We start from the raw sequence: 144,179 nt of genomic DNA, 5'->3' as shown, positions 1-144,179 counted from the left end.
ACTGGTTTGTTTAGGAGGGCGACTGAGGTGTCTTTAATGATATTCACCATTGTGTCACCGAAAGAATAAGCGCGTGGACCCTGAACCAGAAACGACGCACCCTGGGGCATGTCCACCACACATGAAGTGGTGTGCCCACCTGCCCACAACCCCTGAAGCAGGAGGATGAGGCACCAGGGTACATTCTGGAGAGTCGCTCCGGCACCAAGTACCATCTGGCTTGTACCTTGTAACCCGCCACATTGAGGATGCCTTTGTGAATTCTTGTACTCCATCTATACCAATCCCCCGCCTCAGGGCTAATGTTCAAGTCCCTCTCCCATGCCACTTGATATGGGAGCCTAGTGAGAGGTGCGGCCAGCTGTTTATAGAGCATAGAGATGCCCCCCCGGAGAGCCGAGTCCTGCACACACCTACTCTCAAAGGCAGTACGCGTTGTCAAGTCGGACCCATTGTTCTCTAACGAACAGAAAATGCTGAATTTGCTGTAGGCGGTAACTCTCCGAGGAAGGCATCTCCAAGCTGCCTATGTAGTATGATGACGGGCGTAGTCCCCTGTGGTCAAGATAATCTCCTATCCGTAATAATCCCTTGTTAACCCACCAGCTAAATCCGTCAGGACGTCTGCCCGGGGGAAATCGAGGATTGCCAAATAGCGGGGCCACTGGGGTTCTGATGCTTCTCCTGAGTATGGAGATACCACATGTGTGGGACTTTTTGGGAGCCTAGCCGCGTACGGGACCCCAAAAACCAATCACCGCCTTCAAGATTTGTGTGAGTGAAATCAAAAATGTATGTCCTTAGAAATCTTGAAGGTGGTGATTGGTTTTCGGGGTCCCGTACGCGACTAAGCTCCCAAAAAGTCCCACACATGTGGTATCCCTGTACTCAGGAGAAGCAGCAGAATGTATTTTGGGTGCAATTCCACATATAACCATGCCATGTGTGAGAAATATATAATTTAGTGACAACGTTTTGTAATTTTTTTTTTTTGGTCAATATTCAATCACTTGGGGCAAAAAAAAATTAATATTCCATGGACTCAACATGCCTCTCAGCAAATAGCTTGGGGTGTCTTCTTTCCAAAATGGGGTCATTTGGGGGGGGTTGTGTGCCATCTTGGCATTTTATGGCCTTCAAAACTATGATAGGTAGTGAGGAGTTAAATCAAAAATGTATGCCCTTAGAAATCTTGAAGGGGCCCCGTATGCGGCTAGGCTCCCAAAAAGTCCCACACATGTGGTATCCCCGTACTCAGAAGAAGCAGCAGAATGTATTTTGGGGTGCAATTCCACATATAACCATGGCATGTGTGAGAAATAAATATATCATTTAGTGACAACTTTGTGCAAAAAAAAATCAGTTTGTCATATTCCATGGACTCGACATGCCTCTCAGCAAATAGCTTGGGGTGTCTACTTTCCAAAATGGGGTCATTTGGGGGGGTTTTGTGCTATTTTGTCATTTTATGGCCTTCGAAACTGTGATAGGTAGTGAGGAGTGAAATCAAAAATTTGCGCCCTTAGAAATGCTGAAGGAGGTGCTTGGTTTTCGGGGTCCCGTACGTGGCTAGGCTCCCAAAAAGTCCCAAACATGTGGTATCCTCGTACTCAGAAGAAGCAGCAGAATGTATTTTGGGGTGCAATTCCACATATAACCATGGCATGTGTGAGCAATATATCATTTAGTGACAACTTTTTGTAATTTTTTATTTTTTTTGTCATTATTCAATCACTTGGGACAAAAAAATATATTCAATGGACTCAACATGCCTCTCAGCAGTTTCCTTGGGGTGTCTACTTTCCAAATTGGGGTCATTTGGGGTTTTTTTTTTACTGCCCTGCCATTTTAGCACCTCAAGAAATGAAATAGGCAGTCATAAAATAAAAGCTGTGTAAATTTCATAAAATACCCTAGTTTGTAGACGCTATAATTTTTGCGAAAACCAATAAATATACGCTTATTGCGATTTTTTTTACTAAAGACATGTGGCTGAATACATTTTGGCCTAAATGTTTGACTAAAATTTAGTTTATTCTATATTTTTTACTTTTTGTTATAAGAAAAATCATTTTTTTTTCAAAATTTTCTGTATTTTTCCGTTTATATCGCAAAAAATAAAAATCGCAGAGGCAATCAAATACCATCAAAAGAAAGCTCTATTTGTGGGAAGAAAAGGACGCAAATTTTGTTTCGGTACAACATTGCATGACCGCGCAATTACCAGTTAAAGCAGCGCAGTGCCAAATTGTAAAAACACCTTGGGTCTTTAGGCAGCATATTGGTCCGGTCCTTAAGTGGTTAAAGCCTCTACCACTATGAAAAGTTGCATTGACAAAAAATTAAGCTGATTGGTTTCTATGCAAAGCTGCACCACATTTGGCACTCTCCAGTTATAGTAAATCAACCCCACAGAGACAAATCTTTCAAAATTATTTGGGTAATTTTTAAGGCTAATAAGTGTCAAAAAGGGGCATAGGTAGCTGGCACTACTACTCGGGGGACATGTTCCAATGCAAAAAAAGTGAAACATTAAAACTGTAAAATTCCTTTAAAAGAGAAGTATGGACTTTTAAAAAACAAACAATCATACTCACCTGACACTACAGTGAGAAATGGGCATTCAAACACCTCTAATCACTCAGTTCTCCCCCTCGGCTCTGGGCAGAGAGCCTTGACTTTCATTAACCACTTCTGTGCTCTGCCCCTCCAGCGTTCACTGAAACGCTGGGTTGTGGAGGGGCAGGGAAGCTGGCTCAGCCTCTCAGTGGATTGCTGAGAGACTGAGCCAGGTCCCGGTCCAGGCATCTGGGTGGATCCTCACTGTAAAGTCGGGATCTTTGCCAAGGCTGGACCTGCTGAGTGACAGACTTTAGCCCACTGTCAGCTGAAAACAGGTCACACGAGTGTAGAACTCAGGGCCGCTGATAGAAATCATGGGGAATCGTATAGCCTACCTGACGGGGCCCCCGTGAGCTCCGCCTCTGGTCCCTCCTTCAGCCCCACCCCCTCCCCAGACCCTGCCTTGAAACAAGTATACAAAGAGGGAAACACACAGCAGTATACAGTACACACTGAGCAGTATACAGAGCAGTATACAGTACACAGAGCAGTATAAAGAGCAGTGTACAGTACACTGAGCAGTATACAGAGCAGTATACAGTACACACAGAGCAGTATACAGTACACACAGAGAAGTATACAGAGCAGTATACAGTACACCGAGCAGTATACAGAGCAGTATACAGTACACACATAGCAGTATACAGTACACACAGAGCAGTATACAGAGCAGTATCAGTACACACCAAGCAGTATACAGAGCAGTATACAGTACACCGAGCAGTATACAGTACACCGAGCAGTATACAGAGCAGTATCAGTACACACAGAGCAGTATACAGTACATACAGAACAGTATACAGAGCAGTATACAGAGCAGTATATAGTACACACAGAGCAGTATACAGTACACACAGAGCAGTATACAGTAGACACAGAGCAGTGGGGGGATGGGGGGTGACTCACAATTGCAGAGAATGAGGAGGAAATCGTGCATAGCTCCGATGTCTGTGATAAAGTTCTGTGAACCCCACCTGCTGCTTCTACTTTCTGTGTTCTCCATGCTTCTGAAACTTCTCTCCCTTCACTCACTGCACTGGGACACACAATCCCGGGCTCTGCACAAGGGGGAGGGTGTGGAGGATCAACAGTGGAGGCGAGAAGTATGTGCAGGTGGAAGCCGACAGTGAGGGAGAGGAGGATTGCTGCTGCGGGGCTGTCACTGTTCCACTGTTATCGATCATGGCTGGAGGATTTTTTTTTTCTTAACATTAATTACTTAACTGTTCAGCTTGCCCGGGCCCCCCTGCCGGCCAGGGCCCAGTACAACAGGGCCAGTTGTACTGGCCTATCAGTGGCCCTGGTAGAACTACCTGCACTCCTGTAACCTACAAGAAAAGTAAAGCCAAAATAGCTTTGGCTATCATTCTCTTTAATAACATGCCTAAGGGGGTGACCTAAGCGTGACTGGGCAGGAGCACATCTGTACAATGTGTAGGAGGTAATGCTTCAAAAGTTACATTTATAAAAAATGAATTATTTAATTTGCAGTAAATTAAGGTACATTTTCTTATTGGCTTTTATTATATATTTTTTTTAATTGGCACAGGGACCCCCCATAAAATATGTATTAGACATTAACCACTTGTCCACCGCAAGCCATCAAATGACGGCTTGTGGAAGACTCCATTGTTCTGACAGGACATCATATGACGTCCTGTCATTTAAATAGGGAATGCGCACATCCCTGTACTGTCGGTGGCTGACAGGGGTAAACAGCGGCTTGGATGCGTGATGAAGTCACAGCTGATCACGAATGGTAACACCCCATTGAGCACGGTGCATGTGCACGATCGCGCTGCGCGTGCCCGTCGGTGGCACTGCTCGTCACCGACAATGGTACACAGCCATTGGTCAGGGCTGTGTACCACGTGATCGGCTGTGATCCATTCACAGCCTGATCACAAATAGTAAACAAAGAGCTGTAACTAACTGTTACCAGCTCTTCTCTCCTCACACATCGTTTCCAGTGTGAGGAGAGAAGAGCTAGAAGCATTGAGTTACAGATCTGTGTTTCTGTAGTGTATTCACAAACACCACACCTGTCCCATTGCCCCCCCCCCCACCAATTGTCACCTGTCACCCAACAGTCACCCATAAAGTGCACCTGTCACATAAAGAGACTGCCATCAGTGACCATCAGCGGTGTGACTGCCCTGTCACCGTCACCCATCAGTGACCTGCCCTGTCACCGTCACCCATCAGTGACCTGCCCTGTCACCCATCAGTGACTGTGCCCTGTCACCCGTCACCCATCAGTGACCGTACCCTGTCACCCATCACCTGTCACATAAGAGACTGCCATCAGTGACCATCAGCGGTGCAACCGTCACCCATCAGTGACCGTGCCCCGTCCCCCATCACCCGTCACCCATCAGTGACCATCAGCGGTGCACCCGTCACCCATCAGTAAATGTGCCCTGTCACCCGTCACCCATCAGTGACCATCAGTGGAGCACCCATCAGTGACCGTGGCCTGTTACTCATCTGTGACCATCACACGTCACCGTCCGTGGCCTGTCACCCATCAGTGACCATCGCCTGTCACCCATCAGTGACCATATCCCGTCACACCATCATCACCTATCAGTGAACGTCACCTGCCACCTATCGCACAACCCATGAGTGAACGTCACCTGCCACCCATCGCACAACCCATCAGTGACCGTCACCTGCCACCCATCTCACACCCATCGTACACAGCTTCCCGCCACACAGCCATGTCTAAAAGATTATATACCAGTGAGGAGGCGTTCCAGATCCTCTCAATGACCGATGAGAGCACCGGGGAGGTCTCATCAGATTCCAATTCTGATTCCGAATCAAATTCGGAATTTGAACCGATTGAATATAGTAACGATTCGAATGAAGAATGGGTCCCTCCTAAAAGGGCACATCACTCTGGAAACCAGGCAACCGCCAGCAACCAGGATTATATTCCCAGGCCCAGTACCAGCGCTGCCACCAGCAATAGGCCCGGTAACAAAGGCCCAGTATCAGCGCTGTCGCCAGCAAAAGGCCCCGCAAACAAATGTCCAGGCCCAGTACCAGTGCTGCCACATCACACCTGAGTACCAGCACAAGAAATTCAACTCCCCCAACTACTGGAGTGTCACGTCCCCCAGGAGCCAGGGCCACTACATACATGCCAGATGTTCTTGCCAAACCAACATGGCTGACTTCCGACTCGGGATCACCAATTATTCCCCCTTTCACAGCACAGCCAGGTGTGCAGGCCAACACCCAAAATTTCTCAGAAATTGATTACCTTCATCTTTTTTTGCCCGACACTTTCTGCAGTTCATTGTCGACCAGACAAATTTGTATGCCCAGCAGTTTATTGCCAACAACCCCCAATCATCTTGGAGTGGAGAGATCTAAATTTGGAGGAGTTCAAATTGTTTATTGGCCTCACCATAAACATGGGGCTTAACAAAAAAAATCAAGGACATGCCTATTGGTCCACCAAACCCATCTACCACATGCCCATTTATTCTGCCACAATGCCCAGGTCCCGAAGTGAGATGATAATGAGATTCTTTTATTTTAATGACAACACCCAGTGCCCTCCCCATAATCATCCAGATTCCGATAAGCTATTCCTAGTAAAAAGGCCAAATATGGAGTAAAATTTTACAAGCTCTGTGAGAGAGTCATGGAATATCTTCATGCGTTCCGCATATAGGAAGAGATTCCCAGCTCCATCCCCCTGAGTGCCCAGCCTACATTGGCACAGCTGGAAAAATTGTATGGGACCTGTCTTACCCACTCCTGAAAAAAGGATATCATCTATACCTTGATAACTTTTATACCAGCCTGCCCCTTTTCCGACACTTATATATCGAAAAAACCCTGGCCTGCGGAACTTCCAGAAAAAATAGGAAGGGCTTCCCACAATCTTTAGTCCACAAAAAGCTGCAAAGGGGGGAAAGAGCAACACCAAGGTGCAACAAAGTGCTGGCCTTGAGGTGGAAGGATAACAGAGACGTGCACATGATGTCCACCATTCACAACGACACTGCAGTTGTAGTTCAGCGAAGACGAGTTCCCATTGAAAAGCTGACATGTGTCCAAGATTACAATCTGTACATGGGGGGGGGGGGTGTTTCAATGACCAAATGATTCAGCCCTATTTGTCAATAAGGAGGTTCCGATTCTGGTATAAGAAGGTAGCAATTTATCTCATCCATTTGCCCATTTATAATTCCTACGTAGTCTACTCCAAATCCACAGAAAACCCTGCCCCCTTCCTACAATTCACAGAAGAAATAGTCACGTCCCTCATCTATCCACAAAGACCCCCCCAGAAAACCTTCGCTCTGATGGCGTTAGCCGACTTCATGAACTCCACTTCCCGTACAACATCCCACCATCCGAAGGAGGCCAAAGACGGCAAAAAAAATGTTGCGTGTGCAGCAAAGGAGGATGTCGAAAAGATACCAGCTACCATTGTCCACGGTGTCCCTCCCAACCTGGCCTTTGCATTGGTGAATACTTCGAATTTTATCATACATCCCTAAGATATTAGCCCATATTTTTAACCATTTCCCCCATCTGACCATTTTCTGACCATTTTCATGCTACTGCCTTCCACGTGAACTGACCCTGGCCTGATTTTTCACTATGCCTTTGCCTACCGTTTGGACTGCTTCCACGTGAACTGACCCTGGCCTGTTTTATAGACTATGCTTTTGCCTACCGCTTAGACTAATCTGTTGCCCTGCTATTGTAGTACACAGGGGTCTCACATATGTGAGGGGCTCCAGAATAGTTTTTTTTGTTTTCTCCGGGTTTCGTAATTTCTGGATTTGCAGAGGCTTCATAGAGACTTGGGTGGGTCGAAGCCTCTACCCATGTGCCCCTGTGCACAGGTCTTACCCGATTGCAGCCCTCAGCCTGCTGCTGACTTACTGCCATCATGCCTGCCATCATCTTTCTCTGCCGCATGAACGGGCCACACCACTGCCTGCTACCTGGACTATGCAAATAATTAGCTGTAGCAAGAGGCAGTATGTTTATGAAGGGCTGCCAGGAAATTATATACTGTATGTAATGTATGCTCCTAGAACGCCTGATGGTGCTACTTGGATGTTGGGCCTCTGTATGTGACCAAGCTGTGTAAAAGTCCCACACATGTGGCATCCCCATACTCAGGAGGAGTAGCAGAATGTATTTTGGGGTGTCATTTTTGCTATGTATTTGCAACGTGTTCGAAATATCTTATAAATGGAAAACTTTGTGTAAATAAAATGCATTTTCATTTTTTTCCCACATTTTCCAAAACTTCTGGAAAAAAAAATATGGTAACCGCTCAAAAGACTCATTATGCCTCATAGATTATACATTGGGGTGTTTGCTTTCCAAAATGGGTTCAATTTGTGGACAATTCCATTGTCCTGGTGCTCCAGGGCCTTCAAAAGTGTAATAGGTGGTTGAGAAATGAGATGTGCAATTCATGCACGTAGATCGCCTGATGGTGCTACTTCAATGTTGGGCCTTTGTATGTGGCCAGGCTGTGTAAAAGTCCCACACATGTGGTATCCCCATACTCAGGAGGAGTAGCAGAATGTATTTTGGGGTGTCATTTTTGCTATGTATTTGCTATGTGTTGGAAATATCTTATAAATGGACAACTTTGTGTAAATAAAATGCGTTTAAATTTTTTTTCACATTTTCCAAAAACGTCTGGAAAAAAAATAACCGCTCAAAAGACTCATTATGCCTCATAGATTATACGTTGGGGTGTTTACTTTCCAAAATGGGGTCATTTTGTGGGCAATTACATTGTCCATTATTTTGGGGTGTAATTTGTTGTATGCATATGCTCTGTGAGAGAAATAACGAGTTAATATGACAATTTTGTAAAAAAATTAAATCTTAATTTTGCAAAGAATTGTGGGAAAAAATGACAACTTAAAAAAACTCGCCATGCTACTTATTTAATACATTGGAATGTCTACTTTCTAAAAAGGGGTCATTTGGGAGGTATTTGTACTTTTCGGACTTGTTAGTATCTCAAGAAATTAGATAGGCCCTCAGTACTTCAAGTGTGATCAGATTGATCAATTTTCAGGGATTGGCACCATAGCTTGTCCTGTGTTGTGAGGGACACAAGACTCTGGTCTGGAACAATGGATGTTTATTCAGTACAGGCTGTACACTGCAACATGCATCTCAGGACAATACATATCTCTGCTTTCTACATGTGCTCTCTCTAAGATGGCTACTATGCCCCTTGACCCTTGTCATCACTGCTGGGTGGAGCCAGCCTTAAAGTGCCAGTACATGTGGAACCCTTCAGGTATAACAGACTCTATGGCCCGGACTCACGTAGCACTTACGCCAACGTATCTTATTATGCGCCGTCGTATCTATGCGCCGTACCCACAGAACAAGATACACCTGAAAATAGGTTTCTTCAGACCGACGTAACTTTCCTACGCCGGCGTATCGTGGGCGCATATTCACGCTGGACGCATCTGGCGCTCCCATTGATTTCCTGCAAATGAGGGACATACGCCGATTCACGAATGAACATGCGCCCGGCGCAGGCTACGCGCGGTGCGCGTAAGTTGTACGTCCGGCCTAAAATTACCCCTCATAAAGCAGGTGTAACTCAGCAACAGACGTGCACAGGTCAGCTGGAGAGCAGCTACAGCAGCACCGTTACGGACGAGCTGACACAAAGCATTCACATGTTGGTGGACCCACACACTTGTCACATATTCCCTTACACCCCCACACATGCTACACACCGGATAGGAGATAAGACACACTTACCTGTCCTCGAGGCCTGATCAATGGAGTCATAACCCTCCAGGCCCTCTACCTGATCCCTCTCCAGGCATCGGGCAATCACCTGCTTCTCGGCACTGAGCCTAATGGTAGTGGCTGGTCCACCTCCCGTGCCCCTGGCATGCTTTCTTATCCCGGCCAGCTTCTTTCTCACCAGACGATCATTTATCTTTTTAGATATGTCCCTTGAGGTCCTCCTCTCATTGCCAAGGGCATTAACCTGCATTGTGATCTTCTGGAGGATCTCCTCCTTCTTGACCTTGCTGGTGGTGCCACTCTGTGCCCCATGGAGGTACACGTCGTACCTTGACATGGCATTGATAACAATTGCCTTCTCCTCAGGTGAAAAGTTATTTTTCCTCCTCTCCTTGCCTGAATTTCTAGCTGCCGCCATCGCTCAGCAAAAGTACCTTGCTTCAGGGGGGGAAACAAGCATGGATGTACTTTTGCGCCAGACAGGCGTAAGCTGGTGGGCCGGCGTATCCCAGGAAGTTGCGCCGGCGTAGTTGTGAGCATGCACACAGGGGAGCGAACATATGTCCATGTCACTGCACATGCTCCGTTCATGATACGCCGGGCGTAAAACACTGCTCCACGCTTGGACCATCATTTGCATAAGGTCACACCCACTTACACTTAAGCTGGCTTACACCTACGAAATTACGTTGGGCCGGCGCAAAGTTGGGAGCAAGTGCTTTGTGAATACTGTACTTGCCTCTCAGAGTTACGTCGGCGTAGTGCATATGAGATGCGCTACGCCGGCACAAAGATGCGCCGCTCTACGTGAATCCCGGCCTATAACTTTCACAAAGACCAAATAATATACACCAATTTCAGGTATTTTTACCAAAGATATGTAGCAGTATAAATTTTGGCCAAAATGTATGAAGAGAAATTACTAATTTGCTAAATTTTATGACAGAAACAAAGAAAAGGGAAATTATTCACAAAATTGACATTCTTTTTATTTATAGCGCAAAAAATAAAAAAACCACGAGTGATTAAATACCACCAAAGGAAAGCTCTATTTGTGTGAAAAAAAGGATGCAAATTGTATTTGGGTACAGTGTTGCATGACTGAGTAATTGTCATTCAAAGTGTGAGAGCACCGAAAGCTGAAAATTGGTCTGGGTAAGAAGGGGGTTTAAGTGCCTTGTATTGAAGTGGTTAAGGAGATCCACATGCAACTATTTATTTAAAAAAAATCGATAAGCCAGCAGGGAAATGTAATCTACAGCAATTCAAATGCCTTTTGTAATTTTTGTCACTTTTGCTGCAGTGCATCCTAAAGTAAAAATCAAAAAATATGTGGGCCCCCCCAAAAGATTCATAACCAGACCCTTAAAGGAGTTGTAAAGGCAGAAGGTTTTTTATCTGTATGCATTCTATGCATGAAGATAAAAAAACTTTTGTGTGTAGCAGCCCCCCTCAGCTTTCCTAATACTTTCCTGAGCCCCAGCTTTCTCCAATGTTGTCCACGGATGTCTAAGCCATCCAGGACACTCCTCCTGATTGGCTGAGGCACAGCAGTGGCACCATTGTCTCCCACGGCTGTCAATCAAAGTCAGTCAGCCAATCAGGGGAGAGAGGGGTGGGGCCGGGATGGGGCTCCATGTCTGAATGGACACACAGAGCTGTGACTCGGCTCAGGTGCCCCCATAGGAAGCTGCTGACTGTGGGGGCACTCGATAGGAGGAAGGGTCCAGGAGCAGCAAAGAGGGATCTGAGAAGAGGAGGATCCAGGCTGCTCTGTGCAAAACTTTTTTTTTTTTTAAACAAGACTTTACAATCACTTTAATCTGAGAATGCAGCCTGGCAGGCCAAGAAAGGGAAGCCATGTGCCCTCCCCACTCCTAAGCTATACCAGGACACATGCCCTTTGGGAGTGTGCCTTATCTCCATGTTTTTGTTGATTGGAATCTGGAAGCCCCCTTTAAAATAAGCGGGCCCCCAGTTACCGAGTTTTCCCCTACATCAATGAGTATGGGTTACATTGTACCCCTGAATTATTAAATAGTTGGTACAGTAGATCACCAGCCACAGGATGGACTGTGGGTGTCTATAGTAGCGCAGTGCCACATCCTAAAAATATTGGAACAGCAAATGTTAAAGATACAAAGAAATGGACTTTGTAGGCACCAATTATAAAAATACAAATAGGTTTATTAACATATAACCCGTGAGGGTTTGTTACAAAAGAAAAGACAATACACAAAATAAAATATTTTAAAAGAAAACTACAGTAGCAACTGCAGTAACCATATATTAATCCAATACATTGTACCCCTGTTTACTCACAAAAAAACACTGATCAGTATATAAACCCACACACCTTGGAAAAAGCCTAGGACTAAAGTTAGACATGCCTCCGAAAAGTAATCAGCAAAACATTGCATTCCAGAAGTATTTGACAGGCAGTTAGGAGGCAAAATGTTGCCACCCCACCACCTATTCTAAGTTTGTAAATGCTGAACCACTGCAGTGCAACCATGTGCATTACAACTGGTTGCGGCACAGCCCCAATCACTTAAAAGGGTCACGTTCAACAATGGTACTGCCCACCGAACAGGGGATTGACTGCCACTTTTTACTGCAGTCCCCCAACCACAAGTATAAACAAGACTTTTAGCCAGATTCAGGTAGATTGGCGTATCTTTTGGGCGGCGTAGCACATCCCATTTGCACTACGCCGACGTAACATAGTGAGGCAAGGTCAGTATTCACAAAGCACTTGCTCCATAAGTTACGTCGGCGTAGCGGAAATGGGCCGGCGTTACCCGCCTAATTCAAATTAGGCAGGTAGTGGGCGTGCCACATGTAAAGTAACCGTGAGCCCATGTAAATGAAGGGCATGCATGCGCATGCTCAGAATCACGTCGCAAATACTCAATGCTTTCGACGTGAACGTAACCTACGCCCAGCCCCATTCACGTACGGCTTACGCAAACGACGTAAAATACGACGGCTGTTCCGTCGTCCATACCTTGCATGGGCTGCGCCATCTTTTTGGTGGTTTATCTTTACGCCAGAAAAACGCCTTACGTAAACGGCGTAGCTTATTGCGACGGGCGTATGTACGTTCGTGATTCGGCGTATCTTGCTCATTTACATATTTGACTTGTAAATCAACATAAACGCCCCTAGCGGCCAGCATAAATATGCACATAAGATACAACAGTGTAGGAGACTTACGTCGGTCGTATCTTGGCAACAGTGAGGCGTATCTCATTTTAAGAATGCGTGCAAAGATACGACGGCGCTCATTCGGACTTACAATGGCGTATCTACTGATATGCCGTCGTAAGTCTCTCTGAATCTGGCTAATAATGATTAGTTGTTTAATACTTCCCTGCAGAGCTTTCTAGAATTGTTACATTGTATCTCTTTTTACAAAGACACATGCATTTCCTTCGTTTTTTCAGCTCCATTTACAGTATATGGTACATTCATAGGCGTGTGCAAGGGGTGTGCCAGGTGTGCTTGGGCACACCCTAATCCTGGGGTTGGCAACCTGTCAATGGTGGGCAGGTGATAGGTAAACCACAATCCTTCCTTGCCGACCCTCAGAACCTGGACAGGAGAGGTGGTGGGGGTGGAATTTACTGGAACTGATCTATATTTTCCTCCTGCAGCAACTGAAAGTAGGCTTCTCCTCCTCTCCCTTTTGTCAACACTACCACAGGAGGAAAATATAGGGGATCTGTACTAATATATGGCACCCTTCATTTCCCGGTTCCATTTCCTTCTGTTGCCTGGGTCCCCCATGTGCTCCCTTGCTCCCCCTTTCCCCCTTTGTTTCAGAATGGAGAGCGGGGAAGAGGCTGGTAAATATGTCAAACGCATATGTGTTGAAGGTTTGGGGTGCACACCCTAATGCATTAGGATGCGCACACCTATGGGTATATCACTACTGCCCATAATAAAGGAACATTCGTTTTTACCTAATTCGCACAGAACAAATGTACTGTACATGCAGATTCAGGGGATAAATGGCTATGCAGATTTTTTACAAAAGGACCCCTAAGAATAAGAAAGTCATGCTCGAGAGAAGACATACTAGATGAGTGACAGTGTTATACATATAGATTTGTAATTAGCTGTATTAAGGTGGATAAATGTTTATAGGCAATTAACAAAAATTAACTAGTATTTCCATAAATGAAAGGCAAACCAGGAAGAAGTACATGGGTAAATAAAGACAATAATTGGTGCTTTTTATAAAAAGAATAAATACATTTCAAGCTAAAATAACAAGGTGGACTGGGAATAATATTATAAATAGAAATCCCTGGAATTATTTATCTCAGTGGAATCCCTTAATGAATAATTCACCATGCAATCAAATATCTCAATACAATTGTGGGTTTTCTTTTAGACAATTATACTTAAATAAATTAGTAATTGCTGAATATGTAATCCCTATTTACTAAAATCCCCTAGGAACAATCTTCTTAAAATGAAAACTGACCTACAGAGAATATATTTGTATACGTTCTTATTGAAACTTTTCACATTCAGACTCACTCTATACAATATGGCTAATATTTCACTGCAGTTTGCTAAGATAAAAAATGAATTTACCAAAGTAGTTTTGATACACTGAAAAACTACTTACATAAGTGTGAGAAATAGTGATAAAATTTTGTGCAAATCTATGGAAAGTTAGTGCAAACAATCCTTTACTCTTTACTTTTTGCCTGTTCAGGTGATTGTCCAAATGCTGAACATCATACAGTATGTAGTAGTATTTTTTTTTTTTACAGCTACTATATATGACAGCTTTCTCTTTCAGTGGCTGTTAAAGTGTTTGTTACTCCAAAAACAAACAAACAAGGATCCTGTTTCCCTAAAGCATGGCATGTTATACAGCACAGTGCTTGTGCTGTGTAATTTGGCCCCCTGTATCACCTGAAATACCTGGCTGATCCTGCCTGGTTCTGCCCTCCCCCTGTAAACTGACCACGGTTTATCAGGGCAGCTGAACCCTCACACGTGGTCAGTTTACATGCCTCCACTGTCTCTCCTTCCTCCCTCTCTCCCCTTCCCTCCCTGCCTGTCAGCTGTGTCATGGCTGATCAGTTCCCTCCTGCTGCAAAAATTATTGTTTTCTTGCTATAATTCCCTCTGTTATATTACAGTATGTGCCCCAGTGCATGTTGTTTATCAAAAATATGCCGCTTTATACCTAATTTCAGAGTGACGTTAACGCTTACATGACCACCCGCAGCTCTCCTCCCGACTGACGTAAGCCAGGTATTCTCAGCCCTACCCACTGCAGCTGTCGGATCAGGGAAGACAGCGGCGGGCAGTCACATGAGCACCACTCTGAAATTAGGTTTGAAGCAACATACTTTTGATAAACAACATGCACTGGGGCATGTACCATAATATAACAGAGGGGATTGTAGAAAGTAGAAACCACTTTAAGGAAGCAGTTGGTACTGACACCTACCACTTTTCTTAGCAATCAGTGAAGTCACCCAGCCTCGCTCATGTAAACAAAAAGGAAGGGGTAGTGCTGACAACATTAACTAAATATGGCTATATTTGGGCAATAATAGTAACCAAATATGGCCATGGCCATACTTTTAGACAATGACATTACAGCCCCTTTATTCACTTTTAGCAGTAAGGACCACAATTGTCATTTGCAGTAACTGTAGTGACAAGATCAAACATGTCTGTCATTTGGCAGGATTTTCTTTCAGTCAATGATTGTCGTTTATTGATATAGATCTGCATTAATGGACCATGTGATTGATGATACATTTATATCATGGGACTTTTTGGGGGGTTTATTTTATACTAAGGATTTGCTATAAAATTTACTATCTTCACTTGTTTTGTAAATGAGTGGGAGTATAATGTACCCCTTACTCATTCACATGAGTAAGGTGCCCTCTCCATGTTAAAGACGTATAGCCTGGTATGGTTGTTCTGGAGGGGGAAGGAAATTGCTCAGCCAGTCAGAATGTACACTCGAACCAGGGTTTAATATATACCTTTTTCCTTTTAACCACTTCCCTACCGCACGCCATCATATGACATAGCTGATTTTCGAGGGGGATATCTAAATGATGCCTCCAGCTACAGGCATCATTCAGGTATCATTACAGTGGGGATCGAAAGTTTGGGCACCCCAGGTAGAAATTTGTATTAATGTGCATAACGAAGCCAAGGAAAGATGGAAAAATCTCCAAATGGCATTAAATTACAGATAAGACATTCTTATAATATGTCAAAAAAAGTTAGATTTTATTTCCATCATTTACACTTTCAAAATGTCAGAAAACAAAAAAATGGTGTCTGCAAAAGTTTGGGCACCCTACAGAGTTAATATCTTGTACTGCCCACTTTGCAAAGCTGAGACCTGCCAGTGTCATGGATTGTTCTCAATTATCGTCTGGGAATACCAGGTGATGTCAATCTCAAAGGTTTTAAATCTGACCTTGCCCCAACAATCAGCACCATGGGTTCTTCTAAGCAGTTGTCTAGAAAACTGGATTACGGTGATAGCACCCTCTTGGGTCACATTTACATGCTTGTTGATTTATGTTTTATGTATGTAGCTAGTATTAAGGGGTCTTCTGATGTATGAGGCGTTTGGTCATAATAAACAGGATTACGCTATGTGCAACTCTTCTTGTGTTTTATGACTTGTGTTGGAGCCTCTGAACCAGTGGACCTGTTTTGATGGTGAGGATCCAGAGCAAATTGGTTGATGTACTCCTAATTTAAAGGCTTCTCTCATTAGACGTTCTGGTGAGTTTGACCCCTTGGGGGTGTGTGTATCACAAGGTGGAATACAGATATTGTTCTCTGGTGGAAGTTGCACGCTAGGACAACCGATATCTGACACTTGATGTTTTTTTGAACTTTTACACACTATCATCTACTACGCATAAGACTTTTAACTGAGGTGCTGGCCACATGTTTATCGTTAAATTTTTAGCGCTGTTTTAGTATCTTAATGATCCAGGGATTGGACTGTTTTATTCATATACTTATCAGAAGGTAACAGAAGTACACTTACCAAGGCCAAGATGCTGAGGGCGGATCCCTTTGTGACCTGGCGCGATCCGCCCCCTGGAGTGAGGACAGGGGGAAAGACGCACCAGGAGGCACCGGTACCGACAGGAGGGTGGTGGCCGGGTGCGTGGAACAGGACCAATCAGGCAGTAGTCCGCTGGAAGTAGCCGAGAAGCACACCGGGGTGATCCAGAAGGTCCGAGAACCAGGGGCAGAGGGTAATCCGGAAGACAGGCTGTGGTCAAGGAGACACGGAGAGCAGGATAGTCAAAAGTTCAAGCCAATAGGTCATGGGCGGAAGAGATCAAACAGTCCAGTAAGCAAGCCGAGGTCAAGGTTAGGAGAAAGCAGCAATCCGGGGAGCAGAGCCGAGGTCAGGTAATCAGAAACAAACAAGGTAAGTTTTCCAAGATCCAGGAACACACCAACAAACGCTGTGACAAGCCAGCAACCAGCCAGAGGAAGGGGAGAGGTTTAAATAGCCCGCTTCAGGGCTCTGATTGGTCGGGTGAATCGCGGGTCCGTGCACGCGCCCACGCGCGCCAATAGCGTGCACGCGCGCGCAGCGCTAACAGCCGTGATTGCGCTGTTCTGGTGGTCTGAGCAGGATTGGTGCCCTGATAATACTATTGTTTAATATTAAATAAATAGATGAATAAACAAAAGGACTGTAGCGATGTGAAACATTCACATTGCGTATGTAAACATTCCCTATGTAATAATATGTGAATACAAAATCAATGATAAGGGAAACAGGGGAGGGAAAAACAGGTTGATCATTGCCTGTAAGGAGAAATAGAAAAGATAAACAAAAAATGGAAAATAGAAAAATAATTTAAATAGGAAAAGACTCAAGGAGGGGAAAAGGGGAAAAGAGGAAGAATCCTCAATGCGCACTAAGCAGCACCCATTCTAAAATGAGAAATTAGGAAAGGTAATACCTATATGGTTGTGGGTAGATATGAGTATGAACAGGTCATTCAAAAAAATGAGAGACATCCCATTCAAAGTTGAGGCCGGCAGGTTTTCTGGTACAGTGGAACATCGGATTGCGAGTAACGATGTGGGGTGCAGTGCGGACGATTGGATGACAGTGTTTCAGTGTGTTTTCTAAGTTTTCCTGGCATGCCCACAGAGAGGGCTCCGCATGCCAGCAGTGGCACCCATGCCATAGGTTCACCATCACTGCTCTAGACTCATTAATATAAATTCTTGCAACATCAATGAGAACTTCCCAATCTGTCTAGGAAATAGGAAACTGCTTGCAAGCCCAAGGTATGTGGGATTGACGAATAACATAAGATCCAGCTATAGTTATTGTTCCATTTTAAATCTTTTAATTTTAGCAGGCGCTGCTTTGTGTCACAAAGGAAACCTGGTAGATACATTACTAGAGGTTGTAATTGTTGGTCCACCTAATGGCCCAAACGTTCGTTTAAATAGCCTATGCCAGCCATTATGGGTCTACGTCCGTTTCGTAATAAACTTACTTCTTCCAGGGGCTAGAAGAAGTAAGTTTATTACGAAACTGACGTAGGTCGAGCGGCGCGCTGTCGTCACCCAAGAAGCTCCTGACGTTCCCCCAGTAGACGGATGCCTGAGAGTTTTGTGTACCGGCCGGCACATTAGATTCAAGGCAAATTTTAAACTGCATAATTGTAAGTGCAATTTTAACTTTTTTAAATACATTTCTACACATTTAATGCACGTGGAACTGTCACTGTTTTTACATGGTGGGCATTGATACTGCTGAAATTTCCTGAAAAACGAGATCCAACAGGACTGCATATCCGAAACTGCGAGATTGGGACCTTTTACATGCTGTTTTTGATCCCCTGTAATAAGGGATCATGGGAATTCGGTAAGAGGCCAATTTATATGTTTGGTGGAGGAGAAATCACATTTTTCTTTGGACACGTTCACAACCAATCTGTAATGTGGCACAGATGCACGGGTGTTTGACATACTACCTGCTATCTAATGGAATTTCTGCTGTTAATATTTTGGACTATTAACTCATTTATAGCCAAAGTTCATATCTAGCTAATGTCTTTTTGATTTAAGTGTTCTTCGTTTGTTTTTGGTTTTCACTTGTAAATCACCATCACCATCATTGGTGTGGGATTCTGAGGTGGCTGCATGCTGCACCCTAGTGGCCAATATAGGTCAATCCATATATGGGCTAGCTGGTTATACACAAGTCAATCTATTAATCGACTTAAAGGGGTTGTAAAGGTTTGTTTTTTATTTTCTTAATAGGTTCCTTTAAGATAGTGCATTGTTGGTTCACTTACCTTTTCCTTCGATTTCCTTCTAAATGTTTTTTTCTTTGTCTGAATTTCTCACTTCCTGTTCCTCCTCAGTAAGCTTGCCCCCATCATCCGAGCTGTTCTGGCTGGGGGTTAGTCAGCGTGCTCGCCCCCTCCCTTGGGACTACATCCCTGCAGGGAGACGCTGTGATTGTTTTTTATGTTTTGTTTTTTATTTTATTTATTTATTTTTGGCAAATGGGCCTATCTTAAAGTAAGGGGCCTGGATCTGCAGCTCCAATAGCCCCTATGTTAATCCAGACCCTGGAGGGAGGCCACATATTATCAGTTTGTAGTCAGTATACCATATTGGAACTGGATAATGGAGACTCAAATGGTTGACTCTGAGATAAGCAGTCTAATAAAGACTCACAAAATATTGACAAAATAATTAAAAAATATTTGCTGCACTTTTACCATTTTTAATCTGTTAATACATTTTTCAATAGATCTTTATTGTTTTGCTACTCAAAAGATTAAATGCCAAAAAAATGCCAAGCAATCAGACAATGAGTCGGTATAGGCATCTGCATGGGATTTAAGTACAAGATGACATTGAAAAGAATGTTGAATACCAAAACATATTGTAAAGAACAAATGACAGTAGATCTCAAACATAGGGGTTGATTTACTAAAACTGGAGAGGGCAAAATCTGGTGCAGCTTGCATGGTAGCCAATCAGCTTCTAACTTCAGTATGTTCAATTAAACGTTGCACCAGATTTTGCATTCTCCAGTTTTAGTAAATCAACCCCATAGTATTGACCAGTGCCCAGGTTGAGCAAAAGTGAGTTAACAGATACAATACAAGAACAAATAGAGAAAAGAATATTCCAGCAATTAATACTCTATATGGTGCAAAGAGGATAGGTAAGCCAATGTTGCCATGAGAGGTAGGAGTTAGGGTAAAAATAGTTTTTGAACACAAATATGCATTCAAAAGAGTATTGCAGATTAACTCCTGGTTAGGTAGAAGAACTCTAATTACATGCTACAGTATATGGGATTTTCAGGTAAAAATAGTAATGTATAATTATAATGGGATTGCACTCTGCACCATTCTCCCCACTTCTCCAAATACAACTATTACCCTCAATGAAAGGACACAACCCAATAATGCAGCATTTGTATTGATTTTAATACAATTACATTTTAAACAATAATGGTTCATCTACATCAAATAGAAAATATCACTCCAATATTGTGTAAAAAATATGTAGCGCCAAAAATGTGAAATAATAATAAATATATCTCCTGGAAGGATGATGTGAAAGTGCTTATGACAATCAAACGACTGATGACAATGATTGCTCTAGTGACACAAAAATTATATATACACAACCTGTGAGGTAAGATCAAAACAGATGCCACTCAGTTATAAATACCAATGTGAATTGTGCAAAATAACATAATAGGTGATCTGATCAAATATATAAAAATGAGATAGAGCATCTAGTCTCTCATAAACACCCACTGGGTGTTGGATGAAAAAAATGCAGGTGCAAAATCCATACAAATGTGAACTAAAAAGTCCTTTAAAAGAACATGTAGGTGTCCTCAAATATTGGGGTGGAGCATGCGATCTTCAACACAAATAACTCTCTTCAAACTTGGACAACAATTATAAAGATGGGTACTCTTACCAGAAAAGGTGGACCCTCAACCTCACCATACGGTGGGAGGGTCGTCAAGGCTTTAACAGACTACCGTCTGAATCTGGGAGTCTCCCCTTAGGATGATACGGTCCAGAGATGACAATACACAGTCTTGATTGTCCGGAGAGAGTGTTGCAGGTAAAAGTCAGCCCATCAAGGTTGCTCCAAACACCCCGATTGTTATGCAAAAAGAGAACAATATAGAGGTGCTCCTCATAGTGTAAAAAGTTATTTATTTAAAAACTTTTTCAAAAAATTGCACACGCAGTGGCAAAGAATAAAATGAAATAAAAAACAAAGTGAAAAGCTAGCAAAGCCACACTTAAGTGAACAGTTGTAACAACAGCAAACTAAAAAAATTCCAATAAAAACCACAGCAAATGACCAAAGCAGCAAGCGCTCCCACCTTAAAAGGTAAAGGAGAATTTCCAAAAAAGAGTCAGTAGTAGAGTAAGAGAGCTATCACCCGACCGGTTTCGTCACGAGAGGACTTCAACTGGGGTTTTCTGACAGTTCCTCACACTCTACTCCTATAAATACCTGTTCCTCCAGATCCGTGACAGCCAACACCTGATCCGCCACGCTACAATGGCGTGCGTTTCATGTATATACTTCCCTTCAACCATTGCGTTCCAAGAACGGAAGTGATCGTAGACCCCCGTTGATAGGACTATATCAATGTCCATCATTCTCCTCTCCCTGGATAGGACAGAGTGAGAGCTGGGTATTTCCTAGGGAAGCAATAGCGACATGACGTCAGAACGTCAACGCCATGTTCTTTGATAGTTGGGACAGCTGTGTGGGTTGCCAGGTCACTCCCCTCTCTACCAATCAAAGTGGCACAGATACAGGAGTCCGCCATCCAATCAGCAGCACTCATCAAATCCCCATGACGCGGGAGGCGCCAGCACGTTAGCGCCGCGCCTCATCATGCGTTCCAGGGAGTAACTAGACAGTATACACTGAAAAGAAGCAATGAATCATTCGTGTACTGTCGGATGGCAAATGCTCCACAGGGGGGCATACAAGTTCATTCCAGGTGGTCCTCACAGACTGATGCTGAGTCCCCATAATGGCCAATCCAAAAAATGAATAAAAAAAAAAAAAAAAAAAAGAAAGAAAAAGGCTTACACGGAGGTGGATAAACATGATGTAAATACTCCAAAATATGCATCCATAAAAAGAACAATCATATATACATAGTCGAAGTGGGCAATTAGATGGAATAACCCACTCAACATATACATTATACCTAGGCTTCCAAAGTAGACGTCAGACACTTAATTGGAATAATAAATAATAAATAATCCCAATGAAAAGTATAAAAATATATATATGTGCCCTGATGGTTATTTTAAGATTGATTTATAAACGCATTTAAATCCCATTCGACGTTAAGTCCGAATGGTGCGTAACTTTTGAGCAGTGTAGATCCAGAAGACCTCTAGTTTCGAAACCCCTCTGATCAGGGGTTCCCCCCTCCAGTGGGGAACAAATTTATCAATAATGGCAAATGTAGTGCCCTCTATTTTCTTATTATGTGCCTCGAGATAATGTCTCGGTACTGTATGCTTGTCGCATCCCTTTAGGATTTTTGCAACATGTTCACCTGCCCTTGTGGAAAAGCTCCGTATGGTGCGACCAACGTACTGTTTTCCACAAGGGCAGGTGATAAGGTACACTATGTGCGTGGAGGCACAGGTGAAAAATTATTTCATGGGATAAGTTATCCCAGTGACAGTGGATTTAAAAGAGACTGTTTTCTTCCGTCCCTGTGTATTGTTGAGACATACCCTACACTTCCTGCAGGGATGGAAGCCCTTAGATAGGGGAAAAAAGGAAGGTTTCACCGGGGGATCGATCACATTCGGGGCAACTTGATGTTTCAAAGAGGTTGCCCCCCTATAGATCACCATAGCATTGGTGGGTAAGGTAGGACCCAACAATTGGTCTTCTTTGAGAATCCCCCAATGTCTATATATGATATTTCTAATTTGTTTGTACTGTCCAGAAAACGTTGTAAAAAAAGCATTTTTGAACTTTGGGTCTTGAGTTTTTTTAATCTTTTCAACTGTGAGCAAAGAGCGGTCTACCCTCCCAATATCCTCTATTTCAGCGTCTATTTTAGCACCTGAATAACCTTTGTCCAAAAACCTCTGTTTCAATACTTGTGCTTGAGCAAAGAAATCTGTAACATCTGTACAGTTACGACGGATTCGCAACAGCTGGCTTTTAGGAATGGAGTTAAGCCAAGCCGGATGATGACAGCTATCAATAGGGATAAAGCTGTTGCGATCCGTGTTCTTAAAGTGTGTTTTGGTAATCAGACGGTTTGATTGAACTGTGATTTCTAGATCAAGAAAATTAACGCTATTGAAACTTGCCTCATAGGTGAGGTTAATCCCCACCTCATTTCTGTTTAACATGGTCATAAACTCATCCAACGAGGTGAGATCACCATTCCATAGGAGGAGGATGTCGTCTATATACCTGGCCCAAAGAAGAATCTCCGGCCTATTGTAGGCATAGACGACATCCTCCTCCCATTTGGCCATGAAAATGTTGGCAAGACTGGGGGCGAACTTGGCCCCCATGGCCACTCCCTTTAATTGTTGGAAGAAATCACCATCGTACCAGAAGTAATTATTGCTGGTAGCAAACCTAAGTAGGTCCATAACAAAATACTTCTGTATAGTAGGGATGCTGACATTACGATCGAGAAAATTCTCCACTGCCTGAAACCCTAAATGGTGGGCGATGCTCGTGTACAGGGAAGACACGTCCGCTGTGACTAACAGGACGTTTCCACTGTACACAATTTCATTGAGGCGAGCTATGGTATGTCTCGTGTCCTTCAAATACGAAGGAATGTCCTTAACCATAGGTTGCAAGTGGTAATCTATATACTTCCCTATACGGGAAGTTATAGAGTTAATCCCACTTATGATGGGTCTCCCGGGAGGATTGACATTACTCTTGTGTATCTTCGGTAAAAAATACATGGTGGGGATTCGGGGAACTTTCGGCATAAGATATGCATGTTCCTTTTTATCCAAAATTCCATTCTGAACTCCTCTAGTGAGTATTTTGTTCAACGAGGACTTAATTCTAGAAATGGGATTTGAGGGTAGTTTAACATATGTGTCACTGTCTCCCAAAATACGTAACATTTCCGCATGATAAGCAGACTTGTCCAATATAACAATCCCTCCCCCCTTGTCCGCCGGACGGATGACCAAATCCTTGTGCTCACATAGACTTTTTAAACCCAACTTGATTTGTGGATCAGTGAATGTTTTCTTTAAGGGTAATTCATCTAGGTCTTTTAGGACCATATCTCTGAATATCCTAACGTTGGGAGCCATAGGGCAAGAGGGGTTGAAAACGGACGGATTGGAAAGTCCTGTATGAACAATCCGGGAGGATGTATCTGGTAGACCGGACCTACATGGATTGCTAATGAAATAGCGTTGTATATTCAATTTACGTATGTATTTTTGTACGTCAATGAATGTGTGAAATTTATTCAAGGTTTTTGGAGGGACATATTTAAGGCCCTTATCCAGTACTGCCTTCTCTGTGTCTGTGAGGGCCACTTTGCTCAAATTAAAAATACCCGTTCCCTTTAAACCTTTCTCTTTTTTCTTCCGGGCTCGTCGCCCCCCTCTCGAGCCCCGTTTGGATTTCTTCCCCTGGGGTAATCTTCCTGATCCCTGTGAAAATCCCCCTGGTATTCAGATCTAGGTTGATTCTGATTATATGTATAGGGTGATCTCACATATTGGTATTCCTCCCTTTCATTATATCCATAGGGATGGTTCGGTGGTCTGTGTGTATATTCCATTCTCGGTGGGAGGGGTCTACTTCCTCGACCAGGGGTGGTTTGGGGATGTCCATTGGGGTACTCATAATAGTTACGACTCCCACAAGGTGGTGAATCATAGGATCGAGAATCCTGAGGGGTGTCTCTATAATTCTTGGATCTCCCTCTGGGTCCCTTCCCCTTCCCTCTATTGGGGTATCCCTTTATTGGAGGATTAGGGGTTCTGGGAACCACACCTCGGTAGGTGGATCCATCATTTTTTCCCAAAGGGCCAGAAGATGGACCTGGTTGGGAAAGGGCCAGAATTTTCCCTTCACTGGAAGAGGGTTGTGATACTTCCATCTCCAGATTGTGGTGATCGGGCTCCTCTCCTCCCATAATTGAATTTTGCCACCTGAAAACCAAACCTGATTTGTAATCTGTTACATCTCTAGTATATTTCTTTTGTTTTTTTGTCTTCTGATCCCGCTCTTCTTTTTCTAGATGGGTTTTTAAACTTAAGGAACGTGTGCTGTATTCAGGTGTGGTTTTAGAATTTAATAATTTTTCTTTAATATCTTTGATCTCCTTATCTAAAACTTCCATTTTTAATTTTTTCTTATCATTTAAAAAATTAAGTAAAGAAATCCCCTGATTATTAAAAAATTGATACCAGGATGTAAGATCGGATTCACCTTGCTGAGGGTGAATATCCCATCTTAATCCTCTAGGGACCATCCGTTCCTTAATATACTGTTGTAGGAACGCTAGGTCCCATTGCAAATGAAGTTCTGAGGTCATCAGGTTTTTCAACCTGGTGAAAAGGCCTCCTATCTCTGAATTGTTATCTGAGACTATAAATACCCCATCAGTATTCAGTATCCGACTGTTGCGATAATCGAATATATCCATATGGGTATTGTTGTGTGGATGCTGCAATATACAAATCCCAAATAGAACCCAAAAAAATAATAAAAAAAATATTGCGCAAACCACAAGTAATCGTGGATCAGGCTGCCAACATAACAAAGCAGGATACTTCGTGAAAAAACAGTGTAAAAAATATGTAGCGCCAAAAATGCGAAATAATAATAAATATATCTCCTGGAAGGATGATGTGAAAGTGCTTATGACAATCAAACGACTGATGACAATGATTGCTCTAGTGACACAAAAATTATATATACACAACCTGTGAGGTAAGATCAAAACAGATGCCACTCAGTTATAAATACCAATGTGAATGGTGCAAAATAACATAATAGGTGATCTGATCAAATATATAAAAATGAGATAGAGCATCTAGTCTCTCATAAACACCCACTGGGTGTTGGATGAAAAAAATGCAGGTGCAAAATCCATACAAATGTGAACTAAAAAGTCCTTTAAAAGAACATGTAGGTGTCCTCAAATATTGGGGTGGAGCATGCGATCTTCAACACAAATAACTCTCTTCAAACTTGGACAACAATTATAAAGATGGGTACTCTTACCAGAAAAGGTGGACCCTCAACCTCACCATACGGTGGGAGGGTCGTCAAGGCTTTAACAGACTACCGTCTGAATCTGGGAGTCTCCCCTTAGGATGATACGGTCCTTTTCACTTTGTTTTTTATTTCATTTTATTCTTTGCCACTGCGTGTGCAATTTTTTGAAAAAGTTTTTAAATAAATAACTTTTTACACTATGAGGAGCACCTCTATATTGTTCTCTTTTTGCATAACAATCGGGGTGTTTGGAGCAACCTTGATGGGCTGACTTTTACCTGCAACACTCTCTCCGGACAATCAAGACTGTGTATTGTCATCTCTGGACCGTATCATCCTAAGGGGAGACTCCCAGATTCAGACGGTAGTCTGTTAAAGCCTTGACGACCCTCCCACCGTATGGTGAGGTTGAGGGTCCACCTTTTCTGGTAAGAGTACCCATCTTTATAATTGTTGTCCAAGTTTGAAGAGAGTTATTTGTGTTGAAGATCGCATGCTCCACCCCAATATTTGAGGACACCTACATGTTCTTTTAAAGGACTTTTTAGTTCACATTTGTATGGATTTTGCACCTGCATTTTTTTCATCCAACACCCAGTGGGTGTTTATGAGAGACTAGATGCTCTATCTCATTTTTATATATTTGATCAGATCACCTATTATGTTATTTTGCACCATTCACATTGGTATTTATAACTGAGTGGCATCTGTTTTGATCTTACCTCACAGGTTGTGTATATATAATTTTTGTGTCACTAGAGCAATCATTGTCATCAGTCGTTTGATTGTCATAAGCACTTTCACATCATCCTTCCAGGAGATATATTTATTATTATTTCACATTTTTGGCGCTACATATTTTTTACACTGTTTTTTCACGAAGTATCCTGCTTTGTTATGTTGGCAGCCTGATCCATGATTACTTGTGGTTTGCGCAATATTTTTTTTATCACTCCAATATTGTTTAGTCATAATGACTCAAGCAAATTAAATAACTTATAATTATTAGTCCCCCTTTGATCCAAAGGTGATATACCACATAAAGTACTCCCAACTCGCTCTTTTGCTGTCACTGACCAATGTCAAGAATGCCTGGGCAGTGAGGTATATACTAACCCCCGCTGCTTCCAGAAAATTCTAATACACATCCCGGCGGGCACCTTTCACCTGTCCTAATACTGTTTAATTCAAACAATTTTGGTTACAAGAAACCCAAGGAAATGGCAGAGGCAAAACCCATGCAAGTGTGCACAAATAAATTGTGCCCCTTTTACATTTGGAAGGCAGGGGGAAGTCAGTTATATTGAGATGGAGAATAGCTTATCCCATTTTTCCAAATTTTTTACACAGGAGGTTTGTGACTTACCATAGCATGGCTGATAAATACTGCGCTAAAATACATAATTTTGAAATTGATGATAGTGTGGCATTTCCATGTGCATGTGGTAATGGTCAATGTAGTTGTAACTTAGTGGCGAAACTACCAGGGTCTCAAAGAACACACTTGCAGCCGAGCTCTGGTGTTTCCGTCACTATGGAGGGCCTCAGGCCTGCTCACCCCCCTCCTTGCAGCCACAAATTGGAAAGGTGCCAAGCACTATAACATCATCACGCATGTGACCAGTGGACTGACCCCCTGCAACGCCCCCCCCCTTCGTTCGAGCCAAGCTCAGCCGATTGCTAATCTGTCAGCTCCAGAACTGCACATGTTTTTTACCTACATAAATCATTAATGACCGTGAGAGCAGTATTAAGTGAAAATTGTTGAAACTTTTGGACTGGAATGCTTTCATTTTTGTTCATTGTCATATCTCACAGCATCTGTTTGCACCCTGCATTGGACTTTTGTTTGATGTTTTTTGTTTTTTACTTTGATTCACTGCGTGGATTATGTTTTTATTTATATTAACTTTTGTGACACACCATAATTATTAGTATCTTAATTGTTTTTTTGTTTTTTTATATATATATAGAAGTGAGGCATGTGCACATTAAAAGGGATATTGATCTGATTTTTATTTAAAGAGGAGCTTCAGTTTTTTTTTTCTTTTTTAAGTCAGCAGCTACAAAAACTGGAGCTGCTGACTTATAATAGACTGACATCTGTCCCAGGATCCCTTGCTGTGCTCTCCCGAGCCCATTTATCCACCTGTATTTGATCCCGGCGTCTTAACTGTGAGCACCTGGCTGAGTCAGCTTGCGGCTGCACAGCTGGGTGTCCACTTCACATGCACAAGCCGCACTGCACATTGTGAATGGTCCCATAGTCATCATTGTGAATTTTCCCACAGGACATGTCCCAGAACACTTGAAGGAAGGAGGGGAAGAGGAGAACCTAAGCCATCTGAGCGGAGGTGAGAGCCGGTACATGTCAAAATCAGATACCCGCTCCCCCCCCCATTTCTGAAAAAGGCACAGGGGAGGAGGCCTTGAGGCTGGGTTCACACATATGCGAATTGGAATGCGGCTTTCGGGGCAGCCGCGGAGCCGATTTTAAATGTTTGGATCCGGTTCAGGTGCGAATTCAGGCAAAAATTCGGACCTGAATCGCAACTGAACCGGTGAAAAGACACTAACCGGACCCCAGGCACGAACCCGCAGCCGCATATATGTGAACCCGGCCTTAGGCAGAAGTTCCTATTTTGGGTGAAGCTCCGCTTTAAGGAATAGTTCAGCACTTGGAGTATACATTATTTATTTTTTTTGTCTTAAATATCTACCTTTTTTCAAAAGTCTGCGAAGATTGTTTCAGGGCTTGTTAAAAATGTGGATATAAATGAGGATGTGGTTTTGTGAGCAATAGGGTGTCAATAGGGTGTCCCTGGATTGTATTTTGAAAACCGGGCCATTTTAAATCAGTAATATACCCAACAACAAAAATGTAATATATTGCAGGTTAGCAGACCTTAGATGTGGTGACTGAACTATTTTCTTCTTCGTTTTTTCTTTGTTTTAGCCTGGTGATCTAGCCAGCAACACATTTCCTGTCTTAAGCTGGCCTTATATGGATATAATGCTAGCGATTCAGCAGGGATTGGCCAACGTTTTATCCATGTATAAGCACTGTGGTTATACAGAAGTTGATCTGCCAATCAACTTCTGCATAACCACCATGTCGATTTTCCAGCTCGATCATCGTGGCAGGCTATAGCCGGATGTGCAGTGTATTCAGATGACAAGGAAGTCTCCCTGCTTTCAGAATACAATTAAAGGATCACTAGGAAGGAAGGGAAAAAAATGAAATGACTGTTTACAGGGTATAGAGACATAATAGTTAACTGATTCCTTTTAAAAACGATTAAAAATTGATAAAAATCAATCATATAATGTGCCTCTAGATGCAAAAACGAAACTGAAACTAGTTTAGTCTTTGCATGTTATATCATGCCTCTGTGCTGGACAGTGCCATAGAGAGTCATGGCTAGGAAAACGAAACTAAACTCTCCCATGACATTTTTCATAAGGAGCCAGACAACCAGGAAGTGTCCAGAACAGAGCAGTTTTACAGCAACATCAGAGCAAAAACGAGCAATGAGGACATGAAACCAGGACTGCAGTAAGGTAAAGGAAGCTATTTAGCTAAAAAAAAAAATCCTTTAGTGATCCTTTAATCAGTGGGAGTATTTCCCCATCATTTTGTGGATTTGTGAATCAAGTCAAGTTTTTTTGTTTGCTGGTTGAATGATAAAAAAACTGTCTCATGTATGGGATGCTTAAAGATTGCTCCTCTATCTGTGAGGGAGCAACTGAGCCACACTTGAACATCAGCACTGTCTGGAGAGTGTACAGTTAGATGGACTTTACATAAGCAACTAACAAATTAAAAGATAAGTGTACTATTAGTAACATGTTACACGTCACATCTGTATTTAGGGTATAACATGTAACATGTTAATGTGCACCTCTCCATGAAATCTCAGATCCTCCCCCTGACAGTGGGTGGGGGATCTTCTCTCCACACCCATAGTCACAATTTAAAAACAGGGCAGTTGGACTCGGAAAGTCCCATCTTCCACCATAAGAGGACAGATTGTAATTCTCAAGTGGGTAGATCAATTTCTGTACAACCATTGTCCTCATACATGGATAGAAATTTTCCAGTCCCTGCTGAACCGGCTTAAAAAAAAAAAACAATCCTTTTTTACCTGTATTTAGTATTTTTTTAAGGTGAACTTAACCTTTAACACCTAAATCCAGCTAACACTTATGTTTATTTTATTTTTGATTTAAGAATGCAGGTAACAACTAAGTGGCTTCAACATTTAGCCTTTAAGGCAATATTAAAAAAGAAAATGCACAGTTTGTTAGCATAGTTGGAGTATGAAATAACAATACTGAGAATAAAGGCGAATATCAAAAGGAGAAAAAAATAAATATTTAGATGGATGGAGATCAGTTTTCACAATGAGTGAGTGGAGGGAAAGGGGGGGGGGGCCTCAGCTAGCAAAATAAAAAGTATGCTTTGATTTAGTGGAGGATGTAAATTGGGACATCTTTGGTTAACAGTCCAGTTTAATACAGTACTTATGGGGAAACATTACACTAAATATTGTTGAGTAGTTATGGGTAAAGTGAGAATGAAAGATTTGTTTTACAGGTAAGTCTTTAATAATGTGCTAGTATTCAATGCAGACATTCCATTGCAGGGGGATCAGAAGGTTATCTTTTTAATTAAGATTTATTACCACTTTAATGTTAGCGGCACACTGCATCATAGAAGTAATTTTTTATTTCTTATTTCGTACCACCTTAACCTAATAATCTTGATATTTGTAGTGTTGTGACTCCGAGACAAAAATATAGACTTAATTGTAGTGATCATTAACAAAATAAAGATTCACTACCTTGGTTCACTGTAATACCTCTTTCCTCCAACAGCGGTGGGTTAAAGAGACACTAAACGATATCCTAATTCTTTAAAAATAATCTATACACATCCACTATTTAATGGCCCTGTAATCTACCTTTCATTAAAATAGTTTCATACTGTATTTTTCTGCCTTCTTGTAACGCACTTAGTCACCTTCCAAACCTCTCCTTTTCCCTACTCTTCCCCCCTCACTTCTACAAATCATAGTCCATAGTCCCTAGTCCATATTGGGAGCAAGCAAGAGAGGGTGACTACATTCCTACATACAATGGGACAATAGAGCGCAAACATAGTCACCCACTAACCAGAAGTTGAATCACAGAATCAAAAAGATAAAACGCATGTAGAGATTTGAGAAGGCTGAGAGCAACACAAACAAGGCACTTTTGAGTTTCTCTAGGAATACATACCTGAACAGAATCTTTTTTCATCCCAGAGTTTAGTGTCACTTTAAGAATTTGTATCCCAGTCTTCTGTGCCCACAAAGACTGTTGCCTTGTCTGGTGCACACACTGATATAATCGGACGAATGTCCATTCGTTTTTTTGTTGCATGCTAGTCTCCATATCGAAAATAAAGAGTCTACTAAAGTTACAAAAATTCTCGGAGGTCAGAATAAAAATTCAGAAGTGATGTCATGTAATGTATTTGTATTGTACTTTCGGACGAAGACTGTACTGATTAAATGAAAATCATACGATCTAGTATTGTACAAGAGAAATATTTCCGTGCTTGTCCTATAGGATAATATCGGACGAACTGTGGTGATTGGCTCTCAAAAGCTGTGTACTAACCATCACTTTATCAGCTGGTTTCAGATTGCGTGCGGGGGCCTTAATGTAACTTGAAACTTGAAAAATTGATTGAATGTATCAAGAATACCTTCTTTGTTTGTACTTGGAAGTTATGTAAAAAAGGACGCAAAACATATTGTGAGCTGAGGGTTGATGGATAAGTAAGGAGTGTGTTAGTTGGAGTACTTTGAAATGAAGGGAAATCTGTAACATGTAATAGAGTCTTATACCAAAAAGCTATTATTCAAGGCACCTGGGGTATGTAGATACTGTATTTGGGGGTGTAGGTAAGTACAACAGCTGCACCGAACTAATGTGATAGTAACTCCTTCCATTTTTCTTTGTCTCTAAGGCAGTCTTTAACTTTCTGGTTTCGTAATGTATAAATAAATGGGTTAAGCAATGGGCCCAGAATGGTGCTTACAAAATTAACTACTTTGTCTGCTTCTACTGAATAGCTTTTTGAAGGCTTTACCTCAATGAATATAGCACTACCGAATACTATAGAAACCATAGTTATATGAGAAACACATGTAGAAAAGGTTCTATGATGACCAATAGCTGATCGCATTTTTATAACTGTTAATACAATAAAAATATATGAAATTGATGTAATTATTAAAGGTATAATTAAGATAATTACAGAATTAATCATTGTAGCTAGTTTGATCAAGCTGATATCTACACAGACCAAGCTCAGCATGGCAGCACTGTCACAAAAGAAATGGTCCAAAACATGACCACAAAATGGCACCCTTGCCATCATGTATGTAGGGTAAAGAAGACATAAAAATGAGATAACATAACAGCTAACAACTAACTTTATGCATAAACTGCGCCTCATAATGGAAGAGTACCTGAGAGGGAAACATATAGCCACAAAGCGATCAATGGACATTACACTTAGTATAAGAAAATCAGCTGAGGAAAAGAAATAATAGAAGAATGACTGTGCAATGCATCCTGATTTAGAAATATTGTGATGATCTGTAATAAAGATGTATAAAAGTTTACAAGTAACTGAAGAAATGCCTACTATTTCCATAAATGACAGGCACACTAGGAAGAAGTACATAGGTGAATGGAGACGATGATCAGTGCATATTATGAACATAATTAATATATTTCCAGCTAAAGTGACAAGGTAGATTATACCCAATATTGTAAATAGATAGGACTGAAATGTATTATTTCCTTGAAATCCCTTTATGAGAAATTCAACTACTGTGATATTTATTCTCTCCATTGAAATGAAGAATCAGTTTGCAACATAATGCAAAGTGAACATCTCAACATAGGTGTGGGAGCTTCTTTTGTAGCCGATCACACTGAAATCAGTAACTGTCTAATACGTATTCCCCATTTACTGAAATCCCTTGGGAAGAAGCCTTACATAGAATAAAAAAGAGCACCAGAGAATATATTTATATGCATTACAAAATAATGTTTTCCACATTTTTCAGACTTATTCTAAATGCCAAAGGGAAAATAATAATAATAATACTCCAAAACAATATAATACCCATAAGTATTTAAAAACAAATTTATAAAATTATGATTTTCAATATTAAAGAACTAATAATATGGTATATGTTTCAGAAATGGTAAATATTATATTGTGTATGTATATATATATATATATATATATATATATATATATATATATATATATATATATATATATATATATATATATACACATACACACACATATATATATATATATATATATATATATATATATATATATATTATTTATCTATTTATATACTTACATTTTTAAAGGGTAACTCCCTTTACATGGGAAGAAAATAGCAAATAAAAAAATAATAATATAGAATATACAATTGTAACTAAAGTTATATTGTGATTAAATGTTATTAAAAATTACCTTTCCATTTCAATCTGCAGCTCTGTCATTTCCTGTAAAATGCAATGCAATGTGGCTACCTGGAGGTGTTCTGAACACAGAAACATAATTTCCTGCTTGTGTGATTGGCTCACTGATTTTCCCAGACGTCAAGCTTTTGGCATCCCCTGCAACAAAAATGTAATTTTCTGATAAGATACTCCGAATAGGAGTCTAAAGGGATGCAGACCCTGCAATTGTCATCATTAGTGCCTTGCAGGTGCAGCAGCTGATTGATAATTATGAAACCACTCCCATTAGACAACTCAGTACATGGGCACATTTCTTCATAACAAAAGGTAGGAATCTGCAAGAAAGTTTGATAAAATCCTTGCAATGTATATAGATCATCCAAAGGGGAATGTTTTTTTTCTCAACAAAAGTGGAGTTAGTCTTTAATATAATACTTCCATCTGTTCGACAATTTCTTGCTGCCCACCACATTTGTTTTGCATGCATGTTTAATTTAAATTATTGATTGACTCAACTTTTGTTTTACAAATAGATATTTAATACATGACAAAGGATTTCCAGAGCACCATGGATTAGCTAAACAGAGGCTTTGAGGAACAATTTAAAAGTTGGCATGCAGCCAAATAAGAGATCAGCCACTGTGATGAGTCACTGCAGATGAATCACAACAGTGACCCATCAAAGTCTCAGTCTTCTTTCATCAAAGAAACAAATTGAGAGCCTATAAAAAGAGGAGTCTAAAACTGTACTTAAGATATAAACCAATAAATGGGCAATTTAAACTTAACCTCTAATGAACTTACTAAGAAGGAAGAAAATATCTGGGTTTGAAAAGTGCACCAAATAGGGCAATTAAAGTGGAGGTTCACCCGAAAACTTAATTTTTAACATTAGATTGAGGCTCATTTTGTCAAGGGGAATCGGGTATTTTTTTTTTAAATCGAAGCAGTACTTACCGTTTTAGAGAGCGATCTTCTCTGCCGCTTCCGGGTATGGGCTGCGGGACTGGGCGTTCCTATTTGATTGACAGGCTTCCGACGGTCGCATACATCGCGTCACGATTTTCCGAAAGTAGCCGAACGTCGGTGGGCAGGCGTCGTATAGAGCCGCACCGACGTTCGGCTTCTTTCGGCTACTCGTGACGCGATGTATGCGACCGTCGGAAGCCTGTCGGAAGCCTGTCAATCAAATAGGAACGCCCAGTCCCGAAGACCATACCCGGAAGCGGCGGAGAAGATCTATCTCTAAAACGGTAAGTACTGCTTCGATTTAAAAAAAAATAGCCGATTCCCCTTGACAAAATGAGCATTAATCTAAGGCCCCATACACACAAGAGAATTTATCCGCGGATACGGTCCAGCGGACCGTTTCCACGGATAAATCCTCTCAAAGATTTCCGCAGATTTCGATGCGAGTGTACACACCATCGCATTGAAATCCGCGCGGAAATCCTCTGGCGATGACGTGTCGCGCCGTCGCCGCGATTATGACGCGGCAACGGGCGCGACGCTGTCATATAAGGAATTCCACGCATGCGTCAAATCATTACGACGCGTGCGGGGAATCCCTTTGGACGGATGGATCCGGTGAGTCTGTACAGACGAGCGGATCCATCCGTTGGAATGGATTCCAGCAGATGGATTTGTTGTGCATGTCAGCAAATATCCGATCTGCTGGAATCCATCCCAGAGGAGATTTCTCCGCGGAAACAGATCCGCTGGCGTGTACACACCATAGGATCTATCCGCAGAAACCCATTTGCTGGGATTTATCTGCGGATGGATTCTATCGTGTGTATGGGGCCTTAGGGTAAGAAATGTTTTTCGGGTGAACTCCCGCTTTAATACATTTGATGTTTTTATAGATACACATAAATACATTAGAACACTGAATTTATAAAAAAAAAATTTTTTTCGGTAATCCTCTTAATAGAAGAAAGGTAGAGGTTCCAATCGTTATTTAATCCGCCATTGAATAACAACCATTATGTTGAGGTTTTTTAAAAATTTGGTTTTAGGATATCCAGCCTAAACAGAATACTTATCCTCAATATATTCGTGAGGGGATAACATATTGGAGAAAAGAAACAACATAATTGTGCAACCGGCTGGTATGAGGGTAGGGATGGTTCTGATAAAAGAAAAGTATCAGGCTGAGGTTAATAGATTACTGTCAGACACTCAGACATACTGTAAATGAAAAATGAACCCCACTAAAGTATATAAACAACAGTTAAAAAGCGTAATTGATGATGGGGTTAAAAGTAAGATCCTTACAAAAAAGGAGTCAAGAAATTTACACCCCTCCACATGTCACATACCTACCATGTACATATTGCCTAAAGTACACAAGGATGCCCGGAATCCCCCAGGATGTGCTATAGTAAATGGGATTGTGTCTGTGAATGCAAGGTTGAGTAAAAAACTGAAAAGATTTTTGCAGAAAAGTGTTGTAACTAGACATATTTAAAAGACTCATAGGGCCAGATTCAGGTAGAATTCCGGCGGCGTAACGTATTGCATTTACATTACACCGCCGCAAGTTTTACGGGCAAGTGCTTGATTCACAAAGCACTTGCCTGTAAACTTGCGGCGGCGTAGCGTAAATCCGTCCGGCGCAAGCCCGCCTAATTCAAATGGGGCGTGTATCATTTAAATTAGGCGTGTTCCCACGCCGAACATATTGCGCATGCTCCGTTTTGAAATTTCCCGCCGTGCTTTGCGCGAAATGACGTCGCACCAACGTCATTTTTTGAACGTCGACGTGAGTTACGTCCTTTCCTATTCACGGACGACTTACGGAAAAAAAAAAAATTTAATTCGACGTGGGAAGAACGGCCATACTTTAACATGGCAAGTCTAAAGATAGGCCACGAAATACCAGCTTTAACTATACGCTGGGAAAAGCCGACTAGCGACGACGTAAGAGAATGCGACGACCGCGCGTACCTTCGTGAATCGACATAAACAGCTAATTAGCATACCCGACGTGGAAAACGATGCGGACGCCACCCAGCAGACGCCAAAGTATTACACCTACGATCCGAAGGCGTATGAAGCTGTACGCCTGTCGGATCAAAGCCAAAAGCCGTCGTATCTTGTTTTGAGGATTCAAACTAAACATACGACGCGGCAAATTTGAAAATACGCCGGAGTATCAGTAGATACTCCGGCGTATTTCTTCTGTGAATCTGGCCCAAAGAATTTACTCCAACTTTAGCCTAGTTTACTCTGATGCCGCGTACACACGGTTGTTTTTCGGCATGAAAAAAAAACAAAGTTTTTCCAACTTCATCATTAAAAATTATAATATGCAATGAAGCATTAAGATTGTTTTGACCATTGGCTGTTATATTCTTATGCTCCTTCACACGGCTGCGTCTGTGTTTATGCAACTTTATCAATGTGTCATCAGGGGCGGACTGACAACTCATGGGGCCCCCGGGCAATAGAAGATTATGGGGCCCCTCTGGCTTACAGATGGCCACCACGCCAGGAGGCAGTGCAGAGGCAGGGCAGCTAAAATCTTGGGATATTCACATTAAAAGCATGTCAGTTTCGGACATATCAGGGACAGATCTTAAAAAAAACACAGATTTTTACATACTGTCCCTGGTTTTACTGAGCCTGGCAACCCTGATGGGGCCCCCTAGTGGCATGGGGCCCTCGGGCAGTGCCCGAGTGACTCAATGGTCAGTCCGCCTCTGTGTGTCATGTATATTGTAATTGCTTGAAATCTCAATAAAAACCTTTACAACAAAAAAAAAACGATGTTGCCCACACACCATCGTTTTTACAAAATGATGAACAAAGCGTGTTGATGTACAACACGTACGACAGAACTCTGAAGGGGAAGTTCTATTCACCTTTGGGCTTCTTTTAGCTGATTCCTTGTTAGTAAAAGATGATTCGTGCTTTTTTGTCTGTTACATCGTGATGAATGTGCTTAATCCATTATGAATGGTAGTTTTACCAGAATGAGCGCTCCCGTCTCATAACTCGCTTCTGGGCATGCGCGGGTTTAAAGCGTCGTTTTAGCCCACACACGATCATTTTTTCCAACCCAAAAAACGACATTTCAGAAGCCGAAAAACGATGTGAAGCCCACACATGATGATTTTAAATGACGTTTTTAAAAACGTCGTTTTTTTCCATGCCGAAAAACGACCGTGTGTACGCGGCATGACTGCAGAAGGTAAATGGTGCAAGTTCAGCTGGACTTGCACCATTTCATTCCCGATTGTCAGTCCCGATTTTGGTGGCGATTTCAGAGACATCTATGCAGGTTTCTGCACAGATGTCAATGGCAATTGCACCCTGAAATCACAAAAAGTAGTACAGAAAATACTTTTTGAAATCAGTGCATTGAAGCAAATGCGGCTTTGCACCGATTAGGATGGTGCCATTGCCGCAAGGGGCTTTTTGTGATTCAGAGGTGCGATTTCCATTGACATCTGTGCAGAAAGCCACACAGATGTCTCTGAAATCGCTACAGAAATCAGGACTGACATGCGGGAATGAAATGGTGCGAGTTCATAGATGGTTTATCATCTGGTTGGGATCTATGGATTCTTTAAAGCAGTTTTTGTTGAAATTAAATGACAATAATAAGAATATTTAGCTCTATATCTGTGAACTTTTTTGAACTTTTTATACCTAGAGAAAGTAATCGATTAACAAATAAAACAATTTTAAAGGCTGCTGATATAAACAGCTATTTGACTATAAACAGTGGCCACCACCCGTAATGGCTGAGAAACATCCCTATAGGGCAGTTCCTTAGGGTGAGGAGAAACTGTACTAGAGAGGGCATTTCAAGAGCAGTGCTAGATTCCTCTAGTTCCTCTTTAAAGACATGGGGCCAGATTCACAAACAGCGGCGCAAATTAAGTTACTCAAATCATATGTCATTTAAGTTATGGCGCCTTAATTTTTTGTCGTAAGTGCCGTATCCACAGCGCATTTGCGGCCCAAATTGTGCAAGCGTAACTTAAATCCAGAGGCGTAAGGCAGGGTTATTGCAAGTGGGAAGGAAGTGGGCGTGCTCCATTGTAATGAGCCGTGACCCCATGCAAATGAAGTGCCGGCCGTACTGCGCATGCGCGCACGAATCAGCACCTCACTGGGCATGTGCAGAACTTGGCTCGGCGCAATCAGTGAGATAGGTAAAAGGCCAAGCGTACTTAGTTTGAGAATCGCCCTGTGTATAAATAGCCCCAGACAAACACACTTCCCTTGCAAAAGTACATCCCTGTGTTCCCCTTTTCTAGAGCAAGTTGCTTCTGCTCTGTCGTCTGTTGGTGTGTGTTGGTGAGTTTCGTGTTAGTTAAAAGATTTGGAGGAGTAGTAGAGTGTAGTAGTTGTGTGTTTTTTCTGATTGTATTTTCTGTGTGTTTTTTCCGTGTTTGTTTTTTTTCTGAGTTTTTTTTCTGTTTGTTTTTTCGGAGTTTGTTTTTGGATTTGTAGTAGCTGTCTGCTTGTGTGGTTTGATTTTTGTGTTTGTTTGTTGTGTGAGTATTTTTGTGTGTTTGTTGTGTGAGTATTTGTGTTTGTTTGTTCTGTTTGTTTTTTGTTGGTGCTGAGTGGTGTGTATTATGGCACCGAAGCGCAGGAAGCTAAATTTTTCGAGCATCGAGAAGCAGATTCTTGCTAGGGGCATCGCCCAATATGGGCGTTATTTACATGGCCCTGAGAGCCGGAAACCCCCCCGGCCAGGAGGAAGGCGATCATCCAGAAAATTACGGATCAGAACAATGCGGCGGGGGGGGGGGGAGACGAGGACCCCCGGTGGCATACAAAGAGCCTGGTCCGTGAGAAGATGGCCAAGATCAATGCCCATGCCAGGGGCACTGGAGGAGGCGCACCCTGCCCCATCAGGCTGAGTGAGGAGGAATGGGCAGTGGCCCGGTGTTTCCACCCACAGCAGGTGGTGGGCCTGCCTGGCTATCAATCAGATTCTCCTGTGAGGACAGGTAAGTTTTGGCTTTTTCTATCTGGTGATTAGCATGTGTGGGTGGGGGAAGGGAAGATGTGCCAAGTGTGTGGATCCTCCAACCTGTGATTGTTTTGTGTGCTCCACAGATGGCCAGGAGATTGCTGGCCCATCAGGCCAGGAGTCCCAAGAAGGGCAGGAGTCCCCATGGGAGGGGAGTGGCCACACCTCCCCTCATGAGGAGGTTGAGGGGGAGGAGGATCAGGGGGTGGAGGCTGAAGATATGGACATTGCCAGGCAAGTCCTTTTGGCATCGGATTTGTTGACCCTTGAGGCTACCCCTGAGGCTGGCAGCAGTCAGGCCACCATCAGGGGTAGCCCCTCCCACTCCTCCCCCAACAGGCCTCAACCCACAAGGGTCTCTCTCTCCCCTCCTCCCAGGCCACAAGCCTCAGCGGCAGGCAGGATGGCGACCCATGAGGCCAGGGGGGTGGCCGAGCATCTGCCGGGCAATCTGCAGAGGGACAATACCCGGCAGACCCGCAATCTGGCTCAGATCAAAGAGACTCTGAGCCAGATGGAGGTCAGCCTGGGTACAATTAAGGAGTCACTCACTGATGTGGCCACAAACTCCTTGGCGGTCATCACATGCTTGTGTGACCTGCAGACCGTCACAACAGGTGTGGCCCAGGAGGTGAGTGCCCTGACCCAGGCTGTCCAGGACAATACCCGGGCTGGCCAGGCCAATACGGCTGCCCTCACAATCTGTCTGACCAGGATAGCAGTGGCCTTGGAGGGCAGGCCAGCAAGAGGACAGTCACCAGGGGAGGCTCCTCCTTCCCCTGCTCACACCCCCCCCCCCAGGATGATCCTCCTTCCCCTGCTCACCCACCCCCCCAGGATGATCCTCCTTCCCCTGCTCACACCCCCCCCCCAGGATGATCCTCCTTCCCCTGCTCACACCCCCCCCCAGGAGGCTCCTCTGGTTGGCCGTGGCGGTGCCCGTGGGCGGCCCAGGCGTAGCTTACGCTGCCGCCGTTAATTTTGCAGGGTACTTTTGATTTTTTTTTTTTTTTTTTGGTATACTGTACTTATGATTTGTTTAATGTGTGTGAATGATGTGTGAAGGGAGAAGTGATCCCAGGTCCATGTGAATGGTGTATGAATGCACAGTGACATAATTGGAGCCGTGGTACCCCCCAAGTACCCCCCATTGGGGGGTACTTGGATCTAATCCAATTAGATGTGTCTGTGCTAGGGACAACAGTGGGTGTGCATTCATGCATTTTCATTGTGACATAATTAATGTGTGTGTTTACTGTGCAAAGATGCCTTCTGCGAGTCGTCTTCTGGCTGCTGTTCCCTCAGAAGAGGGGGTACCCTGGGTTAGGGGGGGATTGTCGGGTTCGGGGGTCAGGTCATCACGTATGTCAATCTCCAGGCCCCTTCTCACTGCGAAGTTGTGCAGAATGCAACATGCCCGATGATCTGGCAAACAAAGTTTGGGGAATACAACAGGGTACCCCCAGACTTATCCAGGCATCGGAAACATGACTTCAGGAGGCCAAATGTGCGTTCCACCACTCCACGGGTAAGTATGTGTGCAGCATTGTAGTTTTCCTCTCCTGGGGTTTGGGGCTTCCGGTATGGAGTCATAAGATGGGGTCCCAGTGCATATGCAGAGTCACCTGGAAGGGAAAAGACAGGAGGATGTTAGTCATGCATGTGCCCCTCGTGATGTGTGCATCATGGGGGGGGACAGTCATACCTGACACCCATGTCACTCACCAACCAGCCAGCTGTCCCCATACACGTTCTGTTCCAATTCTCTGGAGATGTTGCTGTGACGGTATATGTAGCTGTCATGGCTGGATCCTGGGAATTTGGCACAGACGTGCCATATGAGGCATTGGGCATCCACTATCACCTGTACATTGATTGAATGCCAATGCTTCCTATTGCGGTACATGTGCTCTGTCTCATGGGGGGGCTGTAGTGCCACATGTGTGCAATCAATGGCCCAGATGGTGCGTGGGAATCCTGCAATTTTGAAAAAATCGGTCATTGTGTTCATTCGCTGGACCTCCTGGGAGGGTTTGATGAATTGATTGGCCATGCGTCTGAGGATTGCAGAGACAACCTGGTGCACACATCTGCTAATGGAGGATTGTGACATCCCAGCCACACCTGCCAGGAAATGCAGTGTTGCCATTACCTTGATCAGTGGCTGCACTGCATGTGAGCGTTGTGTAGGGCTAGTGAGATCATCCTGCAGGATTGTGGTTAATTCCAGGATGGCTTCACGGTTGAATCGGAAGTTGCGATACACCTCAGAAGCAGCCATGCCAAACACATCTAGGCGTGTGCGGTATACCCTCTCCTGTGCCCTCCTCCTCCTCCTCCGTTCCCTCCTCCTTCTTTGCGCCTCTAAAGTCACTAGTGCAGTTATGATCATGGATGGCCCTGGCATGTTGACAGACAGATTGTAGTCCGGCAAGTGTGTGTGCTCAGCTCTTCCTTAATGGTGTTGCTTTATCTGACCTTTACACGGCTGGTGTAAAATTAGGGCACCTTTTATAAAGTGTAGCTTCCCGCCGGGAAACTAACAGAAGCGCACAGGGCGTAATCTACGCCGCACACACTTAATTTTGTGGATCGCCTTATCTCCCTCATTTGCATCTTTGCCTATGAAAAAAGCGGCGTGTCTAGCATATTTTGCGTGCGAAGAAGCGCTGGTGTAATTATTTTAGGTAGGACGGAAAATCCGGTATTTCAGGCGTATCTCGTTTTGAGGATCAGGTGCAAAAATACACGTGTCGCAAAATTCAATTACGCCGCGCATCTCGAGTTAAGTCGGCGCATCTGCTTTGTGAATCTGGCCCTTAGGCCTTGTACACACGATCAGTCCAAACTGATGAAAACGGACTGAAGTTCAGTTTCATCAGTCCAAACCTACCGTGTGTATGTCCCATCAGACTTTTGTCCTTCAGACCAAAGTTTTAGAACTTGCTTTAAAATTGGACTGATGGACTGATGGTTAGTACGCAAAAGCATCGGTTCAAAACCTGCGCATGCTCAGAATCAAGTCGACGCATGCTTGGAAGCATTGAACTTCGTTTTTTTTCCAGCACGTCGTTGTGTTTTACGTCACCGCGTTGGACTCGATCGGTTTTTGAACCGATGGTGTGTAGGCACATCAGACCATCAGTCCATCAGACCATCAGTCCATCAGACCATCAAACCATCAGACCATCAGTCCGTTTTCATCAGTTTGAACTGATCGTGTGTACAAGGCCTAAGCCTTTTTCAGACACTTGTTGCTTACAAGTTCAAATCAGTGTTTTTTGCCAAAATTACTTAGAACCCCCAAATTTTATATATATATTTTTAGCAGAGACCCTTGAGATTAAAATGGCGGTCGTTGCATTATTTTATGTCACACTGTATTTGAACAGCGGCCTTTCAAATGCAATTTGAAGCTCTAGTCTCTCTGTATTTTTTATTTTTTATGTATGTATGTATTATTATTATCTGTATGATTGTATTTTATTATTCTGTAATATATTTTATGTATAAAGTGTGATGAATTTTAAATAAGTTGAGAGCGGCAATGTGCTGTTGCCTTGACAGCTTGTGAATTTTGTTTATGTGAGATATCAAGTCTGTTTGGTCATTATTAAAAAAAGACCTCATCTCAAAGTCAGAGTAAAATCGGATCCTGTTCATTAAAATTGCATGGAAGTCGGATCAATGTCGGACCGAAGCCTCAGGGCAAAGTCTGATTGACAGTCACACGACTTTCATGTTGCACCAGTGTAAACCAGGCTTTAAGATCGAATGAGAAGAGGTGTGTGGAGATTAATTTTATGAAGTGCATAGTTTTAATCAGGTGAGTTGGGGCTAGCCAAAGTTTGTCTAATTGAGTCCAGCGGTTATATGCCAGGAGGGTAGCCCTTGAGGTTATGACTCTCAATTGAGCGGCATAATAACAGCATATGAGGTTAGGGAAAGCTAGACCCCCTCATTCCGAAAGGCAAAGAGCGTTAAGCGAACTTCCCTGTGTTGTTTATGGTCTCATTAAAAATTTAGAAGGTCTGCCTGTAGTTTTAGAATCTGCGCCTGTGAAATAGGTACCGTTAAAGTCAGGAAACAGTACTGGATCTTGGGCAGGATCGTCATTTTAATCAACGGTTAGAAGGAACCTGATGGACGTGAAAAGAGGTTTAAAGTTAGTGTTGTATATATTGCGTAATTCAGTAAAGCTGTAGAGCTATGCCGTGTAGGCTCAAACAGGACAGACAGGTCATAGCGTAGAATTCTGACAGAACATGATCCACTGTAGAAGAAAATGGCAACCCACAAAACCTGATGAAGAGAAACAAATGGTCCATTAGGTCACTGTCAGAAACTCAAGTACTCACCAAGACCAAAATGCTGAGGGCGGCTCACCTTTACGACCCAGCGCGCCCGCGCCCTGGAGTTGAGACAGGAGGCAGAAGCATGAGGAGGTACCGGTGCCAGCGGAATAGCAGAGCTTGATGGTGGCTGTAGTAGGCAGCGGCAGATCCTGCAGGGCGGCAGCCGGGAACAGGAGATGAATACAGGTCCGGAATACAGGTGCAGTTCAGGTTCAGGAAACAGACAGAGATAAGTCTGGGGTTCTAGCCAGGGTTCAGGGAACGGAGACAGCAGCAGATCCAGGTCACAAGCCAGAGGTTCAGGGGCAGGAGATAGTAGCAAGATCCAGGTCACAGGCCAAAGGTCGGGGTCAGGAGAGAGCAGCAAAGTCCAAAGCAAGCCAAGGTCAAGTTCCGGGAGAGAGCTGAGTCGGAAGTAATTCCGGGTAAAGGTACAAGGAAACAGGCAACAGGAACACACTAGCTGACGCTAAACCAGCAACCTGTCTACAGACAGGGGCTGGTTTAAATTTAAATAAGGCGGTCATGCCTCTGATTGGTCCCGAAAAGGCGAGCGCCCGTGCACGCGCACACGCCTAAAGTGCCCAGGTAAGCGCCGGAGCGCAGATCCACCGCGCATGTGCGCTGCACGGAGGCCCGCAGAGATGGGACCCTGACAGTGCCCCCCCGAGGGGCGGACTCCGGACGCCCAAACTGGACATCAACTCCGGGTGTTCTTGGTGGAAGGCACGGATTAACCGAGGAGCATGCAAATTTCTTGAAGGTTCCCAGGAATTGTCCTCCGGGGGGTAACCCCTCCATTTGATCAAGTACTGAAGTTGCCGTCCCTTCTTCCTACAGCTCACAATGGATTCCACCTCAAACTCCTCTTCCCCCTCGACCTCCACTGGTGGTGGTGGGAGTCCCACCCTCCCTTGGAAGTGATCAGGGGTGACGGGTTTGAGGAGGGAGGCGTGGAAGACCGGGTGGATCCTGTAGGAGTTGGGTAGGGAAAGTTCGAAGGTCACAGCATTAATTCTTCGTTTGATCCTAAAGGGGCCAATGAATCTCGGACCCAATTTCCGAGAGGGGACCGGTAACTTTAGATTAGAGGCAGAAAGCCAGACCTCCTCCCCAACTTCAAAAGCGGGACAGTCCTTTCTTCCCCTATCGTAGAACCTTTTATAGTCCTCCTGGGCTTGTTGCATCACCTCTTGAAGCTTCCGAAAATTCGATTGAATGGCAGTTATGTGCTCCTGGGCAGCTGGGACGGGTATCTCCGGGAGAGGATCCGGAATAAAGGATGGGTGAAAGCCGAAGTTGGCCCAGAAAGGCCTTTGGTTAGTGGTAGCGTGAACAGAGTTGTTATAAGCGAATTCAGCGGAAGGCAACAAGGACGACCAATCATCCTGGGAGGCAGAACAAAAACATCTAAGGTACTGCTCAATTGTCTGGTTCGTCCTTTCCGTTTGGCCGTTACTCTGCGGATGGTAGGCCGAGGAAAGGCAGGTTTTAACTTCCAAGGACTTGCAGAGTTCTCTCCAGAATTTGGAGGTGAATTGGACCCCTCTGTCCGAGACGATGCTCTTGGGAACCCCATGGAGCCTAACGATTCCTTTGAAAAAGATTTGTCTCAACAGCGGATGGAGTTCCTATCATAGGTAGAAAATGTGCCATATTTGGACAGGCGATCCACGACAAATAGGATTGTGGTAAAGCCTTCAGACGGGGGTAAGTCCACAATGAAGTCTAAGGAAATATCCGCCCATGGGCGTTCTGGAACTGGCAGAGGCTTAAGTAGTCCCCAGGTCTTGGTGTTAGGGCCCTTATTTTGTTGACACCCGGTACAAGATGAAACGTAAACTTTACAGTCTTGTCTCCATTTTTAAATAATAGGGGGTACCGCGCTTAGGATCAAATTAAGTGGAAAATATGGTGATAGTGGAGGCGGTATCTGAGTACCACAGAACCAAATAATCAAATAATCAAGTAATCAAATAGAGTAATCAAATGGAGATTGCAGCCCCCCTGGTAAGTGATCCCCTCAAGGACACAAAAATGTATGTAAATAAGAAAGTAAAGGGGTCGTGGCGCTGTCTCAACTAGAGGCTGAATGTACCAAGTGAGTGGTACAGTGCTAACTTATATGAGATCCAGATCTAGGTGAGTGGATGATGGATCTAATCAATAGAAGTGCCTAGATAGACTTCATGTGTGAGTGCATACAATGATATGTGTTAGAACACTCAGATAAGCATATGTGGTGTAAATAATAATGTGCACAAAAATTCAAAGTGTGTTGTGACACTCAGTCACAAAATTGGTGTGTCACTAAGTGCACTGGGTGAATACACAATACAGACAGTAAAAGACGTCTTCAGAAGACGTAATCTTAACGAAACGTGCGTAAAGCGGCTACACGCACACCCACGCGCTCTTCCGGGTTAACCAGCTGACTGTCAGTGGAACGCACGCCGTTCCCAGGCTGGCGCTGACATCTTTTCACCGGCTACAAGTGCTGTGCTGGGAGGTTTGCTATCGCCAGATAGCTGTCTACCTGCTTCTGTTTTTATTTTAATTTCTTTATTTTAACCATTTTATAGGAACCTTGGTTCTATTTTTATCACGCATTTTGTGTTTACCTGCCTTTTGTGCACGCCATTATTAGTGGCAGTGCGAATAAATTATCTTTGATTTTGAACATACTACGCTATGTAAGACTGTTTTTTTGGAGGATCCTGGACAAAGATCAGAATCACCTGGACCAGAACATCCATCCATGCAAAGGATCCAGGGAGTCGAAAGCCGAGCTGCTGGAGATCACATACATTTTCACTTTACCCCTGCAGGGGTGAGTGCCTCTGGTGAGTGGGGACCCAGGAGGGGGAGCACCGGAATCACTGCGTGAATCCTCACAATTGCATACTGTGATCACCTACCCAGAATTGGATGCACCTGCTCACAAACAAATCCCACTTACCTTTGATATTTTGTCTCCATTTTAGCCACCAAAAGTACCAGGAAATCAATTCGGAGGTTTTCCGTGCCCCAAAATGACCTGCCAGTCTACGGTCATGGAAGGTGCTCAAAACCAGTTGTCTGGTTTCAGCTGGGACATAGATTTTACCCCGAAACCAAAGTAGATCGTCATGCTCCACTAATGACGATAGTTCCAGGTCAGAGTGTTGTCTGGATGCTGCTTTAATGGAATTCAACAGGTCAACTTGGGAGATCAGAAGGAAATTCCGGGAAGGCAGCATGGTACTTGGCTCTGCTGTACAGGGGGTTTTGGGAAACATCCTGGAAAGAGCGTCCGCTTTCCCATTTTTTTAACCGGGCCTGTAGGTGATGTGGAAGTTGAACCGTGAAAAAAAAAGAGCCCAACGAGCTTGTCTAGGTCTTAAGCGTTTTGCTGATCGCAAATACTCGAGGTTCTTGTGGTCGGTAAAGATCATTATAGGATGGGCCGCTCCTTCCAGCAGATACCTCCACTCCTGGAGAGCAAACTTAATAGCAAGTAGTTCCCTGTCTCCGACATCATAGTTCCTCTCGGGAATCGTCAGTTTCCGAGAGGCATAAGCCACAGGGTGAAGCAGGGATTTTACGCCTTGTCTCTGTGATAAAATGGCTCCCGTGGCTGTCTCTGAGGCGTCTACTTCCAGGGTAAAAGGCAACGTTGGGTTTGGGTGTTGCAGGACGGGTGCAGAAGAAAAAACCCCCTTAAGTTTCTCGAAGGCTTCTTGAGCCTCCTGTGACCAATGGAAGCGACTGCCCTGACGGGTAAGCTGGGTCATAGGGCCTACGATGGAAGAGAACCCAACGATAAACCTCCGATAGAAGTTGGCGAAGCCAATGAACCGCTGCACCCCCTTCTTATCCACCGGAGTCAGCCAATCCTGGATGGCTTTAACTTTTTGGGGATCCATGGCAACCCCACCAGTGGACATAATGAACCCCAGAAACTGTACCGAAGTCTTCTCGAACTCACACTTTTCAGCTTTTAAATATAGTTTATGCTCCCTGAGAATAGTAAGTACCCTTTTGACATGACGCCTGTGTAGTTCGACTGAGGTTGAAAAAATAAGAATGTCGTCCAGGTACACGACCAAAAAATCATCTAGATGTTCACAAAAAATGTCGTTAACCAAGTGTTGAAAAGTGGCTGGAGCATTGCATAGTCCGAACGGCATAACGAGATACTCAAAATGTCCAAACCGCGACCTGAAAGCGGTTTTCCATTCGTCCCCGGCCCTGATTCTGACGAGGTTATAAGCACCCCTCAAATCCAACTTAGAAAACACTTGAGCTGATCGGAACCGCTGAAAAAGTTCTGGTATGAGAGGTAACGGGTACCTATTCTTGATCGTGACCTTATTGAGCTCTCTATAGTCTATACAAGGCCTCAATGAGCCGTCCTTCTTTTGGACAAAAAAAATTCCCGCACCAGCTGGAGAAGATGAAGGGCGAATGAAGTTCTTTTGTAAATTTTCATCAATATAAGCCTTGAGGGCTTCAAGTTCAGTTTCCGATAACGGGAAGATGCGGCCGAAGGGGATCTCGGAACCAGGTAAAAGATCGATCGGACACTCATACGGCCGATGGGGAGGAAGACAGTCGGCCTGCTGTTTATTAAAAACCTCTCTAAACTCCCGATAGACGGAGGGGACGTGAGGAGGAAGTTCAGGTGAGGTTGTCATGGTTGAACAAGTGGCAAAAGTGGATGCGAAGCAATGTTGGGCACAATAGGAAGATGTGAAGTTGACCTCTTTTTCTAGCCAATTTATGCAAGGTTGGTGTGCCTGTAACCAGGGAAGTCCCAGGATGATGGGAAACAGTGGAGATGGAATGAGGTCTAACCGTAGGAATTCCTGGTGGCCTGAATCGGTGGTGGCTTGAAGGGGTACAGTCTCTTGTGTGATCAGTCCAGATTGAGGAAGAGAACCATCGGCCAAGTGAATTTGAAGATGCTGGTCTTTATTGCGGAGAGGAACGTGCAGTTTTTGGGCCAAAATGGAGTCCAGGAAGCAACTGCATGCACCTGAATCAATAATGGCCGGTAGGCGGGTGATCCCTTCTGGCAACTGCAAAGAAATAAAGAGGACAAGATGAGCTTGAGGAATATTTGCAATATGGTAATAGAGAGCAGGTTGAGTCGTAGACTTACTCGGTCTTACAGGGCAAGTGCGGAGGAAGTGGCCAGCCGCTCCGCAATACAGGCACAAGTTGTTCTGGCGTCTCCGCTGTCTCTCCTCACTGGTAAGAGGAGCTCGGACCAGACCGAGTTGCATGGGCTCCGGCTCAGGAATGATGGCATTTTGGGGAGCCGAAGAAGGAGGCGGAGCTGAAGCAGGCCTAGGAGGAACCCAGGCAGGACGTGAGGTTTGAAACCGCTCAGTGCGCCATTCCCGCAGGCGTCTATCCAGTTCGGTGGCGGATTGGATCAGAGCTTCAAGGGAAGAAAGGGTCTCTGTCCTAGCCAACTCATCTTTAAGTGTCTCTGAATGACCTTGGCGGAACTGGTACTTTAATGCGGCTTCGTTCCAGCCTGTATCAGCTGACCAGAACCGGCCTTCTCCCTTGCATAAGGTTATGGAGGATTGTTTCGGCCGAGGCCGTGCGCTGTGGGTCGTCATATAACTTTGCCATATGTTCGAAAAAAGTGTCAAAAGAGTCCAGGATCGGGCTTCGTTGTTCCATGAGACTGTGAGCCCATGCTTGAGGTTCTTCAGCCAAGAGGGATATCACAAACCCCACCTTCACAGATTCAGAGAAGAAAGTCCTGGGCTGGAGAGCCAGGTATAGGGTGCAAGCATTTTTAAAGGCTCAGTATTTTCGGCGGTCGCCTGAAAATCGCTCCGGAGTGGGGACCCGAGGTTCTGGGTGGGTCACTACTACAGCTGGATTTGGAGCAGCCTGAGGTGATGAGGTTCCAGCAGAAGGTACAGCAGGTGGAGGTGAGGGCCCAGGAGAACCGGTTAGTTGCTGAAGACGTCCATCGATCTGTAAGTATCCCTCTTGGAGCTTTTGTACGGCCTCGGTAAGCGCGGACACCTGCTGGCAGAGTGTCTCGAAAGGTGAGCGCACCCTGTCGGCCTCGGACATTTTGGCTGGTTTATACTGTCAGAAACTCAAGTACTCACCGAGACCAAAATGCTGAGGGCGGAGTTGAGGAGTTGAGACAGGAGGCAGAAGCATGAGGAGGTACCGGTGCCAGCAGAATAGCAGAGCTTGATGGTGGCTGTAGTAGGCAGCGGCAGATCCTGCAGGGCGGCAGCCGGGAACAGGAGACAGATGAAAACAGGTCCGGAATACAGGTGCAGTTCAGGTTCAGGAAACAGACAGAGATAAGTCCGGGGTTCAAGCCAGGGTTCAGGGACCTGAGACAGCAGCAGATCCAGGTCACAAGCCAGGAGTTCAGGGGCAGGAGATAGTAGCAAGATCCAGGTCACAGGCCAAAGGTCGGGGTCAGGAGAGAGCAGCAAAGTCCAAAGCAAGCCAAGGTCAAGTTCCGGGAGAGAGCTGAGTCGGAAGGAATGCCGGGTAAAGGTACAAGGAAACAGGCAACAGGAACACACTAGCTGATGCTAAACCAGCAACCTGTCTACAGACAGGGGCTGGTTTAAATAAGGCGGTCATGCCTCTGATTGTCCCGAAAAGGCGCGCGCCCGTGCACACGCACACGCCTAAAGTGCCCAGGTAAGCGCCGGAGCGCAGATCTACCGCGCATGAGTGCCGCACGGAGGCCCGCAGAGCTGGGACCCTGACAGTCACGAAGAGACGGACATGACTAAACGACTCAACAACAACAACAATTTTGTCTATTAACTATGTATATTATGCTTATAACCATTCTGGGTTTGTCACCTGCCTGTCTGGTGGTCCTTGTCTGGCTTGGCTATCAGGGTCAGGTAGGAGATCTGCATATCTCTCGGAATCTGGCCCTTGTGAATAAAACTATTAAACGAGTAACGTATGGGAGGAGGATAGGTAGGAAGGCTTTGTAGTATTCATATGGGAGGCCATCAGGCCCTAGGGCTTTGGGACTCGGTAGGAGTTTTAGGGTCTCCGACACCTCCTCTTCAGTAATTGAGGAATTGAGGGACTATATGGCAGATGTCGATAGCGTGGCTATTCCACTGCATGTGAGGTAGGCATGGCCCCTTTTGCAGAAGATTTACTTAGCAAGTAAATGTGGTATAGAAGGGTCATTACAGAGGTCAGAAAAGTATTTGCAGAGTAAATGGGCGATGCATTCAGGATGGGCGTGACATACCCTACTAGTGTTCCAGGGGGTTTGGGGGGCCATAGCGTGATTTTTTTACTCAATGTTTGCAAGCCAGCAAGGTGTGGGCCTTATTGCCTTTATCTTAGAATATTCTGGCGCAGCCTATGGAAGGCTTTTTCAGGATGGACCGGCTCTGGACGGAAAGGAGGCTCCACGATTAAAGCGAGTCCCCTGCCGAGGCCCCCGCTGACTCCTGTAGGCCACGTGCACATGGCTTCCCAGACGGCGCCTCCCCCAGGGAATGCTTCAGAGGAAGACCACTTCCAGGCTCTCATGCTGGCGGTACAAGGCTGCCAGACCACCCTTACAGGTAAGATCGACACCCTGCAGCTGGACCTCGGGCTCCTACGGAGGGACCTTGATGGCATACGGGAGCGGCTGGGGGAGGCGGAGCGGCGGGTTGGAGATTCGGAGGACTCCATCCGGGATCAGCGTGCCTCCATACACACCCTGCAGATGAGAGTGAAGGCCCTGGAGTCGCGGGCGGAAGACAGCGAGAACCGCAGCAGGAGGAACAATCTCCAGGTTGTGGGTCTCCCGGAGGGGGCTGAAGGCCAAGACCCGATGGCGTTTACTGAGACTTTGCTCCGGAATCTGCTGCCGCAGGCCCAATTCTCCCCGCACTTCGTGGTTGAGTGGGCCCACAGGATGCCACTGCGCCGTGCCGTGCCTGGGACCCCCCGCGCACCTTTATTTTTCATTTGCTCAACTTCCGCGACAGGGATCTGGCGCTGAGGGAGGCCAGGAGAGTGGAGGAACTCCTCTTTGAAAACACGTGGCTTATGATGTTCCCTGACTACTCTCTGGACACCCAAAGGCTCCGCAGAACATTCGACCATGTCAAGGTGATGCTCCGTGCCAAGGGCTTAAAATATAGCATGCTGTTCCCAGCTCGCTTGAGGGTCATCGACGGCGAATCCACCCGTTACTTTACGTCGCCGGAGGATGCTTCTCACTGGTTGGACACTCTGCCCCGACATCGGTAACTATATTGCTTTCAGCTACGGCCCCCACCTTGCTCTCTTCTCTTTTTTTTATTAAGTGACTGCACCTGAACGGTGCTCCCTTTGCCACCTGCCACATGGATTGGGGGGCAGGACTGTGCCTCTATGTTTATGGCGTGTTTGGCCCCCTGCCCCCGCCATTCCTTTCCCCCCGTCTTTTGTTTGTCCCTCTTCTTGACCCGACACGGGTAGCACATATGCCCACCGTCTGGCACTATTTGTTGTTTGCCTGCTGGACTTAAGGTTTGATGGGGGAACATCCGGGGTTGGGGGATATGGGGTGGCTCGGGATACTTTTTCCGGACTTGCGCGGTGGGGGAGGGGCGGTTCTGTTTTGTTTTCATGTTTTTTCCTTTTTGTTTGATGTTTTTCTGAGTTGCCAATTTGTTTGCCAGACTAATACATGCAGTAGGTTGCCTTGGGCACCTAGCTTGGCCTGTTTGGGGCGCTTAGGCTGGGTGCCCAATGCTCTTGAGGTGATTGTTGATGTGCGGCTGGTGGGGTACCCTTCCCCGCGATGGCTCCACTGTTACTATTTCAGCTGCCCTGTGAAGCTGGGATTTCAATGGCTCTCATTAGGCTAATCTCGTGGAATGTCCGTGGGCTAAATGACAAGATAAAGAGGTCGCTGGTCATGGCCTACCTCAAGAAATACTCTCCCCATATATGCCTCCTGCAGGAGACCCACCTGACGGGACGGAAGATTTTAGGCTTGAGAAAGCAGTGGGTGGGTCACTCTTACCATGCTACATACTCCAACTATGCCAGGGGGGTTAGCATACTGATCCACAAATCCTTGTCCTACTCCCTTCTAGACGTTAGGATTGACCCTGAAGGTAAATATGTGCTTCTCCATGCTGTGGTAGATACGGTTGAAATGTTAATTGTGGGCATCTATATACCGCCACCGGCTACGGTGTCCTTTCTGAAATCCCTGATTCCTATATTGGCCACGTATCCCACGGATAATATCATCCTTGCAGGGGACTTCAATATGGTCCCAAACCCATCCATGGATAGGCTGTCCTCGGATGCTACCATTGATTCTCCCCTGCAGCGATGGGCTTCCCTGTATGGTCTTACGGATGTTTGGCGCTGGAAATACCCAGATGTCAAAGCCTACACGTGCCACTCCACCTCTTTTAGAGCCATGTCCAGGATAGATCTAGTGTATCTCAGTGGGGGAATGCTCTCAAGGGTCAGTGAGGTGCAGATCCTTCCCAGGGGTATCTCGGATCACGCGCCTGTGATCCTTAGACTACAGACCCTAAAGCCCCCATCGGAGAGACTGTGGCGACTTTCTCGCTACTGGATCTCGGATGAGAGAGTGGCGGCGGAGATCCCCAGATGCATTTCTGAGTTCTGGGGTGACAATGAGGACTCAATGGCGGTGGGCAATAGATGGGATGCGTTTAAGGCGTTTACACGGGGATGTTATCAAGCTGTTATCTCTCGGGAGCGCGGTGCTACCACTATCTGTTTGGAGGAGGCTGAGGCTAAAGCCCAGGATCTAGAGACCCAATATGTTGCTACCCAGAACCCAGTCACATATGCGGACATGCAGGTGACCTACCGAGAGGCTATGCTTCTCCGGGTGGCCAAGGTGGGAAAGAGACAGTTGGCCCAGACGCAGCGCATCTTTGAGCAGGGGGAGAAGACGGGGCGCCTCCTGGCCTGGCTGGCTAGGGAGCAACAGCCCGTCACTACTATAGCTAGGATTTGAAACGATATCGGGTTGGTTGAAGTGGACCCAGTGGCCATCAACGCATGCTTTGCTTCCTACTATGGGGCGCTGTACTCATCCAGGGTTGACTACACAGGAGAGGAGTTGGACTCCTTTTTGGGGCAGCTGACCTTTCCGAGCCTTTCGGAGGAGGCCCGTACCTACCTGAACAGTGGAATAACCCTTGAGGAGGTGCAGCAGGCTTTGGGGGAGTTGCAGGCGGGGAAAACCCCGGGGGTGGACGGCCTTCCCCCGGAATTCTAAAAGGAACATGGAGAATTGTTATCCCCCAGGCTTCACGCTATGGTAGTTGCATCTCTCAAAGATAGCAGTCTCCCTCCCTCTATGGCGGAGGCCGTCATCGTAGTGATCCCTAAGCCAGACAAGGACCCCGAGTTGTGCGCCTCCTACAGGCCTATCTCGCTTTTAAACGCGGATGCTAAAATCATCACTAAAGTTTTGGCCAGGTGTCTAAATTCTGTAATTTTAACGTTGGTGCATGAGGACCAGACCGGCTTCATGCCTGGGAAGGGTACAGATATAAACCTCCGTAGGTTGTACACGGTGCTGGGTGCTCAAGGGGCCCTGGCTGAGTCTGACGTGGTGGCCTCCTTAGACGCGGAAAAAGCTTTTGACTCTGTCGAGTGGTCATACCTGTGGGAGGTCCTGCGCCGGTTCGGCTTTGGTCCCAGGTTTATATCATGGGTGCAGGCTCTCTACAGGGCACCCACTGCTAGGGTCCGTACCAGGTCGGCTCTATCCCAGCCTTTTCGCCTACACAGGGGCACAAGGCAGGGTTGCCCTCTATCTCCCGGCCTTTTTACTCTGGCTATTGAGCTTATGGCGATCCTCCTTCGCTCCTCCCCGGCGGTGCGCGGTATCCCTGTAGGCCCGGTCCAAGAAAAAATATCTCTGTACGCGGACGATACACTGTTGTATTTGTGAGATCCCTCTGCCTCTCTCGGAGCTGCCCTCGCGCTTATTGACACTTTTGGCAGGTTTTCCGGCGTTCGTATTAATTGGGGGAAGTCGGTCGTTTTCGCCCTACACTCTTCGGAGACGGCGGTCACGACGGGCACCCCATTGCGGCAGGTATCACAGTTCAGGTATCAAGGGGGTGGAGATCCATAGGGACCCAAAACAGTTTATTCCCCTCAACTTGACCCCGGTCTTGTCCCTCCTGACTCAGAGGTGCGCTGCTTGGAAGACGCTACCCCTTACCCCGGTTGGGAGTCAAGATGACTGTCTTGCCGAAGTTTTTGTATATTTTTAGACAGACCCCAGTCCCTATTCCCAACACATTTTTTAAGAAACTGGACGCCTTGATCACATCCTTCATCTAGAACGGAGGCACCCCTAGAATAGCCAGGTCTACCCTGCAGCTGTCAGTCACTCTTGGTGGTTTGGCCTTGCCATGCTTCCAGAAGTACTATTGGGCTGCGGTCCTTGTCACGCTCAGGTGGTGGCTTTCGGAGGAGCCGGCCAATCCGGCGGCTACTCTGGAGGCTGCGCTTCTGGGATCTTACTCTGAACTCCGCAATCTTATCCACAGGGGACCTAGATCCAGTCCATCTGTTACGCCTTCTATGAAGACTACCCTGCGGGTGTGGGAGGTTGTTAGGACCAGGGTTCAGGGCCCAGGCTGTTGGTCTCCGCGAACTCCGTTATGGGGGAACCCACGACTCTCACACTTTCAGTCCATACCTGACCCGGCCCTATGGGCCCGCTTTGAGGTAAAGACACTAGCGGACATAGCCTCGTCGGGCAGATTACTCACCTTTGATGAATTGAAGCAGAGGAAGGGACTGGCGAATCAGGTGTTCTTTCGGTTTCTTCAGCTGCGTCATGCATTTAAATCACAATTTCCTGGACTGGTGGTGCTGGAGACTACGGGGGTAGAACGCTTGTTGAGTGCGGCGGATGAGACTAAGCCCTTGTCCGCCTTGTACTCACTATTGATAGGCTTGGACACCTCTAAGGTCTCCCAGCTGTACTCGGTGTGGCAGGCGGATATTCCGACGCTGGCTTATGACGACTGGGAAGAGGGGATACAGCAATACCTTACCCTGGTGGTGTCTGCCAGGGATAGATTTATCCAACTCAAATTCTTGCACAGGGCTTATTTCTCCCCCCAGCGCCTGGCAAAAATATACCCGCAGCAGAGTCCTATATGCCCACGATGTGGTGTTGAGGAGGGCTCGTTTTTCCATGTGGTCTGGTCATGTCCCGTGTTGCAAACCTATTGGCAGGGGGTAGTGAGTGTGATTCAATCCGTGAGCAAGATAAGTGTACCCTGTGACCCCTTGCCGCTGCTTTTGGGTATAGTCGACACACTACCTGGTACCCCATCTAAGAAATTGTTTATTTTTTTCGCAGCTTTCTATACCAGGAAAGCAATTCTGTTGAAATGGAAGGACGCTCCTCCCCCCTCGGTGCAGCAATGGAGAGCTTTGATCAACGCGGCCTTCCCTTTGTACAAACTCACATATATGGGTCGCAACTGTCCCGGGAAGTTTGATAAGGTATGGGCGGCCTGGGTAAAGGCAGAAAAGTTGGAGCTGGACTAGGTGGGTGGTATCTCGAGATGGCCTGGGTGCCCTCTTTGGGCCTTGGGGTCGCTTACACGGGGAGCCACGTGGGGCCTCATTGGAGTAGTAGCTTGGGTCATGAAGCTCTTTGAATCCGGTAGTATGGGCCTCTCCCCCCCCCCCTCCACCTCCCCTCATCCCTCTTCTCCTGCATACACGCTTTGAGGTACAGTGGTGGAGGTCTTTCCTTTTGCCCTGACAGGGGAACCTTTTCCTTTTGCCCTGACAGGGGAACCTATACCCGTCTCAAGTGTGGACTATGTGATGCTGGTATAGTTCCCGACATGTGTGTCTCTGTATGAGGGGGGCTTCGGGGAACACTGGGGGTATACAGCCGTTGATGTATTTGTTGTCTCTAAGCTGTACAATGCATCTCCACTTTGTTATTTTTTTCTTTTTCTTTTTCTTTCTTGTCAGTTATAGTACAGGGAGAGTGTGCTCCTGCACAGACGATCACCTTCTGTGTTGTTTTAATTAGCTTTTTCTTGTATTCAAAGCTGCATTTACTGCTGATCTATGTATGTACAATGTCTGGCAACTGTGTATTTGCTCTGTGTGTTTACATCAATAAACAACCTTTTTGTTTAAAAAAAAAAAAACATATCACAGTATCAGTACTCAGTTGTTCCTGTTTATGTCAAACACAATCCAATACATATTTGAACAAATGCAACTTATATTAAAAGGATTTTTATTCATTAAAATTAAGTCAATGGTTGCATAGTCAATTATTGGAGCTTATTTCATAAATGAATGAGGACTGTTCACTGAGCAGAGAATATTTTCTTTATTCAGAAATATTAGAGTATAACGGAAGGCAAACATTTTTGTTTTTATTTTGGATTAGAGTTGAGATGGATTAGAGCACCTGTCAGTTTTTATTGCTGTCTGTGTCCCCAGTTAGGGAGATCCCCCCTCTATATGTGTCTGTTCATGAGAGAGTTCAAGAAAAACACAAATTTGGAGTTGTCACCAGAACTGCAATAGAGTAGAATTCCTGATGACCCTGGTAAGGACCATGGATTTCCTCACTTTGGAGACATTTCCTCTTGACTCCTGTTTCGGCTACCAAAATAAGTATTGAGTATTCAAAAATAATACAGCTTCACTTTGCTTGTTAAGCCAATTGTACATTTTATTTAGAAAAGTTAACAGACACAGTTATTTTGGAAAATTAACTTGGTAGGTCAACCTAAGCCAAAAAATAAAAAAAATAAACAGACTTTAACCACTTCTGATCCTAGTGATCGGGAACAGCAATCTCTCTGTACTCCCAATCATTCCACTCCCCCCACAGTTAGAATCATCTCCCTAGGGAACACTTAAGTCCTTGATTGCTCCTAGTGTTAACCCCTTCCCTGCCAGTGTCATTTATACAGTAATCAGTGGCTATTTTTAGCTCTGATCACGGTAATAATGTCACTGGTCCCCAAACAGTGTCAAAAGTGTCCCATTAAAATCGCAGTCCTGCTAAAAATCTCTGATCACTGCCATTAAAAAAATAATAATAATAATAATAAAAATGCCATAAATATATCCCCTATTTTTTAGATGCTAGAACTTTTGTGCAAACCAATCAATATACGCTTATTGCGATTTATTTAAAGGGTCACTAAAGGAAAAAAATGTTTTTTGCTGAAATGACTGTTTACAGGGTATAGAGACATAAAAGTTAACTGATTCCTTTTAAAAATGATTACAAATAGATAAAAATCAATCCTATAATGTGCCTGCAGGTTAGTTTCACTTTTAAACTGGTTTCATGTTACTGTGAACTAGAGAGACACACAGAACAAAAACAAACAAATCCAGGGCAGTGTTTTGTTTTTAAAATTAATCTGATTGGTTCTGTTAAGTTTTAGACACACAGTAATGACAGCTTAGACCACCGTGAAAAGCTCCCAGTACTGTGGTTATAAGGAGCCAGACAACCAGGAAGTGTGGAGATCACAGCAGAATTACAGCAACTTCAAAGCAAAAATGAACAATAAGTACATGAAACCAGGACTGCAGTAAGGTAAAGGAAGCTATTTAGCTAAAAAAAAAAATTCCTTTAGTGACCCTTTAACAAAAATATGTAGAAGAATAAATATTGGCCTGAACTGATGAAGAATTTATTTTTTTAATTTTGGATATTTATTATAGCAAAAAGTAAAATTACATTTTTTTCAAAATCGTAGTTATTTTTGTTTATAGCACAAAAAATTAAAACCACAGAGGTGATCAAATACCACCAACAGATAGCTCTATTTGTGGGGAAACAAATTTTGTTTGGGTACAGCGTCACATGACCACTCAATTGTCAGTTAAAGCAACACAGTGCTGTATCGCAAAAAATGGCTTGGTCATTAAGGGTGTAAATCCTTCCGGGGCTGAAGTTGTTAACTTAAAGATGTTTACATTGTACTTGAAAAATTGTGCATACATGTAATATAAGCGAATAAAAAACATGTGCTTGCAAAACATAAATACCAATTTTATGATGTTAATGAAGCATCTTTTCGCATTTCATGGCATCTCGAATGCAATCTTTTACATTCTGATTTCTTAATGTATAAATAAATGGATTTAATAAAGGGGCAATAACAGTACTTACCAGATTAACTATTTTGTCTGCTGCCACAGAATACTCTTTAGGGGGTCTTATTACAATAAATATGGCACCTCCAAAAAATATTGACAGCATTGTGAGGTGAGATAGACATGTTGAGAAGGTCTTCTGTCTTCCTGTATCAGATGGCATTCTTATTACGGCGATCGCAATGAAAAAATAAGATATTGCAGTAATGGTCAAACATCCAATCAGAATTAACACTGATGTAATGATTGAATTCAGTTTAATTAAATGTATATCTACACAGACCAGCTTAAGCATAGCTGCACTCTCACAGAAGAAGTGGTCCACCACATGGCCACAAAATGGAAGATTACTTATAGCTATTGTGGGGTACAAAAGACATACAAATGGAGTAATGATGCAGCCAATTACTAGTCTTATACAAATACTATTCCTCATAATAGTGTTATATCTGAGTGGGTAACAAATAGCTATATATCGATCTATGGACATTACAGTTAAAATGAGAAAATCTGCAGTGGTTATGAAGTAATATAAATAAGACTGTATCAGACAACCCACTTTAGAAATTGTATTTTCTGCAACAAGTATTGCTAACAACTTAGGAATCACAAAGGAAACCATAAGTAGATCAGTGAAAGATAAGCACACCAGAAATAAGTACATAGGAGAGTGGAGACGAGAATTGCTACAAATGATAATGATTATTAGGAGGTTTCCAGCCATCGTAATAAAGTAGGCCATCAACAGTGCTACAAATATTATGATCTGTAATGCAGTGTTACCATAAAATCCTTTGAGAACAAATTGCTCTAATATGGTTCCATTTGTTTCATCCATTGAGGGTCAGCAACTAAAAGAATTACCAGTGTGACAATCAAAAATTGCATTTACAATATTGGTCATTTTATTGCTGAACTCCAGGCATAAAGCTAAATTAACATGTGAAATATTTAATAATTTACTTCCAGGTCCTCCGCTAACTGAAACCCTGTGACTGGACAGTAAAATGAGACAGCACAATGACAGTGACTATGAGGTAAACCGATTTCTAAACCCAGATTTATATCTAATTTCTATACTGTTTAGTTAAATTACATCAACTTAAACAATTTTCTTTACTTATCTTTAAAGTGAGTATTTCAGTCAGTGATACCAATCATTCATTTTAAAGGGTAACTCCACTTTAACCACTTTCTTACTGGGCACATATATCCCCTTCCTGCCCCGGCGAAATTTCAGCTTTCAGCACTGTCACGCTTTGAATGACAATTGCGCGGTCGTGCAACGTGGCTCCCAAACAAAATATATGTTCCTTTTTTTCCCACAAATAGAGCTTTCTTTTGGTGGTATTTGATCGCTTGTGCGGTTTTTATTTGTTGTGCTATAAACAAAAAAAGAGCGTCAATTTTGAAAAAAATAAAAAAAAAATACTTTTTGCTATAATAAATATCCCATTTAAAAAAAAAATAATCTTCTCAGTTTAGGCTGATACGTATTCTTCTACATATTTTTGGTAAAAAATTGCAATACGCGTATAGTGACTGGTTTGCGCAAAACTTATAGCGCCTACAAAATAGGGGACATAATTATGTTTTATTTTTATTTTTATTTTTTACTAGTAATGGCGGCGATCTGCAATTTTTTATTGGGACTGCGACATTATGGAGGACTCATCGGACACTTTTGACACATTTTTGGGACCATTCACATTTATACAGTGAACAGTGCTATAAATATGCACTGATTACTGTATAAATGTGACTGTCAGGCCCCATACACACGATAGAATCTATCCGCAGATAAATCCCAGCAAATGGGTTTCTGCGGATAGATCCTATGGTGTGTACACGCCAGCGGATCTTTTTCCGCGGATAAATCTCCCCTGGGATGGATTCCAGCAGATCGGATATTTGCTGACATGCACAACAAATCCATCTGCTGAAGTCCATCCCAACGGATGGATCCGCTCGTCTGTACAGACTCACCGGATCCATCCGTCCAAAGGGATTCCCCGCACGCGTCGTAATGATTTGACGCATGCGTGGAATTCCTTATATGACAGCGTCGCGCCCGTCGCCGCGTCATAATCGTGGCGACGGCGCGACACGTCATCGCCAGAGGATTTCCGCGCGGATTTCAATGCGATGGTGAGTACACTCCATCGCATAGAAATCTGCGGAAATCTTTGAGAGGATTTATCCGTGGAAACGGTCCACTGGACCGTATCCGCGGATAAATTCTCTTGTGTGTATGGGGCCTCAGGGAAGGGGTTAACACTAGGGGGCGAGGAAGGGGTTAAATGTGTAGCCTAGTGAGTGATTGTAACTGTAGGGGCAGGGGACTGACTGGGGAGGTGACCGATCTGTGTCCCTATGTACAAGGGACACAGCATCGGTCTCCTCTCCCTGACAGGATATGGATCTCTGTGTTTACACACAGAGATCCATGTCCCTGGCTCTGTGACTGCCGATCGTGAGTGCCTGGCGGACATCGTGGCCGCCAGGCACGTGAATCGGCACCTGAGTGTGCGGCGGGAGACCAGAGGCCGTATATTGCCGGCCTCCCGGCATTGTAGAGCCACCTTGTGGCCGTCAATTTTCGATGGCCGAATTGGAAGTGGTTAATGGGGAAAAAAATAGCAAATAAAGAAAAAAATATGTACAATTGCGGTACAAGTCTTATTGTAATTGAATGTTATTGAAAATTACTTTTCCTTTTCAGTCTGCAGCCACTGTAATTTTCTATAAATGCAATATGGCTACATGGAGTTGTTCTGTACACAGAGTGCGTACTGACCACTCCCCAGAAACATAATTTCCTGCTTATGTGATTTGCTCACCAATTTTAACAGATGTCTGCCTAAGATAGAAATCAAATTTTTTGGCATCCCCTGCAACACAAATGTAATTTTTGGTGAAATACTCCCACTACTAAGAACACGTCTAAAGGGATACAGGCCCATCAGCTTGCCTCATTAGTGCCCTGCAGCTGCCACAGCTGACTGATAATTATGAAACCACTCCCATTAGACCCACCTTGCACAGAGGCACAGATGAACACACATGGATTTCTTTAGAATAACAAAAGGTAAGGATCTGCAACAAAGGTTGTTATAATCCTTGCAATCTACATAGATCGCCCAGGGTGAATGTTTGTTTCTTAACAAAAGTGGAGTTACGCTTTAAGGGCTTATGATAGAGATAGAAATACAGAGTTGAATTCCATGTCCCAATGAAGTCTGGGGGGACTGCAATACTGATGTTAAATCTTGACCATTTTTAGGGGTAAACTACTGTCAAAAATACATGGGAAGCTGGGCACTGTCATTGAAGACATGAACCTATTCAAAAAATAATTTTTATTTTTAAAAATACTGTACAGGCTGCGCTGGGGACTTGTTCCTTTCATCCAGCTGTGAGGTCAGCATTGAAAGTGCACAAATCCTTTGGGACTCATTCAGATATATAGAAAGGTTAGTGTCCCCTTTTCTACCTTTACTAATCCTTAGTAATTCACCATTTTCCCCGGGTATGGAATAGATGAAGTCCCACAGCTTTACCCATGTACACAACTTCTTGTCTTCATGCACTTTTCCTGCCTTGGCTTCCCTGCAGGAACACCATGAAGCACCTAACACAGAGCACAACTCCAACACTGGATCTCATTCACGAGACAACATTCTGAATTTCCATATAAAAAAAAAATCAGCCTTTGAACATACACAGTGGCCCGGATTCAGATAGAGACATGACGGGGGAACCTCCTGATACGCCGTCGTATCTCTGAGATCCGACGGTCGGATCTATGCGGCTGATTCATAGAATCAGGTTCCGCATAGATCTCCCTTAGATCCGACAGGTGTAAGTGACTTGCACCGTCGGATCTTAGGCTGCAATCTCCTGCCGGCCGCTAGGTGGCGCTTCCATTTGTATACGCGACGAATATGCAAATGAGGAGATCCGCCGATTCAGAAACGAACGCCCGTCGCTTTTTTTTACGTTGTTTGCGTTTGGCTTTTTCCGGCTGATAGTTACCCCTTCTATATGCGGCGTATCCTATGTTAAGTATGGCCGTCGTTCCCGCGCCAAGTTTTTAATTTTTACATTGTTTGCATAAGTCGTTCGCGGAAACGGATGGACGTAATTTACGCTCACTCCGAAACCAATGACATCCTAGCGACGTCATTGGGAGCAATGCACGCCGGGAAAATTTGCGGACGGCGCATTCGCAGTTAAATCGGCGCGGGGACGCGCCTGATTTAAATACTACACTCCCCCTAGCCGCGGAATTTGAATTCCGCCGGGGGATTTACGATACGCCGCCGCAAGTTTTAAGGTAAGTGCTTTCTGAATACAGCACTAGCCTCTCAAACTTGCGCCGGAGGATCGTAAATCAGATCTAAAGATCCGCTAATCTATCTGAATCTACCCCAGTATGTCTACATTCCGTGGGATCACCCAGACTCATATTGCTTTTATATTCTACATGAAATGCTTGTGGGTCTCATTCATCTATCTTGTATGTCCTGAAATGAGAATGAGATCTCACTGACCCCCCCAGAATTGGAGGACTGGGGGTTAAATCTATTTCAAAATTGTGAAATGTTCCTTTAGTCTATTGTAGAAACTGCATAAAAGGTTCCTATTTAGTAGTATTGGGTTTCAGTCTGAATAGCGCATGCCAACCATAACTATAGCAACAGGTTTTTTAGAGGATGTGGTCAACATGGTGATGTATTAAACATTTGGTGGCCCTGTCTGAAGCTAAACACATTTTGGTCTAGAACATTTGGCTTCTTCCAAACCATATTTAATTTATTGGTCCCCATGGATGTGAGGATTGACATTCTCTACCACACAATTCCAGGTCTTTTTGCATACCAACAGAAATTGGCCACATTCTTGTTTCTGGCTGCAAAGAAAATTATATCCAAAGCCTGGAAGAAGCCTACAGTCCCCTTTCAAGAAGTCAAAGACTGTATGATTTTTTTGTCGAAATGGTCGAAAAAAAGGTTGAAATGTTGCATCTATGGGGATGAGGGATGCATTGAATTTGAGTAATATAGTGAGGTGGTTTAGGTGTGAAGAAACATAGAACAGTGGCAGCAGACAAAAGACCAAGTGGTCTATCGAGTCTGCCCCCTTTTTCTTTATTTATACTTTTTTTGTTAACATTTGTTTCAGAGTATACAGTATATCTATGTTTGTTCCAAGCATGTTTGGATCAACATCAACTAACGTTTGAATCAACATCAACTTTCTGTAAAATAATATTTTCTACATTTATTTTAGAACTTTGGTAGTTTGCTAGTTTGAAGTCATATCCCCACTTTCTCGATCTTGCCTTACTGTCCTCCTGATCCCTACTCACCCCTTTGATGTTTTTAAAGGTTTTAATAATGTATCCTCTTCCCGTCTTTCCTCTAGACTGAGTCCATGTCAGGAGCTGTGTCCGTGAATGAGAGGATCCTGAGAGACTGCCACACCCTTCTAGTAATGCATCCTAGCCACTTAAGCCTCGGACCATTTTGCTGGCCAAAGACCAGACCACTTTTTGCGATTTGGCACTAAGTCGCTTTAACTGACAATCGCGCGGCCGTGCGACATAGCTCCCAAACAAAATTGCGGGTTTTTTTTTTGCTCTATAAACAAAAATAGAGCGACAATTTTGAAAAAAATTCAATATTTTTTACTTTTTGCTATAATAAATGTCACCCAAAAATATATATATAAAAAAAACATTTTTTCCTCAGTTTAAGCCGATACGTATTCTTCTACATATTTTTGGTAAAAAAATTGCAATAAGCGTATATTCATTGGTTTGCGCAAAAGTTATAGCGTCTACAAAATAGGGGATAGAACTATGGCATTTTTATTATTATATTATTTTTTTAATAGTAATGGCGGCGATCTGCAATTTTTATCATGACTGGCACACACATCGGACACTTTTGAAACATTTTTGGGACCATTGTCATTTTTACAGTGATCAGTGCTATAAAAATGCACTGATTACTGTGAAAATTACACTGGCAGTGAAGGGGTTAACCACTGGGTGGCGCTGAAGAGGTTAAGTGTGCCCTAGGGAGTGCTTCTAACTGTAGGCTGTAGGGGGGATGGGCTGTGTGTGACACGACAGTGATCACCGCTTCCGATTACAGGAAGCTGTGATCACTGTCCTGTCACTAGGAAGACTGGGGAAATGCTTGTTTACATCAGCATTTCCTCGTTCTTCCTCACTGTGACACGATCGCGGGTATGCCCGCGGACATCGAGTATGCTGGACCCACGGTTGGAGTCACGGAGGGTGCCATGTCCACAATGCTGTTTCTTAAAGGGGACGTATATATATATATATATATATATGTCCTTTTGCCTGTCCGTTCCATGCTGCAGATGTATATAGTTGGCAAGCAGCTAGAATTCCATTTGATTTCTCACTGCATTGCCATACTGTATGCTCATTTTGCAGTTATCTGAATAAATACTCCTAAATATATTTCCGCTGTAGTGCTGGCCAACACTGTACCTCCAATATTTTAGATAAAAGGGGGGTATATGGTACAATGAGTGGCGTGTGTACACTGATAGTATAATGAGAACAGTAAAAAGTCCATGAAGTCCAACTGAAACATCCAGGGAAACTTCCTGCTGACTTCAAAACACTTGATACAGCACCTCTGGAGAGACTGAAATATCTCAACAGCTAAAGAGAACAACAGGGTGTGATCTAAGTGTATTATGTTACATATTATTGTGGTGAAACACAATTGACAACTCATGTTTGACAGTTAAAAACTGGGGGCCATATTCTCAAATAATTTCCGCCGGCGTATCAGCAGATACGCCGACGTAAGTCCGATCCTATGTTTAAGTGTATTCTCAAACTGAGATACACTTAAACATGCCTAAGATACGACGGCCTGCGCCGTTGTATCTTAGGCTGCAATATTTACGCTGACCGCTAGGTGGCGGTCAGCGTAGAATATGCAAATGACTAGTCACGCCGATTCTCTAACGTACGCTTGCCCGCCGTAGTGTTTTAACGTCGTTTCCGTAAGCGATACGCGGCGTAAAGATAAAGATGCCACCTAGGTGGCGTACTCAATGTTAAGTATGGCCGTCGATCCCGCGTCGAAATTTGAAAATTTAACGTCGTTTGCGTAAGTCGTCCGTGAATGGCGCTGGACGCCATTTACGTTACAGTCAAAACAAATGACGTCCGTGAGACGTCATTTCGCGCAATGCACTTAAACTTGCGGCGGCGTAACGTAAAGGACATACGTTCCGCCGCCTCAGATGTTTATGAATGAATATGCCCCTGGGTTGTCAACAAAATAAGGTGGACAACCTCAGCATGGAAGGGTATCTCAATCCAGGGAGGACACACTGGGTTGGTCAGTGGAATCAATCTGTAGGGCAGAGAAAATACACCAGGGGATGGCAGACTAAGTGCAGCAGTGTATAGGACTGATAGATGCATGTAAATAGGCAACTCACATATGAAGAAAACATGGTGCTTTAGGTTTACTCTCAGTTGGTGGTTGGCTAATGTGTATGGGGTGGGGAGCCTTGTCCAAAAATTTGCAGCCTTAGCAGTTCAGATGTTAAGTTGGGTATTAGTTCAGATGGAGGAAGCGGGAAGAAGACAGAGGAATCTGTGGAAGACAGAGCAGACTGGATATGACCTTTAGCGGCACATCAGGGGGAAATAGATACATGTTTGGAGGCTGCCCAAGCCCCTTTCTAAGGCCAAACCCCCTAGAAATAATATCAATCTATTTATGCAGTGATAGGATAAAAAGGCACAGCGGATCTTGAATGTTAACAAAATGTAAATTCTTGTTTTGTGAATGATAGTATTATAATGGGCAACGTATGTGGGAGGGGCCAAAGATGGTACTAACAGGCTAAACTATGGGACACTCTCTGGATACACTACATATATGGTTAAGGAAAAGGATTATACTATTGATAGGAAAAATTGTACTGCTGAACCAAGGGGGAAAAAGTATAGAGAATGCTGGAAAAGTACATAAAATTAAATTTAAATAAATAAAAAAAAAAAGATATAGCACAAGAAATGATATACAAAGTATTTCTGTAAAATTATATGTAAACAGGTGTTTGTAGCCTGATATATATGATCCAAGTAAAATTTAGGAATGTTTGTAAGTGAGGAGCAGAGAAGTGTAGATGGCGTTAAATAACAGTAGTGATCTCAATCTTCTTCATGAGAGGATAGACAGCTGGGAGTGAATATCCTGTAGGTCTCCCTTTCACAGACTTTCTTAAAACATTCTGCGGCAGAGTTTTTCTTGGAATGGATTCAATCACCCAAACTTGTAGACCTGCAGATGATCTATTGTGGTATTCAGCAAAGTGATGAGATACACTTTGTTTAGGGTTTTCCTCTTCCACAAACCTTCTGTGTTTCCTGAATCTTCCATGTGGTATGCAGATGGTCCTGCCAACATAAAGAAGACCCCACGGGCATGTAAGACAGTATGCCACAAACTGGGAAGAACAACCATGACCTTTGTTGATGGGATACATTTTGCATTGGCTGAAAAACTTTTTTGTTTCACGTGCCTGCAGGAGACATTTTATATTATACATTGGTACATGCCCATGAGGTGTCCGAATAGATTACCAGGTTCCACAGTCGACTTGGGAGGGGTGGTGCCCATGATCCACACTTGAAGAACACCATTTCCCCAAAACCAAAATGACAGCATCCTCAAAAGCCATTACATTTCTTAATTATGCATAAAGCAACTGTGTGATACTATAAGTTACACCAACTGAAGAAACAAAATTATGGAAATATCCTGCTATTCTACCGTAGATTATGTATACAAATATTATAATTATTTTTAATTAAAAAATGTCTGTTTAAAGCAACTAGCTAGATTTGTGTATAATAACCCCCAATAATTATACTTCCTGATTTTTATTCAGTGGTCAAAAAAATTGAGCATCCGGAGCAGTTCTAGATTTCAAATGTTCTATAACCTGTAAATCCAACCAGATCTGCATTTATGACTATTAACTCATACTGCAATTTACAATTCTGCACCTTCATGAAATTATTTAACCTCCCTGGCGGTATGATTCTGTCTGAAAAAACATGCTGAAAGCGGTACAATTATTTGCAAGGAAATTTGGTGTTTTATATTGTAGGCCTGTGATTTTTAGGAATAACTCACTTAAATCTGACCAAACAAGAATCTAATAGGCATCCCGGGTATGAGATTTTTTTAAAAACAAAATTTAAAATTATAATATAATAAATAATTATAAATAATTATAGCAAGTAATAATATAATTAAAATAAAAATTATTCAATAATGTAATCAACTCAAAATCACTGAAATTTGCTCAGTTGCAGAATTGTCGCTGTCATTATTATTATTTTTTTATGACGAATTTCCCCGCAAATCGCTATCGCACAATTCTGCAAGTGATTATAATTTATTATCGCTGTTTTCTAGCTGATCTAAAACCATTTTTGACATAAAAAGACACTTTTGGTTGCTATGGACAATCTACAGTTTGCAGGGAGAAAGAAACGTTTTTATTATATAAAATGACATGCATGACACTGGGCAGACCACTAGGGACAAGGGGGGTGTGTTTTTTTTACATACAGTACTGTAATCTATAAGATTACAGTATACTTTATGTAAGGTGTTTGTTAACTTTTTTGAATTTGGCGCCGATCTCCGCTCCCGTGCGTCGTAACGTCGCAGGGAACGGAGATCAGCGGCACAGGAGGACGCTGTGTGAATCGAGCGAGGTCCCGCTCGCTCACACAGCGTGGTGACATCGCTGGATCCAGGAGAAGGTAAGCCAGCGCACGCTGCAGGCTCTGCATATCTACCCCGAGCGTGACTCGGGGTTACCGATTTTGGTAGAAAAAATCAACCCAGAGTCACGCTCGGGGATACCGCCAGGGGGGTTAAGCATGTTGCATCTAGTAAATGCTACAGCTCACACCTACCATATATAGTAAGGCTAATGCTGTAGACCAGTGGTTCTCAACTCCTGTCCTCTGGACCCACTAAGGCTTTGTACACACGGTACGAAAATCAGAAGGGAAAAGTCTGAAGACGAACTGTGGATTTTCGGATCGTTAATACGGTGCATTCGAAAGACGATTTGACTTTTACATCAGACAAAAGCTGGATGTGCAGGCTATAAAAAATTTGTCTGACGTGAACTCAACATCTGATTTTCGGATGGTCAGTACAGAAATGCGTCACACAAAAGTCAAAAATACAAACACGCATGCTCGGAATCAAGGAATGGCTGGGAAGAGTTCGGTCTTGTAAACTACTGTTCCTAATCTAGAATTAACATTTGTGATGCGGCAATTGATGAAATGTCAAAATTCTCATCTTCTTTAATGGGATAATAATGAAGCTGCTTTGCATGTAGTTATGCCAAACGTATTTTAAAAGGCATTTGTTTTGTATGATATGAAAATTGCAAACCAATACTCACCAAACTTCTACTAACACGAAATTAGCAGAAGGGGCCCAAAGGGTGGCACTTGAGAAATGAACTTCGTCTTTATACTCTCATAGTACGTCACTATGTTCGTGTTTGTCAAATGACAATTTGTGGATAGTTAATATGCTAGACAAAATCCTGCACACGTGCTTTTGACAAAAATCAGACGTCGGTCATCCAGCAATCAAACCGTGTGTACGAGGCCTTACAGGCCAGGTTTGCCAGATAACGAAAAACATCATAGGTGATATAATTTGCTGCTTAGTGATTGCAGTATTCTTGTCTGCATCTCCCCAAGGTAATACTTAAAATCTGGCCTGTTAGTGGGTCCTAAGGGCACAAGTTAAGAACCACTGCTGTAGATATTTTACAATTAATCAGGGATTTCTTTGAAAAAGAGATATGAATAATAAAGGTAATATTTTAAAATAGTCAGTTAACTGCAAATTGTAATATTCAATCCTGTTACTATAGTATAGAATACATATACAGTGGATCACTGGACATTGCTACAAAGTTCACATTCAGGCCAATGAACACTTACCTATTGTAAACCATAAAAAAACACAAAGTCACATTACTATAGAAATATAATCAACATATTTGTGGATACTAGTGTGTTGTCTGCATGTCGTAACTGAAGTAAATGAGGTGGCCTATTTCACTTAAGGAGTACTCCAGAAAACACAATAGCATGCCACAAAGTGTCTATATCCATTAGAAATAAGAGTGCTAAAATCATAACACATGTTTGTATGAATACATATAGGATTAAGACATTTCTTTGGGGAACATTTTCATCCAAACAATGTTTCCCATAGGCTTTAGCTTACTAGATTTTCAGTATTGCAAATTACAGTCATTAAAATACAGTAAATGTGCAGCGTGTAACACAATATTATAGCAAAAGTATTAATGGAATAAATCCAAAAACTACTGAGAATGAGATGCAAATATATGTGAAAGTGTAAAGTCCATATCATGAAAAAGTTCATTCAGGATGTAGTTTACAGTTGTGCTATCAGCTCACCAGCATAATCTGACATCCATAAAACATGACTAAGTTGCATAAGAATATCTCCATATATGAGCCTTCACCCAAACAATGCACTCACCGGATAGAGGATTATTTTAAGCATCAATAAATAGTCAGTGATTAATCCTCCTTAGTGAATGCCATAGGCAACATAGGGAGTTGCTTCCAATGCATCGCACTAGATGTAAAATATTACAAAGGCTGCTTTCACACTATGCCACCCCGAGAATCGGCGGTAAAATAGCGGTAAAATGCCAATATTTTACTGTCGCATTTGCCGCGCATTTCGGCCGCTAGCTGGCCTCTTTTAACCCCCGCTAGTGGCCGAGAAAAGGGTTAATACCGCCCGCAATGCGCTGCTACAGCGGCGTATTGTTGGCGGTAATGCGGCACTGCCCATTGATTTCAATGGGCAGGTGCGCATTAGGAGTGGTGAGTTCACCGCTCCTAATGCGCTCCAAAGAAGCTGCTGGCAGGACTTTTTCTGACGCCCTGCCAGCGCACCGATCCACTGTGAAAGCCCTCGGGCTTTCACACTGGAGTGAAGAGAGCAGTAGTTTAAGGGCAGATTGCAGGCGCTATTTTTAACGCTATAGCGCCTGCAAAACGCCCTCAGTGTGAAAGAGGTCATAGTCTAGTATTTATTGAATTACTTTAAAATCCATAAAAATATTGCAGCGTGATAAAACATACGCTGTTTTGCATTTGGAATGTCTTCAAATGAACAAAACTCAATCAATTGGATCTTAATTGTGTCTTAATTATACTAGTTATTGTACCTTGAGACCTAAAAGGCAGAGGGCCAGATTCTCGTAGATGGGCGTATCTTTGCGCGGGCGTAACGTATCCGATTTACGTTACGCCTCCGCAACTTAGACGGGCAAGTGCTGTATTCTCAAAGCACTTGCTCAGTAAGTTGCGGCGGCATAGCGTGGAATATCCCAGTGTGCATTACTCCAAAGTATGCCGCAAGGACGTATTGGTTTCGACGTGAACGTAAATGACGTCCAGCCCCATTCACGGACGCAAACAACGTAAAATATTCAAAATTTGACGCGGGAACGACGTCCATACTTAACATTGGTACGTCGCATGTACGCCACCATATAGCAGGGGTAACTTTACGCCGGGAAAAGCCTAACGTAAACGGCGTATCTGTACGGCATCGGCCGGGCGTACGTTCGTGAATTTGCGTATCTAGCTGATTTACATACAGTAGGTGTTTGTGATATTGTGTTTTTAGCACGACAGCATCGCGCTGATTCTCGTTGACATGGTGCCGAGATCTCGCACTCACTGGAATAGTGACAGCACATCCCAGCAAGCGCGTCATAGAAGCGACGGGAGATCCGACTTGGATTCCCGCCAATTCTACACGTGTGCGGCGTTTGTTATGAATCCTGAGGGGGAAGTCCCCGCCGGATTTTAAATAAAAATCCGGCATGGGTTCCCCCCTCAGGAGCATACCGGGCCCTTAGGTCTGTTATGGGTTGTAAGGAGAGCCCCCCTACGCCGAAAAAAAACGGCGTAGGAGGTCCCCCTACAATCCATACCAGACCCGTATCCAAAGCACGCTACCCGGCCGGCCAGGAAGGGAGTGGGGACGAGCGAGCGCCCCCCCCCCCTGAGCCGTACCAGGCTGCATGCCCTCAACATGGGGGGGTTGGGTGCTCTGGGGCAGGGGGGTGCACTGCGGCCCCCCCACCTCAGAGCACCCTGTCCCCATGTTGATGAGGACAGGGCCCCTTCCCGACAACCCTGGCCGTTGGTTGTCGGGGTATGCGGGCGGGAGGCTTATCGGAATCTGGGAGCCCCCTTTAATAAAGGGGCCCCCAGATACCGGCCCCCAACCCTAAGTGAATGGATATGGGGTACATCGTACCCCTAACCATTCACCTGTAGGAAAAATGTCAAAGTTAATAAACACACCACACAAGGGTTTTTAAAATAATTTATTTTTCTGCTCCGGAGGCTCCCCCTGTCTTCTTTTCTCCCTGATTGCCACCTGTGGATTACAAAATTCTAACGTGCACCGACCGGCCGCAACGGGCGTAGGAACTGTTCCGCAGGACTGCCCGTTAGAGGGCGCTCGCGAGCATAGACTGCCTGCTATTAGATTAGAAGAATGGTACCATTCATAGGTTAGTTCTCTTTGCTTACATAAATTGCAGATCCTTGCAAGGGCCCTTGCGGATCATATTAAGCCTTTACTTGCTAGTTGTGTTTATGCTGAATGTTTGTTTGTCCTTTTAAGTTCCATACAGTAAACTTATCTCTCTTTACATTCAAATATATTCACTGTGTGGAGTATACTTTTTTTTCCCTTAGTCTGGAGGGACCGTCTATAACCGCAGGTCATTTCATTTCTATATTGCCACTGTATATTGCATGCTTGCTATTGTGACCTCAGCCCAGCAGGGGTCACAATATCTCATTCTCCAGACTTCTGATGTGTCAAGGGAGGGTTTGAGCTAGTTAAATAGGGGTGAGCTAAACCAAAGTAGATTCCAAATCAACCAGCGGCTCCTTCGGGGGTAGCGCTACACACTCATCCATTTGCCATTCATGGTTTATTCATAGCGCTTCACTTTTATTAATTTACGTTTTACATTTTGTCATATTGTGGTGTCAGCTGCTGTATTTTCACTGTTGTATGGTAAGCGCTGTCATTTCACCTAATCTTCCATTCTAGTATTCTTAAATACAGTGAGAAAATATATTGCATTTTGGCCACTAGATGGAGCTAACCATCATAGAGCTGAGTCATATAGGTTTCGGAGAGCGGCAATTTCTCTACGTATACTACACACTACTGGGTGGTGATATTTCATGCCAGCACCCTATTCCTGAGCACCAGGGGGACAATATATACCTTTTTTTTTGCTTAGAGCGACACTGCAAGTATAAGATGGTCACAGGATTGTAGAGTTTGTCTAATTTAGTCTGTATATCCTGTGGGAGTTTGACCATAGCCCACAAGAGACCAGGAACAGTCCTTAGTGTAATGTTTTCTGTAGTAATCCTCCAAGACCTGACTATGGCTTCTTGGGCAGTCACTACTGGGCTCTAGGGCTAAACAAGTTTATGGATACTGTATGTGTGAGAATGTAGAATCCTGTAGCTAATCTGGCTAGCATATTTTCATTTTGTAACCAAATTTGTAAAACTGCTATGCTCTATGGGAGGATTTGATTTACTCATATTTATCTAACCACATGTAGCACCCTCTAGTGTGCTACTAGTGCCAGTGTAAGAACATGTATGTTTATGATTCATGGGTAAGCTATGTGAAGCAGAAATTGGTCAGGTTGCTACAGGTCATTGCTGGATGGCTCTACAGAGGCAGGTCTCTGGTACCTCCCCCTGAATCTGGAAGCATAGAGAAGCTTTTGGAAATGAGTGGGTGAGTGAGTTTGCTTCACAAATATCAAGATGATGGCAAAAAGTGCCATCAGCCAGCACTGTTCCTACTACGGTAGTTCTGAGGAGCTACAAGCAATGGTGCAAGAAACCAGCACTGAAGTCCTGCTGGGCACACAGAGGAGGTCAGAGACATACCTATCTCTAATTCCATAATATACATTTCTAGGCCCTAGGTTTCCAAAGTAGATATGAACCTCTTATAGTCTAGGGATAGCAGGAAAGGACCAGGTGAACCAGAATATAGAGTAATGTAAGTAATGGAGCTATTAAGAACAGCAGCAATATTATGCAGAAGCATGTCCTATTGACAACATTTTGAACACTGTTGCAGGTAATGGCACTATGAACTTTGGTGCTCTTTTAACCACTTTAGCTCCAGAAGGTTTTACCCCCTTCATGATAGGCCATTTTTTGCTATTCAGCACTGTACTTTAACTGGCAATTGTGTTGTCATGCAACACAGTATGTAAATGAGAGTACGTAAATGAGAACCACAGAGCCTATAATATAGTCAGTTGCCCTTTTAAGTGGAAATACTATTAGAACAAATGGATGGTGAGTAAAGTAAGGTGCTGTACCTGTTCAGGCTTAAATGTTAAATAATGACAAACTAGTGTAAACATTTTTTTTAAAAAGGGGGGTAAATATAAATAAATAAATGTAGATATAAATATAAATGATTATAAATATAAATATATGTAGCACTACCCCCGAAGGAACTGCTGGTTTATTTTGGGTGGCATGTTACCTCTATATCTCCGCCGTCTAGGGTATTTGATGAGAGTTGTAGTAAATGGAATGTCCACTCAAAACAGGTGTCTTTTCTGTGCTTTTATTACCCAGCCGGGTAAAAATGGTTAAACAGTAGGAAGGTGAAGAATGAATAGAAAGCAGAAATGGAACAACAGATTCAGGTGTATGTAGATGGGAAACAGTCCTGCTTCCAACAACACTTTACTCCGCTACTCCAGCTGGAATGGGCTTAGCGCACCTGGACAGGTCTCTCTCACAAGCCTGGTAGCCAGAATGTCACTCGGAACTTGGGGCTAAGTGTCTGCCACAGACCCTCCCAATGATTGAAGAAACAAAGTGGTCCAGAAACCTTCAGGTAGTTTTGGTTGGGTTACCAACTGATAGGCGACCAACATCCAGCCTCTCAGTACCCGGTTTTCCTGGTCCCCCATGGATGGTCAGGCCCCTATTGGAACACCAGCCTCTCTTGGCACTCCTCAGGCAGACTCTCAACCGGACAGCTTCCTCAAACAGGACGGACAGCTCAGGACCTCAACAGATTGGGGACCCAGTCGTTCACTGGGCCCCAGCGGCAGATCAGATGCTCCGGGCCAACGTGGTCCTGGAACCAGGATCGCTGCATAGCAGGCACACCCAAGCCCAAAAGGCCATTTGCCGGGGTGCCGTGGAATGGCTTCCCTAAAGGTGGACGCCACACGGGAAGAAGACCCAAGAAAATGGCGTCTGCCCCATAAATACCCCTCCCAGCATGCACAGCAAGGAAGCCTCCTCCTGATAGGCTGCCGGGAAGAAGCATCCAAACCCTTGACTCCGCTGCTGCCGACTGTCGGCCTGGGGTGTGACCAGCACCCCAGAAACGACAGCATGAACCCACAGCACAGCAAAGGGTGGGACAGAGGCTCCAAATGTAAACAGATTAACCTGGTCAGAATCACTTAACTCTCTGACCCCCTCTAAATTTACACTAGCACTGGTTCTGAAAAGTAACCAGGCGCTACATATAAATATAGATATAAACCAGGTAGCGCTTGTACATGTATATATAACAAAACATATTCTCTCTCTCTGATTAATAACTGTCAATGTTGTGAAATCACACTTGTACAGAAATGGGATATAAAAATATGGCAAAAGTCTGCTTAATCCCAAAAGATAAAGAAATCTTGCTGTATACAGAAGATGACACCTCCACCCGTCTGCTCAAAGAAGAAGAAGAAGGGGGGTTGTGTAGATAGGAACCCCCTCTTGAGTAAACTCTTACCCCAGAGCGATCAAAAAACAGCATATAATAATCAATTGAAAGGCGATCTCAGCAGGTGTCTCCACTCACTCCTAGTCAGCCAGTCTGATTACTCAATGATTATCATATAATATAATAGTTTTAACCCTGTTTAAAAAATAAAAACACTTAAATCCATCCACATGTACACTCAGATGATGTCTATACGACAAAACTAGTTAGGGTGGAGCCAAGTAATGCAAGTGGTGACGCCAGACGGTGTCAGGAACGAAGGCATCTATCCTCGTATCATAGGAAGCAGCGTGCGGTAGGAGACTCTGCGGTTCACTGACATTAGTCTGACGCCTGTAATTGTGATTAATGCTGATTTTATTTTATGCTTTATGTGAGTGTACATCTGGATGGATTTAAGTGTTTTTATGATAAAAAAAATTAAAACGGGGTTACGCTATGTCCACTCCCTTTTTTTTGTTTTTGAGACTAGGCGCAGGTCTCAAACACAATTTTTTTTCTGATTTTAGTGTAAAAAATTATATACCGTATAAACCATTACAGAATTATCTGTGAGTTATACTCTAAAATCACTTTGCAGTGTGTAAAAATAAGTGTCATATAGTGCTCATCACCACAATTTAACAAAACATTGAAATCACTATGCACATATTTTTAAAAACAATGGGCTAGATTCAGAAAGACTTACGACGGGTCTATCAGTAGATACGACGTCGTAAGTCAGAATCCGCACTGTCGTATCTTTAAGCGTATGCTCAAATTGAGATACGCTTAAATGTTGCTAAGATGCGACCGTCGTAAGTCTCCTATGCCGTCGTATCTTAGTTGCATATTTACGCTGGCCGCTAGGGGCATGTACGTAGATTTACGCCGAGAATATGTAAATTACGTAGATACGCCTATTCACGAACGTACGCTCGCCCGTCGCCCGTCGCATATAAGACGTAAGGCGTTTTCAGGCGTAAAGATAAACCACCAAAAAGATGGCGCAGCCAATGTTAAGTATGGACGTCGGAACCGCCGTCGAATTTCACGTCGTTTGCGTAAGTCGATTCAGAATAGGGATGGGTGTAGGTTACGTTCACGTCGAAAGCATTGACTATTTGCGACGTGATTTGGAGCATGCGCACTGGGATACGTCATTTACGTGGGGTCACGATTAATTTCCATTAAACACGCCCACCTCTTCCACATTTGAATTAGGCGGGCTTCCCCCGGCCAATTTACGCTACGCCGCCGCAACTTACGGAGCAAGTGCTTTGTGAATACTGCACTTGCCTCTCTAAATTGCGGCGGCGTAGCGTAAATAACATACGCTACGCCCGCACAAAGTTATGTCGCCCTACCTGAATATAGCTAAATATCCCCAAAAAAATGTATATGCATGGAAAGGTTAAAAATTTAAGTTCAAGTGTATCCAAAGAAATTGTTCTGCATAGTTAGTTATTGTGTTTACTCGGTACACCTAATGCTGTGTGATATTGGTGATATTCTCTCCACTCCCAAATCACCAACGCAAAGTTGTAATTTGTTGGAATTATTTTTGAGGAAAATTAAGAAATGTAATAATTTTTTTTTTTTTTCTATTTTTTTTTATTTTACATACTGTCACCAGTTCAGCATAATCATACAACTGATGTGACGTTAATCAGGTAAACTGACCGGTGACAATATGTAAAAAGCAAACAAACAGATAAATATAAATGTTTTATTCAATAATTTTTTTTAACCTTTTTTTACAATTTAAAGCAGCTCGGTGTCAGCATAGTGACACTATACCACTTGGGGGGAGGGTCATCAGGGATTTATTTTTTATTTTTTACCCTGTTATTGCCTATACAGGGAAGATCACTGTTTGAGCAATAGTTTTAGCTGTCATGAACAGCTTGCTTTTGGTTGTGATCCGTGATTGCCTAAGCTAATTACATGGTACAGAGGGCCAGATTCACAGCAGAAATACGCCGGCACATCTACTGATACGCCGGCGTATTTTCAAATTTGCCGCGTCATATCTTGATTTGGAATCCTCAAACCAAGATACGACGGCTTTTGGCATAGATCCGACAGGCGTACGGCTTCGTACGCCTTCGGATCGTAGGTGTAATTCTCCGGCGGCCGCTGGGTGGAGTTTGCGTCGTTTTCCAGCGTCGGGTATGCAAATTAGCTGTTTACGCCGATCCACGAAGGTACGCGCGTTCGTCGCATTCTCTTACGTCGTCGCTAGTCGGCTTTTCCCATCGCAAACTTAGGCCTGCTATTTCATGGCTTAGATTTAGAACAGCCATGTTAAAGTATGGCCGTCGTTCCCGTGTCAAATTTTAAATATTTTTTTTTTGCGTAAGACGTCCGAGAATACAAAAGTACGTTACGCACGTCGCTGGTTAAAAAAACACGTTGGGGCGCCGTAATTTCGCGCAAAACACGGTGGGAAATTTCCAAACGGAGCATGCGCAAAACGTTCGGCGTGGGAACGCGCCTAATTTAAATGGTACACGCCCCATTTGAATTAGGCAGGCTTGCGCCGGACGGCTTTACGTTACATCACCATAAGTTTACACGCAAGTGCTTGGTGAATCAGGCACTTGCGCTGAAAACTTGCGGTGGTGTAACGTAAAGACGATACGTTACGCCGCCGCAGATCTCTGTGAATCTGGCCCAGAGTGTACAGAGGGCCAATCACAGATCACAACAGCAAGCAAGCTGTTTATGAATGGATAGCCATTCATGACAGATTGTTTATATTGTCATCATGTGATTGCTATGACCAGTCACAGTGAGTAAGCTGCCCCGCAGGCAGGGCCGGACTGGGAATGAAAACCAGCCCTGGAAATAATTTCATACCAGCCCCACAGCATTAATATATCAGCCCAAAAAAAAAGAGAGAAATCCATGAGAGAGCCAGAGAGGGGCCGGGCTGCAACGGCGAGAGAGGGGGTACAACGGCGAGAGAGAGAGAGGGGGTGCAACGGCGAGAGAGAGAGAGGGGGTGCAATGGCGAGAGAGAGAGAGAGGGTGCAACGGCGAGAGAGAGAGAGGGGGTGCAACGGCGAGAGAGAGGGGGTGCAACGGCGAGAGAGAGAGAGAGGGTGCAACGGCGAGAGAGAGAGAGGGGGTGCAACGGCGAGAGAGAGGGTGCAACGGCGAGAGAGAGAGGGTGCAACGGCGAGAGCAGAGGCGTTTCTAGTGAAAATGGCGCCCATGGCAAGCACTGAAACTGCGCCCCTGTCAAAACATTTGAAACCCATCTTTCAGATAACCATAACAAAAAAAAACACCCAAAATATCAGCACCCAAGATTGCAGTAATATCATCACCCATAAATATGGCCTTACCAGCACCCTTAAATGCAGCAATATCAGCACCCATAAATGCGGTAATATCAGCACCCATAAATGCGGTAATATCAGCACCCATAAATGCAGAGGAATCGTGCAGTGTATCATGGGCACAGCACTGGGCAGAAAGGCAGAGTGGAATGGAACATCAGACAGTGACTGCACGCAGTGGTACACATACAGGTCACACTCACTGGCAGTGGCACTGTGATGATCAGGGACACGCAGCAGTGCAGGGGGTGTTTCCTTGTGATAGATACAGTCCTCTGCCAATGCTGCGCCAGTGCCTCTGACACTGTACAGGGGGAGAGAGGGAGTAGGATCACCAGCGGCCCTGTCTGCTTAGCACACACGCACAATCACACATGATGATGACTTTAAGGCCTTTTTCACACTGGGGCGGTGGGGGCATCGGCAGTAAAGCGCCGCTATTTTTAGCAGCATTATTTAGCCTCTAGCGGGGTGCTTTTAATGGCCGCAAAGCGCCGCTTTGATTTCAATTGGCAGGGGCACTTTAGGAGCCGCTCCTACTGCGCCTCAAAGATGCTGCTTGCAGGAAAAATTTTAATGTCCTGCCAGCGCACCGCTCCAGTGTGAAAGCACTTGGGCTTTCACACTGGAGTGAATGGAACCACTCTTTCAGGGCGCTCTGCAGACGCTATTTTTTGCGTTATAGCGCCTGCAAAGCGCCTTAGTGTGAAAGGGGTCTTAGACTACTTTCACACTAAGGTACTTCGCAGGCGCTACAAAATAGCACCTGCAAAATGCCCTGAAAGAGCCTCTCTTCTCACTCCAATGCGAAAGCTTTCACACTGGAGTGGTGCGCTGGCAGGATGCTCAAAAAAGTTCAGCTAGCCGCATCTTTGAGGCCCTGTAGGAACGGTGTACACACCGCTTCTAAAGCGCTGAACCGACAGCAAAGCGGGGGGGGCTACGGGGGAAAATGGGATGGGGAGGGAAGTACGGGGGGACACTGGGATAGGGGAGGGGAGTACGGGGGGACACTGGGATGGGGGAGGGGAGTAGGGGGGGGACACTGGCATAGGGGAGGGGAGTACGGGGGGGGGGAATGGGATGAGGGAGGGGAGTACGGGGGGACACTGGGATAGGGGAGGGTAGTACGGGTTGGGACACTGGGATGAGGGAGGGGAGTACAGGGGGACACTGGGATGGGGGAGGGGAGTACGGGGGGGCACTGGGATAGGGGAGGGGAGTACGGGGGGAAATGGGATGAGGGAGGGGAGTACGGGGGGACACTGGGATAGGGGAGGGTAGTACGGGGTGGGACACTGGGATGAGGGAGGGGAGTACAGGGGGGACACTGGGATGAGGGAGGGGAGTACGGGGGGGGACACACTGGGATAGGGGAGGGGAGTACGGGGGAACACTGGGATGAGGAAGGGAAGTACGGGGGGACACTGGGATAGGGGAGGGGAGTACGGGGGGGACACTGGGATGGGAGCACAGAGGGGACACTGGGATGAGGGGGGGGGAGTACGGCGGGGATACTGGGATAGGGGAGGGGAGTACAGGGGGGAAACTGGGATGAGGGAAGGGAGTACTGGGGGGGGGGGACTGGGATGGGGGAGGGGAGCACAGGGGGGACACTGGGATGAGGGAGGAGATCACAGGGGGGACACTGGGATGAGGGAGGGGAGTACGGGGGGGGGGGAAATGGGATGAGGGAGGGGAGTACGGGGGGACACTGGGGTAGGGGAGGGTAGTACGGGGTGGGACACTGGGATGAGGGAGGGGAGTACAGGGGGGACACTGGGATGAGGGAGGGGAGTACGGGGGGGGGACACACTGGGATGGGGGAGGGGAGTACGGGGGGGACTGGGATAGGGGAGGGGAGTACGGGGGGACACTGGGATGAGGAAGGGAAGTACGGGGGGGACACTGGGATAGGGGAGGGGAGTACGGGGGGGACACTGGGATGGGAGCACAGGGGGGACACTGGGATGAGGGGGGGAGTACGGCGGGGACACTGGGATAGGGGAGGGGAGTACAGGGGGGAAACTGGGATGAGGGAAGGGAGTACTGGGGGGGGGGACTGGGATGGGGGAGGGGAGCACAGGGGGGACACTGGGATGAGGGAGGAGATCACAGGGGGGACACTGGGATGAGGGAGGGGAGTACGGGGGGGGGAAATGGGATGAGGGAGGGGAGTACGAGGGGGGACACTGGGATAGGGGAGGGTAGTACGGGGGGGACGGACACTGGGATGGGAGCACATGGGCGACACTGGGATGAGGGAGGGGAGTACTGGGGGGACACTGGGATGAGGGAGGGGAGTACTGGGGGGACACTGGGATGAGGGAGGGGAGTGCTGGGGGGACACTGGGATGAGGGAGGGGAGTACTGGGGGGACACTGGGATGAGGGGATGAAGAACTTTTCATACAGAAACATTACTCCCCCATCCGATCACCAAATTCCCCCCCCCCCCCGATAATTCAATTGTCCTATCCTGTCCCCTCTAATATTAGAAAATAGAGAATGTCTGACCCCCCCAATAATGCAGCACACAGACCAGTTTTGTCTGGCTATTTTGATCCCAGGCTCTGATCCCTTAAGCAAGCAGCCAGACACAGGGTATTTTCAGCCAGATTAACTAAATCTCACTCAGTCCTGGGATTGGAGAAAAGCTTTAAGATGCCCAGAACGAAATACCTCAAATTCGAACCAGTGTCCTCAATCTCTCTCACGAGGCATTGCACGGTGCACCCCCCTCCTCTCTGAGAGGGGGGGGCGGGGGGGGTGCCGATATGGTTAGAGAGAGATTCATTATATAAATTGCATTAAAATCGATTTCTTTCTCCTCTGCGGCTCTCCGCATAGTCGTGACCCTGCAGAGACATCAGACTTTGTGGGCGGTGCTGGCGCCGCACGGGACGATGGAACTAGTCCTGACGTTTGTTTCTCCTGCTCGGCTCCTCCCCTTAGACACATGATCAGTGATGCTGCTCACTGATTAGCTAGGTTACCTGATCAGTGATGCTGCTCACTGATTAGCTAGGTTACCTAGCTAATCAGTGAGCAGCATCACTGATCATGATTAGCTAGGTAAGAAGGAAAGTGCGGTGGCGAGCAGTGCGGCCGCAACCCGCCGGCCCACGGCTGCTTTTTACTACCGCAGACGCAGTGTTCAGCTATGCTAAAGCAGCCCCAGGGAACTCAGTGCAGCCGTCATTAAAAAGAGCGGTGGCCGCGGCCGTGATGGCGGCCCGCCGCTGTTTGTATTTGACTGACAGGCAGAGACAGTCAGCAGGCAAAAGCAAGCGGCCTACCGGGAATTTTCCCGCTATCCCGGTAGGCCAGTCCGGCCCTGCCCGCAGGTGCCTGTTTACCCGGCCTTTGAGCTTTGCCTAAACATAGTCAGGCATTGTACCAGTGGGGCAGAAAACCCCTGCATCTCTACTAGTAGTGAATGAACAATGTCACACAAGTGGGTGGAGTTTAAGAAGTTGTTTCCCACTGCCTGGATTGCTTGCATTGCCCTTGTTGCAGTTCTGTAAAGCCTTTTCTACCCTGCCTGTTTCTGGTTAGAACCGTTTATACCAGTGATGGCGAACCTTTTTGGAACCCGAGTGCCCAAACTGCAACGCAAAACCAACTTATTTCTTTCAAAGTGCCAGCAGAGAGTTAAACCTACCAGAGCATTAGCCAGATTCAGGTAGGGGCGCGTATCTTTAAGGCGGCGTAGCGTATCGTATTTACGCTACCCCGCCTTAAGTCAGAGAGGCAAGTACTGTATTCACAAAGCACTTGCCTCCTAACTTACGGCGGCGTAGCGTAAATGGGGCCGGCGTAAGCGCGCCTAATTCAAATGAGGATGGGGGAGCGTGTTTTATGTTAATGTTTGGTGACCCGACGTGATTGAAGTTTTTTATGAACGGCGCATGCGCCGTCCGTGTACATATCCCAGTGTGCATTGCTCCAAAGTACGCCGCAAGGACGTATTGGTTTCGACGTGAACGTGAATTACGTCCAGCCCCATTCACGGACGACTTACGCAAACGACGTAAAATTTTCAAATTTCGACGCGGGAACGACGGCCATACTTAACATTGGCTACGCCACCTAGGGGGCAGCTTTATCTTTACGCGGCGTATCTCTTACGGAAACGGTGTATCTTTACTGCGACGGGCGCACGTACGTTCGTGAATCGGCGTATCTAGGCATTTACATATTCTACGCCGAACTCAACGAAAGCGCCACCTAGCGGCCAACTGAAAAATTGCACCCTAAGATACGACGGCGCTGTCGTATCTTAGCTAGGTTTAAGTGTATCTCAGTTTGAGCATACACTTAAACTTACGACGGCGCAGATTCCGAGTTTCGTCGGCGTATCTACTGTTTCCCAATGACACTAATAATGAGGCTGTTCTTTTTGCACTTGATTGTTTGCAGAGCTAGCACCTGATGTCTGAGAGTGGGGCAGGACTGGAGCGGTGTGAACTCTTTTTTGCTTAGGACTGACAAGATAACTGTACTGCACACTCCACAATAACACTTGTCTCCCAGTGTCTCACCTTGCTCCAGCAGCTCATTCCCGCCCGCAAGACTCCTAGTCATGCCCAGCACGTCACCACTGATTTGTTTGATGGTGAGCGCGGTGTGGATAAGACAGCTTATTTGATTGGATTAGCGTGCGCATGCACACACGTCACCCCCGGGCACTTCTTCTTTGTCACTCCCACTCGGACAGGTCACAGCTAGCCTAGAGAACTGTGGGAGATGTAGTTTGCGGTGCGGTGTGGACAAATAGATTTTAGTGTGTGCTTTTCTCATTTTTCATGACGTGCCCACAGAGAAGGCTCGGCGCGCTGGCAGCGGCACGCGTGCCACAGGTTCGCCATCACTGGTTTATACTGTCAGACTTTGTTTTGCATTCAGCAGAGTAAATCAGCCTGTATAGCAGACACTATCTGCATTTCCTTGTTAGTGGTAGAACACCTAGATGACAATATGGTTCCACATTAATTCTAACATGTTTTATTATGAAGAACTGCTAAATAGCTGACAGCTGCCTCTGATTTGCGGTGACAACTCCAAGTGCATTTCATCCCTGTTAGGATCCCTGTGTGCTAAGGTTTCTTTGTTGATGTGCACTGCGGTGTGCTGTGCTTGGCACCTTATTCATGCTTAGCAACTAGTCCTGCTTTTTATTACCCCGTGATCACAGCATCAAGTGTGTGAGGTACTGTCTTAGGCCCCGTACACACAACCGAGTTTCTCGGCAGAATTCAGCCAGAAACTCGATGGGAGACGTATTCTGGCGAGAAAACCGGTCGTGTGTACACTTTCCGCCGAGGAAACCGACAAGGATCTCGTCGGGCCAAAAAGAGAACATGTTCTCTATTTCCTCGTTAGTCAATGGGAAAGGTTGGCTCGCCGAGATCCTCGGCGGCTTCACAAGGAACTCGACGAGCAAAACGATGTGTTTTGCCCGTCGAGTTTCTCGGACGTGTGTACGGGGCCTAACACATAGCACTGTCCCTGATTTCGAGGGACTGTCCCTGATTTGGAGCAATGTCCCGCTGTCCTTCTTTCCTCCTCATTTGTTCCTCATTTTGGTCTGATCTATATAGTTGTATATAAAATGCACTTTTTATCTTAAAAATGTTTTCCAGTGCTAAACCTTCCATCCAAATTCGAAATTGCTGCATTTGTACCTTTTAAAAGCCAATATAAAGGAATAATAGTGGTAAAAAAAAAACCTTGTGGATTTAATTAACCTTTTTCTTGGTTAATTATGCTTTATGGGGGTGTAACATGGGGTGTGTCATTTGCCTACATATGTTTGTTAATAGGTGTCCCTCATTCCCATCTCAAAATTTTGGAAGTTATGTCTTAGGCCCCGTACAGACGACCGAACATGTCTGCTGAAACAGGTCCGCGGACCAGTTTCAGCAGACATGTTCGGTCGTCTGTACAGCCGAGCGGACAGGATTCCAGCATACATTTGCCCGCCGGGCCTTTTTCCAGCGGGCAAATATTTCCAAACTTGTTTAGAAACAGCCCGCTGGAATCCTGTCCGCTCGGACATGTTCGGTCGTCTGTACAGACCTACCATACATGTCCGAGCGGCCGCCATCCCTCGCATGCGTCGAATGACTTTGACGCATGCGTTGAAGCATTGAACTGGCAGGGCCGCGCACGTCGCCGCGTCATCGTCGCGGCGACGGCGCGGCCTCGTCGCCGCGTATCGAGTACGCGCGGATTTCTGTATGATGGTGAGTACAGCCATCATACAGAAATCCCCGGGCAGACATGTACGCTGAAAACGGTCCGGCGGGGGGGAGAGGTGACAGGAGATGGTAAGGGAAAACGGGGAAAGGGAGGGGGGGTGAAAAGGCAGAAAGCGACGAAAAGCCCGCGGCCCTCCCCCATAAGCAAGGAGCTTCATGGTGAAGGGGGCCCTGGCGGAAGACCCCCGGAGCTGATTAATAAAATATTTTATTCTGTGTGGTGTGTTTTTTTACTTTACACTTTTCCCCCAGGTGAATGGGTAGGGGTACGATGTACCCCATACTCATTCACATAGGGTGGGGGGCCGGCATCTGGGAGCCCCCTTATTAAAGGGGGCTCGCAGATTCCAAATAGCCCCCACCCGCATACCCCGACAACCAATGGCAAGGGTTGTCGGGAAGAGGCTCTTGTCCCTATCAACATGGGGCCAAGAGTGCTTTGGGGTGGGGGGGCAGTGCCCCCCTCCCCCACAGCACACACTCCCCCATGTTGAGGGCATGCGGTCTGGTACGGCTCAGGAGGGGGGGCGCTCGCTCGTCCCCACCCCCATTCCTGTCCGGCCAGACTGCGTGCTTGGGATGAGGGCTTGGTCTGGATCTGGGGGGAACCCCGCGCTGGTTTTCGGCGGGTGTTTAACCCCTTACGTTCCAGACCAAGCCTAAGAGCCTAATGTACCCCTGGGGGAGGGGACCCGCGACGGTTTCAAGTTTGAAATTTGGCGCGGAATTCCCTTTCATGGTCAGCGCAGGCTGAAAACAGGTCGGAGATTCCCGTGCGCCGCGTCACGCGGCGCAATTACGGGTACGCCGCTTGGTATTTACCAAGATTTTCTCGGCGTACTGACAAGGCGCACGGGAAGCCCCGAAAGTTCTCTGTACGCATGCCCAGTATGAAAATGAACCTCACGAGGTTCAGGCGCACTGTGTAAGCGTACGGGGATCGGTTTTCAAAAGTCACTTTCACTTTCAATTCGGCCCGCCAAACACATTCAAACACATGTCACTACACTTCCCCCGCATCACCCCACCTCCCCCCCTAATAAACTCCGGCCGGAATCCCCGCAATTTACATTTCAATATGCCGTGCGCCAGGTCTATACAGGCGCACCCTGCGCCCTCTCCTGGGCGCACTGAGCACTTTAGTAACTAAGGAAATACACTGCACTAGCAGCGTATTTCTTTAGTAAATGTCAAAACGGCTGCTACTCCTGATTTTGCTCCGTGAGTCATGGAGCAAACGCTTGGTAAATCAGCCCCAAAGTGTTGATGTTTCCTTCCTCACTGCTGGTTAAGCACTCCACTGGCATACGATATGCCCCTTGGTAGACAGTCCAGGAAGGACATCACGTGAAGAGAGGATCACATACACAAGGATCCAGGGAGGGCAATCGCCAAAAAAGGTATTGATCAGTCAGACGGATCTGTATTTCTTCAGACCAGAGTATGTCAATAGACCAAACCCTTTGCGGCATTTATCAGTGGTGGAATTAGTGTTTTCTTATAACTACTGTTTGACTCTTTTGATTCATGGAAAAGACAGGCTTGTATAGTGTTGGGTACTTTTTTCCCAGTTATCATTTCAATATGTTCAAGGATTTCCTGCCAATATTCCTTTATCGTTGGACAGTCCCACCATATGTGTGCAGTTGGTCCTCTCTGTCCACATTCTCTCCAACACAATGGCGTTTGGTTTTTACTAAATGTATGCATATTTCAGGTGTCCTGTGCCATCTCGCAATGCATTTATATTTCATTTCGATTGTAGCCATATCAGTTGCGGTGTTATGTACGCATGCTATTATTCTTTTTATTTGTTGGTCTTCAAACTTCCTGTTTATTTCTTTCTCCCATTTTCCTATAAAATGTGGATTTCCTTGTAGATCTAATTCTGTCAGGATCTGATATGACATGCCGTAATGGGGTTTTTATACAACATAGCTTTTCTAAGGCTGTTAATTTATCTTCTTCTCTTATAGGCGAGGATATTGACTTTACCAGGTGTTTTAATTGTATATATTCCCATTCACTAATGTCCCATGTGTTTTTTTCCTTTATTTCCCGGAATGTTTTATTTTTCCTTTGTCTATGATGTCCTTTAATTGTGCTGCTCCCATTTTAGTTCCCAGCCGAGTCCCTTTCCCAGGGATAAAAAAATCAGTTTCCGTAAGTGAAATTAAAGGTGAATTATAAGTCCATTTATTCTGTCTATAAATTAAGTCCCAAACTTTGAAAAAATGTTTTGTTATTTCGTGTGTCTCTTCATCCAACACTCTGTATTTTCGTGATACCCATATAATTTTGTGCAGTGCTGTTTTGCTTATACTGTTTTCCATTTGAATCCATTTTTTTTCTTTCTCTTTATCTTTATTCCCCCATTCTACCATATGTGCAATAATCGTGGCTTTATAATATCTATTTATATCCGGTGCTGCTAATCCTCCGTGTTTTTTTCCTCTTGTTATTGTGGCGAAATTTACTCTCGGCTTTTTATTTTTCCATATATATTTTATCAGCATTGTTTTAAGAGTATCAAACAAACTCTGGGGGATTTCTATGGGTAACATCTGGAATTTGTATGTTATTTTTGGGAGGTTGACCATCTTGAAAGCATTTATCCTTCCTAACCATGAGAGTGGTCTTATTATATTCCTTTTTAAATCTATTTTTATTTCATTTAGAAGGGGGACATAGTTAGCCTTATACAGGCCTTCTATTGTAGGTGTCAATTTGATCCCCAAGTAAGTCAACTCTCCTTTTACCCATGTAAATGGGTATTGTTTTTGCAACCAGAGTTCTTTCTTCTCCACCCCTATATTTAGAATTTCTGTTTTTATAGGATTTATTTTGAAGTTCGAAAGTTCTCCGTATTTTTTTATTTCCTTAGCTACATTTGGCAAGGTCACTCTTGGGTTAGTTATATACATTAGGATATCATCGGCGTAGGCCGCTATCTTGTGTTCTTCTTCGCCTATTCTCGCCCCTTCTATGTTTTGATTATTTCGCAAAGTCGCCAGGAAAGGTTCCAGCGTTAATACATATAGAAGTGGCGAGAGCGGGCACCCTTGTCTAGTCCCGTTAAACATTTCAAAAGATGCTGACACATTTCCATTGACCTTAACCATTGCCGTTGGTCTACTGTACAGATTTTGGATCCAATGTCTAATCTTAGGACCCATTCCCAGATGTTGCAGTGTGTCCATCATAAATCCCCAGTCCACTCTGTCAAATGCTTTCTCAGCGTCTATTGACAGGAGTAGGACTGGGGATTTTCCACTTTTATTTTTCTGCAGTAGTAATATGGTTTTTAGGCTATTGTCTCTCCCTTCTCTTCCGGGTATAAATCCCGTCTGATCCGAATTGACTAAATCTGGCATTAGGTTCTTCAAACGGGTGGCCAAGACTTTAGCATATAGTTTTGTGTCAGCATTAAGTAGTGCTATAGGCCTATAACTAGAACACAAAGTCTTGTCTTTTCCAGGTTTTGGTATTATGGTGATATGGGCCATTAGAGATTTGCGTCGTATTTCTTCTTCTTCCCCTATTTTGTTAAAGTAGTCACAAAGTCTCGAAATCAGTTGACTCTGGAATTTTTTATAATATTTAATGGTGAACCCGTCTGGTCCAGGGCTTTTTCCTGAAGGTGTTTCTTTCAATGCTCTTTTAATTTCCTCCTGCGTAATTACTGCATCCAAAGCGATCAGATATTCTTCATGTATTTTTGGCAGTTTTGCCTTCTTTAAATATTGTTGTATTTTTTCTTTTCTCTTCTCCTTATGCATATCTTAGTTTTTATGTTTGGAATGCCATGGCGATGTCTGCTGTTTTATTCACCATTTCTCCTCTTCCATTCTTTATCTTCTCTATATAATTTATTGACTTATTACGTCCTAACATTTTTGCAAGGTATTTTCCAGGCTTGTTTCCTCCCTTGTATCTGTCTTTTTTGAGTCTATTAAACTCCTTTCTTGTTTCCTGTTCCATAAGATCTTTCAATAGTTCCCTTTTTAATATCAGAGCTTGTTGGGTTTCTTTTTCCGCATTTCTTTTATGTCTATATTCCAGGTCATGGATTTCTTTTAAGATTTTTTGCATATTAGTTTCTCTTTCTTTCTTTTTTCTGGTACCGATGGCAATCAATTGGCCCCTAATGACGGCCTTATGTGCTTCCCAGATTGTTGCTGAGCTTACTTCTGATATATCATTGGCCTGGAAATATTGATCGATTTCCGTTTTTATAACATTCTCTACTTCTTGGTCTTCAATTATATCTTCATTTATTCTCCATGCTCCTCTCCCCGGCGATTTCCTTTTTAATTTTAATCTCATTGTCACTGGAGCGTGGTCTGATATTGTAACTGTTTCTATTGTTGTTTCCGTAACTACGTCTAGGGCTCTATGTTCAATCAATATATAATCAAGTCTGAAGTACATTTCATGTACCATTGAATGGTATGTAAAGTCCTTTACACTAGGATGTTGAATCCTCCAGACATCTACTAATTGGTGTTCAAATAATTTTCTTTTTATTCTTCTTAGTATTTTTTTTTTCTTATCTACAGTCCCAGAGGTGGAGTCTAGTTTGCTATCCATGGTAAAGTTTAAATCTCCAGCCAGTATTAAATAACCTTTCTTAAATTCACCCAATTCCTTCAAGATTTCTAGAAAATATTTTTTAGGATGCTTATTGGGACAATAAACATTTGCCAGGGTATATCTTGTGCCTGATATAGTTCCTCTCAGGAACAGGAATCTGCCTTCAGGGTCCACCTTTCTATCTTCTATCACAAAGCCAACTTTATTTCCGAAACCAATCGCCACCCCTTTCGCCCTTTTTGTAGGGGAATCTCCATAATACCATGTGGGAATCTTCCTGGAGTGTAATTTAATATTAACGTCCAATGCCAGATGGGTTTCTTGTAGAAATATTATCTCTGCGCCCATTCTTTCTATTTCCCGCAGCACCATATGCCGCTTCTGTGGCAAGTTTAACCCTCTAACATTGTACATTATAAATTTTGTCAGATCCATTCTGCTTTTTTCTTTTCTTCCCTTCTTCCATTCCTCTCTTTATACAGGGATGGAGAGATCCCGGGCCCCGTTATGCACCAGGGGTCTCTCCCTCCCCTCATCCCTGAAGACAGCAACTTAAGCAGGAGTTCTTTTCCCTTTCTTCTTTCCTGGACAAACCATTCAATCCCCCCCAATCTCCCCCCTCCCATCCCTCCCCCCTCCCTCTTCTTCCTCAGATGTTTTAGACCCATGGTCTGTAAGCAGGTGTCTATGGCCATTCCTGGCCCCCCTGCTATCCTACTCAGAGGTGGTGTACTGTCTGGCGCTATTGCCGGCTCCCTTTAGAAATGGGGAGCTAGCTCAGGAGCTCTTCCGAGAGCACAGGCCCCCTACCTCCTTTTTTTTACATCAACTTCCGTTCTTGTCCCCCGACCTCCCAACTCTCCCCAAATCTCTGCCTGAAAAAAAAAAAAAGGAATCCCGTTTGCTATCCTTTGCTCTAGTTCCCCTTTGATTCTTCTATTTCTATTTCTTCCTTATGTCTTCCTGCTGGGCATCAGGTGCCATTGTTCGTCCTTTTGTGTTTCCTCTTCTAGTCTGATGTTTCTTCCTTTTAGAGCCTCTGGGACTGGGATTCCCAGTTTATCGCAGAAGTCCTGGACTTCCTCCACAAACCTGAGTCTTACTGTATATCCATTTTTCTTAGCAATCAGGCATGCAAGGAACCCGCAATTATATTGAATCTCGTGTTCTTGCAATATTTTTAATAGGGGTTTTAACCCCTCTTATTCGTAAATTCTTTCTCTTGTTCTTATTTTCCTGTTCTTCCATCCTATAGGCTTGCTCCCGCTGATCTGTTCTCAAAGATCTTATTTCTCCTTTTAAGTTTTTTATTGTAGTTGTATGGGAATCCACTTTATTTTCCACCTTTTCCACTCTAGTAAGTAGATGTCCCACATCATTATGGATTATAGCTATTTCTTTTTTCAAAGATGATTCTAGGCTCTTTAAGGATCTCTCTAAAACTGCAAACATGTTTTCCATATCACACTTCGTAGGGAGTTGATTCTTTCTATACCGTTCCTCCTCTCCCTCTTTCCCCGTCTCTTCTTCTATTTCAACCTCTATTTCCTCGTGAGTGTCTGTATGTGTGCTTATTTCTAAGAGTGTTTTATTTTGGGCCTTCTTCTCTTTTTTATCCTTTACTTCAGTTTGCCACCCCTTGGTACTCTGCTTTCATATAGCCTGGTTATTTCCACTTACAACTGATGTTACATATTTGGTCATAGGTCCAGGGCTCAGGCTTGGACGGGGTGACTTTGCTACCACTCCTCCTCTCCCAGTTCTTCCCCTCATGCTGCCTATCATCCCAGAGAGAAAAAAAAAGGGGGGGAGGGTCCTTTTTAATGCTGATCTTCTTCTATAGGACAGTTCTCCTTTACTCTAGTGTTTTCTCTCTTTTTTTTTTTCCTCTTTTTTACAGTCTTTTTTACAATCTACAGGCCACAATAAGTTCTCAGTTCTCAATATCGCACAAGTACAGCACTCACTTGAGTTACAGGGCGCTTCAGATTTCCAATCACAGCGACCGCCCTCTCCACACAGTCTCTATGTCTTAAGCCACTATCGTATTTTCCGGCGTATAAGACGACTGGGCATATAAGACGACCCCCTAATTTTCCAGGAAAAATTTTGGTTTTGGGATATACTCACTGTATAAGACTACCCCCTTCTTACTAGTCTTTCTGGAAGCTGAGGGGTAGCCAGAACCGCTGACAGAAACAGGCTTTTTCAAATCTCACTGTGCCATTACATTACATTCCTCACTGTGCCATTACATTACATTCCTCACTGTGCCATTACATTACTTGCCCCCTCACTGTGCCATTACATCACTTGCCCCCTCACTGTGCCATTACATCACTTGCCCGCTCACTGTGCCATTACATCACTTGCCCCCTCACTGTGCCATTACATCACTTGCCCCCTCACTGTGCCATTACATCACTTGCCCCCTCACTGTGCCATTACATCACTTGCCCCCTCACTGTGCCATTACATCACTTGCCCCCTCTCTGTGCCTGAGCTTGCCCCCTCTCTGCCTGAGCTTGCCCCCCAGTGCCATCACTTACCTTTTTTTCAGGCGGTGCGGTGACAGTCTCCGTGCTGCACGCGTCAATGATTTAAAAGACGCGCCTTCTCCTCAGACTGTCCTGTGTTAGGTGGAACGCAAATCTTCCCAGCAGCGCCTCTGTTCTGTGTTCTGCCTATCAGGGACGTCTTCTCATCTCGTCCGAGGATGAGAAGGCATCTGTGATAGGAAGAACACAGAACAGAGGCGCTGCTGGGAAGATTTGTGTTCCACCTATCACAGAACACGCTGAGAAGAAGGAGCGTCTTTTAAATCATTGACGCTGGCAGCACGGAGACCGTCCCCGCACCGCACCGCCTATTCAGGAACAAAGTGAGTGATGGCAGAGACCGTACCCGGCGTATAAGACGACCCCCGACTTTGGATGCATTTTTTTGCATCCAGAAAGTCGTCTTATACGCCGGAAAATACGGTACTCTTGATCCAGTTGTGTCTCACAGCACTAGTACTCCTCTGAAGATAAAAAAAAAAAGGGGTTCTGGGCCAGACTCCTGGGGGAGGAACTCACCACTCTCTCCCTTTTTCCGTCCCCCTTACCTGGTTCACTGATCTTCTACTTCAGAGTGTACTGGAAATGTGCTGTTTTAATAATTCATGGCTCAAGTCCTCAAGTCCAGTTTTCATTGACTATTATCCAGCAGTAGTAAAAAAAAAAGGAGGAGAGAGAAAAAGAGAGAAAAAAAAAAAACAACCCCACCTGCGGCACGTAAAAACAACACGTTGCTTATATACTGCTTATTTGGCCGTTAGTCTCCAATCTCTTATGTATATATGTTCTATAATTCTCCTCTAACAGCCTATGGCCTATGGCATCTGTACGGTGTAATTAAATCAATTAATTCAGATTGTACAGTTCAATTCGGTTAGTTCAAATCCTTCAGTTCGATTCAGTTAATTCAATAGCCACACAAAAAAAAAAAAAAAAAGGGAAAAACCACTACCATATATTACCTCCCCAATGACCAATGATTATACAGTGCTATATACGTCTGCATTAAACTGTAATAAGCCATAGTACACCTCAGAGAGAATATATAGGCTCTTCAGATTCGGGGGGGCAAAGGCTTTAAGACTGTTTTCTAGGGCTTAACTCACGGGACCGACAGGACTGACCCACGCTCATCCACCTCTTACCCCCCTTATGTCATTATTGAGCGCTGGCTCCAGGCATCGGCTGTTCTCAGCTATCTCCGGGAGCCTCCGACCACCTCCGACACTCTCACAGAGATCACAGCTTCAGAGTAGCCTCGGTTTTTTTCGGGGGTCTTCGGCGATCTTCGCCGATCCTCGGTCACGATCGTGACTCACGGCTTCCCAGCCTCAGTACTGTGCTATTGCACCTCTCCGGCTCTCTCCGTTTTACGAATACCGGCAGGTAGCCGCCACATACCTCTCCTCTCCATAATCGCCGGAGCTACAGTGATATCTCCCCGTGAGAAATACGGGGACTCCAGGACTCAGCAGACAGCGAGAGCGAGACAGCAAACTTAAGGTACAAAAAAAATAGTCACATACAGGCAGGAGCTGGGGTTCACGGGGACGGGAGTTTGGTCATATTTTTCAAGAGGTTGTAGACCACGAGCTCACGGCGTGCTCCTGTGCAGCGCCATTACCAGACTCCTCCCTCCTCCAAACTACTACACTTGCCCTATTTCCAAGTTAATCAACTTCCATGTCTTTTTAGGGGGCAAGGTATTGGTGTATTAGTTTGTAATTAATGAGCCTATGCTTTTCAGCAGTCATGAAGCAGTTTAATTAAATAATGACGCTTTGTCTTGAGATTTATTTATATCTGTGAGATTTATTTATATCTGAGAGATTTATGGGGCTGTAATTAAAGGGTTCTTTGTGGGCATGTGGGAGAGGTAAGCCATGCCCAATATTTCACATAATGAAGCCACAACTACCTGGAGTGGGTCTTCTCTACACTAATGTGTCCCTCTTTCCTAAGTTCCAAAGTTGGGAGGTATGTTACGCCATCTCATTTTACTGTACATGTGTTGTAAATTCTACAAAGATACACACACTTATGATATCTGCTATGCTACGTGCATCTGCTTGCCCGCTTCTGTACAAACTCCTTACAGAAGAAGCAGAAAGGGAGATCGAGAAAGACTGGTCATGTCTATGTAGCACTACCCCCGGAGGAGCTGCTGGTTTAGATTTGGGTCTTGCACGTTACCTCTGTAGCACCCCCTTACTTTCAGTATGGGCACTACGCTAAAGTTAGTGGGGAATGGGAGAGTTATTTTGCTCCCATTCAAAATTTGCTAAATTTGGGCTGCTGTCATTCCTAAACTGTCCTGTAGGTCAGTCTGCGCTCCAGGGGTGCCGATCCCACCCCTGGGCGACAGTTGGCGCTAGAGGGGTTCTGGCAGAGCCACTTTTCCCCAGCAGCCAATTAGAGGAGTTTTCCCTCGCGGGGCATGCTGGGGGAGGGTATATCTGTGGCAGATACCATTTTTGTTTGTTCTTCGCGGGTTCCAGGTGCGGCACCCACCTTTAGGGTGTGCGCATCCAACGGACCCCGGCGATATGGCCTACCAGGCCGGGGTCGCATGCTACGCAGAGCTTCATGTTGCTGAAAGGGGCCCCAGTGACTTGCTGGGTCCCCAGTGACTTGCTGGGTCCCCGACTCTATTGAAGAGATCCCAGGCTGTATGCCGTTCGGTGGGGGGTCGGCTTGAGGAGAACCCAGAGGCAGGTTGTCCAATAGTGCTTGAACGAACCATCAGGGATCTGGTGACCGGGACATTGACAGGTACACTTCAACTGTCACCCGGTGACCCTGACTTAATTTACTGGGAGGATTCGCTCAATCCATGCAGCTTATCCAAGTTCTAGGCCTGTGGCAGAGGTCCCTAGAGCCAGGTCTGTGGCAGAGACCTGTTCCTCCCAGCAACCTTAAAGTAGCGCTTCGGCTGCCAAACTCGTGGCAGGAATTTGTCCGGGGGGCACTTCACCCACTCTGGCTAGAGTGGCCACGAACTGTGTTTATTACTACTGAGAGCAGGATTGCTCGCTTCATATGCAGGCCTGATACTGCAAAGTTCTCTACCGCTTCATCAACCTTTCCTCTCTACCTCATGTTGATGTTGGTAATGTTGGGCCGAGAATAAATCATTCAGAAAACCTTTATTTACTGACTGGACATTCGCTCACTAATCTACTCATCAATTTCACCCCTAGACAACGGTAAGAGGTAACTTAATACGCCAATCCCAAAACAACCAGCGGCTCCTGAGGGGGTAGCGCTACACCTCTAAGTTCGTTGTCAGGGGAAGAAAGTCTATAGAAATTGCAATGTCCACACAAGATGTAAAACCTTCAACTGTTAGGTTTTATTTTTGCTGCATAAAACTTGTGAAGAAAGTGGAGAGTATAGAGGGAAGGGGAAGGTTCAGGTACGCGGTACAGAATGCACAAAAATATCTAAAGTTACAATCAGTCAGTCACCACTCCCTCTTCAGTGGGTATTGCTTACCCAGATAGACCCCTCTCACATGGCTTAGCAGCCGGAGTGATGCACGAACCAGTATGAGAACAGTCTCTGCCACAGACCGTCTGAGAATGATCATGGATAGCCAAGAATCCTCTGCCACAGGATTTTAGTCCCAAACTTCCAGCCTTACAGTAAATAGCCTTTAAGCCGATCCGGCGAACTGTAAGACAAGTGGATCCCTGTATAACTAACTCACCAGGCCTATCCCAAAACATTAGCTTGCCTTGCTTGGTCTCCTCCAGGGCAGGTCCTCCCCCGGTTTCCTTCGTTAAGCAGCTTCTCCCACTTGAATGGACAACTTGGGATCCCCTTTTGAATCGTAGGCCCCAGCCAGCATAACTGCACCTACTCCATGGAGATGCAGCCTCGGACCAACGTGGTCCAGAGGCTGGAATCACACACACATACCTCGCGCCAGGAGGGCCACGAGGCAAAGGACCCCGAAAAACTGTGTCTGCCCCTTAAGTATCCCCTCCTGGCATGCACAACGGGGCACCACTCCCACTGGGCTGCTGCCGAGAAGGGTCACTCAACATACCATGGTTCGCTTGTGTTCCAACATGGGCCTGAGGTGGTAACGCCACCTACAGGCAACAGGGGAAAATCCTATCAAGCACAACCATAGCCAGAACAGAGGCTAATTTCAATGAAATTCAACAAAGTCTGAGCCCACTATTGGCTCAGACACCCTCTAAATTTATAATAGCGCCCCAGTCATTAGGGTGAGATGGTTTCTCATATTGAGGTAAAGACATTCAAAAGATCTCCCGCTGTGCTCAGTTTGATTCAGAATTTGCCACAGTGTAATGTCTCCCAACAAATTTTATTACATAGGACATTTTCAACCTACAAAAACCTTCAATCCATCAGCAGCCATAAAAAGGGTTGCAGTACTCACCAGAAAAGGTCAATGTCAAATGATATATTTTTTTATATTTTATGCCAAATGTGCTCACAGTCTAATTGTTATTTATCACTGTATTATCTGCAAGAGAATTTGCCAGAAGTGTAATGTCACCAGAAAAGGTCAATGCCAAATGACAGATGACAATGGCTGCCCCATAGCAAGCTGGAGCACTCTGAGAAAAGGTAAGTATATGCATCTTCCTTTAACAAGGTAGTTAGAATATGATTTAAAAGTGGGGTTGGAGCATGTTTAAGCATAGTTAGAATTGCTGGAAAAGAATACAGTTCCAGGAGAATGCTCGTAATCCAAAGTACTCGCATATCAAAGCGAGTATCCCCATTGAAGTCAATGGAAACGAAAATAATTTGTTCCGCATTGACTTCAATGGCATGCAATACCGCATGCGGCAAGAGGCGGGGGCGCTGGAGAGCCTCAGAATCGGCGGGAAAGGGCCAAGGACAGTTCGTCTGACCTCGGCAAACCTCGAAAAGACTCCCTTCCCAAGCTTTTCCGACAGCTGAGCTGTCCTCTGGCCTTTCAGTGGATTTCCGAACGGCGCCTATCGGCGCCCCCCCCCCCCCCACCTCAGGCCAAATGCAGTACTGAATCCTGCTAGTTTTGCGAGACAACACTCACAAACCAAGTTAGGATATTTTAAAATACAGTGCTCGTATTGCAAAATGCTCGTTAACAGCGTTATTTGCAATCCGAGGTTCCACTGTAGTTGGAATTCCACTTTGGCATGCAGTACATAAATAATTAACTAATGAACTAATGCATTAAAGAACAATATCTTCTTGGCTGTGTTTACTGTATACACAGCATGTTAAAATTAAATTGTATAAGGGCTCATTTATACTTGCTTAGGCTTCAATACACATTAAGGGCTAGTTTACAATTGCTTCAAAACAAGGCTTCGGACAGGCTTTGTTAAAAGTCTCTGAATGCTAGTCAAAGCTCCTGTTACTAAATAAAAAGGTTAGCTTACAGTCCTGTTTACACCTTGCTTTTGTTTAGTGCTGAAGCTATAGCCGCCAACAATGAGTGAGTGAAAAAATCCAACAGGCTGGTTGTATTGAAGGTGATCAATGGATTGACTTTAGTACAACCAGCCTGCCCAGAGATGGATCGGAATTTGACTAGTGGCTGCTGAACCAGCTGCATTTCGATCCATCTATGGACAGCTTAACAAAGATATTTATTTTTTTCTACAGAAAAAAGTCATTAAACTTGTCCTATCCCATCCAAAATAATAGGGTGGGGAGAGAGAGAGGGTGGAGTTGGGAGAGGGGCGGAGAGAAAGGGAGGGGGAAGAGGGTGAAAGAGGAAAAAAAATTGTGGGTGGGGTCAAGAGGGAGAGAAGGGGGAGAGAGAATGAGTGAGAATGAGAGTGAACTAAAGGAAAGGTCATATTTACAGCTTACTACGCCTTATATAACAGCCATTCTCACATTACATTGATTCTGGAAAATGATATGATATCCTTTATGCATTAATTGACAATTTTTTTCATTCAATGGTCAATATAATCCAGCAAGAGACTAAAGTGTGTTTTTGGGTGCACTATTATTTTCCTGCACTGGTGTTAACATATGGATGACTGAAGCAACACTGTTTTTGTGTGGACTTTGTATTGACACTATATGGTGATACGATTAATCGATTATAGCTTGTGTATGAGTTATTGTCATGGAACATTTTAAACTATACACTAATTATTTTCACATATGTTTTTATTTGTTTACAATTTTTACAAGATTTGATTTCTTCACATTTGCTGACTTTCACCTTCTCTCAAGTTTTGAAACAACACCTACCAAGGTATCTGTTTGTAGCAGCCTTCATACAATTCTTTACTTTCTCGTTTCTTAATGTATAAATGAAAGGATTCAGCAAAGGGGCCAGAATAATGCTGGTGAGATTAACAGCTTTGTCTGTTTCTATCGAATAGTCCTTTGGGGGCCTTATATTAATAAAAATGGCACTTCCAAACACAATCAAGACCATTAAGAGGTGGGACACACATGTAGAAAAGGTTTTCTGTCCACCTTTTTTTGATGGAATTCTTATTACAGTGATTACAATTAAGATATATGAAATCACAGTAAGTGTTAGACATCCAATCAATATAAAAACAGACATAATAATGTCATTACGTTTTATCACTCTGACATCTACACAGGCCAGTTTTAGCACAGCTGAGCTGTCACAGAAAAAGTGATCCAACACATGACCACAGAAAGGTAGATGCAGTCTAATTACTATTGAGAATAAAATACATAAAGATGATGTTATTAAGGAGCCTGTGACAAGCTTTACACAGAGACTATTTATCATAACGGAAGAGTATCTGAGAGGGTGACACACAGCCAAATAACGATCAAAGGACATAATTGTCAATATAAAAAAATCTGTACCAAATGCAAAATAGTAAAAGTAAGTTTGTGTATGGCACCCATTCTTGGATATTGTCCCATTTTCTGTAGCAATGATTGATAAAAGTTCCGGAATCACTGTAGAAATGGCTAATATTTCCATAAAAGATAAGCAGGACAAGAAGAAATACATTGGTGAGTGGAGACGATAGTCAGTAGAGATGATAACAATAATGAATACATTTCCAGCCATTGTGACAATATAGACCAGCAACAGTGCTGTAAATATAAATGCCCGTAACATGGGACTTCCAAGAAACCCTATCAGAACAAACTCTTCCACTAAGGTAACGTTTGCCTTTTCCATTACAATCCAATGGCAAATTGAAAAGATTACTTAGGACTGTCATACAAAAATGCTATATCGGTGCCCTATCCAAGATAAATGATGCTCCACACAAAATTAATAATGTAGCAACAAGTATAACAGGCACTCAAAGGGTTTCCACAGATGAACAAGGAGGATGGTATAATAACTTCATTGCACCAACATTTTATTGAGTCACAGCCCACCTTTCTCAAGGAGAAAATAAAAAGTATGTTCTTTCCTATTGCAGAATTTTTTAAATATCCGGTGGGTAAATAGTTAAGATAGATTGTTGTTTGAGACATTTAGAAACATAGTTTATTCCTGACAAATAGGCTCAAAAACGCACTTAAACATTTTATATATAAAAGTATTTCTATATTGTCCCATTTGGTTTTGCAATGCTGGGATCTCTTACATTTGACATATTTGTGAGTGAATTTAAAAACATTATCAGTCATCATTTAGCTCCATGTCTTCCATGTCTTCAGAAAGAATCATACAATATAAGAAATCAGTATGAATGTAAAGGAAGCTCTCCCTTATATGTGTAAAACTGTTTTACTAATTGCTCATTATACTCAAGGGGCAGTTTAATTAGAAAAGAATCTTTACATTTAAAAGTGTTCTCTAGAGAATATCATTCAGCTCGCCAGCTGGCACTTGTTTATTTTCTATAATATTATCTAGTGAATACACATGCTATAGTTCTTCAATAATGATGCTTTACAATAAAAACATGTATGCACTATTATATTTTTCATATACATTTTGTATAGCTCCCAGGTGGCATGAAATGTTATGTATATATACTATATATGTGTGTAGTGCTACCACCACTGGAGCTACTAGGTAATTTAGGCTCTTTGTTCTGTGGCTTGACTCCAAGAACAACCTCTGCCCTTCTGACAGACCTGGTCGAATGAAAGTTACTGCAAGCACTTATAAGAAAACACACATCGATACCTTTAATGTGGGTGTGAAATAAAACTAGGAAATGGACACAAGACTGTGTAGTGGTAAATTAACTCAATTATTGGTAAGGGTTAGAGTAAAAAAGGTGGTTTGAGCGCAAATAAGCACCCAGAAGGTAGATTCAGACATAATCCGCTGGACAGTATAAGGACTTTGCCAAGCTAATTTACAATAAAGTTCTCTACTACTATATTGGAATTAACTTATGAATCAGCAAAGTTAGCAATAAACAGTGCATATAAGCCCTAAAGTGGTTGTATAGGCAGAAGGCTTTTTATCTTAATGCATTCTATTGTCGCACGACCGTGCAATTGTCAGTTAAAGCGATGCAGTGCCGTATCGCAAAAAAAATGGCCTGTTCAGGAAGGGGGTAAATTCTTCCGGTGCTGAAGTGGTTAAATAATAAACACTCTAATACACAATTTACAAAAAATTAATGGTTCAAAATAGATATGAACCAATGTACAGTCTGTAGATAACAGGCAGTGACCAGCCAAACCAGAAGAAGAGTCAGGAACACAGGAAACAAGAATGAGAAAAAGGCAATGACAGGGTTAACATGGAGCGCTCTAACAAAAGAGCTGGTGAGAACAGGAAGCATGCCCTGTTGACAACAGTTTGAGCCTTGCTGCAGGTAATTGCTCTGTGAACGTTGGTGCCCCTCTAATCCTTTTCCTTGCCAGAGCTGTTTGTACTTCTTTTGCACACGTCTAAAATTAATTTTGGTCTGAATTTTACTTAAGCCCCAAAACCATTATATATCTTGTGAAAGTAGGAACCCTGGAGAATAAAATGGTGGTAGTTAGAATTTTTTTGTAAAAAACACATTCAATCCAATTTTTGGGGCACACACATGCACCTAATTAAATGTAATCATATGCATTAAAAGAAGAGGTTGTGTCTAGGAAATAGTTACCCAACATTTCAAGCACCAACAGGTCATCAGTTTAGAACTGACCATGAATAATGGCACCTACAATTATTGCTCTCACGCCAAACATGCACAGTCATGGCCGCTGATATGGCAGTAGAGCTCCTGTACCAGCCCATCAGCTAAACAGGGGGCTCTGGCTTAGGCACGGCACCTGACAAGCAGATGAGCCTACCTATCAGCCTAAGGCCACTTTCACACTGAAGACCACACTCGCGGTAAAGCGTTGCTCATTTTAGCTTCACGGCGCTGTGCTGGTGGTAGCGGGGGGTTAAAAGCACCCGGAAAGCGCCGCTGCCGAAGCGCTTTGCAGGCTGCCAATTCATTTCAATAGGCAGGGCATTTTGGGAGCGGTATACACTGCTCCCGCACCGCCCCAAAGATGCTGCTTGCAGGACTTTTTTTACCATCCTGCGAGTGCACTGCCCCAGTGTGAAAGCAGTCAGGCTAATGTCATCCTTGTTCTCCTCCCCCCATCCACGGACAACACCAGGAATCCCAGAAAGATTTAAAGCATTCTCTTCTTGCTCCTCCTCATCCGCCCCGGCACCATCCTCCTCTGACTCCTCTTCTGCCTCCCGTTGTTGACTTGTCTCAGGTGGAGTAGCCCCCCCTAGGAATTCATCCAGCATTGTGACTTCCTCATCTTCCTGCTCCTGCTCCTCGACGGCTTGATCAATGACACAACGCAATGCATGCTCCAGAAAGAAGGCTTAAGGTATGATGTCACTGATGGCACTCTGGCTGCGACTGACTGGTTTGGTGATCTCATCAAATGGCCTCAGAAGTCTGCATGAGTGGCGCATGAGCAGCCACTGACGCGGTGCAAAAAAACCAAGCTCCCAGAACCTGTCCTGCCGCAGAGTTCATACAGGTAGTCGTTAACTGCACATTTCTGCTCGAGCAGCCTATCAAGCATATACAATGTTGAGTTCCATCGTGTCGGGCAGTCACAAATAAGACGTCTGACGGGCAGGTTGTGTCGCTGCTGAATGTCAGCAAGGCAAGCCATGGCGGTGTAAGATCTTCTGAAATGGGCCGAGATTTTCCTGGCCTGCCGCAAGACGTCCTGGAGACCAGGGTATTTGGCAACGAATCGCTGCACGACCAAGTTCAGGACGTGTGCCATGCATGGCACGTGTGTAATTTTGCCCTGTTTCAGTGCGCTTAACAGATTGTTACCGTTGTCGCACACCACTTTACCAACTGTCAAATTGAGCGGTGTTAGCCACTGATCTGCCTGTGAATGCAAAGCTGAAAAGAGTGCAGGACCAGTGTGGCTCTTGTCTTCCAGGCACAACAGACGCAGCACAGCATGGCAACGTCTCACCTGGCATGTCGAATAGGTTGTGGGGATCTTGGGTGGCGCAGGGGAAAATGAGGAGTCAGCCGAGGAGGAGAGGGAGGATGGAGTAGAAGGAATGAATGAATGAAAACTTATATAGCGCAGCACATGCGAACTTAATCGCCTCTGGGCGCTTGTTGTTCCTGTCTCCTTTGGTATCAAAAGAGATGAGTCTTGATCTTTCTCCTGAACGTCAAGTGGTTCTCCTCCAATCGAATGCTGGTTGGTAAAGCGTTCCATAGTCTAGGCCCTTGGACCACGAATCTCCTTTCTCCTTTGGACTTGTATCTGGCTTTGGGTATATGGAGGAGATTTTGATTGGTGGATCGCAGAACGCGATTGGGATTATGAGCTTTTATTTTTTCGCATAGATAATGGGGAGCATTCCCATAGATACATCTATGTGTTAGACAGAGTGCTTTAAAAGTGATTCTGTCTTTTACTGGTAACCAGTGAAGGGTTCTCAGTGAAGGTGAGATTGATTCCCAAGGTTTTTTCCCAGTCACAAGTCTAGCGGCCGTATTTTGAACGACTTGTAGACGAGCGATTTGGTACTTGGGGAGTCCGAGGTAAAGGGCAGTTGCATAGTCCAATCTTGAGTTTACAATAGCTCCCACCACGACCGCTATGTCTTCCTTGGGATCCAGTCCTCTATCAAAGAGAGGCATGTCTCTAGATTGAGGTGATGATCCTTTTTATTGCAAATGCGGAAATATAGTTGCGTGTCGTCTGCATATGAGTGGTAGAGCAGTTTTTGACTGCTAATAATCTCAAAAAGAGGGCGAAGATAGATGTTTAATAACACCGGCGACAGGGGGGATCCTTGAGGGACTCCGCACGATAATGTGGGTTTCTCAGAAGTGAAAGGTCCTAACTTCACTATTTGCGATCGGTTTTCCAAAAAAGAGGAGAACCAAGATAAATCGCCTTCTGCGACTCTGGCTACTTCAGCTAGCCGAGTCAATAAAAGCTTGTGGTCTACTGTGTCGAAGGCTGCGCTTAGGTCCAACAGAACCAGAAGACAAGATTCTCCTTCGTCTGCGGCCTCAAGAGCGTCGTCCCATATTTTGAGCAATGCGGTTTCTGTCCCGTGTCCAGGCCGGAATCCCGATTGAAATGGATCAAGTAGGTTGTGGGTATCTAGATGCTGTTGCAGCTGTTGTACCACTACTTTTTCCATTACCTTTGAGAGTACATTTAGGCCTGTTATTGGACGACGGTGGAGTGGGTCCTTGGGGTCCAGGTTGGGTTTCTTCAAGATGGGTCGAATTATACCCTCCTTCAACTGGGAGGGCACTATGCCTTCCCTGAAGGATTGGTTGATAAGCTGCGTGATAGGAGGTGCCAGGATGTTGGCGCATTCCTTCAGCAGTTTAGTGGGGATGATATCATTCGGCGCGGTGCTGTTACGCAGAGTACCGATGATATTTTTAGTGGCATGGATAGAGATAGGTTCCAGCGTGAACTTACTGTACCTGGTTGTGGTGAATTACTGCAGGTATTGTGTAAATCATTACGGGGAGGGTTGAGGGGGGAATTATTTTGCTGAATGCTTTGTCGGATCCCCTCGATTTTATTAATGAAGTAATCCGACAATTCACTGCAAAATTCTTGTGAGTCTGAATTGGGGGCTTCAAGACATCCTGGATTCATGGTCTGAGTGACCAATTTGAAGAGTTCGCGTGGGCGATTAAGGGCGCTGTTGATAGCCTTGGAAAAATAGTTTTTCTTGGCTTTGAAGATTTCTTTGTGGTATTTTCTGGTTGTTGCTTTGTAGACTATGAGGTTCTCATCTGAAGAGCTTCTTTTCCAGGTGGCTTCCGCCCTTCTACGCTCTTGCTTCAGTAATGCCAATTGGTTGTTGAACCAGCTGGAGTTATTTTTCCGGATGCGGGTTTTACGTTTCGGCGCTATTAAGTCGGCTGACTGTAATAGGGCTGTGTTTATGGTATCCAGTGTTTCTTCAGCCGTTTGATGCGGCTGAATTGTATTTATTTTTTTCCTTAACGTGGCTTTGAAGAGTTCCGAGTGGAGCTTCTTCTGACATCTAGTCCAGTGTGTTGTCACTAGATTTGATGTTTTAGTTAAGGGTGGGAAATCGGAAATAATGAATTTAATTGCATGGTGATCTGTCCATGGCAATGGTTCATTTTCCAAGATTTTTATTTCCAGATCTTGTCTGAAAATAAGATCAAGTGTGTGACCTGAAGCATGTGTGGGCCCACATACTAGTTGTTGTAGCCCTAATCCTTCAAAGTGATCAATGCAGGCGTCGGCAACGGGGTCTTGTGGGGAGTTGGCCCAGAGATTAAAGTCCCCGAGCAGCAAAAGGTGTTTGCTGTTAAGGGTATAGGTGGAGATAAAGTACGTCAATGATGGGAGAAACTGCGATTTTGGGCCAGGTGGCCTATAGCAGAGTAGAATCCGGATGGTCTCCTGGGAGTTTGTTTGTAGTTGCAGGGTAAGGGTTTCCATGAATGGAAGAGGGTTTTGAAGGACAGGTTTAGTGATTGCAAGATGAGTATGGATCACCGCCAGTCCTCCTCCTCTTTGCCCTATTCTGTTTTCAGCTATGATACGATAGTTTTCTGGCACCAGTTCTCCTAAAATGGTGTTGCAGTCGGCTGTAAGCCAGCTCTCTGTAATAAAGAGGCAGTCTAAATCATATTGTAGAATGAAATCATGGATTTCCAGTCAGTGTTTTACTGCCGATCTTGTGTTGATCAAAGCACATGATATATGCTTAGGCTGGGGTAAACGGCTGAGATTTTTGATAGTCGATCGTCGATCGATTCTCAAAAGTCGCTCAGTTCTTAGGGCTTTTTTAGTGATGGCTGGTAGTATTGCGGCAAATTGCCTCAGATCCCCAATGGTTTCTGCAGAATATTGCAGATTAACCATAGTCGCCAAACACCAGGAGGGAGGGGGGATTATCAAGGATTAACTTAATCCTTGATCCTGACTTGGTCCAGAGGAAGGCAAAAAAAACCTGGTTGTGCTACGCCAATATGCTACGACAGGGAAAAAAAATCCTTCCTGACCCCTTGAGAGGCGATCGGCGAACCCTGGATCAAGTACAAATGGTATTTGAGAAAGGGGGAGTGGGGCTAGGGTGTTGCAAGATGGCCACCACTCCGGCTGCAAAGAGCCAAGGTGGTGACCTCGAGGGGGGGGGCAGGGGGGGATTGCCAACTGGTAGTTATTGAGTCAGGAGATGGTGGTAGGTGACCCAATTACAAGGGGGTAGCAGGCTGGTATCTGGAGGGGAGGAGCGGGGGGCCACTCGGTCGTGGCGATGAAGGGGGGGATGGGGGCCTACCTATCTACATCCCGTGGGCCACACGTCCTACTCCTAGAAAGCGTGTGCCGGTAGCTGCCGGGATGCAGTTCTAGCCCTAGGGAAGAGGGGGGTCCAGCTGGTGTCCGGGGGGGGGTTGATGAACAGCTGGTAGGTCGCGGCGATGAATCGGGGGGGGTTGAGGGGGCCCTACCTATCTACATCCCGTGGGCCACACGTCCTACTCCTAGGAAGCGTGCGCCGGTAGCTACCGGGATGCAGTTCAAGCCCTATGGAAGAGGGGGGTCCTGCTGGTGTCAGGGGGGGTTGATGTGCAGCTGGCAGGTGAATGGTGTATCAGGGGGGGGCGCCAAGCCGGGTGAATACCGAGTTGCCGCTGGGGGCTTTCGGTATATCAAGAGTTCCAACTTTATTAGCTGCAAGCTTGTTCTGGATCAGTAATTGAAAAAAAAATAATGAAGACTCCTGTCTTACCTCCTGTTTTAAACTCCTGGTTTTTAACTCGGGCACTTCTGGTCAAAGAATCCACATGTGAAGCCACCATCAACTGGGAGCCAGCTCCTCTGGGAGCTTGTACAGCCACTTTATACTCACCTGTAAAGACCTGTGAACAAACCCACGGTTCACAGAAGGAGAAGAAGAGGCAGGCCTGCATGTAATCCATGGTGGTAAAACCAAATCTACATGGGTGCCACGGGTTACATGCTTGACGGCCTTCAAAAGGTTCACCCAGTGGGCAGTAAAAGGTATATACCTTCCCTGCCCGTGTTTGCTAGACCACGTGTCTGTGGTCAGATGTATCTTGGCACCGACACTGTGTGCCAGAGATACATTCACTTGCCGCTGAACATGGCCATATAGCTCTGGGATGCCCTTTTGTGAGAAATATTTCCTTCCTGGGACCTTCCATTGTGGTGTTTCAATGGCCACAAATTTTCGAAAAGGCCTCTGAGTCCACCAGTTTATATGGCAGTAGTTGGCGGGCTATAAGTTCCGACAAGCCAGCAGTCAACCGTTGGGCAAGAGGGTTATCCGGCGTCATCATTTTTCTACGATCGAACATTTGGGCCACGGAAGCCTGCCTTTTTGCAGCAAAACGTGAGGACGGCATGATGGCAGGTGGAGTGGAGGACAATTGTGAGTATAGATTGAGGAGAGGGAGAAGGAGAAGAGGCTGGACGGTGAGAACCTGGAGTGTATCTTTGTGGGTTCTGATGGCATTGCTCCCACTGGGCTCGGTGATGGGAGGTCAGGTGCCTTCTTAAGGCGGTCATCCCTAGGTGAGTGTTGGGCTTACCGCGACTTATGCGTTGACTGCAAAGGCTGCAGATGGCAACACTATTGTCAGCAGCGGACATGTTAAAAAAAGCCCACACTGCGGAGCCATGGGCCAGCGTCCTGGGAGCGTCAGATGTGACCGTACATGGTTGATGGCTCGCTCATGATACATTAGCAGTCTGGTTTGTCCCTCCTGTGCAATGTAAGTTCAGCCTGCTTCTCCTCCCTATCTGCTGGTCCATCTCTCCCTCTGAACTCCCCTTCTCTTCCTCTCTTGTGGGCACCCACGTGACGTCTGTAGACACGTCATGATCGATGTCACCTTCCCCACCACTAACATTAGAGATCTCGGAGTAGGCAGCAACAGCGGGGACCAACCTCCTTGGGCTGATCTGGGTACTGTCATCAGACTGCTGAGTGGCGGCTGTTGCTACCTCCTCTTCCTGATCAAATGCCAAGAATGGCTGTGCATCGGAACTGTCTTCTGATGGATCTAAAATAATTCCTGTGACTCAAGCAGAGGGTATATGGTGGTGGTGGTGTTGGTGGTGAACCACTCAACCAAGTCTGGTGCGTCCTTTGATGTAATCTAACGCACCTTGTGCCACTTCCCACTTTGGCTCCGGCCTGGTGCTCCTGCCCTACCCTACCACACCTAAGGAAGGGCCTGCCTCTTCCTCTGCCTGTCATTTTTTAAATGACCCTGTGACAAAAGTCTCTAGAGAAGGGCAGTATATGTGGAAGAAGGTATATAACACCCTGCTTCAATCTGTCGTTTTGGGGGGCCACTGGTTTATCGCACCAGTTATAAAACTTTTTTTTCAGTAAATTTTGTCACTGTGTGTAGCAGAGGTAACGCAGCAAAATAGAAAAAATAATTCTGCAGTACCCAAATACACTATTATGCAAGTATATTTTTATATAACACCTCGCTTCAATCTGTCATTTTGGGGGGCCACTGGTTTATCTCACCAGTTATAAAACTTTTTTTCCAGTAACGTTTGTCACTGTGTGTAGCAGAGTTAAAGCAGCAAAACAGAAAAAAAATTCTGCAGTACTCAAATACACTATTATGAAAGTACATTTTAATATAACACCCTGCTTCAATCTGTCGTTTTGGGGGACCACTGGTTTATCGCACCAGTTATAAAACTTTTTTTTCAGTAAATTTTGTCACTGTGTGTAGCAGAGGTAACGCAGCGAAAGAGGCAAAAATTCTGCAGTACCCAAATACACCACCAGTCACAATGCTGCACAATACAAATCCACTATAATATGCTTTCTATATTAGAAAGTATATTATAAGTGTATACCTACAGTATACACGTCCTTAAAAGGACTTTTGTGGATCTGTTAGCTAACGATTTGTGTCACTACAGTCTGTCCCTGCTCCACACAGCAACCTCTCCCTACACTGACAAAAAGCAGAATGTAAAATGGCCACCAGATCAGGTATATTTATAAGGTAGGGGGTATGACCATGTGCGGAAATGTCTCAATTGGCTGTCCTGTACCACCTGATGGATGTGTCATGGGTCAAAGTTCTTCTCAATGTTAAATTGCGGATGGGCGCGAATATCACCAGATGTCCGCCTGTTCGGCGAACCGCGAATGAGCAAAGTTCACCGCAAACCGACCGCCGGGCGAACCGCCAGGCCATCTCTACACATATGCCCATGGCATGTTTGAGCAATATATAATTTTGTGACAATTTTGTGAAAAAATTTAATAAAAAATATATTGTAATATTCCCGAAACTTGTGGCAAAATATAAAATATTCCATAGACTCAACATGCCTCTCAGTAAATAGCTTGGGGTGTCTACTTTCCAAACTAGGGTCATGGGGGAGGGGGGGTTGTGCTATCTGGGCATTTCATGGCCTCCAAAACTGTGATCGGTAGTGAGGAGTGAAATCAAAAATGTACGCCCTTAGAAAGCCTGAAGGCAGTGCTTGGTTTTCGGGGTCCTGTACGCAGCTATGCTGCCAAAATGTCCCACACATGTGGTACTCCCTGTATCCGAATGTATTTTGGGGTGTAATTTCACATTTGCCTATGGCATGTTTGAGCAATATATCATTTAGTGACAAAAGTATTGTAATTTTCCCGAAACTTTCGGCAAAATATAAAATATAAAATATTCCATGGACTCGACATGCCTCTCAGCATGGGGTGTCTACTTTACAAAATTGATTCATTTGGGGGGTTTAAACTGTCCTGTTTTTTTATGCACAACATTATGAGCTTATGCCACACATCACCCCTCTTCTTACTACTAAACAAAGCCCTTTCTGACACTTTTTGTTTACATAAATATATATATTTTTTTTTGCTAGAAAATTACTTTAAACCCCCCAAACATTATATATTTTTTAAAGCAAAGCCCCTACAGATTAAAATGATGGCTGCTGCAATTTTTTCACACAGTATTTGTACAGCGATTTTTCAAACGCAATTTTTTGGAAAAAAAAAACACTTTTTTAAATTTTAATGCACTAAAACACACTATATTACCCAAATGTTTGGTAAAATATAAAAGATGATCGTACGCCGAGTACATAGATACCAAACACGACATGTTTTAAAATTTCCCACAACCGTGCACAAACTATATACATTTTAAAAAGCATTTAAAAGCCTTTACAGGTTACCACTTTAGATTTACAGAGGAGTTCTACTACTCAAATTACTGCCCTCGATCTGACGTTCGCGGTGATACCTCACATGCATGGTGCAATTGCTATTTACATATGACACGAGACCAACGCTTGTGTTCACCTTTGTGCGCGAGCATGAAGGGACAGGGTTTTTTTTTATATTATTTTAGGGCTGTCGAAATTAAAGATTAATTTCTCCATTAATCATTCATTTTTTTTGATTAATCAAAATTTTTTTGATTGGTACTAGTGGTGCAACGGATTGTAAATGATCCGTGATCCGAAACAGGTCACCGTATGCGGATTGTCATACCACGTGATCCGCAGAGCTCCGCTGCTGCCTCGGCCATAGAAAAGGCCATGGCTTCGGCCTAGCTCAAGGAGCGGTGGCCATCTTGGTCCACCCGGCGTGGCCTAGGTGAGCCTAGAGTGGTGAGCTAACGTCATCACCCGGCCTCAACTGCTCGTGTTCGGCCGGCTTCTCTGGTAAGACTAAACAAGCACTAATCTTCCTATACAGTGGGGGAGATGTGGACCATATTACAGTGGGGAGATGTCTGTGGATATTACAGTGGGGGAGATGTCTGTGGATATTACAGTGGGGGAGATGTCTGTGGATATTACAGTGGGGGTAATTGTGGATATTACAGTGGGGTAGATGTCTGTGGATAATACAGTGGGGGAGATGTCTGTGGATATTACAGTGGGGGTAATTGTGGATATGACAGTGGGGGAGATGTCTGTGGATATTACAGTGGGGACTATATATGGTGGTGATCCAAAAAATGTATGTGCGTTATAATTAATCAAAATTAGTCGATTAATCAATTTAAAAAAAAAATTTATTAATCGAACACGAAAATTTTAATCAGTAACAGCCCTATATTATTTATTTTGCTTTTTTATTTTATTTTTACACTGTTCCCGTCTTTTTAGTTTTTATAATTGTTATTGTTATCACAGGGAATGTAAATATACCCTATGATGGCAATAGGTAGTGACAGGTACTCTTTTTAAAAAAAAATGGGGTCTGATAGATTAGATCTCTCCTCTACCCTCAAAGAATCTTACCACACCAAGATCGGTGTGATAAGATGCTTTCCCAATTTCCCAATGGCGCTATTTATATCCAGCAAAACTGAAGTCATGAAATGCTCGTAGCTTCCAGTTTCTTAAGCCATAGAGATGATTGGAGACATTCTGGTCAGCTGGATGAACCACCGGCTGCATTCTCAGGTTCCCCGGTGGGACAGGAGAAGTCGAGAAAACCATGGAAGACGACAGGAGGAGTGGGACGTTCCCTCCCTCTACTTGTAAAAGCAGTCTAGCAGCAAATTAGCTGCTAGGATTGATTTTACATGAAAGCTGACCACTGGCTGAAAAAAATGATACCAAGATGATACCTAAACCTGCAGGTATCATTCTGGTATAACCACTCAAAGTCCAGCACCATACCAGTACGTTGCTGGTCCTTGTTGGGCATATATTGTAATGTTCTTTTTTTATGCAGCCTGTGGGCTGAACGAAAAAGGAGAGTGATCGGTGGGTATGCCCACAATTAGAATACTGCCCTGCATCCACCCACTTCTAATGATGGACATACATGCACCATTTTTTTTAAACTGTGGTGGTGAAATCACCTCCTACAGTGTTGGAGTCGCTGATTTACGTAAGCTACGTTACGTTACGTTAGTAAAGTATAAAAGAATTACATATCTGAAAACCAAACATGGCAAAACATAGTAACAATAAAACATTGCAGTTAAAAAATACAGTAAAAAGAGCAGAACAATAGAGAGAGAACAATAAAGAGAGAGAGAGCAATAAAATGACAACAATTTTTGTGCTTTTTTATTTTATTTTTTAAACTTTTTTTGTTTTACACTTTTTTTGTAACTGTAACTGTAATGATTCCAGGTTCGGATCTCTCAAAATGTGATGGCATGTTTGGAGACCCTGTGAAAGTGTACTCTAGACTGTGCAGTGCTGTACCCTATGCTAATATTCCACTAGTGTGTGGTAGCGTTCAAAACATTCACCAATGCAAAAACCAGGTTGGCCAGGACAGGATGGACAATAATAGCGGGTGTCACGCCTATATCCGCGCTTTCCACAGACACAAAATCTTCTTTTGGGGGGGTTGGGTAGGGGTACCAGGGAGGACATATGGTAAATGCCTCTCATGCAGCCGGCTCACTGAATTTGGATTGGGAAGTTGGGCCACTGCACCATCTGGAAACAAAAGGGCTGTGATGATCTCTTCCTGGAATTTAAGGAAGGATCCAGTTTGTCCTGACGCTTTGTATAGCACGTAAGCATTCAGCAGAGCCAATTGGAATAAGTATACAGACACTTTTTTCGTACCAGCGTCTGGCCTTATGGGCAATTAAGTTCGGTGCCATCAACTGGTCGTTGAGGCCCACCCCTCCCATATTAAGGTTGTATTTGTGGACACAGAGGGGTTTCTCTACAACACAAGTCGCTGTTGGAAGTATACCAGGTGTTCACCAAGGCCCAGCCTACAACTGTACTTTTAACCTATAATCAATCAATCAATCAATCTGAAGCTGTAGAATTGTCATTAATCCAACCACCCCACACCTTATCGTTTCTCCCATGACAGATTATTATTTTACGTGCATAGAACAGAAGGAGGGTAAATAATGTTAGGACCGCAATACACAGAAGATCTTTGACATATATTTGCGGATGTGTGCAAACAAAAGCCTCTATTTTTAAAGTGAATTTTTAGATAGGGTCAATTAGCTGGTAAGTGTGCTGGGAAATCTTTGTTTGTTTGAGATGTTTTTACTGTAACGGTCATTCTGTGATGTCATATAAAATCTTTGTGAAGATTTTTTACATTCTCTTAACAATATTGTATATAATGTTGGAAATAAAGGTGATATTTTAAAAAAATATGTTTTTGTACATAATATATGACATACTGACACCTCAAAAATCTGCTAGATCAGATTTTTGATGATAAAACGTAAAGTTTTTGAAAACATTTTAATGTCACTGTATACTGTGGAATGACAGGTATTTACAGTGCATCCGGGAAGTATTTACAGTGCTTCACTTTTTCTACATTTTATTATGTTACAGCCTTATTCCACAATGGATTAAACTCATTTTTTGCCATAATGACAACATGAAAGAAATTTGTCTGAAATCTTTGCAAATTTATAAGAAAAAAAAAAAAATCACATGTACGTAAGTATTCACAGCCTTTGCTCAATACTTTGTTGAACCACCTTTGGCATCAATTACAGTCTTAAGACTTTTGGAGTATGATGCTACAAACTTGGCACACCTATTTTTGGGCAGTTTCTCCCATTCTTCTTTGAAGGAACTCTCAAGCTCCATCAGGTTGGACGTGGAGCGTCGATGCACAGCCATGTTAAGATCTCACCAGAGATGCTCAATCTGGCTCAAGTCTGGGTTCTGGCTGGGCCACTCAGGACATTAACAGAGTTGTTCTGTAGCCACTCTTTGTTATCTTAGCTGTGTGCTTAGGGTCGCTGTCCTGTTGGAAGATAAACCTTTGCCCCTTTCTGAGGCTCTGTAGCCTGGACCTTTGAGAAAGCCCATTGGGCACTACACATGAAGTGGACGGTGACGTAATCACGCTGGGACTAGGTGAAGCTGTATATGCTAAGGATTGTATTGTGAAATGCCCGTTATTTACTTCTGAAATGTGAGTGAATTTTTATATAGAAATAAATACTTTTTATTTGCGATTTGCACTATGGATCTTATCTCTTGCCTCCTATATGATTGACACCATGCTGAGAGCTGCTGGGAGCCACGGATTTGGAGTGTACAACCAGTGGGAGCGGAGCCACTTATAACACTGCAAAGTGCATATAGACCTCCTTAAATTAGTGAGGTCCATTCAAGCAGGTGAGAAGACACCCATAGGTGGGGTGAAGGGCACTGTGGTGATCAGAGGCAATTACTGAAGAGTTTTTGGCATATGGGACTGCAACCCTTTTTTTTTTTCGCAGACATTGAATCATTTATTTATTGACTGTATATATGTTTTAAGGAAAATATGGACTCATTTAAAGGTATTATATATATATGGATGATTGGCGAGTTAAAGTAATGCAGTGCCATATCGCAAAAAAATGGCCTGGTCATGAAGAAGAGTAAATCTTCTGAAGTTCAAGTCTTAAATATTTTCCACGCCAGTCTGTGTTTTTGGAAATTTTTTGCTTGCTTCTGACATTGGCAACAGTTAGATAGTTAACCAAATGTATGGATACAGTAGCTATCTATTTGGCTATTAAAGCATATTATGCCTAAAAACACAAAAAAATCAACCTTTGTTGCCAGAAATTCTCACATTACATTCCATTCAACATATAGAAACATTTTATTTCCTGCCTAGGTGTTGTAGAGTTTACCCTTCAGTCAAAAACAGCTACTTAAACATCTATTTGTAGCATCTCTTATACATGTCTTTACTTTCTCATTTCTCAAGGTGTAAATAAAAGGATTCAGCAAGGGAGCCAAAATAGTGCTAACAAGATTCACTATTTTGTCTGTTTCCACTGAATAGTCCTTTGGTGGCCTTATGTTAATAAAAATGGCACTTCCAAACACAGTTGTGACCATAAGGAGGTGGGACACACATGTAGAAAAGGTTTTCTGCCGACCTTTTGTTGATGGGATTCTTATCACAGTGAATAAAATAAAACTATAGGAAATTACAGTACACATCAGGCATCCAATCAGTATAAAAACAGACATAATAATTTCATTACGCTTTATTACTCTGACATCTACACAGGCCAGTTTTAACACCGCTGAGCTGTCACAGAAAAAGTGATCCAACACATGACCACAGAAAGGTAGATGCAGTCTAATTACTATTGAGAATAAAATACATAAAGATGATGTTATTAGTGAGCCAGTGAACAGCTTTACACAGAGACTATTTATCATAACAGAAGAGTACCTGAGAGGGTGACACACAGCCAAATAACGATCAAAGGACATAATTGTCAATATAAAAAAATCTGTAGTAAATGCAAAATAGTAAAAGTAGGATTGCGTGAAGCACCCATGCTTGGATATTGTCCCCTTTTCTGTAGCAGTGACTGATAAAAGTTCCGGAATCACTGTAGAAATGCCTAATATTTCCATAAAAGATAAGCAGGACAAGAAGAAGTACATAGGTGAGTGGAGACGATAGTCAGTAGAGATGATAACAATAATGAATATATTTCCAGCTAATGTTACAATATAGACCAGTAACAGTGCTATAAATATAAATACTCGTAATATGGGACTACCAGGAAACCCTTGCAGAACAAACTCTTCCACTAATGTTCTGTTTGGCCTTTCCATTACAAATCAATAGCAAATTTTAAAAATTGCAATGCGTTTTTCTAGCACAGAAATTCGAAAGGTCTGATGGACTCAACCTAAGAAGTTCTTCTAAATAGGCTGCAATATAGGGCAACATTAGTAACAGTGGCAGGGGATAGATTAAAGGTGGGTAGATGGATTGGCAGATGGACGGATGGATGGTCGGTCTGACAAATGGACGGATGAACCAGCAGATGTGACAGATAATATTTAGAATGTTTATTTAAAAAGGTATGAATATTTTCAGTGCTTTCACCCCAAAAGGGGGTAAAACATATTTTGGAAATTTAAAATGATTTCTATAGTGCTTTTTTCTAAAATAATTTCTATAGTGTTTTTTTTCTAAAATAATTTCTATAGTGCTTTTTTCACTCTGCGATGTTGTGACTGTGTCTCACATCTGACAGATTTACTTAACAGAGTCAAAAAAGAAACACTAACATTATTTGGTCCTCAGTCTTCAGTAGGAAAAATACAGTATAACTGCAAACATACGAGGAAAACAATTAAAAGACACTGTGCTTTGTGTATATGTATATATATATGTGTGTGTGTAAACCGGTCCTTGAAAATAACTCAATATACTCAGAGGGGCAGTTTAATAAGAAAATAAATCTTTGCATTTAACAACTAGCTCTAGAGGAAAACTCTCAAGGGGCTTTTTTTTTTTCAAATGACATCTAGCAAATGCACATGTTTCTAAGAAAACATAAAGTATTCTTCAGATATAATTGCATGGTTTGTACAGTATGTCATGATTCAAATGTGGAGAAGGATATCCAGTATGCTTTAAATGAAAATTATGCATTCACAAATTGTGTTTTTTTTTTTTTCATGTATGTAACCTGGTTTGTGGACATTTCTAGCCCTGCAGAACATTGGGCCAGATTCATAGAAAACTGCGGCGGCGTAACGTATCGTCTTTAAGTTACACCGCCGCAAGTTTTCAGCGCAAGTGCCTGATTCACCAAGCACTTGCGTGTAAACTTACGGCGGTGTAACGTAAAGCCGTCCGGCGCAAACCCGCCTAATTCAAATGGGCCGTGTACCATTTAAATTAGTTCTGCGCATGCTCCATTCGCAATTTTCCCGCCGTGCTTTGCGCAAAATTACGGCGCCCTGACGTGTTTTTTGAACGGCGACGTGCGTAACGTAATTTCGTATTCCCGGACGTCTTACGCAAAAAAAAAAAATATTTAAAATTCGACGCGGGAACGACAGCCATACTTTAACATGGAGGAGTAATTTTACCCCATGTAAATAGCACTCTTAACTTTACGACGCGAAAAACCGACGTAAGAGAATGCGACGAACGCGCGTACCTTCGTGGATCGCCGTAATCAGCTAATTTGCATACCCAACGCTGGAAAACGACGCAAACTCCACCCAGCAGCCGCCGGAGAATTACACCAAAGATCCGAAGGCGTACGAAGCCGTACGCCTGTCGGATCTTAGCCAAAAGCCGTCGTATCTTTGTTTGTGATCAACTTGAGTACAACCAGTCTACCGGTTTCTCCTACAATTATCGCTGGCGCCTCCTATAGCCACTACTGGTAATCTTCTCCCAGCAGAAATGGCCTACCCCGCCCACCCCACCCCCTGATGGGAGCAGACAATTGCTCGGCCAGAGGGATGGCCTGCCTAATCTGTGGTGTAGCTGGTTCCAACAAGGGAGGAAGGATATTAAAACTTGGATGGAACAGGCCATGCAGATGCTGGTAAAATGATGTGTGCCAGAAGTCAAAAAGAAACCATCTTAGGAGACGCTGCAGAGGAAGATATCAAAAAGCTCAGACAAAAACTGTATACAGCTTAAGTGTCAGGAACCATAATACCTGCTTGTGGGTGGGGGTCACCGTCTATGGTGCCCTAACGGAGACATTATGGAACTGCACACGCCAATGCCAAAACCTTAGGCAGAAGCTGTAGTCATGTAAAAATATTAAGGCAAAACTCCAAACCTAGAAGCAAATGATACACTTGCAGTTAAAGTGGAGCTTCATGCTCCTTCAGAAAAAAATTTAAGTCAGCAGCTACAAATACTGTAGCTGCTGACTTTCAATATTAGGGCACTTACCTGTCAACGAATGCAGCGGTGTCTTCACCCAAGACATTTTTTCAATTGACTCTCGGGTTCTGCGGCAACCAGCTGGAGACCAGCAGTGAAGCTTTGTGGCTTTACAGCCAATTCACCTACTGCGCATGCACAAAGCACGCTGCATTTTGAATGGCCCGGAGACAGGGTAAGGAGGAGGGGGGTTGAAATTCCGGCTGACTTCACTGTGGTGAAGTCAGCTGAAATTGGGGGTAGGTACCTGTCAAAACCAGGTATTCGCTCCCCCCAAAAGTTGGCACATGTGGCAGCGAAGGGGAGAGGAGGCAAACAAGTGGAACTTCTCCTTTTGGTTGAAGCTCTGCTTTAACTTCTTGTAATCCCTGGCTATACTTCTTACTCTGTTAATAGTAAGCACTTCAGAAACACTTCTGTTAGAGAACACTGCTTCCCGGGTATGGAGAATTTCTGAGCCAGTACTGCAGAGCATGTACTGGTCTCCACCAAATCAGCAGTCCCATCATCTCACTCCCAGTGACAATAATATTCTGTATGTTATTATTGGATACAAGAAACACTTCTCCACAACTCCATACCTCCATGCTTGTTCTCCTTCCCAGGGCCCCTTCTATATCTCTCTCATATGACTCCAGGCTGGGTCCCTAGGTACTCTGTGCCACAGGGCCAGTCCCAGTATATGGGAAACCATCTGCTAGCGACACTGCATTACTTTAACTGACAATTGTGCGGTCATGCAACGCTGTACCCAAATAAAATCTATGTTACTTTGTATCCCACAAATAAAGCTTTCTTTTGGTGTCAAATACAATCACCACTGTGGTTTTTATTGTTTGCACTATAAACAAAAAAAGGCTAACAACTTTGAAAAAATAAATAAAAATAATGTTTTACTTTCTGCTATAAAACATTTTCAATAAAAAATGTTTAACAATCTAATTTCTTCATGTATTTAGGACAATATGTATTCTGCTACATATTTTTAGTAAAAAAATTCCAACAAGTGTACTGTATATTGATTGGTTTGCGCAAAAGTTATAGCGTCTACAAACTATGGTATGCATACTGGAATATTATTATTTTTTTGATACTAGTAATGGCAGCGATCAGTAGCTTATAGTGAGACTGAGATATTGCGGCAAATATTGGACACTAGCTGACACTTTTCGGGAACCAGTGGCACTAATTCAGTGGTAAAAATATGCATTGTCACTGTAATAATAACACTGACTGGAAAGGGGTTAAACATCTAGGGCAATCAAAGGATTAAATATGTGCCTTGCCAGTGTTTTCATGTACTTCGTGTGGTGCTTTTACTAAGGGGTGTGATGGATTTCTTTCCTTGCTTTGCAGGGAAAGGAAACCTATCACTTCCCCCCTGTCAGGACAGAGCTCTGCCTTATTTACATATGCAGAGCACTTTCCAGCTTCCCTTCCCCTTGATCGGCGGGTGCTGGTAGACATCCATTGGCTGGCACATGCTGATCGGCTTCTGCTGTGACTAACAGCAAAAATGGCGCACCAGAAGATGTGCAGAATCACATATATATATATATATATATATATATATATATGTGTGTGTGATTCTGCACAGAATGTCCGCCCTGTTGCATTAAACCTGCTATAGGGCAGTCATTGGGATTATGACCAATCTCCTGATCTGTGAGAGTTATTGATCATTTGCATAATTTAAAAATGGCCTGTATACTGTATATGGAATTGAGTAGAGATATACAAATCCCAACACCCCTTTGAGTACAGCAGTATGTAAACTACACTTTGCCGAAATACAATTTTTGTGGCTATACATTGACCTGTAATGGGGGTGGAAAGAGATGCGTTGATTTGTGTGTAGATGCATTTGCACATTGTCACATTATTATTTTTTTGGACAGTAAGATTTAATATCATATAGTGCTGAGAAGCTGAGTGTGCCATTATTCAGCGCAGGGGTGGCTGCTGTTGTTACACACTGTGTCCACACCAACTTCCGGAGTCTGACACTGAGAGCCCCAGCCAGTCATCAGACCTGTCCAGCAAGCAGCATGTCACCACAGCATCTTGCCATTTTCCCTGCGGCTATCAGATCCCATCTGCAGTCCAGCAAGCAACAGGCCTTGTCAGAAGTTTAATCACTTGTGGATGAGACCCAATGTTAAGGATCGTATCTGTCTGAACTGCAAGACTGGGAGTGACTACCTATTATATGCTGTTCATGATCCCCTGTCATAAGGGATCATGGCGATTTGGTAAGGAGCCAATCTATAGTTTGGTGGAGGATATCTTTGGTGGAGGATCACTTTGCTTTGGACACATTTTCAACTGATTTTGGAACTTGGCATCGAGCAGAGGTGTCTGGCATTTCATGTGTTAAACATTTATGGACTTTATTGCTACAATATTTGTTTTATTTATATGTCTATATGTATTTTTATTTGGTTAATATTTATTGATCTAATGATATGATCCAAATGTTTTTTGATGTTCATTATCAATATTATCACAATTTCACTGTTATTGAGGGACTTGAGAGTGCTATATAGTGCCCTCTAGTGGCTATCAACCTCTCTTGTTCTTCGGTATATTAGTGATTTATATTAGGGATGAGCTTCGCGTTCAATACGAACGTATGTTCGACTCGAACATCGGTCGTTCGATCGTTCGACGAAACTCGAACAAAACGGGTCGTTCGCGCCAAATTCGAGTGACGCAAAACGTCCCATAATTCACTGCGGCGTTGAGCGCTGATGATTGGCCAAGCTGTATGTCCCGCATCCTTGGCCAATCACAGCGCGCAAAAAATGAAGAGCCATAATTGGCCAAAGCCAGGGTGGCTTTGGCCAATTATGGCTCAGGGGGATTAGTACACGCCCCACACTATAAAAGGCAGCCTGCACGGCGGCCTCGTGTAGTGTGTTCCGGCTTTTGTTAGAGAAGTCAGTCAGACAGTTAGAGAGAGAGCGAGAGATAGAGACACAGGCCCATATTCTCGTAGATCGGCGCATATTTAGTCAGGCGTAGCGCATCTCAGATGCGCACCGCCGGCTTAACTTGGAGAGAGCCGGACCATATTTCTGGACCACATGCGTCCTACGCTGCGCTCGCCTAACTTAAATGTGTCGGCGTAAGCAGGCGCAAGTGAGGGTAGGAGGGATGTGGGCGTGAAGCATTATAATGAACCGTGACCCCATGCAAATGATGTCCAGACCGAACGGAGCATGCGCCGGACGTGCCCCGCCCTCTGCGCATGCGCAAAACAACAATAGGCGTAAATCTCCGCTGAGTTGGGCCGGCCCAGTGCATAAAAGCCTCAGCACCTCCGCCCAACTAGTGCAAAGTGACTCCATTGGATTTCTTTTGGTGTTTGGAGATTACACTTTGCTGCTATGCCTGGACCAAGAAAAGAAAAACGGAAAAAAAACTACACCCATGCTGAGAGGGCCATTATAGTCTCAGCCATGGAGCGATTTGATTCCAGGCTCCATGGTGCAGATAGTGCCAGCACTAGTAAAATAAAAAAGGAGGAGATACTAAAAAAAGTGGCTGCCCAGGTCAATGCCTTAGGCCATGAGGTGAGGACCCCCCAGGACATTGTGAAGAAAATGAATGACCTGCGGGGTGTGGTCAGAAATAAGATGGCCATCATTTTTTTAAAACATGCCAGGGGCACTGGAGGTGGGCCACCCTGTCCGATCAGGCTCACAGAGGAGGAGGAAGTGATTGCCCACTGCCTTCGGAGGGAGCAGGTGGAGGGCCTGGAGGGCCATGACTCAAGTGAGCCACCCATGAGGACAGGTAAGTGTGTTTTATCTTCTATCTGGTATGTAGCATGTTTGGGGGGGGGGACATGTGACAAGTGTGTGGGTCCACCAACATGTGAATGTTTTGTGTCATCCACAGGTGTGCAGGAGGGAGCTGGGCCGTCTAATGCTGCCAGTGGCCGTCACACACCATCCCCCGAGCAGCCTGCTTCAGTGGCTGACCCCCTGGGAAGCCAACAGGCTTTGTTGGAGGGGAGTGGGCAGTCCTCCGCGCAGGAGGTGGTTGAGGAGGAGATCGGCCATGAGGAGGTGGTGGTCAATGAAGAGGTGGTCCACAGCGAGCAGGAGGTCTTCTTATTTTTAGATGACTCGCATGTGGTGGCAGGACCATCCCAAAGCCACCGCATCTCCAGCCCCTCAGGGTCTTCCAACACCTTCTCCAGTCCCTCCCGTCCCATCCCCCTCATCACCAGCCCCTCAAGGTCCTCCCCCTATTCAAGGGCCCCAGCCACTCCTGTCCCCAGGAGGGCGACCCACAGGACAAGTGGTGTGGCAGAAGTACTGCACGAAAAGCTGGCCAGGCAGCAGGACCAGCAAAGCCGCCATATGGGGGACATTGTGGAGGAATTGAGGCGCCTGAACAACAGCCTGTCCTCCTCTGGAGCAGTGCCGGATGCTCTCCAGGATGTGGCTGGAAACTCTGCAGCCACAATCACCAGCCTGGGTGAGCTGAACTAGTGGGGGAGGTCAGGTGCCTGCGGATGGCTGTTCAGGCCCAGACTGCTTCCCAGGAGGCCCTGCTCACCCACATAGCGGTGGCTCTAGAGGGCAGACAGGCAGCCAGGGAGGCACCTGGGGATGCTCCTCTACCTGGGGATGTTCCTCTACCCCCAAATGAGTCTCCCCTCAGGCAATTGCGCCGGGGCCAGTGATTTTTTAATTTAATATTATATTTGCTCTGATTAAGAGTTTTTTTTATTATTTGTGCTCTGATTAAGAGTTTTATTATTATTTGTGCTCTGGTTAAGATTTTTTTTTTTTTTGGGTGCTGCACAAATTAGTGCATAGTACAGTGTGAATGGTGTGTGAATGTGGGGGGGGGGTGACACTCCTGCCAGTAAGGGGTGTCACCCTCGGTCGCTGGGGATAAGTTCTCCCCAGGTCCGTGTGAAAGGTGTATGTATGGACAGCAACATCATTGGGGCCTTGACGCGGCGTTGCTGCTCCTTAGTACCGTGCGGTGTACTTCGGTCTAATCCAATGGGATGTGCATGTGGGGTGTGTGTGCTAGGGACCACAGTGGTGTGCATGCGTGCATTTTCATTGTGCCATGTTTAATGTGTATTTTTAACGTTCAAAGATTCGGTCCACGAGACATCTCCTGATTGCTGATCCCTCAGAAGACGTGGTACCCTCGGTTAGGGGGGGGAATGTCTGGTTGGGGGGTCAGGTCATCACGTATGTCAATCTCCAGGCCCTTTCTCACTGCAAAGTTGTGCAGCACACAACATGCAGCGATGATCTGGCACACAAAGTTTGGGGAATACAACGGGGTACCCCCAGTCTTATCCAGGCATCTGAAACGGGACTTCAGGATGCCAAATGTGCGCTCCACCACTGCACGGGTGCGTATGTGTGCAGCATTGTAGTTTTCCTCTCCTGTGGTTTGGGGGTTCCGGAATGGGGTCATCAGATGGGGTCCCAGTGCATATGCAGAGTCACCTGGAAGGGAAAAGACAGGAGGATGTTAGTCATGCATGTGCCCCTCATGATGTCTGCATCATGGGGGGGGACAGTCATACCTGACACCCATGTCACTCACCAACCAGCCAGCTGTCCCCATATTTGGCAGAACTCACGCATTGCCTTCAGCCGCTGGACCTCCTGGGTGGGTCCGATGATGTGGTGGGACATGCGTCTGAGGATTGCGGGGACAACCTGGTGCACACATCTGCTCATGCTGGTTTGTGATATCCCAACCACGTCTCCACTTGTTCTTTGAAAAGACCCAGTGGCAAGGAAATGCAGTGTTGCCAGGACCTTCACCAGTGGCTGCACTGCATGTGAGCATTGTGTTGGGCTGGTGATGTCATCCTGCAGGGCTCTGGTAATTTCCAGGATGGCATGAGGGGTGAATCTGAAACGGCGATACACCTCCAAATCACCCATGCCAAAGAGGCTAATGCGCTGTGGGTGTACCCTCTCACGTGCCCTCCTACGTGCCCTCCTCCTTCTACGCGTCTCTGCCTCTTCCTCTGCCTCTGCATACACTAGTACTGCTAAGACCTCGCCTGCCCCTGGCATGTTGGCATACGAATGTGTTGTCCTATAAGTGTGGTTGCTCAGCTCGTCCAGGATGGTGCTGCTGTATTTGCTTTCAAGCTGACTTACTCAGGTCTGGAGCAAAGTTAACCAAGCTTTATGAGGAGTAACTTTCAGCCGGCCATTCGCCGATCGCGCGTAGGTTCGGGAATCCGCTTAAGTACATAATTTGCATATTTGAATACTAATTCTATGGCCGCGTAGGATGCCATCAGCGGAAATATGCGCCTACGCTGCGTAAACTTAAATGAGTTAGGACGGACGGGAGAAGCCTTGTTTCTGGCGGATCTGGTTCTGTGACTGCGGCGCATTGATAGGACGGCGCATCTTTACACTTACGCCGCGCATCTCCATATACGCCGGCGGAACTTCTTTGAGAATATGGCCACAGTGTCTTTTTTACCAGATAGATAGATAGATAGATAGATAGATAGATAGATAGATAGATAGATAGAGCAGGAAGGCTAGTCAGTACAGTTAAATCTACAGTTTGTAGAGAATATATTCACATCCCTAGGAGTTGTCAATATATTTATAAACTGTATAGCTCAGCTAGATCTGCTATTAGTATCTGTCAAGCAGGAGATGGTTCTACATGCAGTGCTCTAACGTGTTGTATTGCCTGCATTAGGGTTTAGCTTAAACTTAGTACTCCGTGTTAGTCAACGTGTGCTAGTTAATTGCACATACACGCATTACCTGTTACTGCACGTGTGCAATTTATTTGCACAGAAACGCAGTCGCTGTTAATGCAAGTGGGCTTTTGAATTGCACAGAAACGCAGTCGTTCTTACTGCGTGTGTGCTGTTTAATAGCAACTAAACGCACTTGGTGTCACTGCGTGTGTGCTGTTACATAGCACTTGAACGCAGTCGCTCTTACTGCGCGGGTGCTGTTTAATACCACCTAAACGCAGTTGGTGTCACTGCGTGTGTGCTGTTACATAGCACTTGAATGCAGTCGCTCTTACTGCGTGTGTGCTGTTTAATAGCAACTAAACGCAGTTGGTGTCACTGCGTGTGTGCTGTTACATAGCACCTGAATGCAGTCGCTCTTACTGCGCGGGTGCTGTTTAATGCCACCTAAACGCAGTTGGTGTCACTGCGTGTGTGCTGTTACATAGCACTTGAACGCAGTCGCTCTTACTGCGCGGGTGCTGTTTAATACCACCAGAACGCAGTTGGTGTGACTGCGACTATTTTGTTACATAGCACCTGAACGCAGTCGCTCTTACTGCGTGTGTGCAGTTTACTAACACCTGAACGCAGTCGGTGTGACTGCGACTATTTTGTTACATAGCACCTGAACGCAGTCGATCTTACTGCGTGTGTGCAGTTTACTAACACCTGAACGCAGTCGGTGTGACTGCGACTATTTTGTTACACAGCACCTGAACGCACACGTTCTTACTGCGTGTGTGCAGTTTACTAACACCTGAACGCAGTCAGTGTGACTGCGACTTTTTTGTTACATAGCACCTGAGCGCAGTCGCTCTTACTGCGTGTGTGCAGTTTACTAACACCTGAACGCAGTCGGTGTGACTGCGCTTGTTTTGTTACATAGCACCTGAACGCAGTCGCTCTTACTGCGTGTGTGCAGTTTACTAACACCTGAACGCAGTCGTGTGACTGCGACTATTTTTTTACATAGCACCTGAACGCAGTCGCTCTTACTGCTTTTGTGCAGTTTTTTGATGCAATACTTTGCACGTGGCTCCTTGTTGCGCTCCAATTACAGATATTGGGAGGAGTTGCAGTGTTGTGTTGTGCCTACGGGCACATTTTTGTGCCCCTGTGTAACAGGGGCGTCTAATAACAATTTTTGATGCAATACTTTGCACGTGGCTCCTTGTTGCGCTCCAATTACAGATATTGGGAGGGGTTGCAGTGTTGTGTTGTGCCTACGGACACATTTTTTTGCCCCTGTGTAACAGGGGCACCTAATAACAATTTTTGATGCAATACTTTGCACGTGGCTCTTTGTTGCGCTCCAATTACAGTATATTTGAGGGGTGCCCTTTTTTCTACAATTTTGCTTTCACAAAAAAATAATCGAGATATTGTTGCCACACAGCACGTGCGCAAGCAGTATTAAATTACTTTGTTCTTATAATAATTTCATGTTGTGCAGGGACATTTCTAAACACGTGCCACTACTATAGACACACAGCAGGTGTGATATTTGAAGGAATTTTTCATTTTTTTTTTTCACTTTAAGCATCATTAAAATCGCTGCTCCGGAAAAACGGACATTTTTTGAATTTTTTTTTCCATTGATACATGTTCCCTGGGGCAAGACCCGGGTTCTGAAAGACGTTTTTCAACATTAAATTGAATATTGGTCTTTAAAATGAGCGTTTTTGAATTCAAACGTTCGAGTCCCATAGACTTCAATGGGGTTCTAAATGTTCGTGCGAACCCGCGGTCTGTTCGAACGTTCTGGTGCGAACCGAACCCGGGTATGTTCGGCTCATCCCTAGCTGTGAGCCTCTATCTAATATAGAGGCTGGTCACATGCTGGGTCACATGCTGCACTGGCCAATCACAGCCATGCCATAAGTAGGCATGACTGTGATCAGTTCCCAGTCACAGTAGTAAAACGAATGGCGATTGGCTGCTGTGCAGCGCGCCAAAACATACCCGAACTCTGATTCCGGACCCGAACTTTTTCCAATTATTCGGGTTCGGGTCCGGGTTCGGGAAAAATCAAAAGTCTGTACCGAACCCGAACTTTACAGTTCGGGTTCGCTCAACCATAGTGCTGAGTGTTGGGTGAGATGGCACCAAAGAGAAGAAAGCTGAACTTCTCGGTGCGTGAGAAGCAAATACTTGCAAGGGCCCTCACCCGATTTGGGCGATATTTACATGGCCCTGAGAGCCGGGACACCACCCCGGCCAGGAAGAAGGCGATCATTCAGCAGATTACGGATGAGATCAATGCGGAGGGGGGGGGAGACGAGAACCCCCAGTGGGATCTCTAAGAAGATCAATGACCTGAGGAGCCTGGTCCGTGACAAGCTGGCCAAGATAAATGCCCATGCCAGGGGCACTGGAGGAGGCCCACCCTGCACCCTAAGGTGGACTGAGTAGGAGCGTGCAGTGGCCCAGTGCTTCCATAGCCAGCAAGTGGTGGGACTGCCAGTCTTTGACTCCGAGGAGGCCGTGAGGACAGGTAAGTGTTTTTTTTTTCTATCTGGTGAGTAGCATGTGTGTGGGGGGGGAAGGGAATATGTGCCAAGTGTGTGGATCCTCCAACCTGTGTATGTTTTGTGTCATCCACAGATGGCCAGGAGGTTGCTGGGCCATCAGGCCAGTCTGCACCATCCCCCGGACTTCAGGCTGCTGAAGAGCCCCAAGAAAGCCAGGAGTCCCCAGGGCAGGAGAGTGGACACACCTCACCTCATGAGGAGGTTGAGGGGGAGGAGGATGAGGGGAGGGAGGTTGTGGATGATCGGATGGACCTTGCCAGGTAAATTCTGGTGTGTTTGCAGGAGGATCCCCTTGTGGCTGCCCCTGTGGCTGCCAGCAGTCAGGCCTCCATCAGGGGTAGCCCCTCCCACTCCTCCCCCAACAGGGCTCCCCCCAAGGGGGCTCCCCTCCTCCCAGGCCACAAGCCTCATCTGGAGGCAGTCAGGCCTCCATCAGGGGTAGCCCCTCCCACTCCTCACCCAACATGGCTCCCCCTCAGGGGGCTCCCCTCCTCCCAGGCCACAAGACTCATCTGCAGGCAGGAAGGCCACCCAGAAGACCAGGGGGGTGGCCAAGTTCCTGCCTGCAAATCTGCAGAGGGACCAGGCCCGTCAGACCCACCATCTGGGTCAGGTCACCCGGACTTTGGCCCAGATGGAGGACAGCCTGGGCTACATTAAGGAGTTGCTAGGTGATGTGAGCACAAACTCATTGGCGGTAATAATGTGCTTTTTTGACCTGCAGACCGCCACAGCAGGCGTGGCCCTGGAGGTGAGTGCCCTGACCCAGGCTGTCAAGGCCAATACCCAGGCTGTCCAGGCCAATACGGCAGCCCTCACTGTGGGCCTGAACAGGATAGCCGTGGCCTTGGAGGGCAGGCCAGCAGGTGGGCAGAGCCCAGGGGAGGCTCCTCCTTCCCCTGCTTCCCCCCCATGAGTCTCCCCTGAGGGGCCGTGGCCGTGGCCGGCCCAGGCGTAGCTCACGCCGCCGTTAGGGATGTGCTTTTGAGTTCCTTTTTTTTTGGGGGGGGTTTTGTTTTTTACTGTGATTATGATTTGTTCTCTTTATGGTGAATGATGTATGAATGTGGGGGTGATATTCCTGTTAAAAAAGGGTGTCACCCTCAGTTTTGGTGGAGTAGGGATCCCCAGGACCAGGGAGAAGTGATCCCAGGTCCATGTGAATGGTGTATGAATTCACAGTGACATAATTGGAGCCTTGGCATGGCATTGCTGCTCCCTAATACCGTGTGGTTTACTTGGGTCTAATCCAATTCGATGTGGATGTGGGGTGTGTGTGCTAGGGACCACAGTGGGTGTGCATGCATGCATTCTCATTGTGCCATGTTTAATGTGTGTGTTTACTGTGCAAAGATGCCTTCTGCGAGGTGTCTCCTGACTGCTGTTCCCTCAGCAGACTGGGTAGAATTGGCTAGGGGGGTAATGTCTGGTTGGGGGGTCAGGTCATCACGTATGTCAATCTCCAGGCCCCTTCTCATGGCGAAGTTGTGCAGCATGCAACATGCACCGATGATCTGTCACACAAAGTTTGGGGAATACAACAGGGTACCCCCAGACTTATCCAGGAATCGGAAACGGGACTTCAGGAGGCCAAAGGTGCGTTCCACCACTCCACGGGTACGTATGTGTGCAGCATTGTAGTTTTCCTCTCCTGGGGTTTGGGGGTTCCGGAATGGAGTCATGAGATGGGGTCCCAGTGCATATGCAGAGTCACCTGGAAGGGAAAAGACAGGAGGATGTTAGTCATGCATGTGCCCCTCGTGATGTCTGCATCATGGGGGGGGACAGTCATACCTGACACCCATGTCACTCACCAACCAGCCAGCTGTCCCCATACATGTTCTGTTCAAATTGTCTTGGGATGTCGCTTTGACGGTATATGTAGCTGTCATGGCTTGATCCTTTGTGTTTGGCACGGACGTGCCATATGAGGTATTAGGCATCGGCTATCACCTGTACATTGATTGAATGCCAATGCTTCCGATTGCGGTACATGTGCTCTGTCTCATGGGGGGGCTGTAGTGCCACATGTGTGCAATCAATGGCCCCCACGGTGCGTGGGAATCTGGCAATTTTGTAGAAATCTGTCATTGTCTTCATCCGCAGGTCCTCCTGGGTGGGTTTGATGATTTGGTTGGCCATGCGTCTCAGGATTGCAGGGACAACCTGGTGCACACATCTGCTCATGGAGGATTGTGACATCCCAGCCACTGCTCCACTTGTGTGCTGAAAAGAGCCAGTGGCAAGGAAATGGAGTGTTGCCAGGACCTTGATCAGTGGCTCCACTGCATGTGAGCGTTGTGTTGGGCTGGTGATGTCATCCTGCAGGGTTGTGGTTATTTCCATGATGGCTTCACGGTTGAATCTGAAGTTGCGATACACCTCAGAAGCAGCCATGCCAAAGACATCTAGGCGTCTGCGGTATATCCTCTCCTGTGCCCTCCTCCTCCTCCGTTCCCTCCTCCTTCTGCGTGCCTCTAAAGTCACTAGTATAGCTATGAGCATGGATGCCCCAGGCATGTTGGCATACAGATTGTTGTCCTACAAGTGTGTGTGCTCAGCTCTTCCTTAATGGTGTTGCTTTAGCTGACCTTTACACGGCTGGTGCAAAGTTAGGGCACCTTTTATAAGGTGTAAATTTCCGCCGGCAAACTAGCAGATGCGCACAGGGTCACACTAGTTGTCCCAGTAAATTTAGAGGCCAAAATTTCCAATCAGAGGTACACGAGTGAAGAGGCCTACACGTTTCTGAGCACGACAGATGAGAGTGAAGAGGAAGTCACCCAACTGTCAGATTTAGGCTCAGAATAAGAACCAGTAGACAGCAGCGGCACCTTGACAGATAGCTCTCACGATGGAGTAGTGGTTCCTGCTAAGGTCTGGTGAACCTGACCCCGTTCTTCTTCTGTTGTTGAGGTTCAAGAACCACAGGGCTCTCATACATGCAGTTCAAGATGGTGCGGTGGCTAGCACAAGCAGTGTCCCGCAACCACCAATAGTTTAAACACAGGCCCGTCAAGCCCATAGTGCCCTTCCCGGTGCATATGCCAATCCTAATTGGGAGCCCACCACTTCTGTAGCACCTTCCCCCATTCACTGGCCAACCCAGAATTCAGGTGGAAACAGTTGATTGATTTTTATTCGCTGTTTTTCACGGAAGATCTCTATAGATCTATTGTGGACCAAAGCAATTTGTATGCTGGTCAATTCATCCCCGCTAATCCCCAGTTGACCCTTGCCAGAGATACGAGCAGATCTTGCGGTTCCTGAATTTTAATGACAATGAACTATGTCGTCCTTGGGGTGACCCTGGATAAGATCGGCTCCACAAATTTTGTCCCCTCGTAAACCACTTAAACCAACAGTTCGCAGCCTTGTTTACTCCCAATAAATTGTCTGTGTTGATGAGTCCCTTATTACATTTTCTGCCCGCTTGTCATTCAAACAGTATCTTTCCAGCAAGCGTGTCAGACATGGGGTCAAGATGTATAAGCTCTATGACTGGACAACAGGCTTTACATATAGTTTTAGGGTTTACAAGTGAAGACATAGTCACATGGAGCCCGAGAACTGCCCAGAATACAAAGGGAGCTCTTGCAAGATTGTTTGGGACTTGGTGTCACCCTTGTTCAGAAAAGGGGAACCACTTGTACATGCACAATTTTTACACAAGCGTGGCACTTTTTTGAAAGTTAAAATCTGTATTTTTTGCTAGACAATTATTTAGAACCCCCAAGCATTGTATAGACACTAGAGAATAAAATGATGCTCATTGAATTTTTTTTATGTCACACGGTTTTTGCACGGCGGTTTTTCAAACGCAATTTGTTTGGAAAAAGTGAATAAAAAAATATTTATAATATATACTTCAATTTTTTGTATACTATGAAAGATGATGTTACGGCGAGTAAATAGATACCTAACATGTCATGCTTTAAAATTGGGAAATGGTGCCAAACTACTTAAAAATCTAAATAGTTGACATTTTAAAAAATTCTAAAGGTTACCAGTTTAGAGTTACAGAGGAGGTCTAGTGCTGAAATTATTGCTCTCACTAAGACGTCACATATGTGGTGCAAACACCATTTACAACAAGTGGGCGTGACCTTACTATACAATCACTACACCGCGCGAGCACATGAGAAAGGGAGCTTTAAACTTTTTTTCATTTATTATATTATAATCACTTTTATTGCTATCGCAAGGAATGTAAACATTTCTGATAATACAGCGAATTTGTTGAGGATTCAAACAATGCCAAAGTAAGTTACATCAGCGTAGCGTATCTGACATACGCTGCGCTTGGCGCAGATCTATGTGGATCTGCCCCATAATGTTTACATGGCCCGAGAACCGGAAGTGACGTTGACGGTCCTCCAGGGGCATAGAAATGAGTGGTAGCAATCTTGCCTGCCCTGCAGATGCTCAGCGATCAGTAACATTAGCCTGAAAATCCCAGGGAAGTGGCAGGGGGACACCTCTCCCACAGCATGATCCCGAGTCAAAACTGCCACTGGGTTTACTTTTATCGGAAAGCCAATCTTTTAAGGGAAAAACTAAACTGGTGTTAAGGCACCTAGCTGCAGCCATAACCCCGGTATTTAAAATCAAAATCATGACGTATATTTCCATTTGGGTGGTCGGCAAGAGAAGAAAAACATAAAGTGCAAAAAAGAATGTAAACATTTGAGTTATTTATACTTTAATAAGTTAGTTTGATGAGACTCAATTTCCATAGTGAGTTCCTTATTGAGTCTTTAACCTTCTCATTTCTTAAAGTATAAATAAAAGGATTCAATAAAGGAGACAGCACAGTGCTAACAAGGTTCACTAACTTGTCAGTCTCCACTGAATAGTCTCTGGATGGTCTGATCTGTATGAATATAGCACAGCCAAACACTATGGACACCATAGTAAGATGAGAAGCACATGTAGAAAATGTTTTCATACGGCCTTTATCTGATGGGATCCTCACAACAGTGTGTATAATAAACACGTAGGATATTGTGGTTATTATTAAAGGTATTACTAAGATGAAAGTAGAGAATATTAGTATATAGAGTTTAACAAAATCGACATCTTCACAGAGCAGTTTTAACATTGCTCCAATGTGACAAAAGAAATGGTTGAGCATATGGCTACAGTATTTCAGGGTGGATATTACTATAACCGGAAACAAAGTGCACACAAAAGACACAGTTAAACAAATTCCCACTAGTTCCATGCAAAGAGTATATCCCATTATGGTAGAATATCTGAGAGGGTGACAGATGGCCACGTAACGATCAAAGGACATGATAGCCAACATTAAAAAAACAGCGGTAATGATGGTAAAATAGAACAAAGTTTGTATGTGGCATCCAGAATAAGAAATAGTTGTCTCTTCTCCTACTAGAATAGACAGCAATTGTGGTGTCACAGCAGATATTCCACATACCTCCATGATTGACAAATTAACCAAAAGAAAGTACATGGGTGTATGAAGATGGCTATCAGAAATTATAACGACAATTATAAGAATGTTACCAGCCAGCGTAGTCAGGTATATCAACAGTAATATGGCAAAGATAAAGCTCTGAAGTACCATAGTACTAGGAAATCCAATTAGGATAAATGCAGTCAAATGTGTAATGTTTGTGATATCCATCCAAATTTGCTATCCTATAATATGCGAAAAAATGTACACTAGAGGATTTCAATATGTCAAAAACGCCAAAATTATAGCAGAAGAAAAGCTCACAGTCATCTATATGTGTGTCTTTGTAGCAGAGATTTTATTAAGAAAAAAATTAGAGACAAAAAAACAAAAAGATCATGATATTACAACTCAACAGATTCTGGTGCCAAAACTGTGGCACCAGTATCTTTCAATCCAGGAACAGGTGGTCTTTGGTGCATAAGATCTTTGAACATGGATATATTTTATATAAGGGACAATTAGGCCCCGTACACACGATTTGGATCCGATGGCTTGTACTCACCATCGGATCAAAATCCGCGCGGAATCCATCCGCGGTGACGTGTCGTGCCGTCGCCGCGATGATGACACGGCGACGTGCGCGCCGCTGGAAGGTAAAGACTTCCCACGCATGCGTCAAATCATTACGACACATGCGAGGGAGGGGATCGGACGGATTGATCTGGTGAGTCTGTACAGACCACAGGATCAATCCGCTGGACAGGATTCCAGCGGATAGATTTCTTAGCATGCTAAGACATTTTTATCCGCTGGAAATCCATCGGCCCGAAAAATATCCACGGATAAATATCCGCTGGGCCGTACACACCACAGGATCTATCCGCTGGAACTGATCCGCGGATAAATACCAGCGGATAGATCCTCTCGTGTGTACGGGGCCTTAGGGTAAGGGATACAGGAAAGTTGGTATGAGAGAGGCCTTAAGGCAAAGCTTGGTTCCCCATGCTGGGAGCACAGCACGAAGAACTACCAATGCAGATCCCATAGCACTGATAGTCATGTATTAAAGAAGTTACAGTGTGCATCATGGTGTGGCTAAGTTAAGAATAGCCAAAAATAATACAGCCAAGACCCTGACAGACAACAAGCTACCAGAACTGGATGTAAAACAGGACAACAGAAGATAGAAAAATATAAATATTAGAAAATATCTGAAGAAAACTATAATATAGAACATGAGGAACTATTGTGGCAAATAAATATAGTGGTAAGAATATATTTTACACAGATTCTAGACAAACAAATATAACTACCGCATAAAATAATAAAAGCAATAGGCAGTCAACATTTAGATCTTCATCCTTCTTCAAGTCTAGAAGATGTTCTTTGAAACTCAGTGAATCTGCAAATCAAGAAAACAACTTACACTGATACAATGAGGGTGATGTTTCATAAATAAGTAGAAACCTGAAAAGACTACTAATATAGGAGAATAAAAAAGCAAAATAAATAAATTGACAGGTAAGTCTAGTTGAGAATGCTGTAATTCCCAGAGCAGGAGCATCACTAATATGAGTTTTAAGCCCAAGTAAGATATGATAGATGCACTATATCATACATAATGTACAGAACATAACTAATATTTAAGCCAACACTATGGAAGGTCCATAACAAATATCTGCTTCAGTAGTAAAGAAATCCTAAATTCATCTGAATAAGGAAAAGGTTACAGACATGTACCAAGAAAAGTGAGACTCTAACCTAGGACCCAGTGCTGCATAATGAGGGTATTAACTGCAGTGGCAGTTCTGGGTCTTACGTTCCAATCCAACCTTTAAAACTATCCTCATCAAACTTGTATACCTCGCCGTGTCTACATGTATTTCTTCAGACACTACCTGTAAGAAAACTGGATTTGCTAAATTGCACCAAAGAAAGTTTGCCAGATTTAAGCAAACCTAACTAAACCTGTTATTTGTAATTTTCAGGAAGAAATATTGGTAGGTGCTGAGATCACAATGCTTGTTCAAATAATCAAACGCAAGAAAGTTCTCAAATAACTCACTGACTTTTGTACGGTAGCTCCCAAAGCAAACAAGCCTTCCTCAATGGGTACCAGAAAGTGATTTAGAAGGTATATATACAAAAAACAAGGAGAAACAGTCTAAAAATATTTAAATTGTTCACAATTCGAACATATAAACACACCCATCACGTTTTGGAGCAACAATACTTCCCCGTCATTAGGACCTAGAATAAAGAAATAAAGATTTGAAAGGACTCAGAACATCAAATTAAAGCTAGAGGAACCTGTACTAAGAGATCAATATTTGCTTTGATTTTCCTTGTAAGACTACATATAAATAGGTAGATTCAGGTAGAAGGGCTTAACTTTAGGGCGGCGTAGCCTAGCCTGTTTAGGCTAGACCGCCGTAAATTAGCTAGGCTAGTATTGATTCTCAATCTTCTTACCTGCTAATTTACGGCGGCGTAGCCTCTAACTAGCGGGCGTAAGGGCGCCTAATTCAAATTGGTTGGAGGGGGGCGTGTTGTATGGAAATGAGGCTTGACCTCACGTTTTTTGTAATTTTTTTACACTGCGCATGCGCCGGGCGCCTACATTTCCCAGTGCGCATTGCGGCTAAGTACGCAGTACGGGCCTATTGATTTCGACGTGGACGTAAACGACGTAAATCCCGATTCGCGGACGACTTACGCAAACGACGTAAACATTTCAAATTTCGCGGCGGGAACGGCGGCCATACTTAACATTACTAGTCCACTAGAGCATAGCTCTAACTTTAGACGGCCTATCTCTTACGGAAATGACGTAATTCAACTGCGGCGGCCGCGCGTACGTTCGTGAATCGGTGTACAAGCTAATTTACATAATCTACGCCGACCGCAATGGAAGCGCCACCTAGCGGTCAGCCAAAACATTGCAATCTAAGATGGGACGGCGCAAGCCGTCCTATCTTAGATATGTTTAAGTGTATCTCTGTTAGAGAATACACTTAAACATAGGTCGGTGCAGATTCAGAGTTAGGTCAGCTTATCTGTAGATAAGCCGGCCTAACTCTTTCTGAATCTACCTAATAGACTGTGGTCAGTGGCAATTGAGTTGAACGAGGACTTAAAAGGAAATTTAGGACAAATAAAGATGCCTTAACACAGATTCCTCTGGTTTTCATTTGATGTTCTAAGTCCATTGAGGTCTAAAGCCCTGTACACACGATCGGATGTAAAAGGAATAAATGCTGCGCTGCTAGTATGGTGTGTGTATGTAAGTCGATATCAGCATGATATGATAAACATTATACACACTATAGTAAACAAAGTGCTTAATTGTGCAACAAATGCAAAAGTAAAAAAGTGCACAGAAATAAATAATAGTCCATATAGCTGTGATCAGCTAGGATGTAGTTGGACGTTAAATAATCTTCATAAAAGCACCCGAGTTGTGTTGGAGAGAAAATCCACAGCAAGTGTAAGACAGCTAGTTGAAGCACCTCCACCTCAAGTAAATATTCTGCTTACCGAACACCAAATAATAAATCGCATGTAGCACTGTATCTGATAGATAACCTCCGTTCCCCAGCTAGGTTCCTCCACACCAGATGGAAAAAATGGATAATCCTTAGCCAGAACGCACTCATGCGTTGAACCCAGGAGTGAAGACAAGAAGGGCAAACATAGAGTAGTACTGCTAACAAAACGATTTATTGGTAAAACAAAATTATGCACTCACATGTCCAAAGTAGTACATTGGCGTGTGTTAAAATGTAAAGCCGGCCGGCTTGTATAATCCGCTCGTTCCTTCCGGATAGTCGCGGACAAACAATGATGTCGTCAGCACGCCGTTCCTCCCTACGCCGTTTCGTCAGTAAGATGACATCTTCCAGGGGCACGAGCGGCGTGCTGACTCGCCACTACTTATGTGCATTCAGTGTCGATAGGACCGCCCAGACTTGACTTCCGGGGATCGTGGACACGGATCCGCCATTTTTGATGAGGGATCCTAGCCCAAATAGTGTGTATCTTAACAACAATTGAATGTTGACGCTGACAATAATTCACAATAATAGATTAAAAGAAATTATATAGCAGCTGATCACTAAGGCTAGACATTCTGTAAAAATTGTATATAAATTATTTACAGAACAGAAAGGATTATTAATCACGGTCATTCAAACCAATCAGATTGATCCGACTTAGATCGTATGCCGCAAACCTTTCAACATTAAAACACACCTAAAATTAAAGGTGTGACTAGGTTAAAAGGACACATTCAACTTAAGCTAGATCTAGGTACACGCACTCAATGAGGTGCAAATCCCAAATCAGTTAGTGGTTGACAATGTGACATCATGAATATTTAAAATATAAAATTAGATCAAAAAGGATTCATGTCATTAAATCCACTCATGGTCTAATTATATGACATTGTAAGACGCCCGATCATATGGCAGAAAATGATCGGAACGGCAAAGATAAAATTCGTTAAAAATATGAAAAAGCAATATATCAAATTGAGCCATGATGGCACACATAAGGGGAAATGCTAAAAACAGAAAAAATTTGTAAAAAATAGAAAAAGTAAAAAAGAAAAAACATTTAGAAAGAAGTCCTGATACCCCGGATGTCAAGTCAGGTTCACAACATGTACTTCAGAAGTAATGATAAGCATTCCTAATAGGAGATACCCTAACTATTGTCAATAAAAGCGTTGACATCAACGTCTATATTTAATCCATATGGAGTATATGTACGAACACGGTGTATCCAGGCCATTTCTAGCCTGGATAGTTCTCTTACTAGAGAACCACCTCTCCAATGGGCGTCGTACTTGTCTATGCCCAGGAACAAAGTTCCCTCAGGATTCCTATTGTGACACAAATCATAGTGATGTGATACTGAATGATTTGGAAACCCTGATCGTATATTGGTTACGTGTTCTCCCAATCTAACCTGCATGGACCTCTTGGTTCGGCCTATGTATTGCAACCCACAAGGGCACTGTAACAAATAAACTATGCCAGTTAAGCTGCAGGTAATGAATGGTTCAATGGAATGCTCTCTCAAAGTGCTAGTTGACATAAACGTCAGAGTTTTTTTAGATGCAACTTTATTTAATGTACAGATTTGACATCTGCGACATTGGTGGTATCCGGAAATGCCTCTCTGAAAAAAAGAGACCTTTTTGGTAGGCGGATCCACAACGTTGGGTGCTATTTTGTCCCTTAATGAAGGGACACCTCTGAATATAATCTGAGGGTTGGCCGGAAGAAAGGTACTAATTACCCTATCATTGCCCAGCAAATGCCAGTGCTTTTTGATGATCTTCTTGATAAGATAATGCTGGGTAGAATAACTAGTAACAAATGGTACAATTGGGCCTTCCCGGCGTGACCTAGTAGCGGAGTCTAAAAGTTTTGAACGGTCAATATCAGCAACCTCTTTCCTCACAGTATCCAAGCTGCTAGGTTCATAGCCCTTCTCAACCAGTCTGATTTTAAGGACTTCAGATTGAGATTGGTAGTCTTCAAGTGACGTACAGTTCCTCCTCATTCTGATAAATTGGCTCTTGGGTACAGAATTGAGCCAGCTTTTATGGTGGCAACTCCCCACCGGAATGAAGGAGTTCCTGTCCGTCTTCTTAAAGTATGTTTGTGTTTGAAAGTTTCCTCCCTTCTTCTTGATGTTGAGGTCAAGAAAGTTTATTGTTTCCCTGTCCATCTCATGGACGAGATGGATCCCCCTGTTGTTATTGTTTAGGGAACCTATAAACTCATCCAGTTGGGGCTTAGTGCCATTCCATAGGAGGAGGATGTCGTCAATGTACCTTGCCCACAACAAAATGTGTGGGTTCCGGTCCTTATAGACGACATCCTCCTCCCATTTGGCCATGAATAGATTAGCAAGGCTTGGCGCATATTTTGCGCCCATGGCGACACCTCTAATTTGCTGGTAGAAATTGTGGTTGAACCAGAAATAATTATGCCCAGCGGCATATTCCAAAAGTTCTATCAAATATTCTCTCTGTACTTGAGGTACGTCAGAGAGAGCGTCTAAATAATATTTGACAGCTGATATACCCAACTCATGCGGAATGATAGTATATAATGAACTTACATCAGCTGTCACCAGCCAGGTGTCATCATTAGGCTGGATCTGAGACAGCATATTGATAACCTGCTTAATATCTTTCAGATACGATGGCATTTGTTGGACCAGGGGTTGTAAGAAATGGTCAATATATTTACCCACCCTGGACGTAACCGAGTCTATGCCACTGACTATCGGACGCCCAGGGGGGCAAGTGAGGCTTTTATGAATCTTTGGCAAACAGTACAGAATTGGGGTTCTAGGTGCCCTAGGGATAAGAAATTCCCGTTCTTTCTCACTCAATATACCCAGATCAGAGCCTTTCTTGACTAACACCTCCAATTCTTTTTGGTATTGATTCACTGGGTTGCCCCTAAGAAGTGAATAGGTGTTTCGATCATCCACCAATTTCATGGTTTCTTCGATGTAATTCGAACGATCCATGACAACAATGCCTCCCCCTTGTCCGCTGGGCGGATGACTAGTTGGCTATTGTTACATAAGGAGTCTAGACCCTTAATTAGTTCCTGGTCCATTTTCTGATTGGTTACCTTAATGGATTCCAAGTCTCTGAGTACAACATCCCTAAAGACCCTAAGAGATGGAGCCAACGTCCCTGGAGGGTTCCATGTGGATGCGTTAGCCAACCCTGTATGGATAGAGGAATGCTGAGCTGTTACTCTGTCTTGATTAGGGAGGCCTGCAAAATAACGCTTGATATTAATTTTCCGTATATAACGATGAACGTCCATATACGTGGAAAATTTATTCATTTTTTTGGGGGGGGCAAATTTGAGTCCTCTGTCTAACAGTGACAATTCTGGTTGTGTCAAAGTGTGGGAACTCAAATTATAGATGCCCAGATCCCCTACATCCTTTGTTTCTTTGGGTCTTGTTCTCCTCCCCCCTCGGCACCCTCTTTGTTTTCTACTGGTCTTTTCACACCGTGATTGGCCCTGGGACAACCCCATTGATCGTTTGTATGAGTGCCTAGTTGTCTAAAGGGAAATCTCTTGTGGGACCTAACCTGTAGAGTTCTTGAATCTGGTTAGCTCTCTCATAATCCACTTGACTGGTATTGCGTGGTCCATCCCTATCCCTCAATGGATAAAATTGGTTTCTCACGTCAGTGTCACTGTCATCATCATAGTCATCTCCACCTCTACCTGGGTGGTGACGAATACCATGGTGACTAATAGGTCCCTGATTGGGGCCGTAATAATGGCCATCAGCACCATTTCTTCCATTACCTCTTTCTCTCCTTGGGGAGTCACTATAATAGTGGTGTTGACCTTGGTAATAAGCACCTCCATTGCGTTCTATATTACCCACATATTTTCCATAAGATGGTTTGACCCAACCCGAGTTGTGTTCTTGATGGTGATTGTTGGGAAAAGTACCAGGTGTTTTATTTGGAAGTGTATATGGAGCCTTATTTGCTTTTTTGGCAATCTTTTTCTTTTTAGGAGTCTTGCCTTGATCTTTATTAACCCGCGGGGTTTGTGGGAGAATGACCCTTGCATTGGGGGTCTCCTCACCCTGCATAATGGCTTCCATTCGGGAGTTTGATTCAGATTGTTCCTCAGCAGCCAGTTTCTTCTGCCATTCAAAAACTAGACTCGATTGGTAGTCACTGAAATCTCTATTATACTTTTTCTTTATTTTCTGTTCCTTTTCTTCTCTATCTAAAATTTTTAAAAGGTTAGAGGATCTATCTTTATATTCGTCACTCTCCTTATGAGATGACATTGTATCCTTTAACGCTTTAATCTCATTGTCCAATTTGGTAAGCTTCGTATTTTTCCTGGTAACCAAAAATTCCAAAAAATTTACCCCTGCTTCATTAAAATATCGGAACCATTCCTGAAGATCTAGGTCACCCTTTTGGGGGCTCACCTGCCATCTAAGGCTTCTCGGCACCATACTTAACTTAATATAAGTTTCTAAGAAGGCTACATCCCATTGTGTATGTATCTCAGCAATGGTCAGATTTTTCAGTCTGACAAACAGACCACTCAAATCACCTTCATGATACATCTGGAAAACTCCATCAGTATTGACACTTTTGGCAGCTCGGTATTCAAAAACATCCATAATTAAATAAGTGATGTAAAAAAGTGAAATGGGCTGCCAACCCAGATTAATCAAAATCTATGTAAACAATAAATAAAATAAAAAAATGTGATTTCCACAATGTTAGAATATATGTGATATACAAACTCTACCTTAGGTAGTGTGATGACCGCTGCTGTAAGTGGTATCTAAATAACGTTTACTATAGTGTGTATAATGTTTATCATATCATGCTGATATCGACTTACATACACACACCATACTAGCAGCGCAGCATTTATTCCTTTTACATTCTATATTATATGTTTATCTAGCATTTTTTTGCTGCAGCAGCCACATTCACTATTATATTTTGACATCACGTCATTATAAATTATATTTACAGACCTGCGCTGTATTCCTTACATATATTACACACGATCGGATATCTGATGGAATCTAATCTGATGGATTTTTTCGTCGGATATCCAATGAAGCTGGCTTTCATCAGTCTTGCCTACACACCATCAGTCAAAAATCCGACCGTGTCCAACGCGGTGACGTAAAACACTACGACGTGCTGAGAAAAAGTTCAATGCTTCCGAACATGCGTCGACTTGATTCTGAGCATGCATGGATTTTTGACCGATGGACTTCCACACAGACAACCGTTTTTTTCTATTGTTTTTTTATCCATAGGAACATTTTAAAACATGTTCTATTTTTTTTCACCGATGAAAAACAAACTGGTCCATCGGTCCGTTTTCATCAGACAAACCGATCATGTGTACAGGGCTTAAAGTCTTGATAAATGGGAAGTGCTTCTGCTCCCAATATCTATAATATGCTGACTGATTTTTTTTTTTTTTTTCCATGTTCGAATCATGATTAAAATCTTCTTAGACCTTATAGTTTTACTATTTGTGATGGCATCAAGCTTGCTGGGAGTCAATCTTTTCACTCAGTTGTATGTCCCACCTTTGCCTCCAGGATGAAACCAAATTAGTTTATAGAAAATATTTATATAAAAAGCCATATGGTTAAACAGATAATTTTTGTGTTAGTGTACAGAATGATCTGTTTAATATAAGATGACTTAGGCTAGCCATACATTATGCAGTTTTCTTCCCTTCAACCACAGATTGAAGGAAAGAAAATTGCTTGATTTCCCTAGTCAGTGTTGATTGTGCAGTGCTATTGTGTTCTGGGTGGAGCGTAGGAGAGCCTTCCCCACCAGCAGAATACAGTGATCACTGCTGGCGGCTATGACCACTGACAGTGATTACACAAAAAAAAAACTGACAGCCTGGTCCATAGATGGATTGATATGCGACTGGTTCCTGCTAAACTGGACAAATTTCCATCTGTCTATGGACGGCTTTAGTTTGCATTCTTTAAGACAGTCTTGAAGATAAGCAGAAGGATTGCATATAAAAGTAAGTACAGCATACTGCAAGGTCCTTTAAGAATCTTTTTTACATTTGAAATTGTCAAAATGTCATGTATACTGTACCTTATATTTCTCCCTTATCAGATTTGCATCTTAGTACCCACCGCTTTTATAGGAAAAAAAAATAATAATGTATTAATTATATCTCTTAAGAATAGGTCAGCAGAGACATTTTGATTTGTGCTAACAGTAATTGTTCAATTTAATCTGATAATTATGTGCTGTAAATTCATGGGCTAGTACAGAGGTATTGAATAAGGAGACCAAACAACAATTTGATACAACATTTTTATTTAACTTTGGTAAAATTGGCCACGGTGTCATCCATAAAATGTGGGGGCGGGGTTACAAAAATTTTCTCAATAAATAAATTAAATTACAAAAGGCCAAATTGGCTAAACTTAAAACTTTAAAATCAAATTAATTTCTGTCCATCCAGCAAAAGCTGGACGACTACTCCCCCCATACAGACGACCCCATGACTTATTATGACAAACTGACAGGTAAGGGTGGGCGGGCGGGCGATGCTGCTTGTCAGGAGATGTGACTGAGCAAATCGCCTCAGCCTCTCCCTTATATAGGCTCGTCCAGTGCAGGTTTTACCTCACGCGAACGGACCTATCAGAGAAGGGGGCTGCCGCAGCTGACCAATCAGAGGCTGTTACTACCCCAGAGCGCGGCAGCCCACTTCTCCCTCTGCTCTATCCCATGCAGGCTCAGCATACTGCCGTAGCCTCACATGGGCTAGTACAGAGGTATTGAATAAGGAGACCAAACAACAATTTGATACAACATTTTTATTTAACTTTGGTAAAATTGGCCACGGTGTCATCCATAAAATGTGGGGGCGGGGTTACAAAAATTTTCTCAATAAATAAATTAAATTACAAAAGGCCAAATTGGCTAAACTTAAAACTTTAAAATCAAATTAATTTCTGTCCATCCAGCAAAAGCTGGACGACTACTCCCCACCGGCCGGGGCCAACCGCGAAGCTGTTGGCCGAGGCCCCCCCACCACCGTGGCTGATTCGATCATGGACTGGATACCCATATTAAAATTGTCCAGGCCAATGCCTGACAGATGAATTTGGTCAACCCGAAACAACCCAGGCAAAAAACCCTCTAACTCGGAATGACGAAAGGAAGAGCCACCAATTGAAGGCATAAAACTATGAATCGTCCTATTTAGCCGTCTGCGGATTCTATCCACGTAGAAAAGGGTGCCGTGCGGCGACCATAACAGCCTGGGAACCATCTCAGAATATACTAACACTGAACCTGGGAACATTTGAGTTATGGAATAGAGATCCCTTTTCATTTCACATAACAAGTCCCATGTGTTGAATTTACCCAAGTCATTAGCCCCCACGTGGATAACTATCACTTGGGGTTGAGGCCAGACAGAAGACAAATAAGCTAGGTGGTCTTTTAAATTGCGCCACCGCATACCTCTAACACCTGACCATAAAATTAAAAATAAATCAGGATCAAGCCCCAGGTTAGCAGAGTATGATCTGGATCCGGAGTGCTTGTAAGCCCAGAACACGTAGGAGTGACCTATGACCCAAGCGATATTCCTGGATAAATCTGAAAGAGAATCATAAAGTTAGAAGACTGGGACGAACATATAACTTATATCTATTGCTGCCCCACCTGCCCACTTTTTTAACCTTACTCTCTGAAAAACCTATAGAATCAGCTGTGGTGGCAGCGCCAATTCGGAAAGAATGGGAAGAAAATTGGTACCCAGATAAATTCAAGCGCTTCAAACAGGAGGCCAAAACAGCTGAGAACTGGTACCTAGTTAGAGAGGACAAGTCTTCATGAATTAAAAAGGAATCGTTACTCAATGGTCTGACCAAAAGATAATTACGAACATGAAACACGGGACAGATAGCCTCATTAGGAGAACTGGATAAAGAAAACCACTGGCCAACCTGAGAGGACTTTGATCTGGACAAAAACAGACGGACAGAACCGACGTCAAACTGAACATGAGAAAAACGGAGAAATGAAAAAGCGTTTCTATTTGCTGCAGTAAACTCACCTAACCGAAGGGCTCCAAAGAATGCTATAGAGAAAGCAGCCTTAAAAAGCAAAGATTCGAAATTGGATGAGCAGACATCTTGAAGGATCTGAAGAAGATCGATCAAAATGGGGATAGATATGGGACGCCTATTATCTAAAGAGGGCCTAGACTTTTTGAGGCCCTTCAAAACCTGAGTGACCTGAAAGAAAGAGGTAAGAGCAGGAAGGCCTGCAAACTTAAGGAAAAAAGAAACTCCAGCCAATATTT

Source organism: Rana temporaria, chromosome 1 (genome assembly GCF_905171775.1).
Source record: "Rana temporaria chromosome 1, aRanTem1.1, whole genome shotgun sequence".
Taxonomy (NCBI): domain Eukaryota; kingdom Metazoa; phylum Chordata; class Amphibia; order Anura; family Ranidae; genus Rana; species Rana temporaria.
Note: the sequence above shows the minus strand (reverse complement) of the source record.